This window comes from Fundulus heteroclitus, chromosome 20 (assembly GCF_011125445.2).
Source record: "Fundulus heteroclitus isolate FHET01 chromosome 20, MU-UCD_Fhet_4.1, whole genome shotgun sequence".
NCBI classification, from domain to species: Eukaryota; Metazoa; Chordata; class Actinopteri; order Cyprinodontiformes; family Fundulidae; genus Fundulus; species Fundulus heteroclitus.
In genome coordinates this window covers 30,667,643-30,811,428 of record NC_046380.1, presented here as the reverse complement: position 1 = coordinate 30,811,428, position 143,786 = coordinate 30,667,643, and the positions used below count along the sequence as shown (strand labels likewise).

The following is a 143,786-nucleotide window of genomic DNA, read 5'->3' as shown; positions in this document are numbered from 1 at the left end:
CCAACAGGCGGCTCATCTATAATGCTGTCCTCTGTTGCCATGGGCTTTGACTAAAACTCACCCCAGTCACAGTGGAGTGGAGCAGAGCGCTGGATCACAGTCTGTAAAAGCAAAGCTGAGCTTAATCAGAGATGAGGGTCGGTCTTCAGAATCATAATCAGGTCGGAATAAGCTATTTGGGTCAAAATGGGTTGATCAGATTGGTGATTGCTGCATTTACTGGCAATAAACAATTCTCATGAGGTTAAATTTACAACAGTTGAATAATGATGTCACATAAACTGGTTTAAGCTGCTGCAATGATTTACTGATTAGTGCATGGTCCAGGATTGGACATGGGAAGCAGTGGTGCTTAATGCATGAATGGCACCTTGGGCGGTGACCCAAACATAAAAAAAAAGGACTTACAATTTTTGTTTTCTATTCACAAACAAAATACAGATTTCATAAATCTCAAGCTGTGATTTATAGGTTTTTGTTTGCTCAGTGTTGAATTATAAAGTTCAGATCCAACCAGTATAAATATTTTAGATGATCACATGCAGTCTAGATTTCTAAAAATACTTTCTTCAAAACATATACGTATTTTAGCATCATTATCCATTAAATTGCATATTTCTACCATGCTTACACTAAGCACAACACAAGGGAAGGCCCACTCGTCAGTGGGTTGTCATGAACATTAGCAACATAGGAAATTGACAGATCGTTTCTATTTTTGGCAGCTCAAACGGGAGTAAATAAAAAACACATTTTATGCAGATGACATAGTAAGACATATTGACATATGATCAAATGCCATCTAGATTTCTAAAAATACTCTTTTCAAAGCATATACGTTTTATAGCATCTCTGCTGGGGGGGGGGGGGGATCAAAAATCATATTTTATGCAGATGATATTGTAAGTTGCATTGATGAATTCCCGGATTTATCCCTTTGTGTATCAAAATCCCACAATTTCAATCAGATTTTGCAGGTCATTTTCTAGAAAAGCTCCAAGGCTTTATGAGCTGTTGCCCTCAATCATTGCAAAAACTCAAAATATTCTAGCTCTGTGTTACAAATCAAAGTTTGGCAATCGAACAAATGTTACTTCATGTGCAATATAATTTAAGAGAAGCTGTTTTAATGCTGTTGTTCCCTTCGATCCTTGCAGTTTCACACAGTGACAATATAATGGATACATTTTCAGTTGACACGATAAAAAGAGACCATGGCAACATCTTGTCATTTTAGCAGGAAACTATCCTGCAAACTGAAATAATTTCTGGTCCAAAATATGCTGAGAACAGCTAGTTGTGACTGCAGGATACACAACCTAAAATCCGAAAAACATGAGAAAGTTATGAATATATACAGTTTAATGTTGAGTTAGGCCTATGATTAATCCTCCCACAATTTTCCTCTTAACTGTGCCGCAACCGGAGCGTTTCAAAGTGACTTAGGCCCGAGGTCGAGAACCAACCAATGGAGACATTTTTTGGGTGGACTTGACATCAATGGAGTAAGCGGAGTCAGGTCTTGTGAAGCTCAAAGGGTGCGCTTGAATTCACCTTTTGTTCGTCCCTAAACGAGACGCTGGGGAGACCGTGCCAATCTAGTCACCAGATCTCAAAGAGAGGGAGAGCCACACTTGGATTTAAGTAATGCGCTGCTCCTTGTTGAACAAATTCACCATTGTGACTCGTTCGCCTGATACTATCCACATACCTGCTTTCGGGGAATGCATGTGAAAGGACCGCTCTGGAGTTTCTGCCAAGACGAGGGATGGGAGTGCGGAGGAAAGAGGAGGGGGTCCAACCTAATGGGTCACAAATTCACATTGAGAGGAGCCACATCTGCATTTTATCAACAGGGTCCAGATAGTGTTACAGGGGGACGATTGTCTGCAGATTGGCCATTGGGCCTTTTTTAAAGTGGTAAATTGTTGAGCAAAAGCAGAGCTGCACACAGGATGACGTAGCATGACGCCGACTGCCACTCACCCAAGCCATAAGGTTAACGGCATGCAAAAAGACCTGATATATGTGGAAGGTGTTTCAAATGATTTAAGTGATCCTTACATTCTCCTACGAAATGCCTCATCTGTGGCCATGTTTGAAACGTTCAATCAGCTCTGAACCTGACAGTTCAGCCATTTCTTGTTCACGGCGGTTTCCTTTTTTTTTTTTTTTTTTTTTTTTTTTAGCTCTCTCCAACATCAAACACATCAGTGGTAATTTGGCGGAAAGCCGTTATCTCCTCAGACATGCTCTCTTCCCATGGCTGACCCAGAACATCGTCTGACACGTCTTCTCCGCGGGGAGCTGTGGACGTGGGGGCCTGGCGTGGCCTGACAGCACAACAAGCCCCACGAGGCTTCGGAGTCCCCATCGGGACCCCTTGTCTCTTCCCTCTGCTTCATTACCGTCCCCCCCCCCCCCCCCCCCCTTTTTTTCTCCCCTTTCATCTGCAGACCATCGCTGGCTCCAGTCCGCTCTCATCCGGGAATATGGTGAATAAGTGGTGGGAGGCTGCAGACGGAGCGGATATGGGAAAAAGGCAGAGTAAACATTTCAAAGACAGGGGATTTTTCATTTTAGCTTTAGAGAACCTTTTTTGATATTACGACAGACGGCAAATTAGATAGACGCAAATGTATGCCGTTGGTTTAGACACGAACAGCCATGGCTGCGTCAGAGATGGCCGACTTGAAACCAGGCTTCGTTTTACACAGCCTGTAAAACCTAACATCACAGCTGAATGACATTTTAGGGAAATAGACAAGGCAGACAGGAGGACAGCTTGTGCTCAGGGAGAAATTGATCGAAAAGGAGGTGATCTTAGATTTGGGTTTCGGCTCTCTGATAGCGGGCTCTCTTCATTCTTTACCACTTGGATGACATTTAGCCTTTGATCTGCCGCCTGCTTCCTATACTTTCATAGCTTCCTGCCGGCCAGCTCACCCCCCAGTGACTAAAGCATCTAGCCCGTGCAACTCGGCGGAATCAGCTGCCTCGAGAGTGACAAGATAAAGTCCTTCAATCGGTCTTCAAAAGGGCAGACCAATAAAGATGTTCAGACAAATCTCTCCGCTTTATCTTGATTGTTAGAGTAAATGAGAGGGAGAGCACTTCCACTTTATGATCACCTATTTTCACTCTAATGGTGTTTATGAAGGGATGGGGATAAACAAATTACTAGGGCCGATGGGCTGGATAAGACACACTTACACTCACATGCAGCTTTTTCACTTGCTTAGCATGTTATGTCATCTTGGAAGGCTTGCAGTGGTTTGAACGTTCCCATTTGACATGTTAATGTCGATCAAAAAACGTTTTTTACCAAAAAATAAATAAATACGATTATTTAAACTCTAAATTGTGCATAGTTGTGCGAGAGAAGGACAAGGGTTTTTTTTATTTAATTTTTTCCCCCCATTTTTACTGTCAAAATGTGGGAGAGGCATTTGTTGTCACCCTCCCTGGGTTAATTGTTTATAGAACAACCTTTTGTTGCAGATACAGCTGCAAGTCTTTTGGGGTTACGTCACATCCAAGTTTAGACTTAGACTTAGAGACTTAGACAACTTTATTTGTCATTTTGTATGCACGGAGTGCGTACAGAACGAAATTTGGTTGCATACAGCTTGTAAATTGCAGTAAAATTAAATTACAGTATGCACCTGCTTACTTTTTTCCCTATTGTTTTATTTAAAACAGTTCAGACTGCAGATGACATGAGGCACATGAGCATGGGCTCTACAATCCTGCAATGTTGCTACAGATTTTCCGTTGGATCGTGGTCTGGACTTTGACTCGGCCATTCTGATACGTGAACATGCTTTGATCTAAACCGTTCCGTGGTAGCTCCAGTGGGATGTTTAGGGTTGTGTTTGATTAAGTTTTTCACCTGCATTAAGCTCTATCCATCGTCCCATCAACTCTGGCCAGCTTTCCTGTGCCAGCTGCAAAAAATGCAGCACAGAGCATGATGCTTCCAGCGCCATGTTTCATCATCAGGATCATCATCATCAGGGTGATTTATGGTGTTGGTTTTCTTCTTTGGCAAAGTGGAAGCTAGTGGCAAATGTTGACTCTTCCTTAAAGGACAGGATTTTGGAGTACTAAGCTGATAGTTGTCCTTACAGGTTATACCACCTGAGCTGCAGCTCCTCCAGAGTTTCCTTGGGGTTCTTGGCTGCTTCTCTGACTGGTGTTGTCTTGGTGGACCAGCATGTCTCGGTATGTTTGCATTTGTGTCATATTATCTCCATATTTAGAATGATGGCTGCAACATGGTCAGATCCCAGTGTATAGTTTTATAACCTACCATTGATTAACAACGTCTCTACAACCTTTCCCAACTGATCATTGGTCTTTATGTTGTTTTTAGTTCACTAATGTTCTTTGACAAACCTCCAATGCCTTCACAGAACAGCTGTGCTAATAAATATTATTAGGCCTACCATTTGCACATTACTGACCTTTATCCAGCCTCATGAAATGTGGGATACTTTTACATCACATCAATATTTTAATTTATTACAAAATTTTTAATACAGTTTATCAATAAGACCTAAAATTTTAGCAAAAAATAATCACACATCTATTTTTTTCTAGATTTAGATTCTGAGGGGTAAAGCATTTGGGCTTGACATCTTCAATCTGAGCTTCTTTTTCGCATGCTGTCCTTAGCTTTTTTATTTTCCCATCTTAACGAATAATAATTATTTCCCAACAGTGAAAAATCCTAATAAATAATTCCTTCAAGTTGTGATAGCACTCTATTTTCTGATTCATTTCCCATACATACAGTTAAGAATAAAAAAAGGGAATGTCGTCTGATTCACTCACCGGACACTGTAAACAAAACCCATTCAGATGTTTTATTCGACGACTTCTAAGCAGCTGGGTCTAATTCATTGCTCTCTCATTCACAGGGAGGGGGCAGCTTAAGGAAATGTTTCTCCCCTTTGATTTCTTTAATTGTTAACAAACTCTTACCTTTGCTAATCGTGCGCAGATTTCCACCAGTACCAGATGCACCCATGAGAAGAACTCTACCTGCACATCTTTACCTTTTACTGATGTGCTTTTTTTTTTTTCCTCACATGTAGCTACACTCTCTGCCTGGAAGCTGCCTTATCACCAGACTCTCATGCACCCCCCAGACTCCACTAATCAAGACAAACTCCAGCCCTCATCTCCTCCAAAAAACCCACCCTATCATATCCTCCTCTCTTTCCTACCACCGCCCCCCCACCACCACCACCCCTCCCCTTCTGCTGCTGACCGGGACTCGTTCCCTCCCCTCCTGGCTGCCTGTGGCTGCTGGGCCGCACAGGGTCCCACTGTAATTGGTTTAGACATAATTTACTGCCCACTTGGTAATGTAGCATTTCAGCATCTGATAAAAATCATATCAAGTCACAGCGCTGGCCGCCACGGCTTGAAAGGGTCTCATTGTAATCATTTAGATACCAGAAGAGGTTCCTGCTCTCTTTCACTCAGCTTCGCTCGGTTGCACCCTCCCCCCCCAGCCTCTGCACTGCTGTTTCTCAGCACCAGGACTTAAATATAAATCAAAGTATTCACTTTAATGTATATTTCACCCACATGTAAAACTCCCCGATGACATTTTCCCATTTATTACTCTTTTTTTTTTTTCTTCCCCCTGCAAACAATTTTTCAGGGTCAGGACAAAACGTTGAAACCGTAATTGTGGCTGCTGTTACTCGCTTGACTTCTCATGGTAATAATATTCTTGTTTCCTTTTATTCTTTAGAGACAGGGCTGGAGGAAGAAAGCGAACTGTTAGCCAGAGAGGAGAATATGGGAACGAAGGAGCAAATGACTATTAATGAATATTAGGAAGCTTTATTTATGATAATTGTTGCAATGTCTTTCAAAATTATTCATATCTGTTTCACGTTTTTATGTACCAACTTCAAACTTCAAGGCATTCTGACCGACGCAGTAGGAGCACCTTTTGAAGTGTGAGAAAAATCCTTCTTTATTTACAACTTTTTTTTCTAATCTAGAAAAGTGTATACTAAACAGAGTCCGTCTGTGTGTAATTTAATCTCTGTTTGAATATAGCGGTTTGTTAGAGAACATCAGGGAACAGACAGCCTCATGAAGCCCGAGGAACACAACAGACAGGTCGGGGAGAAAGCTGAGGAGAAGTTTCCTCCATCTTTAGGTTATAAACCGATATCCAAGCTTTGAACATCTCCTGGAGCCACGTTCAAGCCATCACTCAAAACCAGGATACTGCAAAATGCAAACCTACGCAGACATGACCGTCCACCTAAACTGACAGGGAAGTAGAGTATTAACCAGAAAAGCATCAAATCCTGGTGGCAGCAGCATCATGTCGTGGGGATACTTTACAGAAAAGAACAGGAAAACCGGTAAGCATCGCTGGGAAGGTGGATGGAGCTAAAAACAGGACAATACAGGAGGGAAACCTGTTAGCTGCTGCAAAAGTCTTGAGACTGGGGGGGGGGAGGTTCACCTTTTAGCAGGAGAACAACCTTAAACCTTCAGGCAGAGCTGCAATGGATCGATTTGGATGAAAACCTATTCATATGTTCAAGTCTAAACTCAAAACCCATCTGTGCAAGAGTGCTCACGCTCTGTGATTGCTGGTTCATTGCATGTTTGTTGTTTTATCCTGGTTTTTTGCTGTTATGCTGTGTGATCTGTACAATGTCCTTGAGTGCTCTGAAAGGCACTTCTAAACTAAATTTGTTAATATAACTATTATATGGTAGGATGGTCCACTCATAGTTCAGCTCTAAATCAGGTGGGGGATAATACAAGATCATGCCAAAGTTTTAAGAATTTGTTTAAAAAAAAAATGGATGAAAATAATTTGTGATTCTGCTTTCACTTCACCGTCACACACTACATTGTGTTAGTGCATCAAACAACATGAAGATAAACTACACAGAAGTTTGCTCTAGGTTGTTTGTTTTAATGTGACAAGCATTAAAAAGTGTAAGAAGTACAAATGACACTCTCTGTAGGACAAAAATAGAAATAATTAAAAAAATAACAGTACATTATGTTATAATTAGTAAAGTGACAAATTCCACATATAAAACTGCAGAATAAACAGTTGAAAACACTGTTTTGTTATCACGTCTTAGTAAATTCCAGTTAAAAAGCTAACAGGATATTGACATAATTAGCAGGATGCATGAGGATATGAACTTTGGGTTCAATTGCATGTGAAAGGACTTTTCTTCCAGGCTTATAAGAGCGGAAAGGAGACTTATGAACCAGCTAATCCAATGATAACACTGATTGCCCCCTTAGCTTGCCGATTTCTAAACTATGTATATATTTTAAAGCCCGCAGCATGATTTAATAGACTGATATTTTGACACTGCACTGTGAACCGGTGTTATAGTCTTATCAGTAAATTAAAATTTATAGAACACGTGAGAGTTTACCTCTGTGTTTGACTAAATAAGCCCATTGTAAAAACTAATTGTAAAATAACCTAATACTGTTTTCCCTTTTAGAAGGACTGATTAAGATCAAAAATTCCACCCACCCACAGTGCTGAAAGAGGATGGGAAAAAAAATCCTCGGTGGTATATGAGATGGAAATTTAGTGGAGCCGATTCCTATTTCCAGGTCCTGAAGTGGATCCCTATAAGTGCACAATTTGCCATGTGTTTTATGAGCGGCACTAAATCTGGGTTTTATCAGTGTTGGGGAAAATTCCAGGGCTTCTCCTCGGGTGTCATTAAGATTCGCAGCAATAGCCACAGAAGTCGGACCCCTCGCTTCAGGACTCGTCTGCTGCCTGCCTGAACGCAGAAAAGGAAGAAAACGCACAGAGAACACAAGATGCTATCTGAACTCTAAACAAGGTCTCGGTCCAGATAACCTTTTATATCAAGCAGAAAGGTGAGCAGGCAGCAATCACAGCCTCCGCACTACCTGGAAGGATTATCTTTAGTGTAACATTATGTCTGAGTTGCAGTAATTATTTCTTTTAACAAAAACAATTAAGCCAAACAACACGTTTTTTGGTTACATCAGATGATTTTTCATTTCTTTTTGGAAATAATCTCTATTAGCAAAATATCTCTCCAACGTACAGTGTACAATTAACAAATGTGCAATTTAACTGACTGATAACTAATCTGTTAGGGTCAAAATTGCAAAAAAATCTAAAGTGTTCAGTATCCAAGTTTGCACAAGAGTGCACCTCATTAAAATAACTTTAATTACACTAGTCAGTATTTTTAGGTTCTTATCTTCCAGCATACATACTCATACAGTGAGTCTGATTACCATGAAATAAAGTACAGTTGTCCTGGTAGGGTTTGTTGAATTTTGTCACAAATGCGAAGGATCTCATTGTAAAAAAAGTATCAGTCAGCGGAAGGCTGGAAAAAGATCCACAGCATTTTATATGTATATATATATATATCTAGATCTAGATCTAGATCTATATACATATATATATATATATATATATATATATATATATATATATATATATATCTATATATATATATCTGTGTATATATATGTCTATATATCTATCTCTCTCTATATCTCTATATCTATCTATATATATATATATATATATATATTACTCCAATATTTGGAGAAAACATTAGACCAGGGGCTCCCAAAGTGGGGGTTGCAAGATAATTTGTTGTTGATATTTAGTTAAATATATTAAAATATTTAGTATTTTCTTTTTTGTGAAGCTGAAACCAAAAGTTAAACTTTAAAAGACGCTCAAAATTCTTCATTTTAGTGCAGGGTGAAGACTACACTTTTTTGTAAGAATTCCTATAACAACAACTAGGGTTTGGGTGACAGAACCATTTTCACCTAAATGAAAGCGCCCAGGGCTGGCTAACATTTTCCACAATAGTGTGGGTGAACATGTTGTGATCTGACGAAACCAATCTAGAAGTTTGTTGGCCACCATTTCAAAATATAATTTTAAATAATAGCTAGGTAAAGGATAACAACAAAAAATAAACAAAAAATTAAACAATGCTCGCTGTAACACATGGTGATGGCAGCATCATGTTCTGGCATTGCTTTTCACCAGATGGATCTAAAGTTTGTTTAAATCAAAACTTCATCATAATTGTTTTATTTTTTTTTTAGGAACAAATCATTTTCTGCTCAGCCAATCCCAGCCCCTCCTTCTCTAATCAGCATGCAGACATCAAACATCCCCCCAAATAAAGCAGTATTTTGTTTAGATTATGTTCATTTTGTCAATTTAGGACATAAACTCCTATCAAAAAGCGTCAAAAAAGAGAGTTCAAGTATCGAAAAGCTAATTATAAACGTTTAAATGTTGAAGTGAAAAAATTTAACTTTTTTCGCAACCAGCAACAATGTATGATTTTGCAATGAATGTAAAATAAAATACCACAGGCAAATCTGGTTATCTGCTCTCCAAATCTGACTGGATTACACCCTGCCAGCTTGCCAATAATTGTCGTTTTTCTCAGCGTGTCCTCAGTGGATCGAGCCAGGAGAAGAAAACCGCTTTTGCTTAACAGATGGCCTACCAAAGATATGCTCTCTGTTAATTCCTAATTACCTTTTATTTCCTTTTGTTTTGTTTTTCTGAGCCATTCTGCATGACCTGAGAGGCATAAACCAATGAGGCATATTAGACCCTCACAGGAGACTCCTATGGGGCCTAAACAAAGCGTCATACTGTAAAAGTGTGCCAAAACCACGCCACCTACCACTGGGATGTAACCATTCATGTCGTTTGGACGCGTCATCGTCCACCAGGCAGCGTAAAAGCACGGGCTGAAGCAGGTGAATCGGGGGGGCAGCGGCTGAGGCTGACCTTCTCGTCTGTGTGGTGTTTCTGTGAGCCGTCAAAGTGCTGCAAATCTTCCTCCACCACAGGGCCGCCATCCAGGAGTAAACCATTAGTACTCATTGTGAAAAGTGAGTTTTTAAGTGCTCGCTAAATCAAAGGCAGGCTTACGTTTTCTGAGGAGGAAGGACTCGGGAGTAAATAGGTGGTTTTCCTGCTCGTTCCAAAGTAAATAAGATAGAAAACTGCTTCCATCTACTTCGGAGCTCGGCCCGTCTGGGTTCTATTTACACCGCCAGCTATTAGCCATCTCACACCATCACATTTATGACCGTGTGCACAGATGAAAGGTATTTGTACCCATGGAGAAAAAAAAAAAAAAAGAAAAAAAAAATCCTTGAGCGAGGCCAAGTCTTGTTTAGTTGAAATAATAGAAAAGGGATTATCGATGCATGTGGTTGTCTGCTTAAATGCCCAACCTCTGGCTTGATAGTTTCAACAACTTAATAGCATGTACTAAAGGGCAAAAGTGAGGCCCATTATGCTGGGAAAGAAAAAAAAAAGAAGAAGAAGAAAAATCTCCTCACAGGACTGGAAACAATTTCACAAACCAAGGTGCAAGCTTAAGTGTATTTTTGTTGTTGTTGTTGTCGTCGTTGCTGCTTGGGCTCGTCAGAACCGCTCTCATAAATGAGGTGTCCTTTGCAAACAGAGTAACTACATTTTAATCCCGCCTAATGTGTTTCAAAACTGTGTAATGAAACAATTAATACGCAGTCCGGCCACCGACCTCCCACGCCCGCAGGCGTCTTGGAAAGCAGCCAGACATTCTCAGTTCTCAGTCTCAGCGCTGTAAATGAAAACACCAAGGAAACCGTATATATATATATATATATATATATATATATATATATATATATATATCACAGAGCACTGCTGTCCGGACATCATCGCTTCGCTGGTGCGACAACCCTCGGCAGGGCGCTCTCTTCACACAAGAGTGTGCACTTGATAGGACTTGTGACCGCTTAAGAGGCTTTCTAGTGGTTTTCAGCATCTGTCAGGTGTCAAGTGTGCTTCTATGGCTTTGTTATAATAAAATCCACCCCCCCCCCCCCCACTTAGCTGTCGCTTATCCACAGAGGTCCACTCATCTGCTGAAATTCACCCCAACGTCAAGCCATGAGGGATTAACTTCAGGCCAATAACACGCAATTAGATTTATTTCCCCCCTCTTAAGCCTATTAGGCTACAGCCGAGCAGTCGGTGGTCATGCTTTAGCTGAATTTAATTGTGTTTCTTATGCCCAATGAGCTGTGTACCGCAGGGGGTGGCAGGGATGAACGGCTCCTTGTGGCACCAGAAAATGCACCTTGAAGAGTTCCCGAGTGGCCGAGGTGATCGAGGCTTCTGAGGCGGAGCTGTGCTGCCAGCCTGCGAGAGGTTGGGGTCCGCGAAAAACTGCAAAAGTGAAACTGACACCAGCACTAATCGCTTCACTTCATACGCCTTTCACGGACTCAGTAATCCTGTTACACAAAGATAAAGATGCGTCTTCCACCCTGAGCCCCTACGCTGCTCCGTCACAGGACTCTGTGCTTCTGTAGACGCAGGTTCGTCCTTTACAGGATGGCAGAGCAAATTGGCTGTTTCTGCTGGCAAATGTCATAACGTTGTGAAATTATATGTTTTTAGGCTGTTTAATGAGCATGCAGCTCATTAAGCCGCATAATGCAGCTCTGTTGGTGTCCTGTAATTGGAAAACTGACTCTACTGTGAATAATGATGAATGATTACTGAGCGCTCAAGGCAGGATGGTTGGAAATCGACTTCCTAGCAGGTTGCAGTAAAACCAACACTCTTTGGTGTGGAAATGGTGACTGAGGAAAAAACGGGAGAAATTCTCAGGGGCTATGAGGTGTTTAAAAACAAAGTCAGATGAAGAACAGAGGAAAAGGAAACTTTGCTCCCTAGGACACGTCTGGAGACTAATGTGGTTCGTTCAGGCTGCAAGACTACGAGAAAGTGCAAAACTTCAGCAGGAAACAGGAAGGCTGAAAGGAGGACAGCAAAGTTGCTGTTTTATTCTTTTGAGCTTTCAACCTGTCTGTCATTCAAGATGGTTTGGAAAAGTTGGCAGCCCTCGATCCTCCTTAACTGTTCTAATATAAGATGTTAAAACCAGTAATCATTTTATTAAATCATTTTGTCTTTTTTTCTAAAACACTAAAGCCCTACTCCCTCTCACACGTGCTACAACGTCATCTTTGCTCCTATAATTATTGATCACTTCTGGCTGGAAGGCGAGAAAGAAATATTTTCTGTCTTTTTTCTCCCTCTTCTTTTGGCTTTTCCCTTTAAGTGGTCGTCACAGCGACTCATCTGTCTCCACATTCTGCATCCTCTTCTCTCACACCAACTTCTTTTATGTCGTCTTTTCACTCCATCCATAAATCTGGTCTTTGGTCTTCCTCCAGGTCTCCTGCCTGCCAGTTCCAGCCTCAGCATCCTTGCACTCCTTCCTCTGTGCATGTCCAAAGCATCTCAGTCTGGCCTCTCCGGGTTTATCTCCAAAGCGTCTAACATGAGACATCCCTCTTGATTGACTCATTCCTGATCACATCCATCCTCGTCACTCCTCCACGTCTTCAACTTATTAAACTTATTAAAAAAAGTCAAGAACAAAAACTTCACGAAAACATGACTTGTCGTTTTCATCAACGTTTTTCAATGCACAACTTTTTTTTTTAAAAAGTGCATTGAAATGGGCCGCTACTGGCATGACTAATGGCATGACTAACACAAGCAGTGCTTTGTGTCATCAAAGTTAATGGTCTCCCAGGCTTCGGCGCGACCCTTCCCTCTAGTTTGGGATTGTTGTATTGTCTCTCTGCTTTTAGTACGGTCCTCGGCGAGCTGAAAGCAGCTCGGCCCCACAGCAGACAGTCAGTCACAACAGTTTGTGAACAGGCACAAAAATCTGGTTTTCTGATGCTGAGACACAACCTCGCTCACTTTCTTTGTACAGCTGCATAAAGATATATATATAAAACCGTACAAATGCAGAAGCCTTTAATTTGTAGCTGAAGTTGGACTGGGATGTCATTCGGGAGAACCCATTTTATCCACTTCTAAGTAAATCTTTGGGTTTTAAGGTTTCTGATCTACTTTGCAAGATTTTCTCTAAAGTGGTTGTTGAGGGGTTAAAGTCAGATTTATTCCTTGAAAATCAGATATGGCAAGAGCAATGAGTGATCCCACGCCAGAAATAATTCATATTTAACATACTGTACAGATATACATAGATAACACCTTGCTAGAATATTCACACCCTTTTTTACTCTTTCCATACATTTCTAAAGTGTTTTTTTTTTTTTTTTACAAAGATTTTAAAACAAGGGCATGCATTTGTATTCAGCCCCAATCACTGTGGTTACCCAAAATGAAGAATTTATGAATAGCAATAAGAGTCCATCTAAATGTAATTTACTGGGATTTAAAAAAAAAAAAAAGCTGTTCTGTGAAGGCCACAGAGAACATTAGAAATCCAACATTATAATTCACCCTGAACGCATCATCTTAGTATTGCTCTATCCTAGTATAAAATCCCATTAAAGTGCTATGTGACTTTAAATAAATAAAGCTTATAGGGTATGAATTAATTTGTACGGTACTGTATAAACCGTACAAATGAATGTAAGCTGGCCATCACTACATATGCGCAGTCCGTTGCTCCGGTATTTGTGCACAGAGCTGGGGAAAAGGCCTTCTCCTTCTCAGGCCCCTCCAGCTGGAGCACACCTCAGCAGGACCTGAAGCTGAAGTGAAGCGGAAATTGTACCGATTTCATTTAGATATTTGTGCATATGTTAATTTTGTCACGAACTGTTAAACCATATGTTGGGACACTTTTAAATTTGTAATTGCTTTTGTAAATTGTTGTAATTTTATGTGTTTAAACAGGTCTCTCTTGTAAATGAGACGCTGAGTCTCAAGGGACTAACCTTTATAAATAAAGGATTAATAATAACAAAAAAATGTAAACCTATTCATTAGGTTTTAATTCAAAAGTGGAGTTTTTTCTAGTTTCCAGAAGTGCATATGCAACATGTATTTATTAATTCACTATTAGCCTTCTTGATGTCCCCCATTGATACTCATGACAGGGGCCTGACAACAAATTCAAGTAACTTCAACTCAAGACACCAAAAACAGGCTTTTTGCTAAAGCTTTCAGTGTAGATTTGTGTACATGTGTATGATTAATGTTTCATGTTAATATAAAGCCTGTAAATCTGTATGCGTGACTACATTTTCAGAACAGCTGACAAAGATTATCAAAATAGTCCATTGGAGCTGGTTCCTGTGATCATATTCACATTGAAATGAGAAACGCAAAAACCCACTGTGCCAAGTTTCTTTCATGTTCCCATGACTCTTGCTCTCCGTTCGTGTCTTTCTAACACTTGAGTAATGAAGCATTCACCCCTCTTGTCAGACAACAAAACATATCCTGCTTGAAATTTAAAGGAATCGGGAAAGGAACATTTTATCTCACCATAATGTAGATTAAAAAGGTGGCGGACCCGCCTCAGGGGAGCAAGGGCTTAACCTACTGGTTCTGAAGACAGATCCTGGGGAAAAGCGAGGGTTGTCAAGCCACCCAGTTAGGAAACATGTTTACTGTGTTTCAGAACCAATCAAGTCTTTGTGATTCCGTGTACAGCCCATGACACCAAGTCTGGGAAGACCCAACAAATTGCCGCCATTAAAAGTAGATCGCGTCGTCCATAATGAGACCAGTGAGCACTCAGGGACCCATCACGCCTCACGCAATCCAATCAGAATAAAAACAAACATCGCGGGCAGCGAGCCCTCATTAGACCATCATCCCCCCCAGACCCCCTCCTCAGTTTAAAACACTGCTTGATGACTGAACAAACAAATCCCCAACATCTTTACTGTTTGGTGTTCGGGGTTCGGGGGGCCAGATTAGTAATCATATCTCTGTCCTGTTATTCTATGTCTCGGCAGCGAGGAGGAGGTGTGGGACAGCGGGTTCCAGTTAAAGGAGAGGAGAAGGGCTGGTGGGCTTTCACTGAAAACATAATTGGCATGGCCCCAGTGACACTGTCCATCAGATTGTGCTGTGCCTCTCTGTGTGCATTCGTGGGGCCCCTGCAAGGTTTCATTAAACAAGGAGCAGAGGCCTCCGAGGAGATGTTTGTGCAGCCTCAGTGGCTCCACCACACAGCGAGGAGCGCGGCTTCGTGAACGCCGCCGCCTCGCAAAGAAACAATTAGCTTTGCGACTGTATCTAATAAGAAGCCCACATGTTTTCCCAAGCGCCCGGATGCATCTCTATCGAGATTTTTATGAAAAAAAAAGCTCATTTCTGTCTGTCCGTCTGTGTAAAAATGTCGGTTTTGAAGTAATGATGTCACTTATGTGGGACAAAAGGATATCCAAACCAATCTGACTCTGTTTTAAAGTCCTTTAAACCTAATAGCTGTGCCACTCTTCATGGCAACAACCAACATCAAGCATTTCCAATAACTGACAATAAGTGTTTAACAACACGGAAGACAAATTATGGCCTCTCCTCTTTGCAGAATTGTTTAAATTTAGCAGCATAGTTTGAAGCATGAAGAGATTTTTAAAGATCCATGACACGACAATTTAAATGGAATAAGGTCCAGACTTTGACTAGGCCACTCATAAACCCTCATTTTCTGAGCCATTGATAAGTGGACCTGCTGATGTGCTTTGGATACCAGTGTAACCCAAATGGCCTTGAGCTCACGGTCATGAACTGATGGCTGGACATTCTCCCTCAGTATATTATGCTAAGGGGCAAAACATTTGTAGTTTCATTAAATACAGCAAGCTGACCACGTCCTGAAGCACAGAAGCCCCAGATCATCCCAAATGGAATGAAGGTATCATGTTTTTTTTCTGAAATGGTGACCTATTTTTTTCAACATATGAGCCAGGGCACTCACCTTCCAAGGAGTTCCGCTTTTGTCTTGAGAGTACACATAATATTATCCCCAAAGACTTGGGAATCACGAAGACATTTTGGGTCTGTGTCCTGTTTAGTCAGCTAAGGCCTTGATGCGCCCCAATGGAGCTCATTTTGCCCAGTCTCTTTCATGATGTGGAATCACGGACACTGAACCTTAACTGAGGCAAGTCAGCTTTAGGTGTGGTTGGTTCTTTTACAGCCTCCTGGATGAGTCGTCATGAAATCTTGGAGTAATGTTGGTATACAGGCCACTCCTGGGAAGGTTCACCACTTCCATGTTATTGATGTTTTGTTTGTTTGTGGATAACGGCTTTCACTGTGGTTCACTGAAGTCCCGATGCTTTAGAAATGGCTTTGCAACTTTTTTTCCCAGCAGACAGATGTCCGTTACTTAGTTTCTCATCTCTTCTTGAAATTCTTTGCCTAATTCATGTTGTCAGACAAGTTCTGACAACATAAGAAGTGACTAAAGTGATTACTGGATTCTGTGGGTCAGGCAGTAATCAGGCCTGGTGTGGGTCGTAAAATTTAAAGGATGTAGCAAATAACTATAAATTCATGGTATAACAGGGGAGGAGGGTGTTTAATAAATGGCATCATCATTTAAAAACTGTATTTTGTATTTATTCTGGTTATCTAAGTCTGACATTATGATCTATTTGATGATCAGAAACAATTAAGCGTGACAAGAAAGATAAAAGTTTATAATTTCAAAAGGGGGCGCTGTCAATATACACTATGTAAATAACTGTTAAACTCAAATATTTAAGCATAAATTTGCTTTGCTTTTAGTCTTGTTCTGTCTGTTAGCAGGGAAGCTAATCTCAATCTCATGAAGGTTAAAGACTGTTACCTTCTGCAGGTGAGACATTGAATGCTTATTATGTCTCATGTAAAATATTTTTAGATTAGCATGGTGCAATTATTTGCTAACAGAGTGATCAATCAGTGCTTGCCAAAAACCGGTGAAAAACATTTTGCCAGTTCTTATACACCCAATCCTACCCCTTTCACCTGTCAAAATTAATTAATTATTAATTATTTGGGGAAGTTGTGAGGAAAACTGCAGTACCACTCCAGTCCATAGGATGGCGGTAAGAAAACTGCGGCGCAGAAGTTGTATCCATATCCTGCCACTCATGCTGCCACTCATTCGGACTCCGTAGAAACAGGATGGAGACGTGCCACTGATGCCTTTATATCCCCTTATAGCCGCTTGAACACAAGTTCAACCCTATTCCGCACCGCCAGGCTCCACTCTACTCTACTCTTCTTGGTATAAATAAATAAAAATAAATCACAGCTTATTTCTGCCTGCGCAGCGCGTCAACCTCTGTGGTGTGGAGTGTGTGAGCGGAGGGCAGATGAGACTGTAATCTGTGTTTTAAAGTTTGCCGAATGAAGGCAAAATTCATTCAGCAAACTAGACCTTTGTAAGTAGATTTTTTACTCACCCATTTAGTACAGTATCGCGGACTTTTGATCACAGCAAAATCATTTTTATAGGTTATAGGATATATGCTCTGAGCAGGTCTCCTCCGCTTTTTCCGCCACGAAAGGAGGCAAACAGCCTTCTCCACGCGCACACACACAAAATATTAAATCAGTCTAATTACCAAACTGAGGCGAAATAGCTCATAACTAACTTCAAAAGCCGAAACATCCAGCTAAGATTTTCACATTTCCCCACAAACTTAGTAAACGCTTTATACGAAGAGATTCAGTCTGTGGGAAATCATAGATGGTCTGGCCGACAACATGCTGCAGCAACGGGGGTCACCCCTGCAGTCTCGCTGGAGAGACCAGCCTGTCAGCGGGTATAAAAATGACAGATAATCCTGATGAACTGAGTGCACAGATGAAGTTTAGAAGTGTAATTTCTCACCTAAACACGTCATAAAATAACTTTTTGTGATAAATTAAGGGTATAAGGGTATAATCTCCACATCTCCTTACTGCTCCTTGTGGTGAACAGTTCTTACTACACGCAACCCCGCCCCCTCAACAAGCAGAGCAAAGTACTGGGTCGCTTGAGGGACCAAAGCCCCAGGAAAGTAAAGCCCCAGGAAAGTGTAATTAGCCGGGTAAATGTGTATGTAAAATAAGTTTCATTTAATCAACATAATGTTGTTGAAAGAATTGAATGCTTTTAATTTTAACAACTTTCAGTTTTTATTGCCTTTGAAATAATTTGCTACTTTTCTGGAAGCAGAACTTGTTACTATGATAAAGTACCTTCACATGCTAAGAGCGAATGCTTGCCAAGAGAGCTAAATGTTGTGATGTTCAGCTACATAAAGTTTTGGTTAGATAACAGTTATATAATGACGCTGTCATTAACCACAACTTTAAAAGCCAATCTTTCTGTAAAACATCGGTACTTTTTCTAATAAAAGCTGCATGTCTCCAAACAAAGTTTGTAATGGTTCGCAGCAACAACAAACAATCATTTATTGGGATCCGAACCAATTGCACAACGGTTACGCTATGACACAAAAAACATGAACCGAGATCCTGTTCTGCATAGAGGAGCCAAAACCGAAGTCATGGGCCTCAGCAGAGATAATCGTCAGAGATACTGAACAGGAGGATGGAGGAATAATATGAACCCTAAAACCCAGAGGAATCCATGCTGCCTTATAAGGCCTTCGGTTATGGAACGAGGGCAGAGAGGGTCGGTGAGCCGACACAACGGTGGACAGTACCAGCTTGTCCATGCATGGGAAAAGCTTCACTCTCAGAATGTGGAACAAATGAGTTTAATAAATAATATCGCATCCAAAAGGGATTCCAGCGTAAGTACCTCACTTGGGTCCCGATGCCTGGACAGAATAAGTCAAGGTAGAGCCAACTTTTCATCTTAAGAAAGCAAGAGGTTAATATTTTCCCTTAAATTACCCTTAATTCCAGCGTTGAAGTGGCTCTTAGCATTTTCCACTAAGCCGTCCAATCCTGTCCCCCAACACTGCAGCTAACAGCCCTATTCATCTCTAAATAGCACACTTGTAGCTCTCAGTATGCTCATCTGTCCATCAGGTGAAACTTAATAATCATATTTGTGTAACTCGCCCTTATAATCCACCCCACTCCCCCCCAACACACACACACACACACACACACACACACACAACAGAAGCTAAATATACACCACTTCAGCTGGCTCCACAAGTCTACTTGTGTCTGCTAGCAATTAGTATAGCAGGTTTGTGCGACTCCATTGTTTGGACTGCCGGCCTCTCGCGGAGATAATGAGCCTTAATCGCTGAGTGACACTATAATTGCCAAGGTGTATGGTGACACGACAACAGACGCAATTACCCTACTTTTGACATCAATGCTCTCATTTAATGATGTCATTGAAACGTGATGCTTTGCCTACACACCCAGCCACCCTGCCTATTATACATATACACACACGTTTCACTGACCATAAAGGACGTTTATAGGTATAAAAGTAGTTGCCTGCCTCAGCATCCAAAGTGACTCTTCACAGCGTTATTCAGTTTTGTTAAACAGACGATATTTTAGATGCATGTCAGTTCTGCCACAGTCACCCGTAGAACCCTTTGTATTAAAGGTTTATAAAAATTCAAATAAGGGCATTTATTGGGATAATACAGCACCCTCTGTATGAAAACCCTTCAAACAAATTCATCTTTCATTGCCTTTCCATGATCTCACACAGACAAGCTTAGGAAGATCCAAAGTTACCAAGATGTGACACGAAGCCAAATCCTGTGTTAAGAATTTTAATGCAAGGACCACTCATATATTTGCACAATTAACAATTCCTATGAAATATATGTAGTACAACAATATTTCAATGCATAGTTGAATTGTTTTTTATTTGATCTGAGGGTGTAAATGCGACACAACACTCTTCAAAATAGAAAGATGGGAGAACATGATGCTGAACTAAGGTAGTGTGTGGTGTGATAAAGTGTGTTGATGGAGGACCCAAACCCAGGCGAAGGTGATTACCTGAAAGAGGAGCTGCAGAGAAGGGGGGGGGGGGGGGGCATCAAACCAATGCAGAAATGAACCAATGCTGAATGCAGAAATGAATAACAACTAGTAAACACAAGGAGCCGGGATACAATAGCTAAACTAAACATGACTACACACAACCGTAACAAGGAGTACAAGACTAAAGGTGACAAAGCAGCTCAAAAACGGGTGAAAAACCAGATGGAAACAGAACATTGTCCACAAGAAAAACAAAAAAATTGCCAAATAAAGCGGGAACTACAAGTCAAAAATAGAATACCCAAAAAAAAGGGCAAAACTGTGCAGTAAAATAAACACAACGTCCTTCAATTCATCACACTCTAATCTTGTTCACCTAAACTTACCAAAATCAGCAGTCAAATCAATAATAGTCTTGTGAAAGCACCTGGAGAGGAGGAAGATAATGGTAAAGAAGTCAGTGACAGAGAGGTTTTTCATGTGTTAGACGACTGTAGAAACAAATGTGGCATCCTGGGGTCACAAAATCTACACGCCACGCCCGTCCAACATAAATATGTGAAATTTCCCGAACTCTACTGGGGCTCTGTGTTTGAAACCAAGTGATCTGGTCAGCTGAGACCGAGACATAATGTTCTTCAAGAACAAGCACTCCAGTTGGAGTAAAATAAAGAATCCCCTCATTGTGAAATACGGTGGTGATCTATGATGCTGTGGGCTTGTTACTCTTCCAAAAGGCCCTGGGAAGCTTGCACTCTTTGAAATGCCCGGATATTTTAGAAATATGAATCTAGCGGACTCTGCCAGAGCTCTGAAAACGGATCGTCACGGGGTCCTTCAGCAGGATCATGATCCAAAACATATGGCCAAAACAGCCAAGAAATGAATCATCAGACAATTTTTTTTTTTACCTTTTCCAAAGCTATCTCAGTTCCCCTCACACATAAGTCTTATAGAGCTAGTTGGTCTAGTTGGTAGTTCATGCAACAGCAAAAAAAAGATTAATTAATTTGAGAGAACATCATCCATCTTTGCCAGTGGTGCCTGACCTTATGCAACATAAACACTGGCAACGATTCCAATTTCTGGCACCTAAAACAAAGGCATGGCCTCGTTTCAGTCATTTACCTCTGTTGACCTTAATCCAAGCAATCCGACTGCAATATTCATATCTGTTTTCACTTAAATGGGTCTTAGAAGGACATTTACAAGGTGTTTTTGCAAAGCGTGCAAAAGTGTTTTTTTTATGACGTGTTGGAAACTGCAGTTATGGCAGTCGCTACTTAAACAAACGCAGTAAAAACGTGTCAAGCAAATCGCTCATTTTGCGTTTATTGTCACACCTCGCACCTCTGCTCCACAATACCACAAACTTAAAAAGAAAACTCAAATACACCTAATGGTACATTAATTACCCTGCTTTTGATCCCTCTTTTTTTAATCTTCATTTCCTCCCTATCTTGCCCTTTCAAGCTCGCTCACACACACACACACACACACACACACACACACACACGCACAGAAGCAGAGAAACGGCTGACAAGTAAAAGGCCAAGCCTATAAATAAAGAATTTGTAAGGTTAACTTTTGCAATTAGGTCTGGAAAGGTAAATATACCTCCAAGTAACATCTTAATGAGCTTCAACCAAGTGGAAACACTTTCAAGAAAAATAATAATAACCAAAAAACGAGTTCATCAGTCAAAATCTGCTCTTGATAAAATTCTATAGTGTGTGAAACAATCGTCCCCGGCTCCTGTTAAGGCTTTGCAAAGATCCTTGGGTGTCATAAAACCTGAAGGCAATTAAAAGTGCTCATTTTTCACCGCCGTTTCTAAATTCTGTAGCAATTAATCTGCCCAATTTGATTACGAACTGCACAAATTAAACAATAAAGAGCTGTCTAATGAGGGATTAATTATGGGTAGCAGGAGGGGAGAGGGAGCGGAGCCGCCGCCATGCGTCAGTGTCTGCCGCAGACAGCGCAGGGCCATAAGGAAGACAAAGAGGCTCCTCGTCCATGTGGTCCGGCGCTGATAGGGCCCCCTCATCACAGATCAGTAGATCCGCAGCCAAGAGAGCCCATAAAAGGCTGGGCCGTAATTGAAAGTGCCAAAATCAATAGCGCTGACAGGCCTTAATTAAATTAAATATGTCTCCCATAGGAGAGAGGTGGGGCCCAGAAGAGAAGGGAGTACAAGTGCTGCTGCCTGAGTGAGCTCACTGTTAAGAGGACTGCTGAGGCATCACACCAGTGTGTGTGTGTGTGTGTGTGTGTGTGTGCACGCTTTATGGAAATGGAACTTTAAATGACTGAAAGGAGATCAGTAGAAATGTGTTTTTAAAATGTCTGATAATCCTGGATGGAAAATGCGAAGGGAATAATCATCAGCATGATCAGGTTCTTTGGTTTTTACCAAACTTTTTCATTCAAATTGTAATATACCTGCAGCTTTCGACTGTCCTAGCCGCATATTCATTGTTTTTTTTTGCCGATTTTTCTGCCCTTTTCCACGTTCCTTCTACAAAAATGCATGACGAACAGATCGTTTATGAGGGTGAACCAAAATAAAATTAAATAAAGTTGAGAAGAAATCCCAATGTTAATATGCCGCTTGCTCAGCAACGACTCTTAGAATCAACAGGATCGCTTTTAAAACTTTTATTGGTATCTCAGAACATACAGCGACTTGGAGGACTAACCTCAAAAGATTTTACACATTTAGACACGCTTAAACTGAAAATTGCAAACATTTTACCACAATTTAATGTGTCAGACCAACATGAATTATTGCATTCGGACAAAGTTAAAGGAAAATAATGCATTGTGTAATAGATCTTCGCATTACCCAGCTTCCCTGCTCCAGCTGAAGTAAAACACCCCCACAGCATGATGCTGCCACCACCATGTTCCCTTCCCAGTTGTAACGATGCATTGCGTCCCGTGACATGCTGTTGAAAACTTTCGGACTTTGTTTCACTTTTTCAAAAGCGCTGGGGCAATTTGCAAAGCAGATTACTGAATGTTTTCTAACTGCATTCATGCTTTTTGATATGAAACGTACTGTTCTTTCTAAACAAAAGACGCCTTGAGCTGACTTGTGTGATGTCTTTGGTCTCAGAAAGGCATCACCTGCATGAAATAAAACATGGGAGGAAAAAAAAAAAGAAACATCTCCTCATCATTTCAGGCTTTGCCCACATTTAAAAGATCAGGCAGCTGGAGTCAGCAAAAGGTCACTGGCAGTGTGTTCCTGTGTGAAGAGGGGAACGAAAGACAGGAGTTGGTAAGACAGGGTGGTGATTGGGGAGAGGGCCAATCCGGGAACATCAACCCCTCTGAAAAAAAAAAAAAAAAAAACTTGGGTTGCAGACAGTTGAGGCTTGTGAGATTAGAATGGAGCCAGGTCTGGAGAGCGGTCCGAAGGACATGGGCACATAGCGGCTCAACCTCTAAACTTTTAGACAGCCGACCATACCCACAACCCCTAACCAATTTCATCCCAATCCTTTCTGCTTTGATTTGCACTTCTTTGACCAAACACACAAGGTAAAGGCAAACAGTCCATGACGATAATATGGGCTCAGAGTTTTTTTACAAGGAATATTTTATGTGTGTACGGTGTCAACAGAAGGCAGCGACAAGCTGTTTTAAAAGCAGCTCTAATTGCTGTGAACCTCCAGGATTGCATTCAAATACCTTTGACCTCAGAAAATATGTACCTCCCCACCATCTCTTAAACTTATTTTTATATTGAAAATTAATTTAACGGGAAGTTTGAGTAAAAATTAAGATGTTTCTTCTTCTTTTCACACTGTTCATAGCAAGCTTTTCCTAAAATGTCCTAATGTGGTAAAATAAATAGGAAATTACCCCTTTTTGAATTAAAAAATAAATGTGCAATTCTTCTGTTTCTTCTTATTCTTGACCCTGTCATTATTAGGTATTACTGTTTTATTAAGTAATTACTGATAAATTGTTAGATAGAATTTACAAAATAATAATAATAATAATAATAATAATAACAATAATAATAATAATAATAATAATAATAATAATAATAATAATAATAATAATAATAATAATAATAATAATAATAATAATAATAATAATAGGCTTGTTGGATATTTATTTGGAGCTGTTTTTCTCTGCTAAAATAAATCTGAACATGTTTTCATTAGTCCCACAATTTGTTTTTAATGCTGAAAACGCGTGCGGCGGTGTTTCGGCGCGCCACTCCATTTAGCCAATCACCGAGCATCTTTATAATGACCAATCACTATGATGATTTGTTTCCCGCAACTATTGCTTGTTTCGCGCTTATTAGGCGTTTAGCCCTAATTTGATTTCTAATCAACAAGCGCACTCCGCGTCTGAGGGGCCTCCCCCGCGAAATGATGGAGTTATCAAAGGCGTCGCCATTAGTTAATCAACTCCTTTCAGATATCATATTAGCCAGACCAGTGATTTGCAAATGATTTCATCGTGCAAGGCGGTTTAATGGCGTGGGAGAAATAAAGGGGCAGGCGATCATTTTCATTTCACACCGAAAGCTGCGCTGCGGATAATTGAGATCTCCTTGGCTGAGCGATGAATTGCTGTAAATCTAAAAGAAGAAGAAGAAGATGAAGAAAGCAGCAGTTTTTATCTGGATTTTACAGAGCAATAGGCGGCAGGCTCGGGGAGTGATACGGCTGCTGGCACGGTGAAATGATTTGGATTTGGAAGTCAAGCAGGGGTCACAGCGTGAGGGATGCTGATCCTATCAGGCTGGCTGAGGGTGTGTGACTGATGTCGGAGTAATGAAGAGACATGAAGCTTATGCTGTTGCGATGCAACATACAGGCGTCTCCCCACAGCAATGAAAACAGGGTATTAGGCCACATAAGACCACTGACCTTAAAAGGAATCCATAGGATTGCATCGTGTTCTTATAAACTCAAACGAATTGATATGAAATTAATTTGGACCACATGAATTGATATGAATTACACCGGTTTCTAATGTTACCTTGAGTTACCTTGAGTTACCTTGAATTACAGTTAATGTTACCATTAACTGTAATTTAGGACTGCATTAATAAACTCAATTAAGCTGGGGGGAAAAAATCCCAAACATTTGTTTAACCCATTAAATTTTATTTTATTTTGTTTTAAACTCTTTTTAAAATAATTTAGATGAGCTGGAATTTTTTTTTATTGGACAAGGGTCATGTAATTGATACAAGGATAAAGCAACCTGATCATTTAAGACATAAATTGGAATTAAACCACCGTGTAGTCAAATGACGGAGGAAGAAATGTGTGCCAGGTTATTTTGTTTTTGATTTGACTGACATGGCTTCCTGCCCTGGGCGGCATGACCCAGGGGGAAGGGACGCAAAAAACACCAGGAATTATGTAACATTTCTGACTGTGGCTAATTCCAGTCTAATGTGTTTTAGAACAACATATTTAATGCTGCTTGTTGATCACACAATTTAAACGAACAAAAATAAACAGTATTCAAGTATAGGGAACTGATCTCCATAATAATGACTTGAGACTGAAAAAGCATATATATATATATATATATATATATATATATATATATATATATATATATATATATATATATATATATATATATATATATATATATATATATATATATATATATAATTGTAACTTTTAACAATTTGTAGATTTTCTTTTACATAATTAACAGAAATTATTTCACAGTTAATATTTTTGACACCAGGACCACTTTATAATAATGAAAGCAGCATAGAAAGCTTGATATGGTCAAACCTGGACCGAATTATTCTACAGGAATAATGAGTGCTTTAAAACTGCTACTGAAATCTTAAAAAAAAAAGAAAGAAAAAAGGGGGGGGGGTCGTTTCTCAACCATTTTCATCTCGATCAGCTGTTGGACCACTTCATGTAACATTAGATAAATGACAAAGAGCTTGAAGCAGCGGCGACAGGGGTCGCCCAGGGTGGACTTCACACAAGAACCGTCCCTGCTGTTGAAATAATAATGCACATTCCAACACATAAACTCAGATTAATGTGTTGCCATAACCGACCGATCAAAATGCTGGTTATCACCGTTGCTTTGTCTTGGCTTCTTGACGGGAGTACCGGGTCCTCAGACCGCATGTCGATGCTGTCCATGGATGTTCAAAGAGGTGCTGAAGCGGGCGCTGCGCTCCATTGACCGGCTGCTGCTCCGACGCAGCTGTCTGGCTGCACCAATCAGCGGAGAGCACTAAACGCTTTCTTCACATACCCGAACCATCAACCCCCCTGAAAAAGTTTAGATAAAATTCCCACATTTCCACCTGCATCACATCAGATGCAGCCGCATGTCTTTGCAGAGACTCTACCCAGACAATGTGACCCCCCCCCCCCCCCCCCACACACACACACACACACGAACACACTAGTCTGGCGACAGCCGAGCTGAGAGCATTTTTTCCCCATCTACTCCTCTCCGTCCCTCTGAAGCGCAGAGCGCGTTTTATCCCCCACTTCAAAAAAATAAAGATAAAAATCACGCATCCATCCATCCTGTCAGACCGGGAAAATACGCATTTATAATTATAACTGACTGGGAGAATTAAAGATTTCAGCTTGAAAAAAATTTAAATATGCTTTATTCACGTCCTTATTCTCTCATGGGGTCTTTATTTCTGCGCTCGCTGCCGTTCAGATTTATTATCCGTGCCACTGAAATCAGTACATAAAGTGCCATAAGCCTTTATGAGCTGAAGGAGACACGCAACTCCAGCCTCACCAACAAAGACTGGCGAGGCAAATGAGTCGTTTTTAATATTTCATGTTTTGTTTCTTTAAATTTAGGTGCAGGATTTTAATGCTGACTTTTTTTTTTTTGGTCTAATTGTTGCTTAAATTTGTGCCATCGGCTCAGCCACAAGTGCGTAAAAAAAGGTTCCCTGTGAAGCTGGGCCGATCATCACATGATGGCGGTAAATATTGTTGCTATCACATATTTGTACTGGCAGTCGGCCCACATTACTGTGATGTTTTTTTGTTTTGTTTTGTTTGTTTTTGTGGGACACAGACACCAAATTGACGAGGAGGAATTTGGCAATTTATAAGGTTCAGAGTTATTCATTAATTCTGTTTTTTCCCTTTCATGTTTTGATTTAAAGCTCACGCCATCCAGGCCATATCATCTCCACAGATGCGCTCACAGTCATGTGCTAAACTTGTTCAAGTTCATATTTAAATGCAAAGTGCATCATTCATTTTCTAACGTGTTGATACCGTTATATTAAAAAAATATTTAAGAAATTGTTTTAAATAGTGCCATTTTATTTTTTTGTAGCAATTGTTTTTTTTTGTTTTTTTAAATGAAATGGATACCCAGTTTAAGCTGCCACCTGGAGTTTGGATTTAATCACCGAAGCACGTTGAAGCGATGGAAAATTAGAGCGAGGATTTAAAAGTGAGGATGAATAGGCGGACGCTCTCACAGGTAGGTGCCGCTACACCTGCCAGGCTGAGCGCATCCTGGAGCTTCATTGTTGCTCCGCGGCAGCAAAGTGGCCCGCTCCGCCTGATTGCGCTAATTGCCCTGAAACAGGATCCATTAAGTATAATTATGGAGACCTTGGGCCGGACCGAAGGCTCCTGCTTTCATCTCTCTGCAGGGCGAGACTCACCAGGAGAGAATATAAAAACGCACTCGAATAATTATGTGACGGTTATAACATGTTTTTTTTTTTTTTTGTGTGTGTGTGTGTGTATCCTTACCCACGCGCGGTGGGTCAGTGCCCCCCCCCACCCCCCACCCCCCCGGGTGAAAGCCACTCACAACAAGAACCAAGAGCAAATATTTAACCTAAAGAGCCCCTTTTTACGTCCACTTCTCTTTTCATGGCTTTACAGTTTACACTGACAGAGCTCGCATGAAAAGGGTTAAGACAACTTTCGGAGGCGGCGACAATCGGCTCTTTGTCCGCTGGTCCCGGCCCCCTGAGGAGGAACCAAAGGGAGTTTATGGAGTCAAAGAAAGGCCCGATGGGCCATATAGATCCTTTTTGTGACTCAACTCGGCCCTCGCTTGTTGGCCCGGGATTGAAAGATGGTAACCGTCCTCTCCGCGGCGGTCCTGCAGGCCGGAGCTCGGGATGCTGACCGGCACCAGTCTCCTCTGCTGCTGCTGCTGCTGCTGCCGCATGAAGCCAGAACAAGACAGCAGTCTGGAGCGCAAACTTATTACACATTTATCTGATAAAATGGTGTCATTGCGGAGAAAGAGGACTGAACAATGAAGCAGATACTTATTGTTTATTTCTAATCTAATAATGAACAAAAAACTATTTCGTGGCTGACTTTTTCGGCACAAAAAACGAACCGGGACGTTTCGTGCCGAACTCTCAACAACTCTGGAGAAACTCGTCGTTTCGTACCCATAATTAGTGCACTCGTCGTCCTGAGCTTTGTCGTTTGGTGCCCGTGAACAACCCAGTTTTGGGGGGAAGTATTCCAAAGAGTCATGAGACTACACATGTTCAAATTCCACTTTTATTGCTTTAATCCTTACCTGCAATGGGGAGGTTTCTTACTCATCCTGGCAGTCGACGGATCAAAGTAATTCTGTGCATTCTAGCGCATTTGAATACAATGTGCTTTTATGGCTCATATAAATATCAACAGGTCCCGTAGAGTTATTTATGATTTGTCCGGGGTCAAAATGTCTATTCTGTGTTACTAGAGTATTTTCTTAGAGTAGTTAATCAGCCCAAACAGGGGTCAGAAGCCCAATAAACGATAAGAAATAGGATTTGATGCATCCAGCAGAAAATAATATTTACTTTAATATTAGTAACCTTATATGGCAACGTTTCCCCATGATTCTTGGATTTTTAATGGTTTGTGCAGATTGATACAGAATTGTTTTGCAGGTGCCAGGTAATAGTTTGTGTATTGGTGTAAAGACGCACTCCTGCACCGAGTTCAGTGTCTGAGCCCCCAGGGCCGCTTGGGTCGGACCAGAGAGCCCTGGAGCCCTCGGCGCTGCATGTCTGCGGTTTGAAGTGTTGCATCATCTGCAAATGTATTGTCTGCGCAGCAGAAGGAACGACTAAAACCAAGACAATAAATCACCTGCAACTGTCATCAAAAGCGTCAAAAAGGGGACGTGCTTTGTTTTCTTCCCCTCCCTTCACTTTGGCGGCCAAGTTCTCATTAAAGAGCAATTCTCAATGGCCCTCTCAACTGGTCACGACGAGCCTCTCCAAATAGCAAATTATTCACCTTATCTGGTTATCTTTATTGCGGCGGAGAAGAGGTCGGCCGGGCGCCTCGATCGCAAATCATTGTGTCACCTTGAATATCGATTACCCTTTATGAGAAGCGGGTCTTTTAATGTCTCAACCATTAAAAAAGCCCGCGGCCAGGCCGGCCTTTAATGAGGCAGCGCGTCTCCAAAAAAGCAGGGAAACAAACGTCCCTCCGATCGTGGAGAGTCGCGCCGCCAGCTCTGCGTCCATCCCTCCATCCACGGCCACGGCAGGTCACACGGTCTGGAGATGTATATGGCATGTACTTATAGGGAAACATTTGCTCCCCGTGGGCGCTGACCCCTTTCTTCCACGCAGCCTGCCATCACGCGACTCTGGCGCTCATTTGAATAGACTGCAGTGGCATATGTGATCAGCTGAGAAAGGGCGAATTTCTCAGGCTGAATGGATCTGTGTCCCTGGGCTAGGGCGGACAGAGGAGGAGGAGGAGGAGGAGGTGGAGGAGGAGGTGGTGGAGGAGGAGGAGGAGGTACCGCGCTCTCTCGGGTGTGAGCGAAACCGGTTTTTTAAATAAGTCTCCTAAAAGTGCAGCCCTTTGATCCGGGCCGCTGCTGGCGCCTAAAAACAACATAAGTTGTCTGCCCATTAAGGAGACTGACAAATCGTGACAGATTGTTTATGCGTGGTAATTAGGCGCTCTGCCCTGAGAATCGACGCAATAAAGTAGGCTCTATACCTGTCTTCACTGCAGGGGAGTTAATATATATATATATATATATATATATATATATATATATATATATATATATATATATATATATATATATATATATATATATAGAGAGAGAGAGAGAGAGAGAGAGAGAGAGATAGATAGATATAGATATAGATATAGATATAGATATAGATATATATAGATATCAGGCCCGTATTAAGACCATGTGGTGACCCTGGGCACTATACCTCAAAGCCCCCCCCTTACCCGTGCTGTCCTCCGGTCAAAAACATCAGACATAATCAAGGGGATTTCTTGTAATGTAATTTACTATTTACTAACTTACACAACTACATGTAGGCATATGAGCAGTGTGCAATATTCAAATGTCTCATTTTAAAATGTTGAAATAAAAAAAAATCTTGATTTATTTATCATTTATTATTATTGTGACATCAGTGTTCACAAAACAAATAATTCATGGTCTTTCAACAATTTCAAGTAAATAATATAATAATTTATGAAAAATATATTTTTAAAGCATGTCATGTGCCCCCCCCCAATGGTTGGTGCCCCTGGGCATATATATATATATATATATATATATATATATATATATATATATATATATATATATATATATATACAGTATAAATTGTGCCCCTCTTCAGGATTGGAAAGACTTGAGTACATGCTTTTCTGGTAAAGCAGATATGACCTGACCTCCTTAGCCAGGAAATGGTTTATGGAAAAAAAGGTCTGTTTGCTAAAAATTGACCCACGGTCAGAGGCTGGACATGGATTTGTGCTTCTCCTGACATCACACAGTGCACGATGATATAGGGAGGGCAGAAATATTTCACAAAAGCTAGCAGTTCCAGAGCTGCGGCATCTTGGAGTCATCAAGTGTCCAATAAAACGCATTGGACACCAGAGGTACGAGTGAACCATTTGTTTGGGAGTGATGTGGGTGGGGTGGGGGGGGGGGGGGGGAAGCCTTTCCTGCCTGACCACCACAAACGTCAACATTTCTGTTGGTTCTGTGTGCTTTGGTCAGATGGGACTAAAACAGAGCTTTTTTTAAACAATATACACTCCAGATGGGATTGGCAGGGAGCAAAATGATGTGGACCCCATGCCCACTGTTTAGCAAAGTGGAGGATGTGTGATGCTGTGGGCCTGTTTCTCTTCCAATGGTCACGGGAACCTTCTTAGAATGCATTCCATCATAGAAGGAAATTTCTTTCATCCAATTAAAAATCTGGTTGTCTCTTCCGGAAACTCTGCATTTGATCATCATCTGGTCTCTCAGCGTGATACTTATCTAAAACATATGGCCAAATCACCACAGAAGTGGCACATAAGATGCTAAATCAGCCTTCCTACATTAGCATCTCAGTCCGCAGACCTGAAAACAGAAACCCTGTGTTGGCAGCCGAAATGGAGAGAGAGGATCAGTTGTCTCTTGACAATCTGGAGATGTGTGTTTGTAATCTTGTGAAACGTCAAAAATTACAAAATGCTGTCACTTTGACAAAAGAGGATTGTACAAGAACCCTTGGCGAGCATTTACGTCAGTGTTCCCTGGAATTAAAGCCGTTGTTTATTTGTTTTGTTTTTTTGCAATTTTTCTAGAATTCAAGTTTTTGTTTTATTTTTTTATTTCAGTGTTGCTTAAATCTTGCTTTTCTTAGCTGCAAAGCTGTGCGCTGATGTCACGTCTTAGTGGTTGTTGTCAGGAAACCCCTTGACGTGCCACCTTCTCGGAAGAGATTTTAAAAGTGCATGACGATTTCACGAAGATTATAAGGCTCAAGTAGTTTCGCAGTGCAAATGCAAAGCTCACTGTTAGTGAACGGCCCATCTTTTAGCAGTCTACTATTTTGTCAGGAAGGTTTTATGCCTCACTCGATCACATCTTCTTCCTCCTCTTCTTTTTTTTTCTCACACTTCTTTTCAATATTAGAGGACAAACCAGACGCGTAAAATGAAAACCAGTCAGAGTGAAACTAATTCAGCTGAGAAAGCACCTTTTAAGATTGGCTGTAATATTGATTGAAATCAATCCAAACATGCGAACTGTTAAATATTTGGCTCAATCCTAACAGTTTGTTTCAGCGGTGTAAAAAAAAAAGTATAAGTTTAGGATATAATTAGGACTAAAGCGCCATTTGGGAGCGCTTACTCTTGATGAAACCACGGATCATTAAGAGTTTGTTTTCCCTTAATGTGTATTTGAAGTTTGTGACATTGCTAAACTTCCCCATCCTACTGCCCCCCCCCCCCCCCCCCCCCCCCCCCCCTCCCCCTCGGCTCGGCCCATGTCCCCGTTGATTGGCCGCCTCCCTCTCCACGCCTGCTTTATCACGCAGCTCTGCGCTCCAATCTGGCCGCATAAACATGAGGATACCGTCGCTGTAACAGAACCCTGCCCACGGCTCACACAGTCACAGTTGAGACTCCAGCAGCTCTGCTTTTTTCCCCCCACACATTTTTCCTTGTGCCAGTCGGGACCTGTATGGCCCCATCGATCGCCATGTCAGCACTGACCGCCGGCGTGAAAAGCGAAGACCTCTCCCCCCGCTCGGTGCTCGTCAACAGAGGCGACATGCAGACCAGCCTGGGCGCCGCGGAGGAGACCGGGAAGCCGAAAGTCGCGATCCTGCCGTTCAGCGTGGAGGCGCTGATGGCCGATAGGAAGCCCAGCAGAGAGGGGCCGTCTCCGGACGGCGCGGCCGGGACGTCCCAGGCGCCGGGGAAGGGGACGCGGATCGGCGCCTTCGCCGGTCTGGAGGCTTCTGTCCCTGCTTTGCCAATGAGCTCTGCCTTTTCTGTGGGCGACATCATGAACATGTCCGAGGATGTGCTCATCAAACCCGAGAGCCCGGACAGCCAAGAGAGAACTTCGTGGATACAGAGTCCGCGCTTTTCTCCAACTCCCCCAAGTAAGTTCCATTTAAAGTGCTCGTTAGAGAATTACGCACGGGTCGATTTTAAAGTGTGCGCAGATGTAGAAAATAAAAATAAATTAACGCTAAAAGAAAACTCGCCTACACGAGTCAGCCCACTTTCCCGAAAGGTTTTCCGGTTTTAAGATGTGGTGAAACCTCTTTTTTGAAAACTGAATCGCTTTGCGTTTCTTCCAGGACGCCTGAGTCCTCCTGCCTGCCCGCTGCGCAAACACAAGACGAACAGAAAGCCCCGGACCCCGTTCACCACGTCCCAGCTGCTGGCCCTGGAGAGGAAGTTCCGACAGAAGCAGTACCTCTCCATCGCGGAGCGGGCGGAGTTCTCCAGCTCGCTCAACCTCACGGAGACCCAGGTCAAAATCTGGTTCCAGAACAGACGAGCAAAGGCCAAGCGCCTCCAGGAGGCAGAGCTGGAAAAACTGAAAATGGCAGCGAAGCCCATGTTGCCCCCGGCTTTCGGGATCTCCTTCCCCCTCGGCGCGCACGTCCCCGCGTCCTACGCCGGGTCGCACCCGTTCCAGAGGCACTCGCTGCCGGTGTCTCCGGTGGGACTGTACGCCGCGCATGTGGGATACAGTATGTACCACCTGGCTTGACGCAAAAAAAAGGGGGCAGTAGGACTACTTTTGTTTTTCAAGAGGGATTGGGCCCGTTTGGACCAGTGATGCGACTGAAGAGAAGCATCAAGGCGGGGGAGGTCAGTGTCGCATCTGGTCAGGGAGGGTGGGAGCAAGGCCTCCTAACGGACACGCACCGACCACGTTGTATCCTCTTCTCTTTTGACCTGGTCAGTAAATTGCCACACCGCAGAAATAATCCAACGATGTGAGTGACTGGGTGTGTGTGTGTGTGTGTGTGTCAGACAAAGGTCTTTGAAGATGTTTGTTTTTTTTCCCCCTTCTTTTTTTTTTTGCAAATGTGGAAAATGATTTTTCAACCTTCCAACGTGTTTTGACCTTAAAGTCAAGTGTGGACATTAAGCAGGGCGTCCATGGCAGCCAGGTGAAAGGTGACAGGACTTTCTTTTCAGAGATCAAGGCTCAGCTTGACATTTTCTACTTATACGCAAAAGGTCATCCGCAGGCCGACGTCAAACCAAACTAACAAATCCACACATTTGCAGTTTTTGGTTTACTTATTTTGTTTTGTTGTTTTACTTTCATACAGTATAAGTTTCAACCACAGCATGCCAATCAGTCTGTGAAACCTGGAGAACCACAGCATCAGTTTTTTTTTTTGTTGTTGTTGTCATTGTTTATTTTTTTATATATATATAAAAAAACAGCACTGTCTGTTGTCGGATTGATTCCCTTATTTTCGGAAGGGGAAAGGTGTACTGTAAAGTAATGTATATTTGAAAAAAAAATATCCTCATTTATATTCTGAATATATTTGTGACATAACTTAATAAATTGTTTATTCTTTTTTTCCAATTAAGTTTTTCGTTTTAAGATACCCTTGTTTATTCTAACTGCAGGGAATCTTTCACAAGTCTATTCCAAATCCGTTTTGCTGGGATTGAACTCAATTCAATAGCTTTTTAGAGGCCAAATTAGGTTAAATTGAAGTTCAGAATGTAGCAGCGTGATAAATGGATGCAAAAGACGCCCAGATGTGATTGAAAAGCTGCTGGTGCAATTCCAAATGGGATAACCTAACCTGACTTTCAGCGTCTTTGTCTATGCTACATTTGGACAAGAGCTATGATCTGAAAAAGAGACAAAAGACGTGTGTAAAGAAAAGTGAGCCCCTGCAGCGTCCATGGTTTGGAGGGTGAGACCTGTTTTTACAGGTCAAACTCAGATGAAATAAAAAGGCGGATTACAAGGGGGGAAATAATTAGTAAGGGTGAATTATTAAAATATCACCAAAAGAAATGTTTAATTTAGCTGATCTCAGTCGGATCCTCTGTTTTCTCTGTGCGTTGAAGAGCAGTGGATTTATGCCCCACGTTATTCTAAGGGCAAAGATGCAACGATCAGGCTTTCCTGCTGATTCCAATTTTTGTTTTTCTTCCGGTTTTGACCGATTTAATTTCTTTCCCAAGGACTATGATGCACAAAAGAGAAAGCAAAGTGCTGCAGGCTCCTTGGTGGATGTGGTACTTTTGAATCCAGCTGAAAATGATATGTCAACATTTATGGCCTATAATCATGTCCCTAAACCTTCTTGGATTTTCAGGATACACATAGACTGATGAGTTAAAATGGAATGGGGTTTCTCAGTTTTGATTCATTTAAAGTTAATTGACCATTAGACCTTCTGATTGCGCATCAGAGCCGATCATAGGAAATTTGTCCGATCCCTGTAAGGCCGATTGATCGATCGGCGCATCTCTTGGGAAGTCTCCTCCTGTGGGCTTTCTGCTTTGAAACATCTAACCCAGATTTTGATGGAGGCAAGAGGACGAGGGGGTGGTGGACAATCACTTTTGCTGACTCCGAAACACGCAGATCCATTTTGAAGTTTGCCTCTTGGGTGGAAACCGCTGGTAAACAATCCGCTGCGGCTGTAATTTACGCGCGTTCAGGGCGGAAAGTGAGACGGGTGGCACGTTGGGCAGGACTGAGCCGTGCGCGTCTGCGTGAGTCTGGAGAAGATTTTTTGAATCCCAGGAATAACATGTGAAGAGAAACTTCTTCTTTTTTTTTTTGTCTGCCATCAGAAGGAACTTGGATGAGAAAAGAGGGATCAGATAGGAGGGTGAGGGTGTGTGTGTGTGTGTGTGCGTGTGTGTGTGGGGGGGGGGGGGGGGGGGGGGATCACAGACCTCTCCGCGGCGCTTTTAAAGGCTTTCTCCGGACTTTCCTGCCATTCAGGCAGGGGTTAAACTGGAGTAAAATAATTGCTGTAATGAGCAAAGGCAATCTGCCGCAGACAGAGGCCGGCTCCAGCGTGGCTGTAGCTCCAGGCAAGGCGGAACTTTTATCATTCCTAAAATGTCAACGGGGGACTGGGACGGGCAACACTTTCAGCTCGCAGCGCTGCGATTTCCTCCCCGGAACGAGCAAACAAGGCAAAGCCTCTTCACTTATTCAGGTACAATCCCTTTTATTCTTTTCAAATCAGAAACAAACAGCAACATTAAAATGAATTTCAAACGTTTTTTTTTTTTTTTTTTCCTTTGGCTTGACTCCTCAGATCATCTCCGCTCCGTCTCATCCAGCGTGCAGGCATGAATTAATACATAATCCCCGACAATAAGTTCAAATCACACGGATGGACGCTCCTTCTGAAAAGAGCCGAAACTTGACACAAAGGAGCCAAAGGGGGGACCAGTCCTCTCTTCTGAAGCCTTTCATTCCTTTGTCCCTCCGCCCGCTCTCTATCCTGCCAGGGGCCAAACACAAAACAACAGTCGCTTGTTTATATCGTCGAAAAGATCACAGGAGGTTCTCCTGGCTCCGTGGCAAAGAACCTCTTGATCCCCCAAAGGAGGCAAACAGGTTATTATCTTGGATAAATGATTAAGAAAAGAAGAGGCCTTTAACCTTTGAGTGGAGGGGATGTTGTGGACAATTTCAACTTTAACCCAAATGTAACAGGAGTATATATTTTCTAAAGCTCACTTTCTCTGATACCCAGACTGGGGAATAAAAGCGTCTGATTTAATCCCTTAATCGCCTTTTCTTACGCGTTGGCGTATCGTGTTCCCGTTTTGCTGTGAGAAATAAAACAAGATGCTGCTTATCTCGAAATGTGGTTTTATGATCCATTATGACTCAAACATAAAACTCTATCAAACAGCGGGAGGTTGATCATGAGAACTAAGTTACAATAATAATAATAATAATAATAATAATAAATCAAGATGTCTGTTCCCTGAATATTCATGTCCAGAATTAATCAAAACGTTTAATCACAATAAAAATAGAAATTAAAAGCAATGGTATCAGTTTGGTGTTACAAGTGCGAAATAACGGAGGAGACGGTCAAACACACATTCGCATATTTTTGTCAGGCTGCAATATAACATTTAACGTTTCTACTTTTTCCCCCGTGAAAAATAACAGAAAATAACAAAAGCTTTTTTTTTTTTTTTTTTTTTCCAAAACGGCATTTTCTTTCTACATTCTTGGAAAAACTGTCCCTGCGCTGCTTTTAAACCAACATCAACAAAAGCCCCGAGTCCATAACATATCCCACACCACCACCTTCTGTCCGCAGTAAGAAAAACTCCACAAAACAGCAATAAAACACGCACATGGAACCATGAATCCACTGAAAGGTGAATTTTATTTCTTAACACGCGCATTTAATCCATTTTAATAGGCTACCTTTATTTTGCATGTAACCACAAAATACAAGCCCTTCTGCGGTGATCCCATTGTGTAAAAGCAAAATAAAAACACCTAAACTAATATAATTACTCATCTGCAAAACTAAATCCACGAAAAAATAATAATTCAAAAATATAAGCGAGCCAGAGGTGACTTTTTTAGTCCTTACACGTCCCTACACGCCTGTCCAGCGCCGCATGCAGACTAATAACACCACATGAACGGTATAAATCATGGCTCAAAGATAGCTTCCAGTAGAAAACCAGATGGTGACGTCTGGACCGGGAATGCACAGTGACATTATAGCCTAACATGAAGTCAGCCTTGAGGAAACAAAAGAGGGAATATTCAAAAAAGGTAGAGATGTAAACGGACCTGGATTTTTTTTTATTATTAAATTTGTGTGTGTGTGTGTGTGTGTGTGTGCGTGCGTGCGTGCGTGCGTGCGTTGTGATCCTGCAGCAAAATGGGCCTAAATAAACCTGATCAAAAGACGGGCGAATAGTAATAACAAATTTTTTTAAATACATACCCAGCATTTTTATTTTATTATTTCAAGCTATGTTACAAAGGAATATTTGGTGAACATTTGTGGGAAAACAGAAGCTGCTGAAAACTTTAAACAACGATGAGAAATTTAATTAATGTAGTAGATTGTCCACTAGAGGGCAGCTCTGTGCTTGTCTCCGTGCCGCGAAAGGTTGAAATGTCCAGCGCTCCTCTGACTTTGGTCACCAAGTTCTGTTTAGCAGAGGCCAGAATAAAGCCTTCGATGGAGAAACGGTTAAATCATTAAATGCTAACTGAAATGTATGATTGACATTAATCCTTATATAAGCCAAAACCAAAAATTTTTGCATTTGGTGTAAACAGGCAAATTATATGGTGCCATTTGTGAGGCAGCAGTTCTCGAAAATGCGATAAAAGTGTTAAATGTAATGGAAAACTAGAAGAAGTCCTCAAATCGGACCTGTATGGAGGAGCGGTAAAAAGATAGCTATCAGCCATTTGGGAGCACCAAACACAAGGAACAAGGTTCTCTGGCGAGGTGACAGAAAAAGAGAACTTTTCAGCTTTCAAGCAAAAACATGGAGGAAACATTACACACCTGAGCAAAATTCCCCGCAGTGAAACACACAGCGGCTGCAGCATCATGCTGTGGGGGTGTTTTTCATCAGCAGAGACAGGAATTGATTCAGGAGTGCTGGTGCAGGGAGACCTCTAAAAGTCATAGGACACTGGCTCTTGAGGACTGGAGCTAGAGACCTCTAGAAAGGCAGTAGAAAGGCAGAGACAAAGTCCAGACCTAAATACAAATAAATGTATGGTAGGACTTGAAAGCTGATGTTCAAAGGTGCTCTCCAATCAAATATGTTGTGCAGAGCTGGGTGTAACAAACCCAAGGTGACTTGTAGAGTTAGTTGCAGTAAAAGGCCGTTCTGAAAAGTGTTGACTAAGGGACAAGGGAATATGAATTTATTCTGTAATTGGTGTATTTTAAAAGTCATAATCTAATCCAAATACAGCTGGCGACAGAATTTTATTTAGGGGTATTAGAATAAATGGAATAAATCCACTCCATAGAGACTTTTCAAATTTGTTTGTAAAAAAACCAAAAATAAAAAACATTGAAAACCACACCCATTTTTCACATAAAATCCCAATAGAGTAGACGAAACTTGGGTTATATTGTCACAAAAGTAAAAAAAAAAGTTAAAAGGGTATGGAAACTTTAGCCATCAAGGCTCCACAGTGAGATAAGATGAACCCTGAATAAAGTCAGCAGTACATCAGCAGGTCCTTGCCTTTTCTGAAAGAAAAAAAAAAGTTCTTAGCTTTTATCATCACATTAAACAACAACCTAATAAAAGAAGTATTTCTTGCGCGCAGGGGGTCAACGTGGTTAACAACAACACAGCCTCTCTCAACAGCCTGCTTTACTGACCAGCGTCATTGTTATAAACAGGCCAGAGAAAGTGCCGGCCATCTATTGAGGGAAACATTTCCTTATGCGCGCTAATGAGGCAGCATTTCTCTAAGAAATGCAATAAAAGCTCTAAATGTGATGGAAAATTGCCTGAAAACCCTATAAACGACTCGGAATCACAGCGCTGCGCGGCCGCTACTTTAATGTGAATAGGTGTGTGATGTGTTCTTTATGAGGGAATTTCATTTTAACAAAGCAGAGAATGATTGCTGATTGCGCAGCGCCCAGCGTTTTTTTCTGGTGCAGTCCCTGAACGTTGCATTGCCACGGCCGCCCGCCGTTTTAATGTTCTGTTCTCGTTTCGCTTTTTTAAGACTAGGTGCATTGTGCGGCCCTATAATTATGATTAATAAGAGCAGCAATCAGGCTTTATAAGCGCGCCGTGGGCCCGGTTTTCCTAATAAGCCACATGGTGCTGACAAACAGTTTGGTGCTTTCAGGGTCAGTTTATTATAGCTGCGAGGAGCCCAGACATGGCGGTTCAGAAGCAGGGATCTGATAGGAACAAAGGAAAATCAGTTTGGTGGATTCTGGGGATTCCTCGCGGAGCAGATGTGACTCAGTTTCTGTTCCCAGCAAAGAGCTCCCAGTGTGGCTAAGTGTCTGCCGGACATTGTGGCGTCAGAGGGCTGCACACATTCCACAACACGTCAGCGTTGTGGTTACAAGATCGTACTCAAAACAACACATTCACTTTAGAAATCGGCGCCAATCACTTGTGTGCCTTTCTAATCCATTCACGGCTAACGATGTCAAACAAATTAGCAAATAAATCGATATCGAAAATTTTCCTCAGGTGCTTTGTGAACAGATTACGAAATGTTTCCCATGGTTTCTGGTTGCAAACACAAATTTCACTGGGTTTGTAAGGTAAGGTAGGTCTTTGGCAGCCTCCAGCGGGAATGCCTCCAGGATTGATCGTGTCCGGCTCCGTCCATCTTGGCTTCAACTTCGTCTGAGTTCTGCCACAAAGAGTTAGCGTCGCCGCCGGGAGGTTCTGTGTTTTTAGGGCTGGACTGTCTTTCATGTTGACCCGAATTTTCTCTTGTTTGCAATTAATTTATTTGAACAGGTAAGTTTGTTTGTTGTTCTGGCATAAGTCCACCCTGAAATCACTCCCAGTCCCCTTTTCACTGGTGAAATCTAAATAGAAGAATGACATCTTGTAAATAAATCACTGTGCAAGCGACACAACTGTGTCTTGTGGCTACTTGAGGTCTGACTGGGATGTATAACCCCACAGCATGGTGCTGCCACCACCACGTTTCCAGGTGTGTTCAGGCGACGCACACTCTTCATTTTTCTTCACAATTAGCATTTTGCCCATAGGCCAAAATTAATGGCACCAGAGCGACTTCCTCCCCATATTTTCCGTGTCCCCCTGGTTGTGGCACACTGGTTTCCTTTCAGCAATAGCTTTCTTCGTGCGCCTCTGTCATAAAGGCCAAATTCTTGGAGCACTGAGTAAACGTTGTCCCCGTCAACATGTTCTCTCATTTAATGCTCCCCTCGGTAGATTTCATACTGTTTGTTTACTACTATCTCATAACGGCCCTCTTCTGTGAGGCCTTCACAGAAGAGCTGGATTTATACTGGGATTAAATTAAACACAGATGGGCTCTGTTTACTCATGACGTATCACTTCTAAAGACCGTTGGTTGCGCAGGATTTTATTTAGTGGTATCAGGCTAAGCAGGGCTGGGTACAAACGCTGCCACACTTTTCAGATTTCTACTTGTGTAAAGTGAAGAAATGCATCTTTTTTTTAACCCGCTTCACAATTATGCACCACTCTGTTGTCGTCTACCAAGTGCTAATCTGACCAAAATACACTGAAGTCTTGGAGTTGCTTGATTGAATAGGAATATTTTTGCAAGGCACGCTGTGCACAACGGACAAACAATCAAAAAGGTTTTGTCTTTGGCTGCTCTATTATTAAAAACTGAGAAAAATCCTTCTTGTTATGCCGAGTGGTACCTGGTCAACTAGCACCATCTGCTGACGGACCCAAGTACCTCAGACCTGTTGTTTGGCCAAAATAGGACCATTGCTATAAATCTGCTTGTTCCCCAAGGCCCTCGTGATTCTAACCCTTGTGGAGCAGATGTTCTGATTGCTACATCAGCCACAAACTAAAACTCACTAAATGAATAGACTGCAGGGGAAGAAGGAACCATGGAAACTACGGTCAGGATGGAGAATTAAAGATAAAACTGTGGGGAATTATGGAGCGATGAAGTGAACCAGACAAACCACAGAAGAGGCAACGATACGAGTGTTGAAATAAAGGAGTAGTTATTTTGGGAGGAGATGCCTGTGTGCGTATTCACACAAACAAGCTCAGTCGGTCGTTGAGTCATTCGTTATAACACCGTGACACTTGGATAGTTTCTGTTATTAAATACCTGGCTCGAATCCTCCAATCTTGTTTCTATGAATAGAGCAGTCCAACGTGTTCTTCCTCTCAGCGTTTCAAAGCTCATGGCTCATTTAGCCAGAACTACATCTCTTCGTACATTTAAACCAGCAAAGGTCACGTCAGGAACGCATTGACATCTGTATCGGCCAAAGTTCATCATTTTTTAACTTATCAGTATTGTTCCGATAAGTAAAGCTGGACCAATATTATTAACTGTGGTTTATTTCCATCTTGTTGCTGGTTTCGTTTAAAGAGGGGGTGGGTGTAGTATTCGTTTGGGCATGTGACAGTGATGGTGATGCAGCGCAGGATTGTGGGCGTGTGGAGATGAAGCAGACGAGCCATATCGGCAATATGGTCTTTTTTTTTTTACGGTGTCGAAAGGGTAAAGAAATACATATGATATATGTAAATATCTGTTACCAGCCGTAACAGCAATATTAATGTCATATATCATATATCATATATCGATATCGGCTCAGGTTTTCATATCGGTGCAACCCTAGTTCACATCCTTGGTAAATCTCCTTATAATTCACAATAAAGGTTATTGTGATGGCAGGTGTGGTACTCCTTAGACTGGAATAACACGGCACGTCTACTGCTGAAGGCGCATAATTTCTGTTAAGGTGGTGGAGCAGGACATTTCTAAAACAGCTGAAGCGTTTGTGAAGCTGACTTCATTGGGATACAGGCCATACAGGCGGCTGCCCAGGGCGCCTCGAAGAAAAAGGGCTCCCATATCCATGTTCAGTTTCCTGACTAACAAGCATAAAATACACAGGATGAAAATGGGAAGTGCTTTATTTACAGTAGGACATGTGCAACCAAGTGAGTAATAAATAAGTAAACTTTATTTAGAGCCCATAGCCCGTTTCACAGTTCAAACAAACCAGAAAGGGGTTTACATTAAAAAAAACAGGTGCAACATCAACTCAAAAGATAACAGAAAAGCATAAACGTGGAGACTAAACAGGTTTATTCTAATACTTTGATCTTCTGGTACACTAGGGGGCCACTGACTAAGCAATTTTAGCTAATATGTATTCATATCATGAATGAATATGTACTACATGAGGGATTAAGCGGTTTGGAAAATGGATGGATGGATATCTGTCCTGTGACTCTGAAGGCAATAACGCAGTTCGGGCAGCAGAGGTCAGCAAAGAACAGGACTGAAACCAGCAAAGCTAACCCGTTAATCAGAAGAATACCACATGGCAGCTTTGGCATCAGTAAAAGAAATAATGATGCCAAGCTCAAATAATTTTGGTTTCACGTTTTTATTCTTTTTGTGAATTTTTTTTTTAGTTAGGGTCAACAACAACGGGTCAGATCATGAGTTCAAAAAGAACAGTAGCACTTGTAAGGGCTCATCTGGTGTTGTCTTAGTGAAGATAAATTCCCTCTCAGGGATGATGATACAAAAGCTGCCTCAATAATCTGGTGAGAAATTACTTTTCGTCTGCATTTCAGCCCAGTGTACAGATCAGTGCATCAATAGGGGCCCTTGATTGTCAGCTAGGTCCAAGTGACCGGTATTAATGGACAGAGAGGTACGAAAGGCCTTAAACGTGACCAGAACACATTATAACGTGGTGTATAGGGACGAGTTAAGTGTGAACACTGAATTCAGTTTAGCTCAGTTTTAATTGTCGGCATATCAAACGAGCTGTGGCGTCTCTGCATTCGGGGCCAGGCCCCACTAGATGTCGCTGTGGAGCTCTTTGTTGGCAATAATCTTTGGAACAGGATCATTCTTTATTGAGTAATATTGTAAAAAAGACTGATTTTCTTACCAATAAAATAAACATGTGTGTTATATATCTAAGTCTGCCAGAACACTGGCAACCTCAGTAGGCTAAATCCTCTTGATATTGGGCGGGCACACCAACGTTGTTTAAATACTGAACATCTGAAATCGCAGTGCGCATGTCCAACACAGCAGGCATGGGGCACAAATCCTCTGGCCCCAAGCTCAGGTCGTCCAATCAAAATACTTGAATGGCACACGTTACGTTTATGTTCTGCTGGAAAGTGTGGGAGAATCCAGTGTTAGTTGACCTTGCTAGCTTACTGAAGGATTGATGTGTATCTTTTATGTTCAACAAATTAACATTGAGTGAGGCTTTATTTGTAATTTTATGTATACACATGAAATTACATTTAGCTTATATAAAACGTTTTGGTTACAAAAAAAGAGCTGCATGATCTTTCCCACCAGGTCAGTGTTGATTGATATATTTTTCGTTGTATTTTTTTCATTCAGAAAGGCCTATGAATGTTTTTTACCCTATCTTATTGATTTTAATTGAGTATGTTTTTAATTTCCTTTACCTTGTTTTTTATCTCCCTTTAACTCTGTAGCACTTTTATTGTTATACTTACTTTGAAACGATTTATCACGGTCTCCCTTTGTAACGTCACAAAAACCTGGCATTGTAATAGAGGTGTTTGCTTTAGGGATCCACTGAGTAAAGCGACGTAAAAGACAAAAATGACAGCAGAGATGAACCAACCGATAGGAAAAGAACATTTTTATTACTTTGAGGGAATAACATACTGATTGTTAGCATATAAAGTTAAGGGATGCTTTAAATTTCGGAGTCCTTATACCTCATATTCAAAACAAAGCAGCAAAAGCATCGGAACACCTTTGATACGAAGTTTACACAGTAACCTTCAGAAAGTTACAAACTGTACGAGAGAGAGAGAGAGCTGCATACCATACAAGCAGGACTTCAATATACCCAACGCGTACAAGCCTTCAGATGTTTACAGGACGCCGTGCCTGCAAACCTTTGATCCGCCCGGGTAAATAAGCAGCAGGCCAGGCGGCACATGCCAGCATATTGTCGTTCCGGTTTATTGTTTCAAGGTTTTCGTCGGCATGGCCGGCATTCAGCTAATTTCCTGTGGAAAGTTCTCCGCTGGCTTGCAGGAATGTGGCCACACGCGTCCGCTGACATGCAGGACATGAAACAGGCCTGTCCTCGGTGACATATACATGCTTTCACTGCTCTAACATTTGGATACTACGGATATCTGTGAATATATATATATATATAAAGTATGATTGTAGACTGTCTCATCTGTCCTCCTGCAACAACTGCAGCCTGTCTTCTCCTAGGTTTGGGCTGCTGCGTCCAGTGTCGATGGCCTCACAGTCGTCTGTGAAAAACACCAAGTCCTGCCAGCAGGAGAAGAATAAACAGGAAAAGAGTTGCATGTTTATAGGATGTCGAGTGGCTCCAGCTCAACAGTATGAAAAACCGTGCTGAGAGGCTCTCACTCGGTAGCAAATCCTGGTGATGATGGTGTACAGGTTCTGGACTTTGCGTTTCAGATGGACCATTCTGGGCTTCTCCCTGCAGCTTGGGCTGGGATGGTTCAGCACCACGTAGAGAAGGTCCCGCAGCTTGTTGGAGATGCATGCGTTCTAGAGAGACGACACTTTGCTCTTAAAACTGATTATGAGGGTGAGCTGGTGCTCCTCTCCGCTTCTCCACGGTTGATGCAAAACCAGAGCAGTTTGAGGAAATTTAGCCCTTATTCGATAATGAATTTCTGTTGAACTGAAACAACCAAATTATAATACAAAGACAAAAATAAAAAAACAAGTTTCCTCTCTGCAGGAGCTCCCCTTTACCCCTCCCCTGTTCCCCAGCACGCCTTAACATGGTTTCCAACTTACATGCACGTCAATGTGGATGACCGGTAGAACCTCCGCACACGCTTTCTACAAACCAGCCAACACGATAAGGGTTAGAAGACGTGAAGGTTTTGCATCTAGCACGAGCACTGCAACAGTGAGGGGGGTTCTTACGGTGCGGTGGAAGGTGTGGATCTTATCCAGCAGGGTCATGATTTCGCTGCTCAGGTTGAGCGCTCTGGAGTAGCAGGTCGGAGGAGCGCAGTCGCACAGAGGCACGGCGCTGAAGAAGCAGAGGAGAGCCGCCAGTCCCAGCCTCATGGCCGTCAGCTCCGAGGGGTCCAGCTGCTTGTGCAGGAGTCAACAACAAGTGGGCTGCAGAGAACTAATGGCTGCACCTTTAAGGATGGAGAGAGGCAGTCAAAGAAAAAAAAAAAAAAAAACAGAAGAATGAGGATGACGTGGACGAACTGGAGGGTTCAGTGGGGGGGAAAAAAAAGAAAACACTGAGGGACTGTTGGGAAGGAAATCACTGAAAAAATAGGATAATCTAGGTCTGGAAGAACAGATCCAATGTTTGTTTCCCTGATTGTTCTGGTTGGGGTAATCTAGACTATTAATACCCTACATGTGTTTCAGAATTGAAAACAAGACAGGCAAATTTCAGCTGGAAGCTTCTATTGCTGTAATAAAGTCATCTGAGTCAAATCCAGAGTTTTGGAGAACATTCAAACAATTCATTTTGGCACATGTGAGAGTATTTTATTGAACCAAAACCCAAAACATTAATATTTCCGTTAATCTACAGCATTCGCACCTCAACCATGCTGCTTTCTTCAGTGACGTGACACAGGAACACTCTGACTAAATCAGCCCAGACATCAGGAGCAGAATCAGGGCCCCCCCCCCCCACGAGTCCGGTTCACCCTTTAGGTGCAGCTTCCAGGTGCCTGAGGCTGCCACGTCCATCTGTTCATTGATGTGCTATCTATAGTGAGAAGTTTGTCAGAGGAGACCCCAAAATGCTGCATCAGTCCTAGAGTTTAAAAGGCCATTCTACCCAATACTAGATGTACACATCTGAGTTGGAAGAACGTAAATTATTTTGGCACCGAGCAAAAAGAAATGATCTAGATTGCTGTATCCAGCCATATTAATGGTAAGATGTTTGGGAAGAAAAGGTGTGAGAGCACAAGAGATTCCTTAGACTTAGACAACTTTATTTGTCATTTTGTATGCACAGAGTGCGTACAGAATGAAATTTCATTGCATACAGCTTGTAAATTGCAGTAAAATTGTATAAGGTGCAACAGTGATTTAAAAGTAAACAATTTAAATGTAGCCAATGCAGGAGAAAGTCACAGTGTACAGGTGAGTATTTAAAAAAAAAACATTTGTATGTATAGAATTTGATTGTGCAAAGGGCATTTGTGCAAGAATGCATTTAGAAACTAAGAGTTCGGCAGCACTTGTAATGCTAGATGGAGATGCAATGATGCAAAATGTGCAAATATGCGAATGTTGTGCAGAGTTTATGGGTTATAGTTCAGCAGCAGATCAACAGTCTGATGGCGACAGGGAAAAAGCTTTTGCAGAACCTGGTGGACCTGCAGCAGATGCTGCGAACCTCTTCCCAGAGGGCAGCAGGGAGAACAGTCCATGGTGGGGATGTGAGAGGTCCCTGATGATGTTACGGGCTCGGGACACGCAGAGATGAGATGAAGTGTCTTTTATGGAGGGAGAACACAGGCTCATCACCTCCATGCCACACAGATCACTGCAGCAATTCATGCCAGAGGCGTCTCTACCACGTATTGAGTGCAGGTACTGGACAAAATGTGGGCATACTTTTCAGTAGACCCACATTTCAAAATTAAAATGATTATTTTTTTATGCCATGTTCTTATGCTTTGTTTTGTTTTCTGAGAAACTGAATTTTGGTTTATAATCTGTGAGGCGTAATCATCAGCAAGAGAAACATCCGTCTGTTCATAATAAACATATATATACACAAGTTGCACTTTTTTAGAAAAATGCTGAAATAAATTGCCCACAGGATGATATTTTAATTCATCGAAATGTTGCTGAATCTGAAACATCTTAAGGAGAAAATACAAAGACACAAAATGTAAGAAGTCAGCTGCCTTTAATTGAAACAAAGCCAGATGTGACATGCATGGTGAAATGTACAAAAAAAATGTTGTTTTAGCTTCAGTAAAAACTATGAATTTGTCATTGCATATTTTTTATTTCATATTTACAACACAATAATAAAAACATTGTAAAAAAAAAAAGACATTGCATGCAAGTCTCAGGTTGCAGGAGCGACCGAACCTTTCTTCAAATTGAGAAAATTCCTCTTCTTCGTCCTTTTCGGGATAACCGCTGTGTTATTGGACTCGGGTGGATCCCGAAACACAAACAGGCGCTCGCTGGGGGCGGGGCCGCCCGGTGCACTGCAGGCGGAGGCTGAGGCCATGCTTCGCCCTGCAGGGCCGCGCACCGCCTCCTTCACAGCGTCCGCCGCGTCGCTCCGGAGCTGCTGGACAAGCGCGGCTGGCTTTGAAGCAGAACTCACGGAATCGTCCTGCTTTCCTCTGCCCTCGGCCAGCAACGGTCCGCCATCTCTTGGGAGCAGGACCTGGGACCTGGGGAGCAGTCTTTCCACCATGCTCCGCATCTTTTCCTGAAGCCTGAGAGATTTGGGAGACAAAAGGGGGCCGCTGTTAGCTGGGTGGGAGTACTGAGGTGCTTACCTCATGCATGCCCAGCCACAAACCTTCAGATTTAAGCCACATTTAGTTAATTATGTTGATGACTGATCCATAAATTAGTCCTGGTGGCAGCTTAACATCAGGCGCTTATTTGACTTGATGACCACAGAAACGTGCTGAACCCACCTCTCTCTTTCCACAACGGCGTTTGGCATATTTCTGATATTTTTCCGAGCCACAGCTTCCCTCAGTCTGACAGGAATGGCTCTGTTCTGCTCCCCGGCACATCTGCACAAAGAGCCACCATCATCATCATCATCATCATCATCATGGAGCAACTCGATGGCTGCAGATCAAAACCCTGTAACGTCATGCTTCTAGCTGTCTGACTGCTTTCCACAGAACCGTTTTCTCATTCGCAGACGGCTTCAGGGAGCCCTCGGCGAGACAGGGTCGAGGTTTCTCCTCAAGTTAAAACCTTCACGCTGCCAGAGGGAGGCGTGAGCTGCACGGCGCAAAACCCAACATCTGGTTTCTGCACAAATTCCCAACAGCACACAAACCAGCTGCGAGAGGAGCGTGCCTCGTCCGCGGCTCAGTGGACGACGGCGTCTAAGCGGCAGGTTTTCGGCCGCGAGGCACCGGCTGAATGCGCAATAAGTATTCATGCCCCCTAAAACGGCCACACATTTTGTCACGTTGCGACGCTCTTCTTTGAAGGCCTCAGAGGTTTGTTAGAGATCATTGGCGAACAACCACCATCACGGAGACCAGGGAGCGCAAGAGACAGCTCAGGGAGAAAGTTGTTTCTATGGCACCATCCGAAAAACAAGTTTCTTTAGGAAAACTAAAAAATGTAAAGAAAACAGCATTTAAAACAATACACAACAGTCAGGAACACTTAAGGAGCAGGGTTCTGCCCCCAAAGCAGCGTTCTTACTGAAAAACGTGGCCAGCTGGGTTTTTTTTTTTTCTCAGCTCATGTGGTCAGAAACAAATCCGTATGAGCTCGCGCGCACCTTTGGATGAGTCCGCTGCTTCGGGTTACTTAGCTATCCAATCTTCTAAAAGATCTTGCCTGTTGAAACACAACCGTCTCCAAGTAATGCGTTTAATTTAAACATGTTTGTACACAGCTTCACAGCAGGTCCTGGGCTAAGAAGAAAGGATAAAGGATCCTGCTTATTTCATTTGTCTCTATTCCTGATAGCCTGGAACGGTGTTCTCTGTCTCCCGCTGAGTTTGGATTACTTTCCTGACGAGGAATGCCTCCAGCACAACGTTGCCTAGGAATCCAGCAGAAAATATTGTTTCTTGGAAAACGCGCAGTAGTTTGTTTTCTCTTTTTTTAGGTCTTTTTACTGGTGTTTGTGTTCGGGGAAGGTAGCTTTTGTAGCCATTTGCTGATCTTTCTCAGAGCGAAAACGTGAGGAGCAGGGTTTAGCAGAGAATCTGATAGCTTCACTCTATGACTGGATATACGTGGGTGTATGTGTGTCATCTGACTCTGTACATTTATCCCACAGCAAAAAAAAAAAAAAAAAAAGGATTCGGACTAGCTCCCATGTCCCTGCTGAAGAAAGTCCTCCCCACAGCATACCGCTGCCTCCGCCGTGCTCAGTTCAGGGTGAAGTTCTCAAGCATACCTGTTTTTTGTTTTTTTTTGCGTGTAGGTCACAAAGTTCACTGTGTGGAGGCGCCTTCCTCCATGTCTGCTGTCGTTGCTACATGAACTGAAGAAGCCTAAATTGAGCCGTCCTCTGTGAGGTTTTCAAATTTATATTGTTTTATAACTTAATCCTGTTTTAAAAATCACCCCTGCTGTGTTTCTTGGTCTTCATTAGGTTGTCGTTTATCAGCCTCTGAGGAACTGATTTATACCGAGATCGCTAGGAAAATGACTTCTTGAGGCAACTGGCTGCCCTGGATTTTATTTATAGAAATCAGAGTAACATGGCGTGGAAACAAACCCTGCAACTTCACCCTCGTGCAACACTTTGTGGCGCTGTATCACATAAAATCACAATAAAAGACAACAAGAATGTGGAAAAGTTTAGGCCGTGAATATTTTTGCACCATAATATAATATACAGTATAATAAGTAAGTATGCACACTGGGTGAAATATGTATAATGAATATACATATATAATATAATGTTATTCAGCAAGGTTTTGAGATAAACCTGAGTTTTTTCATGATTGTTTGTTCTGTTCAGAAGATATTAAAATGTTAGAAAAAACAAAATAAGCAAAATATCCCAAGTGTTACTGAAGCAAAGTTGAGTATCATTATAGGGGTTAAATGGAAATCTGATTGCTTTTAGTAGAATTTGGTAAACTTGATTAATAATGTCACTACTTGTGTTTGCAGCACAAACATGTTCTTGTCTCTGAGTTACAAACTCAAGAACTCAGCGTATCAAGATTAAAGACGGCAGGTCCACATATTTTGTATTTTGTTCTTCTTCATTTCGTTTGGAGACATAAAAAAAAAAATCTGCCCGCTGAGTCTGATTTTTCTTTTTCAAACCTTTTGACAGATAACCTTTATCAGTGGGTTAAAAATCATCAACGCAGTCTCTAGAAACGGGTGTGGAGCCCTTTTCACTGTAGAGCAAACAAAAGCAAACACTTCTATCGAGTTTACAAAGGAGAAGAGTTTCATCAGCTGCTGATCACTTTCAAATTCATTTCAGGACGTCTGTTCCTTTTTCAATATGACCACTGATCAGGTTTGACATCTTCTTTCCAACCCTAATACAAGAAACCAAAAAAGGACGACAACGTTCTGATAGATATGTAACTCGGTTATGCTTTTAAGTGAAAACTTAAAAGTGAGAGTCAGATGTAAGCCTCTGAGTGTTGTTTGTATGGAGGCTAGGCCCGAGCGGTAAGACTACTTAAAAAAAACAACTGACTGTTGTGAAAGAAAAATAAATTTAAAAAGTTGAAAAAGTTGAAAGATTTGGAGTTTCTGTGTAAATGGACAGAAAGTTTCAGCTTTTGACACGCAAGACAGATTTGGTGTACAAAGATCGTTCTGAAGGGAGACGAGGGAGTTTAAAAGAAGTTAGGGGGAAAAACAAAGAATTCCTCTGGAGTTGACTAATCAGATCAGATTGCCAGAAAAGGTTTGAGAGAGGCTGAACCAGAGCGAGGCTGACTATAAATCAAACCTATTTTCATAACGTGACCCAATACAGTATGAGTAAATCACAAAAGAACGTGATCCAAACAAGATCCTCGGCCATCCTTGCCAGAAAATAAACCACAGGCTCTCTCCTTACCCGGAGCGCTCCTGCTCTGCAGGAGCTGAAGCAGGATGCTGTTTGCGGCTGAGAGCGTCACTGATGGAAAGGAGTTCACCTTCGGGCAGACTTGGGAGGAGGAGACGCAGAACCTCCAAGAGAACCTCATCAGAAACATGACTCTGCTTTACCAGCTGAGAGGCAAAGTCCAGGTCCTGCCAAGAACAGACTCTCTTTAAGCTCTTTTTTTTTTTTTTAACCCACAGCAACATATCCAGTGCTTATTTAATGTTAGAATTACAGGGAACGGAATCAGACCTGATCACAGCTTGAATAAAGTCTTTTGAGCTCCATTTGTTCTTTTAACTCTTCCTTGACTTGATTGCTGGAGGTAATCTCTTGAAACCTGAGGAGGAGAACGGTTTTATTAGCATCAATGCCTCAAACCTCTGTTGACCCTCAGTCTGTTTCATTAACAGGCTAGGCAGGTTTGTTTCTATGGCACCATCCGAAAAACAAGTTTCTTTAGGAAAACTAAAAAATGTAAAGAAAACAGGATTTAAAACAATACACAACAGTCAGGAACACTTAAAGGAGCAGCAAGCGAAATTTCATTATTTTAGATAGAAAGAACAAAAAAATAGTTTGGCGAAGAACTAAGGGTATCTTTTTAGATGGACTGTGGTTAAACGTAACACGGCATCTCTCTGTGTTTGCCAGGCACAAAATAGCGGCGCGCACGCCCATCTGATCAGAACGTTCTCTTGCATTTCCAGGATTAAAGAACTAATGTCTCAGGAGGATCTGGAAAAACTAATCCATGCGCTTATTTTTAGTGGAATTGATTACTGCAAAGGTGTTTTCACAGGTCTGCCTAAAAAGTGGATCAGACAGCTGCAGCTGATCCAGAACGCTGCTGCCCGCGTCCTCACTAAGACTAAGAAAGTAGAGCACATCACCCCAGTTCTAAAGTCCTTACACTGGCTCCCTGTATCTCAGAGAATAGAGTTTAAAATACTTCTGTTAGTCTATAAATCCCTGAATGGCTTAGCACCTAAATACATCACAGACTTGTTATCAGTGTATCAACTTTCCAGACCACTAAGGTCTTCTGGCTACAGCCTGCTCTGCATACCTAGAACCAGAACTAAACAAGGAGAAGCAGCATTTAGTTTCTATGCTCCACTTATCTGGAACAAACTTCCAGAAAACTGTAAAAGTGCAGAAAGCCTGAGTTCCTTTAAATCAAGATTAAAAACACATTTGTTTAGGATTGCCTTTGACTGTTCTAGTTAAACAGTTCTACTGAAACATTATTAGTTGAACTTTGTAGTCCAACTGTCTTTAATGTTTGCTTTTAGTTTCTATTCTCCCATGTTTTTTTTTAGGACTGTTGTCATTAATTGTCATTCGGTAAATTATGACACTATTAAAGCAAAGTTGACATTGTTTAAAATGTCTTTGCAATGACAACTTGACATTAACAGAGACAAGGTTAAGTTTAGGGCTTGATTTGGGATTAGGTTAAATTAAGGGCTTGTCATAACAAAGACATTTTAAACAATGTCAACTCGGTCCTGGGCGAACCACCCAGAGACTGGCCACATGGTGACAACCATCAACAAATTCATGGTAAGTCATGTCGTAATACTTCACAATCTGAGCAGGGATACGAAGCCTTGAGGAACGCCACATCTGACTTATGCTCCTTCAGAATAAAACTGTCAAAGTTGTCCAAGTAAGATTTAAACCAATTAAGTGTTATCGATAAATCTTGTCCCCTTTTTAAATCCACCCATCAGTATGTTACCATCGACTGTGTCAAACACAGCTCTGAGATTTAATGCAGACGTTTCTTCCTTTTAGTGCTGTTTTCTACAGCACTTTTTAAATCAGGCATTCAGACGAATGATCTGAGTGAAGAAAAAATATTTAGAAGCTGGCTAGATGGCTCACCTTTCCAAGGTCAAGGCCATAACCTGCTCACACTTGTGAAGCGCCTCCTGGAGGATGGACATCATGGTGCAATCCGGCTGGAGCTCAAACACATCCTCTTCTTCATTGGCCTCCTCTTCCTCGAAGCCTTCTCTCTGGGATTCATGTGCCTCTACTCCAAGCTGAAACATCTGTAGCCTGTCCACTTCTGTCCTCTCAGAGTGAAGCTGGTGTTCTGCTTCTTCTCGGCTCTTTTGCAAGAAGAGTTTAATTTAAATCCAACCCTTCAGTTTAAATGGTAATGCGATCAACACAATAGATTATTCTCGGGACAAGAACCACCTACCAAGCAGTGGCTGTCTATAGTCTGAGCCATATCCTGTAGTTCTGAGGTATTTCCCTCCCTGAGCTCTTGAATGAGCAGGCTCTGCAGGGTGACCATGGCCTTGGATGTCTCAAACACTTTGGTCCACCTCTCAGCCTTCTGAAAGATGATTGTAGCCATCTGCATTGCCAGGTTATCTGCCTGACAGAGCAGATAGTCTTTCCTCTCCCTCTGCATCTCCTCTTTCACCTGCCAAAAAAAAACATAAAAGTGGATTTCATGGACTGGTTTGATGAAGAGCACCTCAGAAAAATAGGACTGGAATTGAACTAAATGTAAAGTACTTGGAAAAGAATCAAAAAGAAGACAGCCATACCGTATTTATAACATCGCTCTCCATCTCCTTCTCCTTCTCTTTCTCAAACAGCTGAATCCTGTCCTGGAGCCTCTTTTGGAAGCACACCAACACAGACGTGTCCGTTTTCTTTCTGGCCTTAGTGGGTTTTCTCTTGGATTGCATATTTGCCTGAGAAAAAAAACGAAAAGAAAAAAACCCACTAAATCCGCAAGTATTGTTGGGAAATTGCTCCATGCGGAGGGATTCGATGTGGTTAGAAATTAAACCCCCCCGTGAAGTCGTGTATAATTTCTTAACCACAACATTCGTTCATCCAGCGGTGCTAGGTCTGACAGCGTTCTGCCCCCAAAGTGCACCCCTACGCATTTTCCATTAATTCAAAACATTCTACGGCAGAACCTCCTCCTAATGCACTCTGGATGATATGCTTCAATGGGACGGGTCAAAGATTTTATCATTGACTTTAGAAGTAACGATGAAAAAAAGTGTATATATATCCAAATCTTTATGTGAGAAAAAGTGCATCATTAAGGTGCACATTATAGTTTCTGCACCTGTTCTGTTGCTGCGATGCCCATGGGAACCTCGCTCTGATTTCTCAACATTATAACTAGAATTCTATATTTATTTAACTTTATATTACGGAGAAATGACGGCTGTGCAAGACTCCGTTTTATTTGCATAATTTGGTGCAGGACCAAAGTTTTGAGATTATCTCTCTGAATTTGACCTCATTTTGCTGCATAAACCAGGGGTGTCCAAACATTTTCATCACGTGGGCAAAAACTGTCGAGGTAAAAGTACTTGAGGGACATAAAAAATATTATTTTTTTTACTTGCTACACAAAATATGAGCATACAAAATTTCAAAACTTAAAAATAGTTTTGCATGTTTGCCTTATTAAAAGATGGCCTTCAAGTTTGCAAATTCCTTTTGGTTTAATTGAAAAGAAAAAGAGAAACTTTAGTCTATTCTCAGCAATAAGAACAGGATTTGGGCCAGTCTTTCTTCAGAATGCTTGCTGTATTTAGCCAATTTTAAAAATACATTAATTAAAAGCAGATTTTGGATGAACCAAAGTCTGTATTTGAGTAAAAGTCTTTGGAGAGATGTGGTCCTAATTAGTGACTTTAAAGAGCATGCAAAACGGGCAAGTATTTTGTGTTGTACCAAACATTTTCAATCACTGGTCTGTCATAATTTTTGCCTTAATTAAAAATAAAAAGCCTCCATCTGCATAAACCACCTGAGCTGGTGAGCCAAATCCTTCTTGAATTGGAATAAAAAAAATCAGTCCAGTAGCCGCAAATGGCCGATCGGATGTCTGTAGCGTTTACGTCGAATACATGCCCTCACACAAATTCAACACAGTCCTGTCAAAAACATCTTCTTAGTCAAGAAAACAAGTTGGCTCTGTGTTTACCGTAAGAGATTTCCATCACATACTCTACGTCAGCCACTTGGTTGGAAAATCCTGAATCGAGAGCTTGACTCAAAAACCTCGTAATGCCTGATTAACTATTCACCTCTTCAATCTCCTCTTGACTTTTTGCTCTCCATGCGGCCAAAGCAGCGTGGAGCTTCGTTCTGGAGACAGCGTGAGGAAGCACCAGACAGCAGTCTAGTACGGACAGACTCTTCTGAAACTCTAGCTTCATCCTCAGCCTGTCGTCCTCAGACAGCGTCAGCTGAGAGCAGCACAGACACCTAAGACGTCGTGGAAAAAGGAGAATTAACAGGCAAACACCTAAATGATGATAAAGATTGTTGATCTCTTTACTTGTAATTTCAGACAGTCAGTCATCTAGCTTCTACAATTTAACCATTTATTGGGGAATTTCTCAACATCTATTGTGCAAAATAATTTAAGGATTCAAATATTACTATGATAGAAGATCTATCATAATAAATATTTATCTTTACCTTTTCTGAATGCGATTACCAAAGATCAAATGTTCCTGCACCACTGACCTGAAGAAATCTCTACAGTGAGCCCGGAGTTCCTTCTGCTCCTGCAGCTCTTGCTCCATGGCTTCCTGCAGAGACTCCCTGGTGCAGCTGAGGGTGCGCAGTGCTGCCTTGCCTTCCTGATGAAGCCTTTCCTGGCCCAGCAGCAGAGCGCCGGCCCCTTTCCCTGCAGCCTTCCCAGAACCCACCTCTGGTTCCACCTGCAGCGTGGGGTGTTTAGCACCTGGCGGCAGGAGCGCCAGCACGGCCTGTGCCGCAGAGGGCTGGACGGCTTTCACGTCGGCCATCGCACCCTGGATGCCTCGCATTGTCACCTACAGAGAAAGCAGGAGGTCAGCAAATAACTGAAACACTCTAAGCTCTATTTTCTGTTCCACCTTCTCAGCTCGCTGCCCTAATTAGATCACAGCGTCTCCTGTCAGAGCGGCACCTTGCGGATGTCGGCGGCGGCCTCCTCGTCCAGATTGTTGATGAGCTCGGCGAGCTCCAGGCTGTGAGCTGTCAGTAAGTTCTGCCAACAGCGCAGATGGTGTGCTACATCTATCTTCTCTTCCAGACTTTTGGTAATGCTGGATAAATCCCTCTGTCTCTGCTTGTGGACCCTGAGCTGGAGAAGAAGAAAACTTGAGAGATCACTAATAATGCAATGTTACTTTGGAAATACGTTTTTCACAGCAGGTTTTCCTGTCTCGGTCCAAATGAACGGACTGAATAAAACGAATGCATTTCATGTATTTAATCTCCTCACCATGTCTGAGATGAGCTGCCTCCTCTTGTTGATCAGGCCGCAGCGCATGGCTCTCTTCTCTTGGTTCAGTGTCTCATCCAGCCTCTGTCTCACCATAACCAGCTCCTTCTGGGCCTTTTCTTGCAGCTGGTCCAGCTGCTCTGCAGGGACAATGCTCCCCCTGGTGGTCAATACAGGCAAACCAAAACCAGTCCAGATAATAAACCTTTTTATGTGTTTTTAAACAAACTGGGTATGCTTCAGGAGAGTTTTTTTTTCATATAAATACTTTTCTTTCTAACCACATCTAATGGCGAAAGCCTAAGCGATTTCAAAAATGTAATAATAAGATTTTTCCAATTCCTCTGGGAGTGAATCACTTAAGTACTGTAGTTACTTTCTCTTCTCATGCCTCTAGAGATCTGTTGTCAGAGACGTTTAATGCGACTTCCCACACAGCCTCCGAAGGGAGCACAGGAGCTACCTGCTCTGGTAGCTGCTGGGGTCGGATCTCATTGCTCAGCAGGCTACAGATGCAGGCACTGCTGCTTCGCTGCTGAAACATTGGCTAATATTTTTTCCTGATGACAGATATTGGCCTGATTTATCAGCCAGCTGATAATTTAATTTCGACCATCCATTTATGAAAAGAAAAAGCTCAATAAATGTGTAAATGGTCATAGTTTAAGGAAAGATTTGGAGATGCTGATTACAAATTTTAAAAGTTTCAGTATGGTCGATGGTTTCCCAAATTATTTGTCGTAGATCTTTTAAAGGGACAGTGTGTAACTAATTTGACTTTTAATTAGCAAAAATCAAGTATTGCTTTTATAAATGCATAGTCTGGCAAAGGCTGATAACATCAAAAGAGGACAAACTTGTCAGCCTTATGCATTTTCCCTATGTGTCTCCTATATGAAGATGTGTTGTTGGTGGAGGAGGAGTAGAAAACAAGCAAAGATGGCCGTAGATCATTTTATTTGCCGTTTTCTGTTGAAATGGAGGACTATCCATACTCTTTGCCCAGGGAGAGGGAAGAGAGTAGCCAAGAAAAGGGAAAGAAGTAATAATGGAGAGAAATGAGAGTCTATATCAGTGCAGCTATTATTACCAGGTGGAGATAATTCTTTAGGGAGCGGGGATTTAAAACAGGTGCCGAGGTTGGACATCATGTAAGTTAATTCAATTTAACAGTGAAGTTTACTTTGGTGTTTTGTTAAAAACTGGGCAGTGAAGTCCAGCAACTGTTCTGTCCTCTTGGTAGAGACGGCTAGTTTGTTCGTCTTCGTCACCCTCTCAGGAAATATGTGTGTACGCGGAGGGGTGAAGTGATATTTCAGCCGGTTCACGGTGTCTGTAGCGCAGCACCGTGAGCGGGTTTCTTTATAACTCACATGGGTTCTTTCAGTGTAATGGTAATTGGCTTGTACTTGTATAGCGCTTTTTAACTAGTCTGACGCCCCCAAAGCGCTTTACACTACAATCAGTCATTCACCCATTCACACCCTGTTGGTGGTGAGCTATGTTAGTAGCTACAGCCGCCCTGGGGCAGACTGACAGAGACAAGGTTGCCATACACCATGTACTCAGATGTTCTCCCATAGTCCCAAAAGCAGCAATTAATTGGTCTCTCTAAATTGCCAGTCACTATGTGTGCGTGTGTGCATGATTGTTTCTTCAAAATTATAGTCTAGTGGGAGCCTTTAGTGTAAAAATTATCATGTTCACCCAAATGTTATGTTCTCAACATTGTCAATTTGAGAAGTATCTGAATGCTGCACTGAGTCAGCATGCTCAATTGAATTTTATTTATATGGTGCCAATTCACAACACACGTCATCTCAAGGCACTTTGCGTACTGACGTTAGCAGGGTGAGGGAGAAACGGGCTGCAGCACCAACCTCCTGACGTGGGAGAACCAGCTGTCCAGGCTACCCGAGGTGCTGGAGAAGGTGTCGGAGATCAGGCCGTTGAGACTGTGGAGGCTGTGCACCAGGAACCGCCTCTGGGCGCTGCGTTCAGCCAGGACATACCGCTGGTTGGCAACAACTGCATCCAGCACTTCCTCCAGCTCATCCTGGTCAGAAAATGACATAATGTCAAAAAAAAAATTACAAACTGTGATGTCAGATTTTTTTTTTATTTATCAAGAAAAATAGGAAAGTTATAACAAATGTAGAATTTGCAGACCACAATTCATCCATTCTTTCTTATCCAGAACGCTTTTAAGGATTCAGAGGTCTGAACTTGTCGTGCACTTTTAGGATGTGCAGAACAGGTTCTGATGTGGTCCAAGAAGAACTTATAAACAAAATGTGGACAGAACTGGTTCTAAGCAATTTGCTGTATTATAAAAATATATTTTTTAACAAAGGAACTATTTTCTGAAGGCGTTTTATCCAAGGCCATGAGCCATTTTATTCCTTGTAGACTTTTATGCACGCTTTCTATCTCCTGTGTTTGCGTCAAATTTTTTTTTAATTGTCTGAGCCAGAATAAAAAGAAAATGAGAAAACCGGTTAATGTTTTAAAAACAGGATTTGAAGTCAACTGTTGGATTGCAAATTAACAAAATACAACAACAGCAGGACTTAAGCATAACTTGAGAAACTTCAACCACTTGTAGGACATCTTCACCTGACAAGTGAAGTACTCGTGTTGAAGCCTCCTTGCTGTGCTCTTCTCCAACTCGCCCATCCTTGTGGCCTCCTCCAGCTCTTCTGAGAAGATCTTGTGCAGCTCCACCCGCCGCCACTCGACGAGCTCTCTCTGGACCTTCGCTGAAGCGTCTTCGTGTCGGACCAAGAGGACGCGCCGCAGGTGACTCTGGCTCAGCTTGTGCAGCTTCTCCAGGAGGATGCTGCATTGGAGGAGCTCCTGGCCGTATCACAGATATAATGTCTGCACACTGGGTGACTTTAAAGCACGTTTTCCCCCCACTGGGCCCATTCTCACTACCTGCTGGTCCGCGTGCTGACAGAGCCGCTCGGCCCGGGCCTTCTCGGCCGCTTGTGTGCGATGCTCTGCTTCCATTTCTTCATGCGTTTCCAGGTTGCACTGAGCAGCCAGAGCAGCCATGCGAGCCCCTCGTTCCTCCTTCAGGCGCCCCTCCATGCCTAGCAGCTGCCCCTGGACCACGCTGAGCAGCCTCTGCTGCGCCTGGGCGCCGACCTGGCCCCGGGATCGCAGGCCGCCGAGCAAGCAGAACATCACGTCTTTGTAAATCTGAACCCGGGTGGCTTCCAGGTTACTGGAGGCTTGTAGCAGTGAGGACATTTCAAGGCTTCACAAACAAAGACAGAAAAAGCAAAACAGATTGGGACTTTTTTTTTTTTTTTGCTGGGGGGGCAAGGGGAATGGTGGTTTTTAATAGAAGGTTAGTTTACTGACTTCTCCAAAGCCTGGAACATGTTCTGTGGATCATCCAGCACCATGAGGTCCACCATCTTATCCTCAAATGCAGCTTCATCCTTGATTGTCTCAGTCATGCTGGAGTCCGCATACTCAGGGTCCAAGTCGCATCGGATCCTCTAAAGCCAGAAATGAAGAATGCAGAGCAGACCCTAAACATCACACCTTCACAGAAAAAGACAACGTGTACAGAATGGCGCTGCACGTCTTTTAACAGGCACAGGAAAGTTTGACTGCATCTCCCCTATCATAGCCTCTCTGCACTGGTTGCCTGTACGTTATAGGATTCATTTTAAAATCTGTTTATTTGCTTTTAAAGCTCTAAGAGGCCTTGTCCGCCCTATCTATCCATGCTGCTACGTCCCTACACATCCACCCGTTCCCCCAGGTCCACTGATCAGCTGCTTCTGAGTCTGCCCAAGACAAAGTGCAAGCTTAGAGGAAACTGTGCTTTTGCTGCAGCAGCTCCCAAGTTGTGGAATGACCTTCCTTTGGTCATCAGACAGGCTTTTAAATCCACTTTTCACGTTCTGCTTTTAAATCCTGTCTCAAAACCCGTCTGTCCTCCTTGGCACAATCTGAGATGTTGACTTTTAAATTTGTTGAATTTGTTTTACTTCTAATTGTGTAGACTAATTTGTTTCATTTTATTTTGTCTTAGTGATTCTATGTTTGTGTACAGGGCTGTTTTATTTGTTCAGGTCTTATCGATTTTATTATTGGTTTAATGCTAACATATGACTGCTGTTTATTTACTCCGTGTACAGCACTTTGGTCCAGTGGGTGTTTAAAGTGCTCTATAAATAAAGCTGGTATATGGCGTGTGTATCTGAAAAATACATTAAAAATAATACATACTTACAGTTGAAACACAATACTTTTATGGACCGTATAAAAAGACACAAAACCACCCAACATTAAATCAAACACATTTTTCTCCAGTTTTAGGTGAGTTAGGATAAATGATTTATATTTGCTAAAGGCCAGAATAATGACACACATTTTTACAGCATTTGTTGTAAATTAAATTTTTCTAGGTTTGAAAACCAAACAGCTTGGCGATGATGATGATGCCATGACTTTATAAGCTTCCGTTTTAATGCGTTTCCTTAACCTGACAACAGCCAGACGCATGTCGCTCCGCCTAGCTTCACTCACATACATCTGGGACACCGCCATAGGAATTGCCTTTACTGAAGACTGGGCCTTATCAAAACTCCTTGCATATGATTGGATAAGCCACTTGTCTGTCATCTTTATCAACGTGCTATTTCAACCACTCACACCGAAGCTAACCCGTGACGCTGATGAGACCGACGCAGGAAAAAAAAAAGAAAGAGGGGGAAGACAGGCGGCAAAGCGCCGCGGGTCGGAGTCGATCCCGGGCCGACCGCGTTGAGGACTAAAGGCCTCCCAATATGGTTCGAGCTAACCGCTCCGGGGCGCGTCCGCGTTGCCAAATCCGGTCGGGAGAAGGGCAAAAACATGGTTTCCACCAACAAAAGCCTTCAGAGGCGTTCTCTGATGTTCTTTTAATGAAACAATATCAGATAGATTGGACAACACAGAAGAAATAGCAGCATCAATGTTAACGCTTGCTTCCTCGATGCGAGCCGCCATTGTTGTTGGAATCTCCCGGTCGCTTCTCCACTACGTCACATCCAGGAAACTCCAGCCCTGCGTCCTGATTGGCTAGACAATAAAATTGGTTGGAGAAATCACTCTCTATGGGAGAGGTCCCAGATGTATGTGAGTGGAGCTAGGCGGAGCGAGACATGCAGCTGGCTGTTGTCAGGTTAGCGTTTCCTATGAATGTTTTAATTCACTGGAGGCGCACCTGTCCATATATTTAAAGGTGACACCTCAAATCCCCTTTGCTCCTTGCTTGATCTCATAAAACGTTCAAAGAAAATTGGTCAAGATAATGAAGTGCGGGTTGCAGTGTCATGTTGTTGGGGGGAATTTGCTGCAGGAGGGACTGTTCTTCGTCACTAAATAGATGGCATCACGAAGAAAGATTAAACTGAATCTCAAGATATCAGGCAGGAGGTTACAGCTTAGGGACAAATGGGATGATGCCCCGAATCATGCCGCAAAATAATTTACAATGGGGCCTAAGGGAATTTTTTAAGGTGGCCATCATACAACCCTGATCTCGATCTCATAGAACTCGATCTCATTCCCAACAAAACTTGCTGGGAATGGGCCACAATCCCAGCAAGTTACTGTGGAGGCCCAAAATGTTTGACCTGAGTCATACAGCTAAAAGGCAGTTCTATAAAAACTATGGGAATGTATGTAAACTTCTGACTAACAAAAGTAAAACTAAATTCTTTATAAAATTATCATGACGTTTAGCAAATACAAATTATTTCAGTAATCCTAAACAGACTGCATGAAAGGTTTTGTTTTACTTAATGAAACTCTGGAAACATCTTTTTTTTCCCCCCCAGTGTAAGGAAATATCTGGTTTTAACTGAAATTTAAAAAACAAAACACATCAATAATCATTCATTTGTGATACCCTTGTCTGAAGAAGGCAAAACCTCGCTCTGGGACTTGTGAACTTCATGGCGAGGACGCCCAGCAACAGCAGCACCAAAGTGACAAAGAAACCAGCAACAAATCCAGCAAAATGGACTCCATGATTGGGGAAAATCTGAGAGGGCAAGCAGATTTTCAACAGAAGCAGATCTCTTACCATCACAAAGCGGAAACTGAAAAAAAAAAATGTTCACAAGCAATCTTCTTAATTCTGCGAGCAATAAAGCAGTCTTGGTAACTTACCCTGTCAGTTGAATTTACCCTCAGGGTCAGATTGGCTCTTAGTGGCCCAAACATACTGACGTCATTCTGTGGGGTTAAAGGACAAAAACAAAAAATACTAACTAGTGAAACTGCTACTGTGAACAAACATGGAGATTGCAAAAAGGTTGATTTTAGCAAAGACACTGGAAGTCACAGTTTTGGACATTCTGTCACCTCTCAGTCACCATCCAATCAGCCTAAAGCCGGCTTCACACTTCCTACATTTCTACGCGCTGCAATCAAAACAGAATCCACTCATGCATCCAGACAGCCCTGCCCCCTCCCTCCTTTATTTTTGAAATATTACCGGATCCACTTTTCACTTCCTGCATCTGACTTCCTGCCTGGCTCATCTGGTTTTCAGAAATTGACGCCTTTCGCTCCATCATCCATGACAACTAGGCTCGATTTGTATTTCCGACGGACAACGGAGGAAGGTTCTCTGTCATGCCGTGGCGCCACCGTGCTGCTGAGAAATGACTAGAACCATTGACTAGAACGGCTTTTATTTGTGACGTTAGGGGAAAACGCACGGATGAAGGAGAATGTGTGAATTAGGGGTTAGCCATCTCCATGCCACCACTCACCACCAGATCTCCTTCACCTGCCCCTACCCATTGGAGTCAACTCTGCTCACCTGGTTCGCCAGCCTTCAAACACCGGCCTCACTTTCGGGTTCACTTCTACAAACGTGACACTAGATAGAAGAAATTAAATATGATTAAAAACTTTTACCTGTGACGCGTTAGAGAAGGTCAGGAAAGCAGGAAGATCCAGGAGCTCGTTCTTGTGACTCCTTAGGTGAGCGGTATAATTCACAACAGCGTGAGATCCGGCTACATCGACAAAATCAATTAAAACTGCGTCAATTTTGGTCCCACATTTAACAGCTTTGTACAACATTTTGATGCAGCCACACACCCAGCAGCGAATCAATGGCAAACATCTGGTAGCCTCTTTCGACGACCCTGCCTTCGCTTTTGATGGGCACTATTCCCGATATGGAGTCTCGTACGGCCACCTGAGAGAGGTTGGTCCCACCCAGGGGGCTCAGATTGTGGATCAGCAGGAAGAGCGTCAACTGAGGGGGATCGCTGCCGAGCTTCACCTAGGTCCAAATGATTGACAAGGAAAGGTATGAATTATCTTCTACCAATAAAGTTCACGGGTGAGCAAAATACGTAGGAGCAAACGTCATTTTGCCAAATGTATACAGGAAAAAGCTGAAGTACCTGGGCACACTTGTAAAACTGAACCTCGAATGAGGATGGAGGAACCGCACTCTGAACCTGTGGAACCAATCCAAAGATTTAACTTCTGGGTATTTTTAACGACACATTAAGTGGATCGATTACTCCTGGAACTCAGAGGAGAAACGTAGAGGCAACCTGAGGAGGAGGCTGGGGCGGGCTGTGTCTGATCAGTGTGCTTCTGCTCTTTCTGAGGCGCATCATGTCTGACATGTAGGAGAACGAGGAGTAAAAAGAGTGGCCCCACGGCCCTGCGGGTGCCGAAGACGGCAGTGGGCTCCACCCATAAACAGACAGCAGGCTGTGATCCATTTTACCTGTAAGACCAGAAGAGAGCGTTTGGGAAAAACTGGAAAGAAGCCCTGTTGAAAAGTCTAAAACTACAATTATGATAGAAATAAAATGTTTCACTCCTTTCCTTGTATTTATTTTTTTTGTTAGTTTTTACTAGTGCACACAAAGATTTTAGTAAAAAAGTCTTAATTGGTTTGCATTTGCCAAACATTTATTTACAAATGCATAAGGAGTCGGTATTTGCCTGCTATTTTTTGCACAAACCATTAATCCTGAGCATCGCCAGGCCTGCAGACCTTCCTTTTGGGTCTTGATGCATTGCATGAAGAGTGCAAAGGTTCTGTGAATGGGGAAAAAAAGTTTATTATTCCACATTTTTAAGGTAATCTGTGGCTGAGAAATGTAGTAAAACATCATCTAGTCATATTCAATAAATTAGAACATGGGTTCCAATTTCATTTGTCAAAATAAAAGTACCTTTAGAAAATAACAACCTTTAAGGCTTGTTTAACATGATTTTCATCATGCCACTATTTCTCTGCTAAAAATATATATATTTTTTTATTGGTTTGATGTAATACACTAAACGTAAATGTTGGATTTTCATTATATGTAAGCAAATGGTCACTATTAACAGAAATAAGGACTTTAAAACATCAGTCTGAGTAATGAATCTATACATTGTGTTTGCCTTATTCAATTGGTTTACAGGCACAAATATATTTTTTGATGATACTCTAATTTATTGAATACGACTGTACACTGAAGTACTGAATGTTTTAAGACACCGAAACAAAATCATTGAATACTGGTTTCCCCAATATATAACCAAGACCCTTGACATGCAGATTGAGTCTACAGACATTTGGAAAAGAACGCGTCCCTCGGTGAATTCGAACTTGTGAAACAGTGAAAAGATGCTAAGTGTGCATGAAGTGCAGTCGTGAAATTTCCTCGGTTCTAAACATTGGTAATAGCGTAATAAAGAGGAAGGAACTGGGGGGGCAGCAACGCAGCTAGTGGTGGGCCAAATAAAATCAGGGTTAGTGGAACCGAAGGTGCATAGTGTGCAGAAGTCGCCAACTGCTATAAAACAAGGTCCAATTGGAGATAAATGAGACAGCTGGAGGTGGAGGAGCTTGTCTGGCCCATGCAGAAACCTGACCCCCACCTGGCAGAACACCTTTGGGAGGAATCAGAGCACAGGCAGGAAGCTAGGGCTTCTCGTCCAACATCAGTGCCTGACCTCGCAAATGCTCTCGTGCCAGAATGGTCAGGTATTCCCTGAAACGCGCTCCTGAACCGATTCTTTCCACATCAAAAGGCAGGACATTAAGAACGGGGTGAAATTACAGTTTATGTACGTAAAGGCAAAAGTTGCTGATTGGTGTAGACTAGGACATCATGAAACAACAGCGTCTAGTGTGCCATGCGCTAATAACGCATCCCTGTATTGGTTCTAGTCTGACGTCGAGGATAGAAAAAAAATGTAAACACAAACAAGCAAAACAGTCGCTTACGCCACATTTCCTTGAGTAAAGATGTGTTGTGTCCCACGACGTCCCGTTATAACGTCCGTCACCGTCCTCCGTGACACCGGCGCGCAGCGTCGCTTCGTGGCCGCAGCCAACCAGCGACAAGAGCGAAAACAGACACACAACTTTGATGCCGAAGAAAAACGACCATGACGCGAGCCTCGCCGCGACTAAACGTACCCGAAACATCCGTGCTTTAGTGCGCTACCGGCTAACTAGCTGCGTCGCTTCTGTCTTCATTATGCCTCGGTTAAACTCCTCTAAATGTTTCCTTAGCCTTGCTTTGCGCGCATTAAAGGTAAGAGGGTCTCCAGCGCAAAACATCTTTCCTGGGTGTCAGAATCTACTGACGCAGCATGGTGGTCGTCATACACGCAGCTTGGAAAGAGACTTTTTTTTCCCGTAGTAACAAAATAATCGCTGGGGGGAAAGTTGAAAAGTTAGGAATGATGGAAAAACCGGGCTGCCACTTTAAGAAGGATCAAAATAACAACACCGCGAGGCTTCCTGTTCTACCTTTAAAAATAAAACGCGCATCAAAGCTAGGATAGCATATCCTTAGATTATATTAGTAGTGTACATTGCCTGTATATTGATTTGATTTTACACAATATTGCGCTCAATTATTCGCTCAGTCATCCAACTAACGGAAATCAGGTGTTCCAATCAGGCCACAGGTGTGTAAAAATCAATCACCCAGGCATGCAGGCTGTTTCTACAAACATTTTTCAAAGAAATGGGAGGGCAGTGGTTTCCAGTGTGGTTCTGCGATAGGATGCCACTTGTGCAACAAGTCAGGTCGTGAAATTTTGTCGCTACTAAATATTCCACAGTCAACTTTCAGCGGTATTATAACAAAGTGGAAGCGATTAGGAATGACACTAAGTAATAGGGTCGGACGATAATTAAACAACATATCGATCGATAGGCGTGTGGTGCAATAGACATAAAAAAAGGGTAAATCAAAAGTTCAATAGAAGAACCGTTTTCCTTCCTTGGACATTCTAGCCTATCATGTAGCTTAATACTTCAAAGATAACATCCTCCCAACCAATCAAACGCACGTATGCCCGCAGGAACTCTCCGCCACCAAGCTCCGCCCCCTTCAAACAGTTCAGAGAGCATGTGTTATTTATTTTTTTTACTTGCACTTTAGGTAGAAAGTTGGTGAAATCCATCTTATTTACATTACTCTTACTTAGATGTCATTTTAATGAATATGTGTAAATAATTTTACACATAAAATTACTTCTGTTGTTACATAGTGCCCCCCACTGGTCCATGCCACCCTGAGCAGAAAGCCATAACATGGAGGAAATGTATATATATATATATATATATATATATATATATATATATATATATATATATATATATATATATATATATATATAATATGTATATATTGAAATGTGTGTGTTCTTTTTTTACAATCTCATTAATTAATGTTAATCCAGATTAAAACCAAACTATTCAGCAGTGCCTTTATTTTGAAAAGGCACACATCAGATTTCTGATCTAACTTGTTGATTTTTGGGTCTTGACACACAGTCGTCCTCCTTGTGAATCTGGTCCTCCCATCGGCCGTGGTCTGGAAGTTTGGTGAAGGAAGAGAAGCAAAAAGTTTTGGAGCGCGACGATCTTTTGTTATTAAAGAGTAAAATTAAAACGCAACATCTGCGTTGAAAGTTTGAGACCGAGGATTTCATCTTCGGCCAATAAGTTACGGATCTATGGAGGCGCTACAGTAAGCAACCAGTTGAGATCCGCGGTCAGATTGTGTGAAATGCCTGCGGCGGAAGTGTCCTCGGACTGCAGCGCCGATGTTCTGGTCAGTGTGGCCGAGTCGCTGCATGTTTATCCGGGACTGCTGGCAGCGGCCGCAGCGTGTGGAGGACTGTCTGGTCTACTGGCTGCAGCGCTCCTCTATGTCTTCTGCCTGAAGCCTCTGTTGTTGACCAGACAAGTGAGCACACATCCAATCGCGTTATTCGCCTAAATTATGGTTTCCTTTAAGCACATACGTTTTTACCCGCCTTCCTGCAGGTTTACAACGCAAGGAGGCTGCTGGAGCCTGATGTGGGAAATGTTGAAAACGACCAAAGCGACTGTGTCAGCAGCACCTCCAGGAAGGAGGGCCCCGGTGGCTCCGCCAACGACAAGGTGTTTGTGTTCTCTCCCAAACAGCATGTCCGAGTTCATACAGGTTCAGCCTAGCCTGGAAAACATGGGAAAATAGAGTAGAAGATGATCCCTATTTTCAAACTTTGTCCTCCACCACATCTATCATTTGATCCATTATCATTCATCCATCATTTTCATTTATCCATTATCATCCAACCATTAGCATTTATCCATCCGTTATCATCCATCATTAGCATCCATCCATCCATCCATCTATCCATCCATCATTTTTATTAATCCATTATCATCCATCCATCCATTCATCCATCCATTGTCATTCATTCATTATCATCATCATCCATCCATCTCCTGTAACTGCTTCTTACCACTCGTAAATAATAAAACTCTAATCAGTTTGCCCTAATTTCACTCCTATTGTCAATAAAAAATTTGTTTAATCTATGGGTGGTTGACATTTATCAGTATACATATTAAATATGATCATAGTCTTATGTTTATTTTAAACATAGCTGAACAGTTTTTGACTGGTTTCTGTAATTATTCCAACTCTTTCCAACAATGCAAGATTAATGAGGACTTACCTAAGACTTGGTGTACTCTTGGTCTCAGCCACTCCTTGGCTTTCAAAAGTATATTTTAATTTTAAAGGTATACAACAAGAAATGCTCCAAAAAGTGAAGTCTTTTCTCATAAACACTAGTTTATGAAGCTAAAAGAAAGGCATAAAACTAAAATTGTCAAACAGAAACGATGACTTGGAACACATTTATGCTGATGTTACAAGGTGAAAATTTTTACTTAGAAATAGAAAAAAAATAACTATTTGGTGATATTTTTTTGTCAGGTTATCATGCCTCTTCTCTTCCGTTGTTAATTTTGGTGTCAGAAGCTGAAAAGTTCAGGAACAGCTGTTCTACATAATACCATAATAATACCAGGTTGTCAATACATTCTAATTCATGGCGATCTAGTATCACATTGTTCATCCTTAGTTCATAGCTAGAATAAATATATACAGAGTTGGAAGTGTTACCTTCCCATTATCTATTTACGGTGTGTTATTTCTGAGCAGGAAAAGAAGCGGCCTCCTATGAACAGTGATGTGGCTGCATTTGCATCCAGAGCCAAGGTGGTTTACCCAATCAACCAGAAATACAGAGTAAGTCCAACACTTCTACCTGATGTAACAATCATTTTCTGGCCCTGCCTAAGCAGCATATTTTTTGTAATGTTTTATTTGTAGGCACCATTAATAGTGAAACAGAGAGAACTGTAAATAATTGTACGTGGAAGATATTTAAGAGGCTGAAAACACATTAGTTGCTAGATTGTAAAATAGGAGAACACCAACACAGGGAACAAGATCAGTGAAAGTCAGACAAAAAATTTTAAAGACTTCAAATTAGTTGCAGAAAAATGAGTACAAATCAGCACTATAGAATGATATATCTATAGACTATAATGTATAACAATATTTTAAATATTGATATAATATATTCAAAAAAATACCATTAACCCTCAAAAAATTTAGACCGCTTGAAACTTTTTTCAATTGGCACTTTTGTATGTTCTTTATTGATTTTTGTCATAAACCAACACAAGGCAGCGCATAAAGAATTGTCTTTTTTTAACAAATAAAAATCTGTATGTTGTGGATTTACATTCAAACACATTTCCTCTGATCCCCCTAAAACCATTAGGGCCACCTACTGCCTTCAGCAGTCACCTAATTAATAACAGGTCCAACCTGCGTGTGATTTATCGTCAGTATGAATCCAGCTGGTCTGGGAAGAGAACATTAATCAACAAGGAAGACAGAGAGAGGTCAGTGATAGAGTTGTGGAGAAGTTCAAAGCAGGATTAGGTAATAAAACAACATCCCAGTCTTAAACGTCTCACAAAGCACAACTGATGAACCCACGATTTGAGAATCTAAAATGTATGGCATAACTTTAAATACTGTTTGTCAAAAGAAAACAGGGCAGATAGAGGCAGCCAACTCTTGTTAACTCTGGGGGAGCTGCAGAGATCATCAGCTCAGGTGGAGAAATCAGCTGCGAGGACCACTAATGCCGGTAATTGTGCACTCCACAAATCTGACCTCTATGGAAGAAGTGGCAAGAAACAAATATATAGACAATGGATAGATGGATGGCTGCAATACGGAAAAAGTAAAAACGTGCAAGGGGGATGAATGGTTTTGCAAGGCATAGCATGCATTTTAATGGCAGTACATATGCACATTTTATCTTATTTTTTTCCCATTTTATACATGAACTGATCAGCCTTTAGCAGACGGCGCTTCAAACCCATCCCTTCATGAGCACTCGAAGCTGCCACCGATGCCCAATGAGGAGTCGTCCTCCTCCTCCTCTGACAGAGGGTCTCTGAGCCACGAGCAGGACAACAATGACAGCAGTCAGTTTATCTCCAACATGGAACTTCCTAAGAGTCTGCAGAACCAGAGTTTCACCAGAGTCTCCCACTACCCCCACGCACTGGCACAAACGGGGTAGGGGCCATGCACCTTCTGAAGGTTAGGGGCAACACGACCTCCTGCTTAATGTTGCCCGCCTGTTGTCTTTGCAGCTTCGAAGGCAGGATCAGCCTTTACTGTTTGGCCTTGCAGGAAATACAACAGCACAGCTCTCAGCTTGGGGAAGAAAAGTATCTGGTGAGCTTTTGATGGTTGTTTAACCAGGCCATAGGTATGATGAAGATGTACAAATAATGGAGCGGTATCTTACCCCTTCGCTCCTCTGCGCACGTTAGATTTTTCTGCAGATGCTCAAAATTATATTTGGCTCTCGGTTTCCAAGAGATAAAAACGACGCAGAGTTCGCCCAGAATATACTCCTGACGCAAGAAAAGGTACCATAGATGTTCAAAATCTGTGGCACTTTGTGAAAAGAATGCACATGCCTTCGTTTTGTTGCGTTTGAATTATTTTGTCTCTTAAAGAAACTGAATGAGTTGAGGAAGCCGACGGCAACCACCAAAGAGGCGGTCCGTGACGCTCCCTGCTCGCTGGAAGAGATTGAGAGAGCTCAGAAAGATCTTCTAGAACGCTGCCTTCAAACGGTATGGGAAAACTCAATTTCCCCAAAAAAAAAAAAAAAAAAAAGCGTTGTGCATCTACTAGACAACTTAAAAGTACCCCGAGGAGCGTGACTCCTGTTATTGTTTCTTCATAGTCCAAGTGTTTCAGCTCACAATTGGAGGATTTGTCCCAGCTTCTGCTGAGGAGGAGAAACGGCTTCGCTGCCGAAGAAGCGCGTGAGGACATCGTCTCTGTCGTTCAGACTCTTTTGTCAGCGGAGGAGCACCTGATTATGTTACAGGAAGCTGATCTGAAGGTAGGGCAAAATGTTTCGATCTGTGTGTCGTTCGTTTTCTTGTCTCGTCCTTGTCTCGTCGGATTCCGATTACTACGGCGCCAGGCAAAAGTATTTATATCCTTTTGATCGGTTCCCATTTTGCCACATTACAACCTCACACTTCATGAATTCCAATATAACATGAAGGATAATGGGAATTTTCTTACAGAGACCAAGACAGGCTAGTGCTTTAATGTGCAGCGTAAGGAAAACGATCAGTGGGTTTCATGCAAATAAAAATCTGAAAAGTGTGGCATGCACTTGTATTCAGCCCCACCGAGGTAATACTTAATAGAATCACCTGTTGCTATTACATCGAAAGCTTTTAGTATATGTCTCTTAACATATTTTATGTATTCTTCCACCTGTTACGTGGATCTCTGCAGCTCCTCCAGAGTTACCATTGCCGTCCTGGCTGCTTCTCTTCTCAGCCGCTCTCCTAGTCCAGCAAGACAGATTTGATGGAGGGCCATATTTTAGTACGATTGTAGTTTATATTATGCTGCAGCGATGTTCAGTTTGACGTTGCTTGACTTCTGAAGACAGTTGGTTGCACTGGAGTATATGCTAAGGACTTTTCAGGCTTTTATTTGTAAAACACTTTCCCTCCGCTTCATAATGATGCACCACCTTCTGCTGGCCAATCACAAAACATCCCAACTAAAATACAGTGAGGATTTTTTGTTGTTGAATGAACAAATGTGAAAAAGTCAAAATGGAAACTTTTGGCTAGGCAATGTATGTATGTGTGAAAAATCCTTTCACCATTGTCAGAGAACTTTGGAGAGGTTGCTGTGGTGGGAGGAGCTGTCGGGGCTCGCTCAGTCCCAGCCTGCCTTGCTGCGGCGGGAAACCACCCTGAGACTGGGATTGATTGCCACCAGGCTGCAGCAGCTGGCGGGAGCCGAAAATCCGAAGCTTGACCCCATGGGAAAGATAGTTGCTGCGATTGAGGCCGCTCTGACTGAAGGGCTTCAGCGGAGCACTGAGGGTAAGATGCAGAAAGTCTTCATATCCTAGAAGAATAAATGTATCAGTGTAGTATGTGTGTCTTTCAGCTCTTATCTTGAAGTATCTTGTGCTGCTCAGCTTACATTTTAAACAGACCTGCTCTTTTGCTGTTCGTTTTAACATTTATTCTTCCACCCACATTCATTTTTTTATTTATAAAAAACAGGATTAATATGGATAATCTAATTAGACTACGGAGTGGTTATGCTTTCACTAATCGCCCAGTTAAACGGAACACTGCGCCATTATTAAAACTGATATTTGGTACTGGCGTTAGAGCTAGTTCATTAACAGCTATTGTGTGCTCATCCATTTCGTTTTTGAAACTGTAATTGTTTTTTGGAATAGTCATTAAGGCGCGCTTGTCTATAGTTTTACGTTTTTGGTTACAGAATTCGCAAAGAAGACAAAGGAGCTGGTGACCGAAAAGTGCCGCAAAAAGGAGTCCAAGAAGAAGAAGCTCCAGAGGAGTCAGATGAGTGAGAGGAGTCGAGCTCTGGAGCCGGGACAGGCTCGCAGTGACCTGCAGGAGCAAACCTCTGTTAGAATACTTTCAACTTTTCCAGGGTTTTAATTAGTTGATGGGCTGTTTTACTTATTTATTTTTGTATTGTTTGTTGCCTTTATTGATTCTTGTTGTAGCTGAGTCTGAGCTAGCTCTCCCCTTAGGTCTACCTCGAGCTGCTGATGAGACACAGGAAGGAGAGCTGTGATCTGGAGCTGCAGCAGGATAGTAAAATTGCAGAGGGCCTCTGCGATCTTTGGAAGGTAAAACAAATATATTCTGAGCTATTTGTTTGCTTGTGATGCAGAGTTGACCCATAAAATGTAGATCCTGTTGGTTGTCAAAGAGGCTGATATCTGTTCAGGTTAAATCCCTCACTATTACAATTAAGCTCCTCAAGTACCTTCTACTTTAACCTCCTCTCTCTAGAAAACCTGCTACGTCTTGGGAAAAGTTTACAGCTTATAAGGTATCCACAATACAGCATGAATCCACGTATTCCAGCAACATGCAAGCTCTCTCAGTTCCCTGAGTCTTGGAGCTGAGAGATGTTTTTATATGAATTTATATATGATCAATAAGAAATTGGCTGCTGACCAGAATTGGATGATATTCATCCTAATTTTTTTTTCTTGATAATTCAACTGATCAGTGCTACCAGGTCAGCTAATAACAGTGCTCTTCGGTGTTGAAGTTAATGTTGATGGAAGAAGACTTAAAGTTAGCTGTTTTAAGAATTACTGAGAGGATGAGAAGGTGTAGGAAGCAATTTAAAAGGAAACTATTTCCTGCTGAGGCATGTTGGCTGTTCATTCAGGTAGTTTGAGGAGTTTTTGGTTGAGTTTTGGTTTCGTTTTTCAGGTATGAAAAGGAGGCGTCTGCCACCCAATGTCTATTTGTATGTACCTTGATGTTCTTTTGTCCAACTGTCAAAAGGGTGAACTGACCGACTTTAGCAGACACCAGGAATGCTATATATTACAGAAAAGTCACTGTTTTATCTTTCTGTTGCATATCTTCCTCCTTGCAGTTAGCTATGCTAATAGAGCTAGCCCGCTGATTGCTAATTTAAGAAGCTAAAAGATTAAAATGTGAACTACGTACTTATTTTCTCTAGGTTTGAAAATATTTGTCAAACACGGTTTTACAGCGACTGCTCTCTCATGCACACACACAGTGTGACATCACCTCTGCTCCTAAATAGTGCTCATTTGGCAGCTAGGCTAGAAAGAAATGTTCAGAATGTTTTTTTTTTTTTAAGACTTAAAAGTATGAAAAAGAAATTCATCATCGGCAAGTCAAAGCTTTAAAAGAGAATATCTGATCTGTGCCTTTCTAATGTTTTTCTACCGTACATCATACTAATATAAGTACTTTGAAGTCAGTAGAAAACAATCTGAAATTGCCCTGTTTGTTGTGTATTGTAAGAAAATAAGCGGAGAAAAGGCCTCATACTAACTTAAACTCCATTTTTAATGGAGAGTTGTGTTTAGTGGATAGGTACTTTTATTACATGTATCAAACAACAATATTAAAAAAAAGGTTGCAGGCTGAATGGGGATCGTTTGCCATTTTACATTATTGCAAGTCGGTGTTGACAAGTTTTTGTAGCACATTGGGGCAGATCTGTAACCCCGTTTACCTACATGTTACTCTAATGTGCACATGTGTTTATTTGTAAATATGCACTATGCTGATATGGAACCTTGCATCTCCAGAAACTTCGGGTCTGTTGGTCAAGTAAGCTGGCTGAGATAGCCAGGGACACCTTTCTCGCCTCTGCACCCGCTCAGATGAACCTCACCGCTGAACACTGTGAGAATCTCTGGCTGGATGTGCAGCAGGAGCTGGCTGATCAGCTGCAGCAGGCAGAGAGCACCACCAGGCAGCAGCTGGAGGACATTAGGACGGAGCTGGAGAAGGATCAGCAGGTAGAAGCCATGCTGTTGATCTGATGTTGCCTCTTTGGGGGTGTTTGGCAGCTGGGTTCTTATGAAAAAAGCCACTTAGCTACTTTGTTGTTTGTATTTTAATGAAGTTTCTTGACAGCGTTTCAAACTGAGCCGTTGTTTCTGTAGGTGTGGATCGAACGGATGGCTCTGGGGCAGGCCTGTCTCAAACATCTGGGGGAACAGCACATGAAAATCATCCGAGCCATGGTGGCCAGACAGAGCTACACCCTCAGCAGGTGAAAATCGAAAAGAGTGTGTCAGTAGTGCAACCAAGCTGAAGATTTCTAACAGTTTTCCTCCATGTATCGAATTTCCCTCATCCGTTTTCTAGGAAATGTTTCAGAAAACAATGCAGTGTGCTTTTTCTCTCAGTGACACAGGGAAGCTGATAGAGAAGAAACACGAGCATCTCTTGATGCTGGTGCAGAGGTCCTTTGTGGTCAGGCACTTCAGTCTGCATATGCTGAAGGAGATGAGGCTGTCCAAACTGAAGGTGCTCTCTCAGACTGATTTCAGAGCTCTGCTGGTGGAAGATCCCTGTAAAACACAACCCTGTGTTGATTCAACTCTCAAGGTAGGAAAAGTGATCATATTGTGTTTATGACTTAATGTATGAAATGTAGCATTACAACTAATAATTTCTGTTGAAAAAAAAAGCTAACCACAAAGTAGAGCAAGACAAAAATATAATACATACATATAATGTTCAAATCAATTTAATGCAATGCTGTGCACTCCCCACAACCATGGATCCAGTGCTTACATTACATCTTAGTTGGATAATGTAATGCAGTCTGTGTTGTAGTTATCAAGCCTCTGAAATGAGAGATGCACCGACCAGATAATTTGTGGCCAATTTCTGACCATTGATATTCTGATTCTGAAATCCGATTTCAGCTGATATGGATTTCTCAGCAAAAAAGAAAAGCTTTTTAAAAAAAGAAATACTGTTTCTACTTCATGCATGTATTAAAAAGGGACTGTCTTAAACAGTCAAATGTTTGTGGTAAAATAAATCAATAATTCCTCAAAAACTGATCAAGACTACAGATTTGTCTACATAAACTCAACTAAAAAGAATTACATCATATCTTAATTACTAGACAAATTGTAGCTTAAATTGCAAGACAAATTTATATAAATAGCAGCTGTATGCAGCTTACTTAAGAGTGAAAACTAATTTAATTTACTGATATGTGAGATTTTTAAACCATCCATAAATGTATTGTTACTAAACAGGAGCCTTGAGCAGCTTTTCTGTCGGGATTGATGCTTATGTATATTAATACAAGAGGTGATGTCACACTGTGTGCGTGAAGCAGAGCGATCTACGTTACACGGCTCTGATTATAAGCAGGATTGCACAGATGGTTCAAAATAACAGCATGATTACATAGTTGACATTTTAAACTTTTGTAGTGATTTGCATAATTAGCATTACAAGCTGTGAGCCACGGTGTGTCTGTGTTTTTTTCCCACCGCTGTAGAGTTGGTGGTCACTGACAGTCAGAGTTCCAAAAAAATGTCAAACAAATTTCTCATCCAGCATGTTGTATGCACTTATATATGATGTGTTGACTAATCAGAAGAAAAAAATATATTTATGCATCTCTGTCTGAACCATGTGATCCACCTACTTTTGCAAAGGTTAACATACTGTTGATTACCCTTTTTGTCTCCAACCAGAACAGCAGGGCCAGCCTTGCAGAGAGGCACCTGGGTCCAGAAAGCCAGCTACTGGGGAACAACCTCCAGCAGGAGTTCCTGTCTGAGCTGGAAACAGCCACAGAGCTTCTTCAGAGCCATGCACAGCTGGTGCTAGGCAACGCCCTCAGCCACGCGATCCATCGCAGGATGGAGGCTGTGCCCACACAGTCACAGACTTCCCCTAGACATGACTTGAGCCTAAAAGTGGGGGCTTGTTTGAAGATCCTGAGAGTAGGATTAATCGTTTTCTGCCATAATGCAGATCGTTAAAGTTGTTTTCTTTTTGCTTCCCACTTTAGCAAAACCTAAATGAGGCTGCAGCCGAGAGCGTCTATTTGACAAAAGATTCTCTCAGCGCGTTGGTTCAAACCTATTATTCCAACCTACGGGACATTTCCAGCAATCTGCAGCCTGATCAGTTGAACTTAAACCAGGGTAATGTTATATTTCCTATTTGCTAAGTAAGCCACGGTGCTTCTTACCCTAAATGTTCTGATGTCTGTTGTGTATTGAATGCACAGGCAATGATATACATAAAAATGATGTGTTAACTGAAAAATCTAAAGAAACTTGTCCACTTCAGTTAACTTTGCTTTTGTAAACATTTTCAGAGGTTAATAAGAGGCAAGATGGCTGCAGCCAGCTGAACGGAGCTTTGCAGAGAGAACTGGTTAACTGGGGCAAGAGACCCGCCTCTGCTGAGTTTCAACAAAGGTACAGCAAAAGAGTTATTCTGTGATTTTAGCAATCAAGATAATTATATTGTTTTTTATAGGGATACTATGCAATAGAGCATAATTGTAACCTACATTGTAACACAGAAAAAAAATCTAAATTCTTAAATAATAATTAATGGGGTTTAGTATTTTAGGAGGGACTGGAAAATGTACAGTAGCTGGAATTTTAGTTGGACTATGTTTACTAAATTATAATAATTTCTGCTTGTTTTCATAAACGGTAGGGTTGTATTAAATAAAAAAAAGCTCCTAGAGCAAAGCGATCTGGATCAGGAGATGACGTTCGAGGAGCTGAGGAAGAAAAAAGTAGCCCTGGACCAAACCATGGAGAGGATTAAGACACGGTTAATGGTGGGTGCGCTGCTGCATTCCTCCATTTGTTGGCAGGTCCCCGTTCGTGTTGTGCCGATGTTTACTGAGAGCACTGTGTGTCTGCATCCATTAGGAGGCAGAAGAAAGCTTCATAACTGAGCTGGCGGCTATGGCCCGCGTCTCTGTTCACAGTGCAGACCAGAAGTCCAGCAGCGAAGAGGACAACGCTGGTAAGCAACCCTTCCCAGAGATATGAGAATTTAAGGCCAATCTGACACTTGATTTATGTTCTTTCAGCCACAATCAGGAACACATCCAAGCAAGGCTGATTATTCATGAACACAGACTGAAGGTTTTAAGTCACTGTTTTCATTTGAGGGTATTCACATCCATGGCAGAGTGAATGAAATAAAGTGAAATACCCAATTAAAAACTTTTCCATTTTTAATACCTTGCACGAAGCCAAATATCACTCACAATAAGCAACCCCTTCGCACACTTCTCTTCCACATTTTATGTTTCTACATTTATTTATTTTTGTCTTTAGTAGAAAAATGTAGCCAAATGGGGTTTTAATCAATAATAATAGACTTTAGAACTATTGTGTCTTTTCTGAATCACTCTTGTTGAGTTATCATCAGGCACTCTAATCTTCTGCCCCTTAAACAGTTGGCAACCTGTGCTGCAAGGATGTAACCTACTTTGTCAACTTTCTGGCCATCAAGCTAAATATGGTCTTATTTCACCCCCCAGCTGATTTTCTTGGTCCATAACCTTTTTTTAGATTCTCTTCACAAAAGGAACGGTGATGGAACATCCCATTCAAGTATTGCAGATAGGGCTGGGCAAGTTAACGCGTTAATTTCGCGTTAACTCATTAGACTATTAACGGCGATATTTTCTTTAACGCGCGTTAACGCATGTTGCTCACATGCTTTTATTTTGTGAAGGTCTGTTGCTGCGGTGTAGGGGTTTGAATCAGAACAGTAGGTGGCGATAATGCGCCAATAACCTCGCTGTCAGCCAAACCTCGGATTCAGAGTAAGAAAGGTGCTGGCCGGAAAAAAACAAAGCCGACATGCGGAAGGCGGTGTTTCCCGCAGGTACCGCGAGCGAGCTTAGGCGAGGCGAGGCGGTGAGTTGGTGAACGGAACAAGTTTTGTGCGGAGCGGAGTCTGCTTAGACGCCGTCGGTGAAGTCGCTTCTCGTTTCAAAGTATCCATGTATTTTTGCCTGTTTTCCCCCTGCCATTCACTATATGCACGCGAGAAAGCAACAACAAAAAACCGTGTGTCAACGTCAAATAAACGCAAGCAACGCAAGCATATCGAGTTAGCAAGCATTTCAGTTTAAAGTTCTTCCAGCATCGAATATGACAGAAACAAGTTAGTTGTAACCACTGCCAAGTTAAACTTTGGTATTGAACATAAAATGGTAATGCTGCTCCCTGCGGTTACCTCAGAAATTGCCTGTTTTTGGTAGATTTTTTCCCCATAAAGAGAATTCCCTGTCAGTCAGTGGCAATAAGCTTTAATTTATTATTATTGCTATTTTTTGTTTTACATGTTTAAGTTGAGCTTTACACTAAATATGTGTTACTGATAAGTGCTACAAATGTTACAACACTTTTGTTCATATGGCAGCAGAACATTAAAATAAAAGTGCTCTTTACACTACTTTTGAATTCATTCTTGGAGTTTGTAAATACAATGCGATTAATCGCGATTGATCGCGATTAATCAGGGCGATTAATCGCGATTAAATATTTTAATCGTTGCCCAGCCCTAATTGCAGATCATTGTTATTCTCCATAATCCAGGAAAATGGCTACTCACTTGTACTTGCCCATAAATATAGTCCGAGCAACAGCAAAAATTCGAAACAACTAGAACTACACAAGACTGGACGTAGATCTGTCTCTAAAGCTCTATTAGAAAAACTGGATGAAGGAGGCAATGCTATCTTCAAAACAGTAATTTGGATGTTTTTGTAGGGCACTATATCTGGACACTCCTAGTTTTCCTGCTATCTCCTTCATTGCATAGCTTTGTCTTTACAGTTTCTATGTGTGCTGTTTTAAAACACTTCCAGAGTTCAAATGTCCAAGTGTCGACCCACCATTTCCTGTCCTTCATAACATTTCCGACAGGTGACCAGGGTGCCGCGATACTGGACCTTCTGGCCCTGAACCCAGCCTTAGATCCAGCCTTGAATCCATCTCTGACTCCACTGTTTGCAACCCCTGCTGTGAAAGCCAAAGCAAAGAAGAAAGTAGAGAGCGAGAGAGTCTCGACTGAAATCTCCACATGATAATCGTAGCGTTTATGTTTCGTTATTATGTGAAACTGGACTGAATGGCTTTTGTATGAATTAGGTTAATAGAAGTTTATCCTTTTGTTATGCACTTTTTTTCTACCAAGATACAATAAAAGTTAAAAAAAGAAGGAAGCACACTGATCTTGTCAAGTGTTTTTTTTTTTTTTTTTCTGCTTCGCAACTTGCGATTAAAACTGCAACACAGCGGACTTGACAGTAATGCATTACTGGCTAAACTCACACTCATACGGTGGCTCATTCACTGCATTGATTCTTGAGTGCATGGAGATGATGGATGCCCTGCCCTTCCGCTTAGCAAGTTGGTAGATCAAGAGATGTCCTTCCTGATTGTAGCAGAGTGCTGCTACTCAATGATGAAAGCCTCGCCCTTTTTCTTGCTCTAATGGGGGTTTAAGTACAAGCTCTTATGGATGTTAATGCAGAGTAATGGTGAAAAGTCTGGGAGTCTGGCAGACCTCTCTGTGTGCAGCAATCTAGCAGGAAATTTTAGCCCAGACCTTTAGATTTCCTGTCAGCGCAAGAGTTTTATGTGTGTCAATTAACAAACATCAATTTTTAATCTGTCCCTTTAATTGTATCGCCACGCTTGCACCCAGAACCAGCTTTTATTATAGCACCCTGAGAAAATATGGTCCAGATCCACTCACACAGGTCTGGGTTGACCTGCCAACATTGTCTGTGCGTCTCCTGTTAGACATGTGCTCGTGCTATCGACTTTACAAGCGTTGTCGCTGCTGCTGATGAGGGGAAACCGTTTGGATGTATTTTAAGGTCCCTCGGGGGCCTGCAGGGACTTGTGGGAAGATGACCTGATTTCTAATTTTTTCCTCCCCTGCCTGGGCTCGTCGCTTCTACAAACGGAGAAAGCCTTGAGAAAGGACCGCGAGGAGATGACGAGCCGACCCAGCCAGAGCTTCTTGGAATATGCAAAGACATTGTGGATTTTCTTGATGGATTCAAGAGCGGTTTCCAATCTTTGCCAGTAGATTCAGGTGGGTAAAAAAATAGACAGATAGATAAATGGAGCTAGATGTATCTGGATGTTTCCAACACATATTGAACTTGCAGGGGTGCAAGATGTGTCAATGTACCCTTTTAAAAAGATGTAATGGCTTGTCATGTGTTCATGCTAATTAAATGTATCCAGTCTTTAAAATTAAGTCATCAAATACTCATCATTATTACGTGTTGCACTTGCAAAGTGGCACTTAAGGCCTGTAGCTGTTAACAGAGATAAGTGAAATACAGATGTTCAGAGAGGTAACGATGTGTGCAGTGTGACAGCGTCATTAGATCAGATGACCAGTTATTTTAGGACCACAAAATAAGGTCGCTTCAGAGTCCTGAATCTCAGGAAGGCTCATTTTCTCCTGCAGTCATACCTAGAAGGTTGCAGTACCTGCTTTGAGTTGATGCATTTAAGCTTAAAGAAACTTGCAGAGTAGAAAAATCTAAATTAAATATTCTATTGATAATATCTTTTGGGAAACTCGATGTTGTAATAATTCTTATTAAATAATAGAGAAGTTGATATGTCAGTAAGTAACCCACTGGATTGAAAAGATCATGCTTGCAACTTCTTTTCGACTATCATTTAAAACAAAACTAATTTTACGTCAATTAAAAGAAAGCGTTTTCATGAAATAGTCCTAATAAGGCAATGTTTAAAGTATAATTCATAAGTCTCTCGTAACAAAATCAAAACAAATTCATATTTTACGCATTGTCTCTCCATAACAGGCGAGCACCAATGGGTGACTTGCAGCAAGAATATCCCGGAGTGCTCCTGGGCATTCTGGAGGAGCTGGCCATCATGCGCCAGTGGCTGACGTTCCAGGACCTTTGCCGCATGGTCAGCACCCGCTTTGATCTCGAACACCTCGTTGAGCTCAGGGCTTTGCTGTTTGCCGCTGCCAGCAGGGACCCCTGTTTCCCCGCCACTCTGTTCCGAGACCGGGTTTCCACCAGAGGCCAGGGGCTTTCACCCATAGGGGTCGCTGCAGACATCGTGACCATCTTCAATCTCATTCAGATGACCGGTGGAGTCTCTGAAAGCAGCAATCCAATGAGAGCCCAGACAGTAATTCCTGTCGACCTGTCCCCTGGCCCCAATCTGCCTGGCTTACATCCCATGAACCTTCCTGGTCGAGAACGAGCGCGCGCCCACTCTGACTCCAGTGGGAGGCTCATCGACCAGCACTTGCTTTTTCCAAAATCAAATTACTCCGCTCACAAGCGAGGAAGTCTTCCCCCGGATCCTATTTCATTTGTGTCCTCCCCTCCCGCCCGGACGAGGGCTGTGTCTTTTGACTTGCCTCACACCATACACTCATACTCCAGCAGTCCTAATCTTGATGGGGTAATGAAGAATATCTACCTGCCTCTGGAAACGGACAGTGAGTCGAGCGGAGAATCTGCAGCAATGGAAGTGTTTGAAGATGAACAGGGACCATCGGTCGACCAGAAGAGAACCGCCTTTAGGAAAGACTTCCACAACCAGCCGCCTCTGATCCCGCAAGTGACTGTCAGCAGTGAGTCCCCCAGTCCCAAAGCGGGGCACGCCGGCTTTGACAATCACAGCTTTGAAATGATCCCAAATCCTTACCAATCGCCTACACCAGTTCACAAGTCACCAGAGGAGCGAGCTAAAGCTAAACATGAGAGCTTTGATGATCTGCAGGATTCAACTTACTTTGGACCAGGCTCGATGCCAGAGCCATCGCCCCGGCACCTTCGACTCCCCAAGACACAAAGGGCCATCTGGAGTAATAAGAGTCACAGTCTAGAGGACCGACTAGGCACTGGCAGCATTGACCTGGGGATGGAATCACAGGCAACGCACCTTCCAAGGAGATCTACCCCTGTTATAAGTGGGTCCTCAGGACGGGAAGGTGTAGACATCGGACTGCCAGGTGGAGGTGATAGACTGAAGGCTCAGGGAACACAGACCGACGCACCGGATCCCCGGAGACTCCGGAGCCTAGTTCATGCTGATCGCCTCTCCTTCATGACTTCGTTAGACGACCCTGAGTTTGGTGAGGATGACATCAGTGCAATCTTTCGCTTCTTAGATGACATAAGCATGTGTGGATCCACAGGAGTCCTGCACCCCAGCGATGGCACTGCTAACCAGGACACCCCGGAGGCCCGACGTGGCCGCTTGGGCCAACTCCAAAGGCTTTTCCATTCCCTGGAAAGCAGTGATGATGGGCTACAGGCTAGTGTTTGCAAACTGTTGCTTCGCATGAGTCAGATAGAAAGAAAACTGGAATCACTGAATGACGTGAAGGCTGAGATTTCTCAAGTACTTTCGGCTTTACAGCGACTGGATGAAAAGATCCAGCAGCCGATTGTTGGCGGCGATCAAAGCAGCGGTGGTAGATGGCTTGAGCCTCTCAGTGGTGTTTCCTCTTTTATGAGTCACCCTATAACTCCCTCTGAGTCGTCAGAGCCCCAGCCCCTGTCTGCAACTGGGCATCTGTTTCCAGGGACCAGCTCAAGTAGCCTGGACTGGAGCCGATGGAACACCACTGTGGATCAAACGGAGAGCAGCAAAGGTCAAATGGACTCCAAAGGGCAGAAAGAAGGGAAGGACGCATCGTCTCGCCGCGCCTCCAAGACCCAGCTTGAAGAAAAAGGTCTCTCTGATACCAAACAGCTGAACGTCTCCAACTCCGCAAGAGACTGGTCGGTGTCGTTTTCAAAAAGTAAAGACGGTAAATCATCACAAAGGAAAATTGGACAGGTGAATAAGTTCTGCTTATTTCAGTCAACATATATTTTTAATTCTAATTTGTTTTTGCAATACATATTGATGCAATCTATGTATTCGCGTTAGGTTTCTCATATACCAAGCTGATACGAATTATTCATGTAATAGTACTGCTTAAATGATGTGCAGATTATTGTAGGGCATCCATTCCTATTGCCGTATTCTGCAGAGTGTGCAGGTTTCATTATGTGAGTGTGTGACGGGTTGGATTGAAAATAGGCATTGCTTTTGCATAAAAACCGTGAAAACTGTTTAATTTGTTTTTATTCCAGGGAGATCAGTCAGACAGCACTACTAACCTGCTTTCCCAAAAGCCTACCAGCATGGTGGAACAAGTGTTTAGCTCGTCCCTGTTCCGTCAAAAAGATAGCAGCCTAACAAGGGGGCTTGGCTCTGGGAAGGTCATTGACCCCAGGCTGGCCGAAGGAAGAGGGAGACCTATATGGACTGTAGATGACAGAGAGGCACGTATCTCCCCTTTGAACTTACAGGTAGGAAATGTTGATTATATAAAGACAACCAGAGTCAGATGCATTTCTTGATCTCTCTTTCTTAAAGAGTTCCTATTTGACAGAAAATGAGTCTGTCAATAAACGACACAATTGGCATTTTTGTTTTTTTTCAGGGTCAGGAGTCTCTGAACCCCAACAACATGGAGTTCTGGATGGACGACATCTACACCCCGGGTTACGATGCCCTGCTCAGGCGTAAAGAGGCTAACCTCCGCCGACTCAAGATATGCAAGCTGGTTGCCCTCATTGCCACTGTTGTGACTATTATCCTCATCATTGTCATTCCCATTTGCACTGTGGGTACATGAACACCCTCATAGAGAATAGACATTTTCCTATTTTCTTTCCTTTTATTATTGCTTTATATATTTTCAGCAACCATGTCATGTACTTGGAAACTTGCACGACATCCTTATGAAGATTATTACATGAGAGACCCTGACACTCGGACTCTAAAACTAGACCAGGCAAAAGTCTGAGTACTTGTATTTGTTAGCATGATGCACTTTGGTTTATTACGACAGAAAAACAGCTTGAAAATCTTCTCACATCCCATTTTTCACCCATTTGCTGGGTTTTGTTTGATGATGTATGTCATTAATGTTTCAGGTGGCTGCAAACAGAAGTCACTGAGTAGGAGAATAGTTCTGGTTGAACACACTGAAGCTAACAACGCTGAGCCAATAGACAAACGTTGGTGTCTACCTACTGTTTTCATTTGTGTCGATTTCAATCATAGTATTTTGATTCTGCACTGAGCACTGCCTGACTTGTTCTTGCTGTTCCTTTGAGAACAAATCAGGGCTTATGTAACCTTCGTGTAAGATAAGAGTTTTATCAGTAGGTGAGAATTTAGGAGATTCGTAGTACTGGACGGTGTGTACATGGGTGTCCTTTTCTTTTAGTTGGAATTTACTTGAACTTCTTTTAGGCTAAACTACACACTGTTCACAAAAGCTGGAATCAATAAAAAAAACATTATTTTTTATAGAGTTCGCTCCTATTTCTCTCAACAGGAAATGTAATCTGTTTAATCCACTTATCTGGGGTGCAGGGTGTTTACAAGGTGTCAGGTTTCAACAGTCAAAGATGGTTGTTGACGATACTTTGAATGGGGAGCAGTGAGGGAATGAGAGGGCCTCTTCCAGTAAACACTCCCTGAGTGGGTGGTTCCACTTGCATTTGATGGGAAGATTGAAGTGCACCAATGTGTACATTATCTTTTAACAGGACTTACTTGGCCAGAGTTTCTTCACATACCTGCAGACTCACTCAGCACCATCAGATTCATCTGCTTTTCATTCTCTTGTCGGGTCACATCCCATCTATTACAAACAGTCACTAGGTTAATTTATGAAAGTACAATGTAAAACATTTTTTTGGGGTGGGGGGGTGGGGGGGTGGTATTTTCAATTTAAGTACAAATTAAGCATGGTTTGAAAAATGAGTATCAATGATCATGACCAAAAGCCTCCACAGTCACCAGATCTCAAACCATAATAACACCTTTGGGATGTGGTGGAAATGGAGGTTCACATTATAGATGTAGAGCTGATAAATCTATGCCATTAAGAAGTATGATAGTGTTGAATGAAAGAAACCAGTCCAACGTGGTTCTATGAAGGTGCACCCAATAAAGGGGTGAGTTAAATAGCTGCACAGCAGGACTGCATCCTATCTAGCTCTAAGGTTTGGATTCTAAAGCTGTGGTTCAAGAACAACCAATTGTACTTGGGCAGCTTTTAGTGGCACTCAGAAAAACTTTTGTGTTTTTTTGCAAGGTAAATACAAATACAGTAATGTAGAGGCAATGAGAGTTGTCCAAGAACAATGATGTTTGATTCATCAAAAACTACTCCAAAGTGAAACGCAATTAGCAAAAAATTAAGAATGCCCTCCAACCAAGAAGTGATCCATTTACCCCTGAAGTGAAATGTACCTCTGTGAATGACTTCTAATCCATCTTGACCACGCTCTATTGTCAAAAACGGTGACATTTATGCACATTTTCAAGTAGGTACATCTGCAACGAGCGTGTCACTATGGCTGTTTACACTGACTAGATTCAGACAGTTTACCTCCATTACAATGATCTGTTTAACTAGTTATTTGGGAATATTTATAGTATTCACTTATAGTATTATAGGCGGAGTATGTTGCAACCTACATACTCTGAAACGGCATATTATGTGAAAGGACTGCCTGTCAGTGAAAGATCTCCCTGGAAAGACACCACTACCAGCAAATGCCAGCTTTCCATTTCCGCTAAAAAATCCAATAGTGTTAGCACTCCACACACCTAAATCTCTGTTGCCAACTCCTTAGCAAGAAAGTCGCTATTGGCTGTCCTAGAAGTGACTAGAAGTTGCCAAATGACAGCATCACCTAATTTGCATATTTGTTCATGTACTTGTGAACCAAGCTGTAAGAAAGAAAAGCTTTTGACAAGACAAAAAAGTGATCAATAGCACTCTAAATATGTTTTGAACTACACGTGACCATTATGAAATTGTTTATTAACTTTTATACATTGCCTGAATTCATACTACATCAAATTTTACCAAAAAGACAGTTATCAGAGGCACACAGCTAAATGCGGTGAATAAGTGATGCAAGCTGTGACTGAATCAAATTCAGGGAATTATTTTAGTGTATCAGTTTTACAGGAAAAAAGAGACTAGATTAAAAAGTATATTTACATTATATTTATGTCCTGCTTTGTAATCGAGGGCAGAATCACTGGCAGCTTTGTGGATGTGTTATACATCTGCAATGTGAAAACGGAGTGGAGCAGGCCTTCTCTCTGCCCTCTTTGCTCTGACTGCAGGCAGGGCTTTCAGGGCGAGGCAGCTGCAGCTGTCTGTGCTTGGGAGACGGCGCTTGGAGAAGCGGGGAGGGACTGCCCCCCCGCTTCTCAGTTACTGCCTCAAGACAGTAACTGAGTATGGATTGACTTCTACACAAAGTCACCAAAGTTGCCAATAACACAGAAAAAGGTTGCTAGATTGGACGCTAGTCGTTTTTTTTTAAGAAAAAAAAGTCACTAAATATAGCGACCAAGTCGCTAAGTTGGAAGCACTGACCTAATTTACAAGTATGACTATGGTTTTCAAAATCATGTGCACTGCCAAAAGTAAGAGAAAAGAGGGAAAGCTGAAAATACTGAGGGAAAACGGCCAGTTCCACGAGACAATCAATGTTTGAGTTTCTGAAAAGCCTAAACATTTAAACCTCCATCTTACAATCTACAGATGCATCCTTCTCAGCAGTTTTGGAAACCAGGCTAATTGGAAAATATTTCTCTGCAGTTTAGTAGTGCATGTGTTAGACATTAAATGAGATTTTTAAAAAAAAAAAATCAAGTTAAAGTACACTATTTTTCAGTGGCCATGACAGTTTTATGTCCAAGGCTGCCATATTGGATTCAGAGGTCAGGGTTAATTGGAAACGTTCCACCTTCCCAGCTATATTCAACTTCGAGGGGGGCTTTCTTTTAATTATCTACAAGTACAAACCAAAAAATGTCCACTTCTAAGAAAAAAACACAATGAACGAATAAATTGCATTCTTAACCCAATCATGCAGGCGCCAGTGGATAAGCATGTATTTTTTTTCTTTCATCTGTTTTTCTTTTTTTTTTTGGTTGCCTTTCTAACACTTAATGTGGAGAGGTTTAGGTCCTGTTTTTGCTATGCTGTTTTACAATCTCTCAGTATGGTGCTACTTAAAAAGCTTAATTATTTACTTAGGTGGTCCTTTGTTATAGAAATTCAATAACCACAGCTTTAAAGAAAATGCTGCCTTTAAAATGTTTGTATTGTTCAGTTTTTGATCAGTCTGCCGATATTGATAACTGAACTGTAATGCTGAATCTTAATGTGCTTGCTGAAATTCTGGACTATCAAAGTGCTCAAATTTCACCACAACACCATATTCTAAGTTAAAAAACACAATATTTTTAGTAATTTAAGGTATATTGGATTGCACACAATTTTTGTAGATTTACATTATCCACTTCCATGGTAATTATTATTTTTTGTTTCATAATGTGGTCTGAACCCTTTACACGAAAGTGCAACATTACAAGGACTCACATTGCTGTGTTTGTCTCATTAAAGAAATATTAGCACACAGAACCAGTATGTAAGCGAAGAAATTTCTTATATCCTAAAGTTTTTTACTTTGTCTTATGTACACACACAAGTATGTTAGGAGGGTGTGCTCTGCTCCAATGTACACTCCTTAGTAGCTCTGCTGTACATTTGCAGAGTGTTACCCATGAGGCTGTTTAGAGATCCATTACCCCTTCAAAGGTTCCGCTGTGCAGGGCCGACCCCGGAGTCAGCACAATCTGCAGGTGCTCCCACTTCAACTTCCATGCATTAGTAGATCCTTTTCTTCTCCAGGGAAAGTTACAGTGGTTTGATTTGAAACTGAGAGATTTTTGATGTACACGTGCTCTTTTTATACATGCAAGTGGAACTCCAATAAAGAAAGACTGTATCTTTGCAGTAAACATTACTGGGTTGCAATGCTTCATTATTTCGTGTAGGTATGTAGATTTGTTATAGCTGTTTGGATAGAATCAGCAAAGAGGTTGCATCTATTTTTCACATCTTTCTTAATGAGTTATTTTTTTAAATGTTCCTCAAACGTATTTAATCTTTACATTTCTTAAAGGTCACTTGTTACAGTAGATTACAAATGTATTCATGTTGTTTTCCACTTTAAAACCACAAACCTTTGTGTATTTTATTGGGATTTGATGAGATAGACATTTTTATAGATAGATCAATTTTTTCCAAACCACCATTCAGCTCCATTCAGCATCCCATGAACTCTGAGCGGCTTCCCTGTTTGTGCTGAAGAAAAGTGTCCCTAAAGCATTAAGCTGCCACCACAATGATTCATCCTGGGGATGCTGTGTTCAGTTTGATGTGCAGTGTTAGATTTCCACCACATGGAATGCCTTGCATGTGGGTCAAATAGCTTTATTTTGGTCTCATTTTACCAAAGCACCTTCGTTCACATGTTTACTGTGTCCCCTGTGAGGCTTTTAGGGAGCCTGGCATACTTGGACTTCTTTTGGCTTTCTTTTAACAATCGCTCTTACATCCATATTTGTGGAGCACACAACTAACATTTGTCTTGTTGAAAGACAAGACCACATGAGCTATAGATTCTGCAGCTCCTCCAAAAAAAAGTTCCTCACTCACTTGTCTTCTGTGTTTCTAGGTCTTCGTGATGTTTTTCATTCACTAATGCTTTCTAACCTCTGATAGTTTTAGCAGCTATATTTAAACTCAAATTGTATTACACGTGTATTGACTCTGTTTACATATTAGGTTACGTCTGAAGGCAATTGGTCATACCAGATTTTCGTTGGGGCTATCAGAATAAAAGGTATTGAATACAAACCATTCTTGTCAGATTTTTAGTTGCGGAAAAACATGTCCTTTGCCTTCCACTTCAGAAGTAGAATCTAGTTTATGTTGGTCTGTCGCATACAATCCCATTAAAATGCATTGAAATTTGTGGCAATATGTGACAAAGGTTCAAGGAGTGTGAATACTTTTGTGGGGCCCTGGATATTGACAGTTATTGCAAATGTTCCTCTCAGTATTGAAGGACTAGGCAGTGACCAATAAAAAACAGAGTGTTGGGAGTTAAATGATGCTTGACTGCAGGAAATGTACCTGTAGACATGAATTATTGATAAAAACAGAAAGGCTGTATTGACTGACAGATCCTATTATCTCAAATCAACAATAATGGACTCGCAGTGCTCAGTAGACATGCATGCAGTACTTGAGGGGGCAGTATGATGCCAGGATGACTTGTGCATTACAAAGAAAAATCAAGCAGGTATATAGAAAACAGCTGCAGTCTGTTGACATACTGTTAAGATTATTTACTGGATCTATCTATCTATCTATCTATCTATCTATCTATCTATCTATCTATCTATCTATCTATCTATCTATCTATCTATCTATCTATCTATCTATCTATCTATCTATCTATCTATCTATCTATCTATCTATCTATCTATCTATCTATCTATATTTATGTATGTGTGTGTGTGTGTGTACATAGACAAGTGATCCACTCTGTGTGTGAGAGTGTTATGGTCATTAAATGTTGCACGGCAGAGCAGTTGCTTCACCCAGATATGCCAGCAGCAGCTGATTAATGAACCTGTCGTGTGCATCCCAAAAGCACGGGACGAAGACAACAGCACACAATTGATGACTGCATATTGCAAAGGGTTTTATGCATAATCTCTTCCTACAATTCAGTTTACATTGAAAGACACAAGGTTCACTTGTGTTTGAAATTTGTATTTAGGGTTATTTGTATTATACGTGTGTTTCAGATTTAGGGAAACCGATTCAGGAAGGGTTGTGAAAGAGGTCACATAAATAAAGTCATTTCTAAGGCTTTGGGATAACAGTAAACCACACACACCCACTAGCTATCCACAAATGGAGAAAACATGGGACGGTTTTAAACCTTCCCAGCTGTGGAACACACACCAAATTTTTCTCCAGATTAATGTCTTACCTACTACAGGTACCATACTTTTAATTAACAGCCTTTTAAACGAACCTCACCCAGATAAAACACCCAAACTATCCTTTTGACAGACATGAATGTCAGATATTTCCGTGCACTTCTCTCGTCACTCGCCCTCCTCTGTGCAGTGACAAGTCTGGCGGCGTGGGGGCAGCAGAGCTCCCGCGTGTCCACTTTTATCTGACGAAGAAGAAAACCGGCGCTGATTTTGAACTAAAGGAATGTGCAGAGTAGTCAGGCGTGGCTGCGTTCATGCTGTGGCAACACACAACCAGACCTCCGCTGTTATTTCACATTTCCTCAAGCTGTATGCTGGTCAGGTAACTGTTTTGTGATTCGTGTCTTACGTGGTTAATTAGGGGCTAACGCACACTAGCAACATGGTAAAATAGTTTTCGAGCCACACTTTTGTATGTGCCTCGACTGCGTCTTCACTGTAGCTTTACGGAATATATTGCATGTTAACTTTAAATCGAGGTAGTGTTTGAAATGGCGCCATTCAAACACAAGTCCGGGTTTGATTTGTAGCTTTAAAACGATGTTAGTCACGCACAAAACAGAGCTATTAGCCGACTAACTCGTTTCTTTGTGCTCATAGCTGAAGTGAGACAGCATGGAGTCTGTTGTGAACCTGTATAACCAGTTCCAGGGTCTCAGAGCTCAGCTGGACGCTCTGAATGAGAGCACCGAACCACGTAAGTCACCACCAGACCTCACTGCGGTATGCGGTCTGTTCCTCACTTATTGCCATGCTTAGTGCTGCAGCAGTACATGTTGCTGCACAGTCTATTGATTTAAGTCTGTTCCAGGTCTAGATAAATACAAATAATATTTGAAAGTATATACAGAAAATACTTACGTTTCTGTTTTCTTGTCACGGTATCAAAAAGTTGTATTTATTCACTTTCCCCATCTGTCCATAAATCTGTTTGTCCATTTTCCAGCTCTTAATTTGTCTTTTCTCACAGCCTGTGATTTTTTTTTTTTTTTTTCAGGGTCCATAGTTACATCCTGGCCTCTATATAGGAACATCTTACAATCACTCATACTAACTTTTTTTATTTATATTTTTTGTAATACTATTATTAGTATTAGATTTTGACGTTATATATAGCAATATCTGTCTAATATTCTAATTTAATAGTATCTTGTATTCTCAATTCACACAAATTAGTTCTGCACACAAAACTGATAACTAAAGAAAGCCGAGCTGTGAAACGACCATCTCTCACAGTTGCGCTTGAATATTTCACTGGATTCTTTAAAAAAAATAAGCAGCTAACGGCCAATTTGCTGAAGGCTGTAAACTTGCATCAATGTGTTCATAGTGTTATGACACTTGAAGATTTATCTTTCAAAAATGTTTTTATTTATTTTCTTTTACAGCCCTTTAAGTCTGTGAGAATTGCGTTTTAAATCAAGTATTCATCGTGATTGCAGTAATAGTGATATGGAAATCAGCCCACTTTTTGTCAAATCTTTGCAAAGTAGGGCTGAACGATTTTGGAAAATAATCAAATTGCGATATATTTTTTTTCTTAATATTGCAATTTAATGTGGGTTTTTTTTCCAGTTTGATTTTTCATGACTTTTTAAACATATACAAACAACAAATCAATTTGTTTCCTCGCTGTGCAGATAAGGTGCTAAAAGACCCATAGCATCTAAACTCGGAGCAGAAATGATCGCGTTCTGCCTTCGATATATTTCAACCAAAATTGCAATTTTGACTTTTCTCTGCATTAACCACAAGCAACAAAAATGACCTCTAAATAAAGATGCTTGTAAAAAAGGACTATTTAAAACAAGAACTTTTAATGTTTCTATTAATCAGAATATTATTCAAGAGAACAGCTTTTAATTGATTCGGACATCAATCCTTGTTGAACATAACGTGCAAAGTGCAACCAACAAGCAAGTCTATGTAATAAACTGATTGACCCGTACTTAATGCTTTGTATGATTATATAAACTCTAAACCAGGTAATAAAATTAGATTATCTCAGTGCTGCAACTGTCTTCCCTTCCATGTGGAGGCAAACCCACTTTAAACATTTTACTGACACCTAATGTATGTGTCTAATTTCCTAATTATTACATAGCCAAAAATTGCAGACCTCTGCGATTTGGAATATGCGTTTTTATAAATCACGATTATATTGAAAATACGATTAATTGTTCAGCCCTATTGCAAAGTTCCAACATTCTCCCTTAGGTTTGGCATCTTAGTTACTAAAATCAGTATCTAGGGCAGAGATAAGTCCATGCAACTTGCCACATACAATATTGGGTTGCACAGCATAAATTAAGGAGATCTAAACTATAAAAACCTACTAAAACTGACGTCCAATCAGACCTTTAACATTTTGATGCTGTGCATCGCACTATTGGGCTAAATAAAGTGATTGAATTCATTGTGCAGCTAATTACAGTGCGTGGCTCACTGTGTTAGGTGAATGTTGAAGTAACTGATCCGCCCTTCTCCTCTACTGTAGAGTTCCTCCAGATAGCAAGGAACTTCGAGGACTGTCGCAAGAAGTGGCTGTTGGCAGGCGAAGAGCTGGTTTCCTGCAAAGAGATGTTGACCAAAGTAGAAACGGAGAGGTGCGCCCTGGAAGTCAAACTGAAACACGCACGAAACCAGGTGGACGTGGAGATCCGTCGACGGCAGAAGGCAGAAGCGGTCTATGAGAAACTAGTTGGTGTCAAACTTCCTTTTTTATGAGTTTTCTGTCTGCAGAGTTGTTCATAGGGCTGTTGTAAAATGTGATGAAGAAGCTAGATCTGCCCGTTGTCATCACAAATTAATTCTGCATTGTCACCCTGTCTGTCCCTTTGTGGGTATAAAAGGAGCGCCAGCTGCAGCTGATCCGGGATCTGCTGATTTCAGAGAATAACGGCAGCAGTGTGCATTTAAGTGAGGAGCAGCGGTCTGCCCTGGCCTTTCTCAGCGCCCATTCGCAGTCAGCACAAGGCGCAAAAACCAACCTCAACTCCAGCCGAAGGTCAGCCTCACACTCGCCGGTCTTAAGATTTGCTGCATGTCTGCTCTGTTTTCCTTCTGCATGATACGACGGGTGAACAGGTTGAGATTAAATGGCCAAATGTAGACGCTAACATCAGACAATAAAAAAAGGGAATTTGGATGACGTTAAATGTATTTTTAATATACTAAATGGCAGATTTTTAAAATATTAAGTTGCAGCTACAAGCCTTTTGGTGCATGTCTCTACCAGGTTTGCTGATGCTGATGTGTTCGACCATTTTGTCTTTGTGAAGCAAAGACTGGATGCTGCGTTCAGTCTGAATGCACCATAACGTATGCCACCAGCAGGTTTCAGGGTGGAGTGAGATGTTCAGTGTTATTTTTCCTCCTATTATGTCGATCATGACCAAAAGTTAATGTTTTGGTTTCATCTGACTAGATTACCTATTTCTATGTGGTGTTGGCCTGGTTGTGACTTACCCCAAAAGACCCGCAGCAAGTGGTGGTTCTACAAAGTATCAGCACATGGGAACCAGTGCAGATGTTCACCCCACTCGTCACATCTTTTAATTGTTAAAGACATTCAAGCTGTGTGTTCTTTTCCTCCCTGTTTGCAACTGTGCACTACTTTGGGTTCCTGTATCTCAGAAAATCACAATAAAATGCATTAGGTTATATTTGTAATGTATAATAAAATGTGGAAACGTTAATGATGTGTACTTACTTTTTCCAGGAGCTGTGTACTCATGAAAAAGCATAGTAACAGCACAGATAAACTTATTAATCAGTGAATTCTGCACCTTGATCCGCTGTAATGTGAGAAAGTTATTGTTCACTGCTGCTGAATGTGTTTTACAGATTAACTAGAATTGATGAATCAACGTCTCTGCTGTCAGATATCAGCTACGACCAAACGGATGACTCTCTGGTAAGCTTTCTGCATCAAACAGTTATAGCTGCTGTATGTAAGGACCTCATTAATGAAGTGGTGCGACATGTCCATATCTCCTCCCCGTCTCTCCTTTAGGACTGGGATTCTTCTGCCATGAAGATTGTGAGACTTCGCAAACGGCAGAAACGCGTGAGTCACGCTTTAAACAGAAGCTCCTTTTTTCACAGGGATGATCTAATGGTTTAGGCATTTTGTCTGAAGACTGGTTGCGATCCAGTCCACTGGCTCTAATTTGTTTTCTTTTTACTGGTTTTTGGAATTATATCTGAAACATCAGCGCTCCTCCAGAAAACTCGCCGATGGCCCTCCACAAGCAGGGAAGAGGTCCCGCTCCACAGGACGTACATCAGACAGGGTAATGCTGCCCTCTGCAGCTAATTGAGCTCCACAACATGAAAAAAGATCCTGTTTTTGTGTTCTAAAAGTTAGGATTGCTGAGGATTAAGTCCACATAAAGTGTTCCTTTTTGATTAGATTCAGAATGAGTCTATTGTGGCCAAAATAACCACCACCGTGCCCGCGGGCGGTGGCGTTGTTGAGGCCGTCTCCACCATTGAAACTGTGCCTTACTGGACCCGCAGCAGGAGGAGCGGTGAGAACTTTTCTTTTTATTTCACTTTTTTTTTTTTTTCGGACTTTAAGATGTGATTTCTAATGAATGGAAGCAAAATGTTTGGTTAAACTCATTCTTACTGATCTTTTGTTATTTGACCAACAAACGATGTGCAGTGTTGGCTGAGACGAGCACCACCAACCACTCCAAGACCGTTGGTGAAGCCCCCGGCATGCCGGTCTCAGCTCGGACCAAAGGGGGGAAGAAGCACCACTTCATCCCCAAAACGGTTGGACTGAGTACTTGCTTGTTCAAACATGTTCATTCTAAAACCAACGCATTCTGCTTGATTAAACCGCATTCTTCATCAACAAGGTGATCAAGTCCGAGTTCTGTGTGCCTTGTGGAAGAAGAACCAAGTTCGGCAAGCTTTGTCTTCGCTGCCAGGACTGCAGGATGGTGACCCATCCAGAGTGTCGGGAAAACTGTCCGCTGCCCTGTAATCCCTCAGCTCTTGAAACGCCCATCAAGGGAGCAGAGGTGTGTTCTGATTGCTTCATTCATGTTTCCTTTCCATGGCAGGTGGAGTCAACCAAACCATTGTAGGCAAAAGGCCTCTATTACTCGCATTTTGTTTCTATTATGTAATTTTCTCTATATTGGCCTTAATCCGTTATCACTAAGGCGTCTGCAAAATGCAGCACCTCTGATTTTGGCAGGGGATAAAAATCCAGAGCTTATTGCATCTTTCCCAGCCGTCCGACTGCCTTCCAGTCCACTTTAGGGTTTTAGGATTCCTTGTTTCAGAAAAGCGTTGTGGTTGATTATAAAATTCCCTTCTTTCGTACATTTAGGCGGAGAACACACTACATGACTTTCACAGTCTTCACAGCTTTTAAAAAGACTAGGTTCACATTAACCGAGCGGTTTGCTTTCACTATGGAGGTAGATTACAGGAATTATCAGACCGACTGAGCACCAGGCTCAGGTGGAGACTCTGACCAGCGCGGCGTTTTAAAGGAACAAAGGTGGCAGTAATAGAGGATATTCTCAGAATTCAGACAGGCTTTATTTCTGTGGCATTCCCTTATAAATTGAAAGGGGTCCAATCTAAAATATTGTGACTTCATCCAACATGAATATGATGTAGATAGTGAAGGGTCTTTATTATTATTATTATTATTATTATTATTATTATTATTATTATTATTATTATTGCTCAGTATTTGTCCCAAATGTCTATTTTAAATTTGGTTTTTCTTAACATTTTTCTGATATTTTATATGGTCTTTTATATCCCTGTTAGTTAATACCTCCCGCTTTGTAAAGCAAAGTTTGATATTACAGTTTTTAAATAGGTTATATGAATACAAGGTGATTTGATGAATGAACTCTGACAGGCATTTTCTGATTATGTGTTTGATAAAAAGATGTCATTTTTGTGCAGGCTACTCTGGCTGACTTTGCTCCGCCCACCTCCCCCATGATCCCGGCCCTGGTGATCTACTGCATTAAAGAGATTGAACGCAGAGGCCTTCATGAGGTCAGACCGGGGTTGGGAAATGTGTTTCTTGTTGCCTTCCAGTGCATCTGGAACGTATCCCAGGCATTTTGATTTTTTTTCACCTTTCGTTAATGTAACAATGGAATATTTTTCACTTTCCCTTAAGATCCTACACGCAAAATGACAATAATAAGGTTAATTTTGAATGTTTAAAAATGTGATTAAAGACAAACTATTAATAATTTGCTCGGTATGAAGCACATTTGCAGCAATGACTACCTCGGGTTTTCTTAGGTATGTCTTTAAAAGTCTTTGTTGTTGCTATTTTCTACCATTCTTCTCTGCACATCCTCTCAGCCTTTGTCAGATAGCCAGCTGTTTTGAAGCCGTTCTGCAGATGTTCATTTGGATTAAAGTGTATGAAGATAATTTGTCACTTTAATCTGAGTTCCTGAGCAGATTTCCTTGAAGAACTTCTCTGTTCGGTTTCTATTGTTCTACGCTCTAGATTAGCCCCCCAGCTCCTAACCAATAAACATCCCCACGACATGATTCTGCCACCACCGTGCTTCAAAGCAGGGGTCGTGTTATCACGGTGATTAGCAGTTCACTGTTCTCCAGACATATTAAGTTGTTTTTCAGGTTCATAAGATCAGAGTTTAGTCTCTCCTGGTCTGACATCAGACATGTATGTAAAAAAGGAAATCTAGTGCTTGGGTTTCTAGACTTTATTATTTATCACATGATCACACATCTACCGGATATAAAAGGAGTTTTGGAAACAATGAGGGGTGTTCAGACTGATATTTGTTTAAAATATGTAATTTTGCTTTGATTCACATCATCACAGCTGTGGTCTGTGTCCAGATTCTGGACCAGCTCAGATTTTCCGTTACGGACAGAAGCCACAGAGGAAGTACAACCATTCAAATGTTAAAACGGGTGTTTCCTTCTTATTATTGATGTTTTTTGGCCTCTAGTAGAGACAACTCCTTCAGTTGCTCTATTTCTGCTCTGATGTCTACATGTTTGACTTGTGTGTCTTTGAAATCATGTCCAATGAGCTGAATTTTCCCTGGTGGTTACTAAGTCATTGTAGTAATGTCTGAACGGGATCAGTGGATGCAGAATACACCTGAACTTGGTGATTGTCATAGCAGTGGCTGTGAACACTTATGGACACATTTCACACAGTTTTTCCCCCCACTTTGTCATTCTGGGGTATTAAATGTAGAATTTTGAGGGGAAATCTGGTTTTTATCCATTCGGCAATAAGGTTGCATAGCCTTAGTTTCCAGATCTGCTGTAATCTTCTCCCTGTACTGATAATACTTCCAATGATTCCTCTCCTGTTAGTCTGACTCAGTCATATTATGGTATCACAAGTTGAAACCAGCTCCTGCTGACATGCTCTCCGTTCCTCCGTTTCTGCAGGTCGGCCTTTACAGAGTGTCTGGCCATGAGCGCCTGGTGAAGGAGCTAAAGGAGAAGCTCGTCCGGGGCAAGACTCTGCCTCCTCTCAACAAAGTCGAGGACATCAATGTCATCACAGGCGTCCTCAAAGATTTCCTCCGAAATCTGCCCGAGCCGCTCCTCACCTTCCGCCTCCACAAAGTCTTCATGGAAGCAGCCGGCGAGTTTTCGAGCTTACAGGAGGAACTGGCGGGCGGTTGTGTCTGTTTCACGGTTGGTGATAATCACGTGTTTCTCCGCAGACATACAAGACGACGGCAACAGTCTGGCCGTGCTGTACCAGGCCGTCAGCGAGCTGCCTCAGCCCAACCGGGACACGCTGGCCTGTCTGATGATTCACCTGCACAAGTCATTTTCATCACCTGTATTCCTGCAGCGCTCAAAGCTTCGTGTTGTCCGTCGTCCAGAGATTTACCAGAACCTGTTTGTTCACTCTCTAGGGTGTCTCAAAGCGTGGACACTAAGATGGACGCAAGCAACCTGGCCAGAGTCTTTGGTCCCACCCTGGTGGGTCATGCTGTTGCTGAGCCAGACCACATGACCATCCTGCACGATACCAGCAGACAGCCGAGGGTAAAGCTTGAAGCGAGAAAAACTGCACTCAGAACGTTCTTCCTGAGCTCAGAGGCGTTCGCCGTTTACGCCGGTTTGATTAATGCCTGGTGACCCTCGGGAGGTTTTCGTGACGGAGAAAGCAGCTCATTTTCTATTTCCGTAGATTGTAGAGCGCCTGCTGAGCATTCCCGGGAGCTACTGGAGTCGCTTTGCACATCCTGATAACGTAGGCATGGAGGCCGCTCAGCTCGCCGACAGTCCGAGCCAAAAAGGTGGACCGACGCACAACGGTATGACACATGGGAGCGTCGAAAACGAGTCAGAGTTTTGTGAGACTTCAGCTCTCTGGTTTTTGACACTGTTGTGATATTCTGGATATAATGTGCCCCGTTGTATTCTGACTCATGGACTTTCAGGTGCATTTCCACCGAGTGCTTCAGGGCTCCTGTCTGCTCCTCTGTCAAACTGTCGGGAGCATATTATGAAACCGTTTTTAGAGCGGCTTTTGTCAGACTCGCAGCGTTTCAAGGGGATTTTGTTCACAATTTGGTGCGAAATTGCTCAAACTAAACCCAATAGTTTTTTGCTTGAATCAAGCACTGAGTCTGATGGTTAGCTCTCAAAGTTTCTGAAGTTAAGGAGCATTTAGCTCATCATTTTGTTTTATGTACATACATTTTAGGTTATATAGTGTCAAGAGTCTTTGGCTTTTGTGAGTTTTGGCAGTTTGTTCAAAGATGAAAATGTCCAAATCTTATTTCTTTATAAAGCACATTAAAAAAAACAGGACATTTGGACCAAGGGCTGTGCAAAAATAGGAGATAAAACCAAGATGGAAACATATTAAATACAGTAGAACAGAGGAAATGAAAAGAGCAAGTCAGCTCACACTGGGCCTAATGCTGTTGGAAAAAAGACCTAAAATAGGAAGTCAATGATTAAAAGGCAATGTTTCAAGATATTAGGAGCCAAAAAACGGGAAAAAGAGTTTTTGCCAGTCTTTTAGGACAACTTAAAGCAGCTATAAGTACATGAAGTACACTTTTTATGTTCTTGTTTTCACTTCCTCCCAGCACAATCAACATGCAAACCAAACCCCAAAACCACAGTTGAGCTTCCATGCAAATAGGCAGAGACTTGGTGTTTACACGTTAATGACTCTGGTTCTTCCGCTTTGCCGTTTTTTAATGTCCAGTCAGCATTCTGGGGCCAGTGACCACTCCAGAACACCAGATGATGTCCAAGACGCCGTCCTCCAGCTCACTGTCTCAGCGGGTTATGCAGACCCTCTCCAGTAGCACCATGTAAGCACTTTACACACGCTAAACACATTTATAGCTTCACTGCTCTGCAGAAGCATTCATACTCCTTCAACTTTGTCACATTTCAACCACAGATGTCGTGATTTTAAAGGGGACAGTAAAAGGAAACAGTAAAATCTGGGAACTTTGTATTCAGCAGCACTGAGTTAATGCTTTGTTGGCGCTTTTGTTTCAGTCCTGTTACTGCTGCAACCCTTTTGTGGAGTGTCTTGACCAGATTTAGTCTTCTAGAAACTAAAAATCCCATTCTTCTTTGCAAAATAGCTCAAGCTCAGTCGGATTGGATGGAGAGTGTCTGCAAACACATTGCCTCTCAAAAAGATTTAGGTCTAGACTTTGGACTGGGCCATTCTAACACGCAAACAGTCGAAACCTTTCCATTGTAAAGTCAGGTTTTTGCTTTTTTTAACTGGTTTTGCTGAGCAGAATGTGTTTCCATCACTCGTGGTGTTTTGCATCCAGACCAAAAAACTCAATTGGTTGTGCTGGATTTTATTTAAGCATATTAGAGTTTAGGGAGCTGAATACACACAAAGGCCTCACTTTCCAGATTCGTTTTGTTCTCCATAACGATGTACCACTCTGTTGGTCCGTCACACAAAACACTTTGTGGTTTGTGGTTGTAAGTTGACCAAATGTGAAAAGGTTCAAGGGGTATAGTGGTTCAGTACATAACATTTACTTTTAATATTAAACTGCAAAGGGTGCCTGTGTCATTTCAAGTCCTTGGTTTCTACCTCTTAGATTCGGGAGTAGGAGCAAAGCCACATCTGCCTCCATCCGCCAAGGAAGCTTCTTTGCTTCCCCACAGCTGAAGTAAAGACAGAGAGGCCAACGTTTTTCTTGTGTTTGGATGTTACTGACTACTATAATGGCCTGTACTTTTGTCTAATCATGGGGAAATCACTGTGCAATCATAAAATGTGACAATTCTTTGTTATTTCTTTTTGTTTTTATAACTTTGCACATGTTTTTTTGTTTCTTCTAAGATTTTGTGGACCACATGTCAAACCAACAGACTAATACACAGCAAAAAAAAAAAAATTAATGGAGAAAAATATTGCTGTTGGCCAGTGTGTCTTTTTCCCCCACAATTTTTTAAGAGCAAGTACAATCTTATGCCTTCATGGTGTGTTTTCTTGTGTAAACCATCATGCTTTCCCCCCCTCCCAGTTGCTTTACTAATACTATAATACATTGATAATGGAATGGCATTTTGTCCTTGGTATTATACTCCACTAGAGGGTGCTGTTGCACCAGTTTAGACATGCAAGTCTTCAGCAGTGAAGGTTTACTGTATTTATTCTGCACATAACCACTCTAACTTGCATAGATATTTTTCTGCAAACCAAAGACTCTCACTAATATGAGCTTACAGTGAAAGCTCCCTCTGTTTTTACATGAAACGTATGTGAATTTATATTCAACTAAAGCGTTACACTACTAATGTGGGGGTGAAAAAAGTTGTCCCCACACTAGCTTTATTGCCTCCTTTTAAGTGTTGAAGGGATTTTTACCAAATTGTATTTGTAGTAGTTACTGAAGGAAAAAAATAAATCAACTAGATGTCTTGAGACCCTGATTGTATAAGGGTATTTGCTCCTTTATGCATTTATTTTCTAAAAAACTGTCAAAAAAAAAAATAAAACATAAAATTTCAGTGTCTTTGTCTTCATGCACTAAGTAGGTCTCTAAGGCAACAAACCCTTTGGATTTAAGGCGGCGTATTTACAAAATGAAGTGTTAGTTTTTTATTTAACATAATTCAACCTGAACAAAAGATTCCTGCCCTTCTGACGCGGATAATTGTTACCACATTAAAGCGTGTTATTAATGTGCCCTGCAGCCTGGGTTTAATTCTTCATTTCTCTTCTTTTTAACTGCACGCAGGCCGCTGGTATTTCAGATCTTCAGTGAAAGGGCAGAAGCGCAGTGCCAGCTATTCCAAAGCTGACGTGTCCCTGAATGATAATGCCTTTCTGCTCATTGTTCCAACAGTCATTAGGGCTATTTTCCATAATCTATTGGGCTGAATGGCGAGGCAATGAGGTCCAACATTATTATGAATTAAAGCAGGGATCATTTATACATCTTATAGTTATTCCATTAGCACTTATTGTGGAGAGTGCTAAGCCAGGCAGAACCCACTGACACACATTTTATACGGCCTCATTTAATACGGCGCCTTAGCAACCCATTTGGTCCTCTGAGATCTGAGTCCAGCTGTTTGCGGCTTGCGTGCAAGGACGTGTGCTGGGAGAGGCGGTGATGTTGAAAATATGGTGTGCAGTTTCATCCAAATTAGTCTGTTTCTTCCTGCTTAAACCCTCCATTCAGCCAGGAATAACTGCAGAGAGCAGTCTGCACGGGAAGGAGGGGGAAAAAAAGGCAACAAAAAAAAAACCTGAATTTCAAATCAACATTAATAGTTGATTAGCCTGAAATAAGGTCTCCTGTGTGTCGATCTGTCCTCTCACCGGGGGATTTTTGTGTTTATTTATGCTGTGTGGTGCAGCGCACGCCTGCATGCTGCAGACATCAAACAGCTGGCTGTGTACAGTATGTCTCTGTAGCTCCATATTCCAGCATGCCCCAGCGTGCAGTGATCGAGCTCTGTTCTGCTGTGGGACCGACGAGGGCCAAATGAGTAACTAGTCCAATTAAGAGCTCTTAAATAAATTACAGTGTAAGCTGGTAAACGCGTAACAACAAGAGCATCGCTTAATTCCTCTATTTATACAGCGAGCTGCGGGCAGATGTGCCAAGGAGAAGATCAGTACAAGCACCTTCTTTGGATCCTGAGTGCAATCAATAATTACCCGAGTCATAAAGTTAATTATTGCGGCTATCGACTTCATTGGAGTTGCACTGTATATATGTCAAGCTGTTGCTGCGGAGCATGTAGCAGGTGTCTGCTTGAGGTCGTGGGCAAACGCCGCCAGCGTCTCAGAGAGGTTCGTTTAATAAGTGCAGTTTGAAGCCTCCCACCTGATCGTTTATTTAATAAGAGTTCAATCTGACCAGAATAATATGTTTCTATGTCATTTTCTGGATGAAAACGCATCCTTTGTCACCCGCTAGATGTTAAAAGCAATTAAAAAGTGGTCCCATGCAGCTGGCATGATGTGCAATCACTACAAATGTGTTGCAGAATAGAAGCCATTAGGTCGGGTCTGGACAGATAAGTGTCCATTTGGACTTAATTACAGGAAAAAAGTCTGCAAACCAACCAACAGTGTTGTCCAAGTTGACCCTTAACAAGAACCAGTTCTCCGTGCAGTTCTCACAGATTTAAACTGTCAGTTCATGTTCATATCTGAAAATGAACTCATAATCACATTCATCAATCTACATGGATTCAAGTTTAAAAAAATATGTAGAGATCATCATGTCATGCAGAATTTAGCTTATGAATGACCAAAAGTGACAAGGCTTCACAAGGCGCCACATGGAAAGGGAGCGTTTATGGGAAACAGGTTCTGCCGTCCACCTTCTTTAGTACCTACATGACAGCTTGTTTTTTTTTTTTTTTGTTTTTTCTTTTCAAAAAGAACAGGACAGAACTGGCTCAGTTAGTGATTTTAAAAGGGGCTCATATTTGCAACTTCATAAAGCAGCTATTGTGAGAAAGAGGATACACAGTAAATGGGCCTCAGGAAAAAAAAAAAAAAAAAAAAAGACGTGGTCAAAATGGGTCTTAATTGCTACCCACCAGCAGTCACCAAGCTCTCTCCATTGAGGGGAAACAGATTTTTTTTTTTTTCTGCAGGGAGTGGCTTAAGATTGTTCCGAATCTACAAACAGAAACTGGGGAAGAAAATCATATTTCAGTTCATGGGTCACCCTTCCACTCATTAGAACAAGTAATCCTGCACAAAACCTGCACCGAACATCTAATGACGATGCATAATGTACAGTGTATAAATCAAACGACAGCTCACACTTATCTAATTACTTCTAGTTAAGTATTTCTCTTACATATTTCAGATCCTCTGTGCATCTTTGGCAGGTTGTCTTTTAAACACATTTTTTTTTTCTGTAAGTGAAGAACAGGTGAGATGGGATTCATCTCATTTGCATTTGACGCGTTGAACGCTCATCGCAGGTTAAACAGCTTAAACAAACCAAACCATTCTTCCCACCTAAAACTCAGAGAAAGGACAGAAAGCCTTGCCTGATCTATACCTACCTCAAACCTGTGAGTATTTCTAAACTGTAGATAATTGTATGCCTTGTTAGGTTTTCAGTGCTCTTGCTCTCTTTTCTCAGCTTCACCCCCTCCCTACCCCCCCAACTCCTCCTTTGAATCGAACTGCCGTCTTAGCTGGCTGCCGTGGATAGTCGATACCTTGTTACCACAGAGAAATCAATTATCTCGACCAAGCAGCGGGGGAAAGAGGCAATAATGAAAGAATGCTCCTCCTTCCCAGACAATGGCCGTGGTCATTAAATATGAATTCATCATTGGCTGAGGAGATTTATGGAGCTAGATGTGAGCCCAGAGTTCATGCTCGCTTTACACCGAAAGTTTTGGTTAAGCTTGTATAGTGAATGGTTGTCAAACTATCTAACTGCTATGCCTTGCACCAGGAGCCACACGACTTGGATTTTTTTTTTTTTTTACGTCACGTAGTACATTAATATGAGGGAGAAGGAAAATGATACACAGTGGCGTACATGTGATTTCAGACCCCTTTACTTTGATACCCCTAGATAAAATCTATCAATTGCCCTAGGAAATAACTAAATAGTGAACAAAGTGCATCTGTTTGTAACTGCATCCCGGGGTAAATAACGCTGTTTGTTGAAGGTCCTGGGCTTTGGTTAGAGAGCTTGAGTGAACAGACAGCATCACGAAAACCAAAGGACACAGTAGACAGGTCAGGGAGAAAGTTGAGGAGTTCGAAGACATTAAGTTGACAACCAAGGCAAGAAAAGCATCAATTAGAAAGGTAGCAGAGAGGCCCATGGTAACTATGGAGGAGCTGAGGTGGGTTAATATGACACGACAACTGCTGGTCATACGTTCCATAAATCTGACTTTTGGAACGAGTGGCAACACGACTGAACCATTGAAAGGAAGCCACAAGACCCCAAACTCCATCGACAAGTCATGGAGGCGAGACAGCAAACATGAGGAAAATAACCTGCTCAGGCCAGATGCGACCAAAGCATAACTTTTCTACCCAACATGCAAACCAAAGAAAGCCTGTTAGGTTGGCAAAGACCTGAAAACGGGGTGGGTGCAAGACAGCGGCCCTAAACATACGGCCAGAGATCAAAGCATAGTCATGTGTAAGAATCTCCTGACTGAAATCCAGTTAAAAACCTGTTGCAAGTGATTAAAATTGATGTTCAAAGATTTTCTACACCCAGTTTGATCTTGTACAACTTTGCGAGGAAGAATGGGGAATAATCTCAGTCCCCAAATGTGTAAAGCCTGTAGAAATATCCCCCAAAGAACTTGGAGCTGAAACTGCATAGAAGGTGGTTCTATCAAATATGACTGAATTCACATGCACGCCACACTTTTCAGATTTACATTTGTAACAAAACAAAAAAGAAAAAGTGAAAATCATCTATAACTCTCCCTCCACCTCACAAAAATGGATAACGGATGGATGGGGGTCATGGGATGGGTTTTGGTCTAAGCTGCACAAGATGCCACCACATTCCCAGACACACCGGTTCATTTCAGATGGAGGGACTGAGTGGCATTTAGGTGACAGTGGAGATGGTGCTGATGGCTGACTTGTATGGGGGCATGACTGCCTGCATCGGTCTGTAATGAGCAGCTCTGACAAGTCCTCTGACAGCTGCAGCCAGAACTATGTGTGGGGGGTGGGGCTAAAACTACAAGATGTCTCCACAGATGGAGGAAAAGAAAAAGTGCAAATGAGGAATGGAGCAGAGAGGTGAAAATGTGTAATTTGGACTTACTCTTAAGGCAGCAATAAATTCCATTTTAATGGGGCGCCACAAGCAGAAGCAAGCACTCAGCAGTCTGTTGTGTTTGACGCCAAATTGTGCAGAATAAACAGATTTGCTGTGCAGCTGGTCTAAAGACACAGCTCCCTCCCTCCCATCTCTCTGCCTCGCTCTGTTCCCATCCCTCCACAATATCCCCCCCCCCCTTATTTCTCCCTCCTTCTATCCCTCCATCTCCTCTCCTCCTCCTTGGACACGGCACACAAGAATTAGACAAATCATTACAAAAAGATGGAAAGTGCTTTGATTTATTTCCCTCCACTTAGCTGAGCACTCGTCTCCAGCTGTCACGTACGCGTTCAAAGCGGAGAGTTTTTCTTTTAACAGCGAGGGGAGGAAGAAAAAAAAGTGAGCCGCATGCCACTAATGAGAAACAACATGTCACATCTGGCTCATTTCCTTCTGCAAAGATGGATCCCCGGTCATCCTGCACGGGTTAATCGCAGACAAAGCCTCTCTATTCAGAAACAACCTTTCCACTTTGACCACACTGCTGCTGGGCGCGATCGTGCAACAGACATTGTGGACATTCTAAAAAAAAAAAAATATTGTCAAAACCTTTCATTATTGCATCAAGTAATATTTTGCCAGGATGGGAGGATTTTCCATCAATACCTGTTTGACATCGCGGCCCCTATCCGCGCAGGGAGCATTTGTTTCACGTTGTTTTCACGTTTAACTTAATAAACATATATATATAGGCTATATATATATTTAGAAAGGTCCCCATCATCTTTTCAGACATACCATAAAGTACCTGTTTGCATGCAGCCGGATGCCTTTGTGCGCGAGTGTGTCTGATTTCACGTCATTGGATGTGAACGTGCGTGCGCAAGGGTGCGTGACGTGGAATCGAGAAAGAGGGGAGGCAAGCATGAATGGTGTATTTTTTTTCTTTCTTCCTGGTGAATGTGTGCAGTGACCGTGTGTGGAGGTACTTCTTGTGTGTGTTTGTTTGTGTTTGTGTTCGTGTGTGTGTGTGTGTGTGTGTGTGTGTGTGTGTGTGTGTGTGTGTGTGTGAGAGTGTGTATGAGGGAGAGAGAGAGAGAGAGAAAGAGAGAGAGAGAGAGAGAGAGAGAGAGAGAGAGAGAGAGGTTTTCGGATTGTTTTGCTGCATGGATGGACAAAAGCAATACATACTGTAGAGCGCATGAGATTCACTCTTATCTTTCCAAACCACATTCACCAAAAATCTTCCCCCATTTATTTGCTGTGGTCTCTTTTTTTATATGGAAAAGAAGGACGGTCCCCATGTGGGGTTGGGGGTTAAGCCTAAATTGAATCTTGACAAACATCGCATGACATCTTCTGCAAATGGAAACGGCTCCTGTCTTGCAACAGTTGCTCTTATTTCTTTAACCGTCTAAAACATCTGGCTGCTCATTTATTCGCTGTGACTTGCCACAGCATTCTTACCACCTGAACTTTTTTTCCACATTACCTTATAACCACAAACATCAACGCAGTTTATTAAAATGAGATGTTATAGACCATTTATGTTTTCATTGCAAAAAGGCCCAAGCTCAGTCAGACTGGGCGGAGCGCATCTCTGAACCTCAATTATCAAGACTTCCAAAGAATCTCGGTTGGACTTGGGTCTAGACTTTGACTAGACAATCCCAACACATGAATATACTTGGATCTAAAGCTTCCTGCTGTGGCTTTGGCTGTATGTTAAAGGCCATCGTCCTGCTGGGAGGGTTTCTTCCAGGATTTCCCTGTGTTTAGCTCCAACCACCATCTAATTAACTTTGACCAGCTTCTCTGTCTCTGCTGCCGCCTCATGTTTCAGTAAGGGGATGGCGTTTTATCCCTCAAAGGGTTTTACATGAGAGAGTTACATTTTGTTGTCATGCATGTCATGCATGCTCGTTATGAGGGATTGCTGCAAAGCCGTCAACGATGCAGACGACTGTCCATGTGGCTCTACGCTCTTTCAGGAGGAGTGAATGCTGCTTGTCATGACTCGATGCAATCTGCTGGGTTTCCTTACATAGGAGACTTTTTGACAAATCTGTCTGGATGATTTGATTGAATTTGACTTTGTAAAGTGCCTTGAGATGACATGTGTTGTGAATTGGTGCTCTATAAATAAAACTTAATTAAATTATGGCAGGTGTTTGCTGTTTCTACTACATGGCCTGTAGCAAACAGGACCTACAGTGAGTCTTTTGGGTACTCTTCTGATTATTATTCTCCTTATATAGACCTGTGACTTTGGGTTTGCAGTCATGCTGCCATTCACTTTCATTTTTCGGGTGATGAATTGAAGAGTGCTCTGTGAGATGTCCACTGATTCAAAGTTTGTCTTTATACCTTCACCCTGCTTTAAACATCTCCACAACCTTAACCCCCCACCTGCTGTGTTCCAGGGTCTTTCTGATGTCGTTGTTCACCGGTCGTCTCTAACAAACCTCTGAGACCTCTACTGGACATCTTTGCTTATTCTCAGGTTAACTAATAGGAATATTTCTTAGGTCAGTTGGTTTTTCTATGTTTTCTTCAGGAGTATTATAGTAAAAGGGTCGACATACAAATTCCTGCCATACATTTCAGACTTTACTTTTCGTTCCTCTTCATAACTATGCACTTGTTTGTGTGTGTACACTGTACACACACCACTATTCAAAGTGAAAAGCACTTTTCCAAAGCGTCCCTGTGATTGCCCTCTCTGTCCGCTAGGACGCGCTGTTGCCTCCTGTAAAGCCACCTGTGCACGGCGAAGCGCTGCTATTATCTCACCTACCTCCACATCTCTATCATGTATCACTTCCCTGTGCTTGTTAGGATATGGGAGTGGTGCAGCATTGTCGCCCCTCTGCATCATTTGCACAGCCGAGGCTTTAATTTGAAATGATAAAGTGTTTGCTTTGACTGTGGCAGCGCGCTCAGGTGACATATTAATACCCTCCTCCTGTGGATTTCACCTCTGGGGAAAAAAATATTAAATTGGGCGGATCAGAGATCATACATAAATGTAAGATGAACAGACACCGGTGTAAGGAGGAGCTCTAGGATATGTAAAATTCACATGTTCGTTGTTATATATTAATACCGAAGCAGATAGATGTTTGAACTCCCCGCAGTTGCTTGAAGGCAGTTATGGCTGAATATTTGATTGAATATAATATCATGTAATAAATGGGCAGAGGTACAGAGAAACATTTGAATATGTTAAAGCATATCTGGATCCCAGAACCTATTTCTAGATCATGTAGTAATTTGTATTTGAATGGACTATGCTCTTTAAAAAAGGGTATTAATATTTGGCATCAAGAAGCATCTTTTAGGAAATGTGCACAATATAAAACAACACATCAGTGTAAACACCAGCAGAAGCAATGCAGTTTGTGAGGAGAAAAAATAGATTTTTCAAATGTTTATTTATGTTATCTTTCATTGCATATGATTAAAACCAGAACAAAACACAGAATCCTGGTGAACTGATTTTGTTTTTTGCTGTAAAGAGGTTTGAGAGACACTGCAAATCAACATTACTGCTTTGTATTGTGTTTAAAGCTTTGGTCAAAATTGTAAAAAGCAAAGTTGCTGTCTGTGAATGCCACCATACTGTTCAACAGACCTGCGTGAGCTAGCTCTGAGAGCTAGGCTAAGACATGAAGACAGTCAAATAAAATAAATAAATACGCATATAAAGCTTGCACACATAGGGTGACATCCACATGTAATAACATTGCCATCAGCAAGGTAAACCTTGCTTACGTTCATCAAACATGTTTTTATTTTCTCATTTAAAGAGAAACCGTTTGAGGGAATTTTTTAAGGGATCTTTTCAGCAAGTGCAGATAATTGTCTCTGAAACAGTGTTTTGTCTTGTTTGAATGGTTCCCTGGGCGAACCCTCCTTCTTCAGCATCATTCACAACCAAACATGGACTCACTTCCCCCTGAGAAGCACACACTGCAGAAAAACAGGATTTTTTTATCAGGGCCCTCAACAGAAATAATATCAACAGAAGGTAAGGTCAAATTGTGTTTTAGACCAGGGGTTCCCAAAGTGGGGGTCGGGACCCTCCATGGGGGCGTGAGACACCATGTTGGGGCCAGGAGATTATTCAAATATTGATCCAAAATGCCTGACTTTGCAATGTCGAATATACTTGTATTAATGTTTTGTTTTAATCATGGAAAAATATTTTTTCTCTCTCAAAAACGTACAACTTTTGGACCTCAGAAAACATCCACTTTTTTTTTTTCACGCAAATATGTGAAATTGTTCTCAAAATTTCGGAGTCTTTCTGTGGAAAATTACTTCTCTGTGGCCAATATATTATTTTTTTTAATCTACAGTGACCGGAATGCTATTTTTTTGTGGAAATTACAAGAATAAAGTCAGAATATTGGGTGTACAAGAATAAAGAATATGAAGAAAATAAAGTCATATATACGAGAAGAAAGTTGTAATATTCCGAGAATTAAGTCACACAGCCCTTTGCATAATCGTTTCAGTCCTAACACTAATAATAATTTGATGCTGATTTGCTAAAAAGATTTTGTACTTCCTTAATTGTAAAATTGATGCCAAAGTATAACTTGACAAGATACTCAACATGCCTCATTTTAACACAGGGGGAAGAGTTTTCATTAAATTTGTACTTTATTCTCGCAATTTTATGACTATATTCTTAGAATGTTGAAAAAATAAAATAAAGGGCCTTCCTCCATCAAAAGGAGGACTAGCGCTGTTATCTTGGGGGTCACAGGTAGAGAAGTTTGGGAAGCCCTGTTTTAGACCATCCATCTTTAGTGTAGCATTGTTCTGTTAAGTTCTGATCAGACTGAAAGTAAAACATGTAGAATTCGGGATAATCAAACGCAGACCAGCAGCTTAAAAAATGTAGCACAAAATCAGAAGCACAAATTATTAGTGTGCAAAAGCGTTTGCCCATTTGAATTCCCTGGTGATGTAAATTAGCAACATTATAAAACATCTTGAAGTAACTAATGATATCATTTTTCTTTGTTTTGTGCCAATGTACCCCAGCCAAGCCTTACCACCCTGAGTAGAAAGCCATCATGCCCGTATGAAAAACCAAACCTGCTGTGGTATAATTTGCATAAACAATATGTAATATACATACAATATAGATAAATAAAACATATACTGCATGATGTAAAAGTTACTATTCTGTCTATGAAGGAGTTTTGGGAGTTTGCTGGTCTGATGCAAGACATCAGCAATGACTTCAGAGAAGCTGTTGTTGCTGTCCATACATTTGGAAAATGTTTTCAGGTCATTTTCAGCCGAGTTTAAGTTCCTCGTTCGATTGTCAGGATGATTGTCCATGAGCGGAAAACAACAAGTCTTCAGGATAGATGCCCCCCCCCCCCCCCCCCAAAAAAAAGAACTAACTAAATAAATAAATAAAACTCACCACAATGTCCGACCATGCAACGCTCAGAGAAATTCTAAAAGGCTCAAGTTCTTGATTGCATGGTCGAAAAAACACTGAACAAAACAACTTATTTCTCAAGAATATTGTTGCAAGACTTGGTTGTACAAAATTGCATAAGAAGCTACAAGACTTTAAGAAAAATCTCGTTTGAACAGATGACGCCAATAAAGAGATAACTAGCTATCTCTTCTTCTGTGTAGGTGAAGAAAGTAAAATAAACAACTTGCTGTTTAGCAGATTAATTATTTTGACAGTCTTGACGGGCGTAAAGCAGGAAATGTTGAGTCTGATTTAATGTCAGGCTGTGAGAAAAAAAAGATTTTTATTCTGTGTACCATCAGGCTTCAGCTGTTAATAATCAGTTCAGTTCAGTACAATCCACACGTGTAGGCATATTCAGATTCAATTACATACATTCCACTTCAGTCCTAGTTGTAAGACGATGGAGTCAAATTCAGTTTATAATGCCGATAGGTAAAAACGACAGACCTTTGGGTTTTATGGCAAAACAGTGAATGAATCAGGGGAAAACCAGCCTGGTTAATTTTGACCGGGGAACTCCAAGGAGTGGGACAGCGTTCCCACTGCCAGTAGTCCACCAGCAAGGCATCCCTGCAGACAAAGAGTGGGGCCAACGTTGAACTTAAACCCAAGACCAAAAGGACATCTATCTCCAAAACACAGAGATGAGCCAAGTTTCACATGAAAGTGAAAAGTCAGTGTTGCAAATTAATCTTTTGAACACCAACAGGCTTGTTTCTCAACTGGACAAACATTTTCCATCTTAGTTTGCCTCTAAGCAACGCTGAGAAGCAGAGGCTTTAAATTCTGGTCTGATCAGTCTTGCTGTGAAGAAGCAGTAGGCCCATTTTTCTAAATGGGTGGTGGTGGTGGTGTGTGTGTGTGTGTGTGTGTGTGGGGGGGGGGGGGGGGGGCGTTCCTTACATAGCACCAACTTCCTTCCTTTGAGTGGAATGTGAACTAATTCGCGGAAGTGGTGACACATCACACAGAGCCGAGTCAAAACTCAAATCATCATGGCTGAGGAGTTGGAGCTCTCTGACTACATGAATCCACTGGAGCCGAAGGGATCCACGGCGACCAACGCACCTGCTGCCGCAGCTGAAAAATCTGGTGAGAACCTGGATACATGTATAATATAGAAGGAAAAGCAGTTTATGCATGAGTATTTTCTGCAAATATTTAACAATGACAACATTTGCTGCCCAAGTGCAGCTAAAGAACTTAGTTGCAAAATATTCGAGCCAGAAATATCTCTATAACCACTGTTTCAGCGTGGTCGTATGTGCTGCGGTTTTCATTTCTAGTTGCAGATCATTCACTGTTCTGTATTGCCGTTCACACCAGACCGAGTAACGTAAAAGAAATGATAGAGTTGGTTATGACTGCATTTATTTAAATCATTTATTTATGTACCATTTGATAATTGTGGCTTACAGCTAATGATTTCCTGATCAACTGAATGTTGATCAGGAAATTTGACCATTACATAGGAATGATAGAAACAGTATCATTTCCGCAGAAATATAATCCTAATAAGTGTATGTACGGTACAGTGTTGTCAGGTTTGTGTTTTCCATGACCAACCGAAGCAACAAACACGAAGACGACGTTGGGTTTTAGACGGTTTATTGAAAGATATGGTTGACTGAAAGATGGAGGGGATCAGGGGGAGGGTTCTGGCCGACTGGAAGGCTCAACGGTGTCAATGGAACTAGGTCTGAGGAAGGAAAAGACAGGAACGTTAGCTATAGGAGCCTCCAAAGTCCTATTGGAAAGTGAAATCAGCATCTCCATAAAGTTTTTTAGCGTAGGGAAGAATGAAGTGCTCTAAAATGGTGTGGTAGACGCCTGCTTTGACTCTGGACTTCAGAAAACCTAGTGGACCAACATCAGCGGATGACATGACACCCCAAAATCATCAGTAGCTACGTTTACACGGCCAAAAGTAATTGGAATACAGGGCTGATCGGAATAAAAAATGTGTCACATAAACATGCCAATATTTAATATTGTGATCAGATTAAGATCAATGGGGACGAAATTGTAATCCGAAATGAGAGGGGTGGTTTATGCCGACTGGTAATCCGATCGACATGCCTATAAACACTTGTCAGGATCAAGTTATTCCCAATGTGGCAAACTGACCTGAGTACACATGTGGCCCCGACCTAATCATGACGTACGTCTGTGTTGGTGAGTGGCAGCAATATGTTGGGAAGCAAAACTGTCGGGGCTCCCGATACAACCTATCTATTCGAAACATTAAATACTGAATAAATTGTTATTTATTCAGTAAAATTTCAACTGTAGTTAGAATCTCGTGCAAGTCCACCCTTGGTGCTTGAAGACAAACAAACTCGTGCAATACTGCTTTGATTACTAATTTTTGTTGTTCAGACAGAGGTTCTTCTTCTGTGGTGTTTTTCAAGGAAATTTGATAACTGTGCATGTCAGAGTGGCTCTATTCTGAATAAAGCCAGGTGCAAATAAATGCACACTATGGTCATATTAATTGACTCTGTGCCCATGTAAATGGTACAATCTGATTATTTTTTGGTTTTTAGTCTGAATACTTTTCAGTCTGACTATGAAATTGAGTGCATGTAAACATAGCCACTGACTGTGGAAACTTCCTACCAGACTTCAAACAAGTTGGATTCAGTGCCTTTCCAGATGCTGGGACCTTGAATGCTGCAGAAAATGCTAAATTTGCTTTCATTTGAAAATGGTACATTGGACCAATATATGAGAGTGTAGTTCTTTTTCTTCTTGGCCCAGGTAAGAGGCTTCTGATCTTGTCTTTTGTTTATGAATGGCTTAACATAAGGCAAAAGCCAGTCTTTTCAGTTGAGTACATTTTCTACCGCATTTTTTCCTTCCACTCAACTTTCCATTCGTATGCTTGGATACAGCCCTCTGTTGACAGCCAGCTCTTTTAGCGATGGCCATTTATCCTTGTGGAGCATGTTAGTGACTGCCAAGTCAGCAGTCTTCCGGATTACATGTTTATAATTTTACAAGTTTTTTTTTGGTCTTCTGTAATAATCAATCAGGTTTTCAAAGAAACTGAATTTGGGGTTTTTAATAGCTGTAAGCCATCATCATCAATCATAACATCACTCTGTATGTACCAGATCAATATCATTTATCCGTTTCACATTTCAATTGAAAGCAATTGTATTTATTAGATATGTTAACTTGCTGAGATGCACCTAAATGTTTGTTTTGTGTTCACAGAGAGAAAACTCCTCAGACTGGGACTTTTAACTTTAGCATTGTTGTGCATCGCACAAGCTGCTCTCAATCTCTCCCTGCGACTTGCCTGTAAGTGCTGCCAAAAAACTACAGCGAACTGAAGAACTCATGACTACAAAATGAGTGCAAAGAAGCATTTTTGCATTTATTTTCCTATGTTTTCCTTGCTGTTTCAGTTCACTCAAAGGCCAACGTTGACCCGCTTCCTGTCAATGGCTCCTTGGTTCTGGGCTTGTGCCAGAAAGAGCGGCAGCAGCACAACTCGACCCACTGCTGCTCCATGTTGCTCATGAGGTTGCTGAGAGAGAATGAGATGCTGGAAAGAGAGCGGGACGTCTTACGGGAGAAGATCCAAAATGCTTACAGCGATGGAACAATAAACAATATGGATGAATCCTCTGGATTCGGGGCTACGTTCTTGACTGATGACTAAACAGTCAAGCCTGAGTTAGAGTCAAATGATGACATTTTCTAGCAAAATAACAGTGTCTGCAATGCAAGAGCACTTGTGCTTTTGTCACAATGATGCTACAATGTTGACATGTTTACTTATTGTTATCTGAAAGCTATTGTTAATTTAGAGCAGGGGTCACCAACATGGTACCCGCGGGCACCAGGTAGCCTCCAAGGAACACATGAGGTGCCCTCAAGCCCGTTCTAAAACTAGAACAACCCTCCAGTGAGTTGTATCTAAACTTATTTTAGCCAGTTGCTCAACTTTTGTAAATACACTTGTATTTATATAGATTTAAAAAAATACAATATCTTAAAAATGAGCATTGCTAATATGTTTATTGGTGAATGTTGCCTCATGCAGTCAGTACAGGTAGCCCTTTGTATGACACAGTAACGATGAAGTAGCTCTCAGTTTCAGAAAGGTTGGTGACCCCTGATTTAGGGTCTGTCAAAATGGGGTGAAAATCTGTTATTTATCTTAATGGTCTTTTAGTCAAACTGTTTTGTAATTTAAAGCTTTGAATTTCAAATGAAATTTATCTTTGCATTTAAAAGTAAATGTACCACCTTGCACCAACAGACCTTTTCTAAGCGTCGTTTATGGCCACAGAGGAAAAACCTTGCACACGTGACAGCAGTCACGTATTCTGTTTGCAATGAACAGGTCAGCACAGTGGTCAATAGGAAACCAAAACTATTTCTTCCCACTGTCTTGTAGAGACCAAAGCGTTACTTTTGTAGTCATTTACTGCCCCTTATAAAGGACCCTTCTACACTTTGTCCAGTTACAACCATAAAATGTAATTTATTTCAATGTGATTTTTTTTCATATTTATGATTCACCAACATAAAGTACTGTAGGCATGATTGGGGAGTGGAGGGAACACGACAACTGGTTTTCAAAAAATGTCACAACCTAAGATCTGGCAAATGTGGAGTCTTTTCAGCCTCCACGTGTCAGTACTTTGTAGAACCAGCGTTCTCTGTACACCTGTTTTTTTTTTTTTTTTAGCCATGTCATCACCAGCTTTGCACATCTAGAGACTGAATTTTGAGCCCATTTGTTTGCAAAACAGCCCAATCTCACTCTGATTGGATGGAGAGCACTTTTAAAGCATTTGCGATGAGCACTTTTAAAGCCTTGCTACATATTTTCAACTGGATTTAGGTCAGGAGTTAAAAATTTAACACTTTTGATGTTGTTTTATAACCCAACAATACTTTAAACGACCACATAACTTTCCCCTTGACCTATCTGCTGTGATCGTTGGTCTTCATGATGCTGCTTGTTCTCTAAGGTTCTCTTACAAACCTCTGAGGCCTTCATGGGACGAGATTAAGGCCCTGTTTACACGGCAACGAGTCAATGAAGAAAAAAAAACGATTTTATTTAGGACTAAAAGAGAAAAAGTGGCTGGTTAATAATTCATGCCACGCTTTTCAGAGTTAGATTTCTAAAAAACAAACAGCAACAAAAAAAAGGAAAAGCAGGAAGTATTGTACGTCCTTTTCACAATCATCACTGTGTGGTGGTCTGTCACATATATTCTTACTGAGAAAACATTGGATTAAATGTTTCCATGTAATCGTTTCCAAAACACAAGAAGGCGTATGTAGCATGGGTACTTTTGTAAGGAACTGTATGTAAATAAAGAAAAGTTAAAAAAGAGAATTTAAATTTAAGTTTCAAAATATGTTTGTACAACTGAATATTCTAAAAAAAAAAAACACACACATAATTTCCAGAATCTGGAAAGAAAATCTTGTGGTTTTTCTTTCCAGATTCCTTGCCTCATCAGGTTTTACCACACAGCAGAGAGAAGTGAAAGACATAAAACCCCGGCAAAGGCATTTTTCTGTTATCTTGGCTGCGCTCACATCCTCATTGCCAGCTCTCTGACCAGGATGGCACTGTTAGTCGCACAACGTGTTACATGACTAACACTTGGAAGATGCAGTCGTACGATCTAACTAAGACACAAAGGACTGATGGAACATGCTGACCGAATGGGAGCGTATGGATCATTCTGTTTCCAACACAAAACCTGTAGACACATTCGCTTGAAAAAAAAACCCCAAAATAAAACAAACGAATAAAAAAAAGCACAACAGCTAACTGACTAAGGCTGATGCAGACATATGCCCACTTAGATCTTCTTTTTAGTAGATCGAATGACATGAAATCTAAGTTGCCTGTTTTGTTGATCACTAATTCAGAGAAGGATGTTTGTGAGTCAATTAATTCTCTCTTCCAGGCTCTTGATATCCACCTTCCCACATGGTAGCAGCTCTCAATGATCCTAAACTTGTCATCTGTTTCTTTTTCCTATATGGAGCCACATATTGTGACATACGCACTGCATTGTGGCCGTCAGTGGCTGCGTGTGAATTGTTTTAGATAATTATGTGAGCCCAGGTTGAGTTTATTGAGGTGCAGTTTTCCATCCATCCATCCATTTTCTATCATGTCTATCCCTTGTGGGGTCGCGAGGGGTGCTCGTGCCTATCTCCAGCTGTCAATGGGCGACAGGCGGGGTACACCCTGGACAGGTCGCCAGTGTATCGCAGGAGGTGCGGTTTTATTTGAACATAAAAAAAACTTTCACAAAACAGGACCAGACCTAAGCCCGTCATCGGAGTGAGAAAGTATTGCAGTTCTGAAGTATCAACAGAAAGTGCAACAGATTTTATACTGTGCTCCTGTGCAAACACAGCAGGCTGACTGTTAGTCAGAGCTCTGCTGTCTAAGTTCCTCTGAGGGCGCGGAGAACGCCTGCAGATGGTCAAGTATTTTCTGATGGAGCGATGGAGTCCTCATTTACATACCGTCGGGCAGCAAGTTAGTTCACACACGTTCTGCACGAGCAAGCTCCATGTCTGAGATGGAAAATGTTGCATCAAATTGCATTTAGAAAGCAAGTGTTAAAGATCAGGTATATTGCAGGGTCAAAGGAGAATTGACCCATAAACTTTTTTCAATTTGGAGAATTCCCCGCTGAGTGAGAGGGCCGACTCTTTGTGACTTCAGGTTGCAAGAGGGAAGGTTCTGACTCTTGTCTGTGCTAATGCACCCAACCACAGTTCAGACTACCCGACCTTCTTGTCTCTAGATGGTGACAGCATTACCTGGATGGATGTGATTGAGAGGAATGGCCTCTCTGATCTCATCTTTCTCCTAATGCCCTCCAACAAGATCATCTGGGAGGCCCAGCTATAATAGCAACATATCTTTATAAGTTAATAGCAGGGACATGTAAGACTATCCCCCACTTTAGTAAAATGGTAAATATTTTGAGCTAGTTTGAATCTCTGGACAATATGGTTGTAAAGAGTGACTGAGCAAATGTTCTTGCTTTACACAGTTATGATGTTTCACTTTTATTAAACACAGCTAAAAAAAGAAGCTTACACAGGCCCATAATCAATACCCTCTATAGAAATATTGTGTTTGAAACATTGCATAATATGAAAAAAGTATCACAAAAAAACAAATCTATACTTATGTGCTCAGATTGTGTATTAACTGAATCACACCCAGTCAATTGACAGATTCCCAGCTGTAATTTCAAATAAACTTCGAGCACTGCAAGTTGAAGTTGTTTGCCTCTGGTAAGGGATGAAGAGACAGACAGCTCTGGGTTTGAAGGTTTAATTTAACTGACATATGAGCACAATAAATTACGTCCAAACTGCAGATGTTCAAAGCAAGCATGAGCTGAAAATGGGAACAGCTGAACTCTGCTTGGGCTTCCTAATGAATAGTGAGGGTCTTGTAGATGCCTTTGTAAGAAACGATTGGCTGACTTCCTTTACGATTCCTAAGTTGGAAGCTACAGACTCTCTTTATGGTGTAAAAACTTTATGTAAACTCTACAATGTGTCAGTGTAATAAATTTAATTGGGTTATGAAACACCAAGGTGAAAGATTTACAAAGGATCCGTTTGCAGACAGTTTTTGTAATAACTTCTTTTTTTTAATACAGATATTATACGTCAGATTGTTGAAGTCAAATTTTAATTGGACCATTTGTGGCCTTGCCGTGCCTCTGATGCTTGAGTAATTGCGAGCCTTCGATGGCATGAAATACACCGTGCTAGCCTTAATGAACAAAATGTGATGTCCCTGTTGAATAGGAGTACAGCGGTGAGGGTCAGAGTTCATCTCCAGCCTTTCAGCTTCTAATTGGCTGAGCCTGTGATCTCTCCCAGAAGGTCCTGTCTCAACTTCTTTGTGTCTACGGGCTTCTTATTGTGACAGCTCAGAGCCGAAAGCTGACCCAGACCTACCATAATGTAGAACTGGTCATAACAGAATTTCAACCTAGCATCCTTTCCTCTTTTTATTAAAGCCTCACATCCAGAAACATGGTGTGACCATAAAGAAAGCTGACAGCGCATTTGTTGAAGCCTCTAAAGATGAGTTACTCGTTTTTTGGTTGCATTAACATCATCTCAAAAAAGTCCAATCTTTATTTGACTGCGTTTAGTTTAGAAAATGGGTTTAAACAAAAAACCCTGTTGATTACATGTTTTCATCAATATCTTGTTAAAGGGCTCAAGGTTTACCCATTTTAAGTTTTCTGGTAGTCAACCAGTTTTTTTTTTTTTAAGCTTGTGAAATTTTAAACAGTTCATGGTGCCTTGCACTCTGGAAAAGATTCAAAAGTCTTGAGATGAGAAAGAAGCCCAGAACATCACAAGTCTCCCATCATGTTTAGCAGTGATCATGAGTGCTTTTCCATCCTTTACTTTAATCAGATACACCTGAAGTGGCCGAAAATCCCAACATTTTCTAGTTAAAGTCCACACATTTACATTTGTAATGGTAGGAAAACAGCTTTTTTTCTGGCATCCTTCAAACAACCAGTTGGTGTACAGATCGATCGCAATCCTGCTGTCTATATGAGTGATGGCAAAATAAGCACAGGTCTTCATCCAGCCTACAGTGGTCAGTGGGCGGAAGAATTGGGAAAAGAAAGTTATGGATTACTAATAAGACTTCAACTGTTATGAACCTAGCTATATTCATAATTCAGTATTTCATTTGATTAATTTTAACAAATATTTGTCATGTGTAACAGTCACATCTTGCTGGTATCACATCAAAATTGGTATTTAATCCCCCACTGATTTTCTCACTTCCAAACACACTCCTTTTTGCAGAAACTCTCTGAATACTTTGTTTTTTGTAGCTGCTTCAACTCCATCTACTGTCATGATCTGTGCTGTTCTACTGTCTGCACCCCATTCACCCCCCTGTTCCAGTGCAATCCGTCTCATGTCTCACACCTGCACCATTTAATATCTCTATAGCCACCAAGTCAGTGCCAGATTATTGAAAGCTGTTTACAATGTTACAACCTTGAGCTTCTCTCCTGGATTTCCCTGCCTTGCCCTGCCTTTGTCAGACTTATACAAAGCTTCTGAACTCTGAACCTTGACCTCGATTCTGACAAATTATGAGCCTTGTCTAACATGTGGATTTGTCTGGCCTTCTCTGATTACCTGTGTACAACCCTCAGCTGTCCCCTGGATTATGATCAGGCCTCAGCCATTCTACTTAAATCTATATCTCAGTGTCTAATAAGCCCGCTCATACTGGCACTGGCACTGGTATGAGCAGTGCCCCGGCCATTTTATCACGGTTTAAAAGTAGGTCAGAAATGGTCATGTTTATTTCCCCACCTAAATATCTCTATGGAGGAGGCTTTAATGTTTCTAAAACAAGTACCTATTTTTTTCCACAAATACTTTTGGTTTTACAGCACTTTAAACACACAAGATGCCATTCAACGGTCTATCAAGCACTGCTGACTCTTTCACAAAAATGTTTCACTGCACAGAAACTCCCAAAGGTAGGTCGGTATCTTTGGAAACTAGAGAGTCCTACCTTGTAATCAAGTTACATCAGATATTTGTTCCATGTGTCCCGGTCAAGAAATCCTCCTGCGTGATAGAGCTTACAAAACTGTCAGTCACTACTGCTTTGTGCACAGCTATGCTTTCCCATAGGACTTTCCAAGAGCTACACATGTGACTAATTAAAAATGTAACTTTCTGCAGTGCTGTTTCTCTCTCTCAACATATATCTCCATAGCAACACAGAGGAGTAGATTGGCAGCTCTAGAAGCTTTGTAAGAACATATGAGTTAAGACTTGTGAGTTTTCTCTTAATTTTTTTGATTTATGACATACACAGTAGCACATGTTGATAAAACATGGGGCAAATCTTATTACCAAAAGTTTTGTCATGTGCAGAGGGAGTCCTACATTGGAAATCAGCACTTTTATTTGGTCTGCTTCCCTTATATAAAGTGAAAAACACATTTGGCAGTATTTTGGCACATTTAGCTTAATTGTGCCAAGATCACAGGTCCGCCTGGCACACTGCCTACAAAAGCCTTTGTGAAATAAATATGCTTTAGCTTATTCAATCCAGATTTGCTGCAGTTATAGTCAAGATGTTGATATGCAAAGTCTGATGCTTCTCCCATATTTAAAAATGGGGTTTCATGTAGTTTTGCAGTGTTTATTTTGAAAAATACTTGGGCAAGGCTCAGAATTTTTTTTGTTTTTGTTTGGGGCGAACCACTCTTTTGCGTAATGCGTTTTGGGGGTTGAAAGCCATTGGGGAGTCACGTTTAGAAAATAATCATCTCAGCTTCTCTGAAACTCCCGCAACATATGGAATGGGTCTGGGTTTGAGGTCCTCCTTTTCACCTGATGGCTGGCTGGAGTCCTATTTCAGTTTCTGTTTTATTTGAAGAAAGGTACACGGTACACATCACTTTCTCACTAACCATTTGAGACAGAGACATCACAGTCCAGGAAATCCAACCTGCCATTTTTTACATCTTGTGTGAAATTTCTATATTTATCCACAGAGTCGATGAGATCAGTGAAACGTTGGACTTCCTGTGATTTAATTTTAACCAAGGCGTCATCAACACCTCCTAAAATATGTCCCAAAAAGGATGCGAGAGCTCTCTTTTCTACCTTCAGGTTTGCCACAATAGAACTTGGGATCCCATAGCACAAATACCTATATAGATAAAAAATGTAAGAAAAAAAAGGAAAGAGTGGTTCTGCTGCTAAGGGTGGTCTCTGATTCTAATCTTGCACAAACCAACTCCACAACTTTTTTTTCTACCTGGGTTATTAACATGCATCAGGACACTTCTTCCAACCAGTGCCTGTGTGTGCTGACTATCTCAGGTCCCAAGAAAGGGCAGTTCCTAGGAACCAGAAGTGATCCACAGCAGACACAGTGTCAAGGCTGGTGAGTGGAGGCAATGTGGGAGATGTTCTCTTGTAGCCTACTACCATCTCCACAGGTAGTCCTGACCACACCAGTGGTCAAGTAAAAAAAAAAAAAAAAAAGAAAAAAATGTAATGGCTCCCTCTCTATAATTGCAGCGTGTAAAATAAACTTTTGAAACTGAACAGGTTTTTTGATTACAACCACGGCCCAAAAAGACCTGTGAAAATACATCACAAGTTCACCTTATTCCCGCCTAAGCTTGTGGAGCTCCTTTCTGTCCTTACAGAAGGAAAAATCAGGAGCTGACAGGAGTTAAGGAGCTAATCTTTCCACAGTCAGGTTGTGTGGACAAGCTGGAGATAAGAAACGACTAATGATAAGGTTTGAGAACCCCGCAGCCCAAACACAAGCTGCAAGGGCCAACATCTCTTAGCTGATAGGAAATAAAAGGCAAGGCTATTAGGCCCAAGGCTCCCAGAAAATTTGTTGCACACATGTACCACCATAAACTTGTTTTAAACTTTCTTTGCCGAACAGCTGGTGTGAAGACCTCAGCCAGCTGAAGAGAGTCAACAAGCAGGGTTGAGTAGATTGTAAGGAGTGACTATGACCTTAGGCAACATGACTGCATGAAGAAAAATTCAGCCACCGTCTTTCTGTTAAAAGCCAAAGTTAGCTTGATTTTACATTGTGAGAAGTAGTGCTGTGAGTGCAGTAAAACGATGGGAAATGTGAGCCGCAACGACATGCTATTTATACACAGCGTGATAAAATCATGTTAGACAAGCGTTAAAATCGAACAGGTCCAGAACAGAGCACAATATTGCATCCTTAGTCTATAACCATGAATATTAACCAGACACACACACACACACACACACACACAAACATGCACACATCTAAAAGTAGTCGGTGCACAACGACTTAGATGGTTTGCATGTAGTTGCAGCTTCTCACGGAGGTCCCTCAGGAGCCTATTAGAGAGAATGGTAGGGCCACCAACACACACACACACACACACACACACACACACACACACACACACACACACACACACACACACACACACACACACACACACACACACACACACACACACTTACTCCATGAGGGGTACAAAGCTCATGTCACCCCACACCTCATATATATCCTCACTGCAGAAGCTCTGCAGCACCGAGCTGAAGGGTCAGTGGCTCGTTTTGAATTCTGCTTTCGACCATTCCATGCTGCTATACACTGATTGTGGAATGCCAGCTAATGAGAAGGCCAACCTGTCTCCTAAGCCAGGAGTCCAACTGATGGCAAAATCTATTCCCATCAATGTTAGCTGACAAAAGGAAGGAGTTATGGAACAGATTTCAAGGAATTATTTGGCAAATGACAGTAAAGATCGGCCACAAAGGACTTGTTAAATAAAGCTGAACATATGAGATGTCATACAACAAAGGTCCTACAACAGAAAGGACACATAGATGAATAAGTGATGAAAAAAGGAGTGACTGGCAGAAACTAATGGGATGATGGTAAAAAAAGGATGACGTCCAAAAAGATAAATTAATATTAAAGGGGAATATTACTGAATAGCAGAATAACAGTTGTCAGAAGATAAATACAAATGGTGAAACATCAATTAACTATACAAAGCATCACAATATATTTTTTATGTTTAGTGAGCAATTTATCTACATAAATATTATTTCTTTACTCCTGTTTTATCAAACATCAAAAAGATAAAAAAACTCAATAAAAATGCTATAATTTTTTGATGGATCCAAATGCAGACAGGAGGAAGGAGGACTCATGATATCAACATGTTTTATGGAAAAAAAGAGAGAGCTGAACCTAATGCAAGAAGCATGGAGGCAACATGAGAATTTGTCAGAGTGATTTAATCTCAGTAGGAACATGTGAGACCGAATAACTAAATGTGGAACAGGTATGTGCAAGCTTTAACTGAGCGAGCTGAGTGGAGAAATGATGAAACACGAGAACAATGCTCATTAATATAAACCAAATTAAGAAGCAATGCAGAAACAGGCAAGGGAACAGGAAGTCAATAGAACAGACTTCCAGATTACCAAAATAAGACAGTAACTACAATTTAAAGCAAAACCCAATCCAGTGCATGAAAAACTTAAAGGACAGATTGCATTATATATATATATTTACATATATATATATATATATATATATATATATATATATATATATATATATATATATATATATATATATATATATATATATATATATATATATATATATATATATATATATGCTCAGGTCCTCTACCAGAGGCCTGGGAGCTTGAGAGGATCTTAGCTCTTCCTAAGATTGCGCTCTTCTGGACTGAGATGTCTGATGTTTCTCCAGGTATCTGTTGGAGCCACTTCTCCAGAGTGGGGCTTACTCCCCGGAGTGCTCCGATGACCACAGGCACTCCTGTTGTCTTTACCTTCCAGGCTCTTTCTAGTTCTTCCCTGAGCCCTTGGTATTTCTTCAATTGCTCATGCTCTTTTTTCCTGATGTTTCCATCACTCAGGATGGCCACAACGATCACAACGGCTGTCTTCTGCTGCTTATCAATGATCACAATGTCTGGTTGGTTGGCCGGTACCATTTTGTCTGTTTGTGTCTGGATGTCCCACAGGATGTTAGCTCTGTCATTCTCCACCACTTTGGGAGGTGACTCCCATTTTAACCTGGGGGTCTGAAGTTGATGTTCTGTACAGATGTTTATCACAATCAGATATACTTTAATAATCCCAGGTAGAAATTACTGTTTCAGTACAACCGCCATAACATAACATACATCACAAACATTTCAGGGGGAGATGATTTACTGAGGCCTTGCTGCCAAGGACACCGCCTTACACGGTGCCCACAGGGCGCTGCCCTTGACTCTGTGGAAAGATAGTAGCCACACTAGGAAGGGAGAGGAAAAAACACATATATCACACTTTATCCTATTAAAAGGATACAGTTTGAGATATCAAAAACCTCAGCACAAAAAGTACAAATATGACGAGACACATATAAGCAGAGGTTAACATTTGAGACTAGTCGCGTGTAAGTTCATGAGATAAGTGAGCATCAGTAGTGTGTGTCGTTGTTTGGAGTTTTGTGTGTCCATGAACGCCGTCCAGCAGACAATATGCTTGATACGTTGGAAAGTTTTTATCAATCACGCCCTAGCTAAATGCATCCACAGGTGTCCGCGGGGGAGGAGGGAGTGGGGGGAGTAGTTCTGGGCCATCTCGCCATAACATCCAGGGGAGTTTTTAGATAGTGGGAACGCCTGATTAAAATACACAATTTGTTATGAGAAACAAGCTGAACCAACTTTTCCGTCAGCTTTAAGAGTCTTTTCCTCGCTGGTTCCAAGGATCCAATATTCCAAATTAGTTGGGCTTTTTCGCGTTTCACATCCAGATTTCATCTCATTTTGCCTCTGAGTTCAACCACCGTAGCCAGTCTGTGTCCCAGCGCAGCAAACTTACAGCTTAGCTCGTTCCGCTTACTGTTCTGCATGAATGGGACAAATGGGTCCCTTTCGTCAACAGTTGGTTCATCTGTAATATGTATGTATATATATATATATATATATATATATATATATATATATTGGATGTTGACACTTAGGCTGGACATTTCCTCTTAAGTAAAGCAGAGAGAAGACTGTGACTTGCCAAGACGGCTACCAACAGTCTAACAGTGACATTAGCCACAGGAATCTATGCCTTGGACTGGCTGTGTGCTACATTAAATCAGTGTCGTATTATTTTTTGTTTATTTCTGGATGAAGACAAACAATATCTCTCAATTAAAACATCTGGGCCTGGTTAAAAATCTCCAAAACCTTGCAGAACAATATATTATGGCCTATTAACCAAACTTAAACTTTTGGCCACAAATTCTTTGATCAAACCTGTCGCGAAAACAACTTAGTAGATAAGCGAAACAGCATCATACCCATAGTAAAACTTAGCAGTGGTGCCCTGAGGCTCTGGGGTAACGTATCATCTATTTACTCACAATCTGATTTGGAAAGCTTTTGCAGTAAAAGTAAAATGAGCAAATGTTGTCAGGTCCAGATGTTGGATGTTTTATTTCATAAAACATGGAAAAAGTGTTTAATATGATTCATCACAACCTATTACTTTTACAACACAGACGCCTGGGGTGTACACTGGTGAGTGCATTCACTTTGAATATAAAGGAGATACAGTTAGAAGCAACTGTGTTCATTAATACTTTTTATCCAAATCTATAAATGCCAGCTTTATTTTCTTCTCCCCTATATTCTCCCTTATCTTTTCTCAAAAAGCCTAGCGTCACTGAAAATGCAGATCATGAGCATTTTGACAGCAAACTCTAAGGTGGCTGTGAGCATTTCTCTTGTCGAGTTAATGGGGTTTAAATGGGATATTCAGTTGTGTGCATTCTGGCTAATTGGACATCAAACATCGCATGTGTACGTGAGAGATTAGACTTCCGCGGATGTCAGACTAGAGGAGACTAGGTATTTGCTCTCTATCTGTTACTTTGTTCTAAATCTGAATTATTGGACAAGAAAAGCTCCTAATTCAATTTCTTGCTTTAATTTACAAGGGGGAAGGATTAAAAAGAGCTCCTGAGAGATGTTGCAGGATTATGTTCCGGCACTTTCCTGCTGGTAGGTTTTTAGTCGAGAATAAGCTTGGCTGATAAAACTTAGAGCTGGAGGAAGGTTTATGAGACATGGAAAGAGGTTTGTTTGCAAATACAACCTTGACAAGTGCCTATAAAGTAAAGACCAAAATGACGTTGAAATTGAATTTGTATTAACATTTATCACCGTTCAATGCTATAGTTAATTTTTTTTATTCATTTCACACCCAAAGTATTAAACACCATGTTCCTAATCTTTTTCTAGCATTTATGTCTAATTTTTGCAAAGTTGCCCCTAAAACAATTTATTCCCTATCACAAATCAGGATTATCAGCAAAGCAAACAACTAAGCAGTTTATGCAATAAATACAGTAAACTCAACACAACTAATATTACAACTGGTTTCTCCACTTTAATGAAAGCAAAAATGACACTTTCAAAATTGTTCAACCTCTTCAGAATTAAGTGTAGTAGTGCATCTTTAAATTCTTATAATGTGCAGCAAAATTATTTATAAATATTCACAACACCAGCTCACCCATCAAGGGAAAAGGCCTCAACTTCATTAATATTGTTGGGCTGGAACCACCTTTTGTCTCAGTCCCACTAGAGTTTTTCAATAGAGCTATAGTAGTCACAACAATGGCAGCCACAGTAGTATTTTCCAGGACATCCCCTGAAACTAAGCTAGTTTGGGCTTCTGGAGCTTTTCATATAAAAGCCTCAACCTTCATTAAACAACACTGGAATCATTGTTTCCCCAGCAGATCCACCGGGTCCTCTAAACAGGGCTCACTGCATCAGAACTGGCTAAAGACCAAATTTGACACTGCCTTCCATCCTCCGCAACTCTTTACCTCCAAGCTTGAGATCTGTAGGTTTCTAGTACCAAATGGAGTAAAGCAGTCCTAGAGCATTACCGAGCCACCCCTGTGCTTTACTGCAGACTCTGTGTTCTTTTCTGGAAAGGGAAAAACAAAAAAACACTTGCTTTGAAATGTCAATTCACATAGTTTGGTCAATGTTTTTGTAATTTCTGATACCTTTAACTACTTATTCGTCAAAGGAACCACAGACAGTGGCTAAGGCTGAGCAGCAGAGTTGATTTTAGAATAGAATAGAAATATCCTTTATAGTCCTTCAGTTAGGGAAAAGCAGGTGTAACAGCAGCAAAGTGAAAGCCTAATGGAGACATGCAGATACAGACAAAGTTAAAAAATGTAAAACAAAAAAATGAATATGTGATTGTACAGTAAGGTCATATGTACAGTTAATAGTACAGTTTCAGTTCTGTAACAGCTTCATGTGTGGAGCAGGGCACACTCTTCAACAGTGATGTTTTTTTTTTTTGCCAGAGTCCTCCTGTATCCCACCATCTACACTGGGTCGAGGAGCCAAGGACACCCCTGGCCAACCTTGTGAGCTTCTCTGACCAATTCCTCTCCAGTATAACAAACTACACCTTCAGGAGCACCTCTTGCACTTCACAACAGTGCAGTATCCCCAGCATGGAGAGTCTGCTCTGACCCTTCCTGTAAAGAGCATCCGTGTTATGAATCCAGTCCAGTTTATTGTTGAGGTGAACACCCAGGTATCTATAAGAGTCCACCATCTCTGTCAGTTCCCTGGATGTTCACTGGTGTCAGTGTGGTGGGTATGGACACGTAGAAATCCACCATCTGCTCCTTGGCTTTACCCGGCATCAGGATATGGTTCCGCTGGCACCAGTCCACAAAGTCCTGTGCCTGCTGTCGTCACCTGTGATGAGACCGATTATTGCATCTGTAAAACCATCTGGAAACCTCAGAAGATAGCAACCTGGGGAGTTGATGGAGGGGTCAGCGGTGTAGAGGTTGAACAGGAAAAGTGCCAGTATAGTTCCCTGCGGGACACCCAGCCTGTCAGAGACACAGTCCTGCGTCCTCCCATACGGTGAGGGGTTAGTCACAAGAGAACTATTTTTTTGCTCAACAGCAACAGTAAGACTCTTTAATTTCTTTCAGTCCTCCAGACATACTGCTGATCCACAGGCCTGAACATTTCAAGGCTTGATCCATTGCTCCACCAAACAAAATCCCAAAACCTTTTTGCTGGAGGTGACTTTCTTGTGCTTTTGGATCAGTAATGATGTACGTCTTGGAGCTCAGGCATGGAGCCCCTTATCATTCATTATTCGCCTTACTGACATCTCAGTGCTTTCCGCCTCTGAGTCAGTTGGGTTTTTGATCACCAGCCTCCGGGGATTGCTTCCTCTTTCTGCCAAACCCAGATAGCATAGCCACTGCTCCTCTAACTTTAAATTACTAAACTACGGTTCCAACTGTAATTTAATGAAAACCGATAACCTTTGCTAACTGTATCGTTTTCCTTGTTTTCCTTGTTTGTACAAGGCAAGGATATTTCTCTCAACTGTCTTTGAATTTAGCCATATTTTTATTATGCAATGTAATATCACCATCAATAGTTCAGGTATTTGAGGTGTTCACACCTGATACTGGTTGCATCGGATATTGAGGCCAAACTTCATTGTAAATGTGTGCAACAGGAAGCTCTATAAGCTTGGATTTCACACATTTTTCCAAAGTCTTAAAAGTTTTAACCAGGGGTCTATCCCTGGTGAAACATAGCATGTTTTTTTTTTAATACCTCCTCCCATCAAGCAACAACACCTCCATGACCCTTAACACAATAGAAGGCAGTAGAAACCATGGATGACAGCTTTTCTGGTCCAGTGGTAACATTATATTGGCATTTTGTATAAATAGTGCATGTCTTTAGAAACACAATGTGAGGAAGTTTGCATATTATGCATTCCAAATGTGTTATTTGCCACCCAAAGATGTTGGAGTCGGGGTAAGAATTTAATGCAGGGTGTCATCCTTCAGCTGCTAATGGTACAAAATCACATCTTAAAATAATTCAAGATGAATTGGCAGCTGTTGCAATCTGGATACCAGCCCAGCACAAGTTTGCATTTATTAGCAATGTATTCTATTTTGCTTTTGCATGCGGGTAATGATCTCACAGAGAAACAAACTAGGTGACTGTTGAGAAATGAGGAAAGTGTAGTCCTGTAGTTCTCCCATCTAGGTTTTCCCATCTAGGAGAACTACTGGATCTCATTCTGGGCCACCCGGGGTACTTTGGTAGACAAAAATACTTTAAATGGACATTTTCCCATTCCAAAAAAAACCCATAAAGATTCATTTGGCTCTAAATGCCCCAGGATGTGTTAAAGTATCCTGGTAAAAGTCGCACAGGATTATTAGTGGTTTCATTTCAAAGCCACAGTTTTGTATGGTGGCAACAGGGAAAATACATTGCTAAATATATTAGTGTGGTCTTGTGTTTTTGAAAATCAGCATTCTTTTCTGCATCTTCATTGGTGAAGCGCTCACACCACAGTACAGTTTCACTTCCTATTACATATGATAGGAAAATGATAGCGGAACCAGCATGTCTTAGAGATATTTAATTGTTACCCCAAAGAGGTTGTACTCATCATGAAAGTCCAGTTCTAAAGAAATCCTTTAGAACATGTATTATACCAAGATTCTACCATTTCAGCCATGCATTTAAGGATTCTGGTTTAAAATGACTTTGTGGCAACAAACAAAAGAAAGCAAACCTCTTTTCATTTCTATGGATTTGCACATTTGTAAATACACCACACTGTGTGCACAATTATTAGGCAAGTCTTATTTTTGAGGATTATTTTTATTCATCACCAACTACAGTTCCTTTAGTTGACCCAAAATATTTATGAACCTCAAACGTGAATCATTAGGAAAGCAAAAGTGAGGTTTTGGCTTTCTATGGAGAATATTTCAATGTGCCAAACTCTTGTGCATTATTGAGCAGAATTATGATGCAACTAAACGAAAAACAAACATTCTCCCATCTTGCCTTTTTATTTTCATTTGGTTAAGTGAGAATTCTAAACAAACAACTTAAAACTTTTCATAGGTTTTTCATCTTTAACACCTTTACTGGCTAGCTACACAAAGGAGTACTCACATTCATGTGAAGGAACATTGCCCGTCATAAAAGTCATTGTCCTTTTAAAGATGCAGACTTCTTCCTGTACTTCTCCTTGATGAAGGTGTCTTCCAAAATCCGACAAGTTCCTTTCACCAAAACTAAGAGACTAAGCTCAACTCCTGAAAAATCAGCCCCACACTATAATCCTGACCGCGCCAAACTTTACGTTTTACACAGTGCAGTCAGGCAAGTGCCGTTTTGCTGAAAACCACCAAATCCAGACTTGCCCATTAGATTTCCAGAAAGACAGAGAGGCATGATTTATTTTTCCAGGAGACAAGTCTCCACTGTTCTAAAGTCAGATTTACACCACTGCGTCTAACGCTTTGTATTGCACAGTTCAATTAATTTCAAATCAGTTTCATTTATAGAAAGTCGATTTAATGAAAGTACGTAACACAGATTGGTTTTACTGGTTTCTATCTAAGGAAACTTTGTGAGAAGGTCTTGGATGCAGCTGCTCAGATATGGAAACATATGACTCTACACACTGTTCCTGAGCTAACCTGAAGGCGACGTGAAGTTTGGAGATCTGTAACTACTGACTCTGCAGAAAGCTGGTGACTTCACTGCACTGTCCAACGCAACATGATTTGTCCCCTGAGCCCGTTGGTCCTATTTGCACCCGCTTTGTTATATTACCACTAAGAGTTGACTGTGAAACATTTAGTAGAGGATTTCATCACTGGACATGAATTTCCCGCTGGAACTCACTGAGCTCCTGAGAGGGACCCATTGTTTCACAAATGATTGTAGGAGCAGTCTGCACGTCCATATGCTTGCTTCTATACACCAGTGGAAATGTAAACAATTTTAGAACCTGTTAGTACCTGCATTATGTGCATGTAAAAACCCTATAAATACATACATGCACTCCCTTACCACTAATTTCTATCACTTATTTTTCAACCACAAATAGAGAGCATCCTTGTAAAGCATGCATGCTTTGCTTTGCCAACCATTTCTTAAATTTTGTTTTGAAGTTTGGCTTTTCTCATTTCGAAAGGGCCCCGTGTCTCACTGTGGAAATGGGAGAGCAATAAACAGCAGCATGCTGCCTCTGTCAGCCTGTCGGATTTGAAGTTTATTAAGAACATCAAACCGGGGCCGTCCCCCTAAGGGAACATTTTGCTATCCAAAGCTCTGCCTGCTTTTGCCTCCACCAGCATCAAACTGTCACAAACATTCCATTTAATTTGCAAAGTAGTGCACAGAGGGGGAGAGGGGAGAAGAAAACAGAAAACAAGTGTCATTTTCCACCATGTGTGAGTACACCATTTGCATTTAAATTAAAGATATACGATGTAAGGTCTTAGTTTTTGCTTTTGGGCAAAGATTAAAACTGAGTTGCTAAATAGCACAAAGTTTTGCAGTTTGTTGTGCTGCATAGAGTTGCCTAAACACGACTTTCACTTTCCCAAAATAAATTCCGTTTTTGTCTAAAAATAAAAACAGACTGAATTATACATTTTGGTACGAACTGCACTATTCATTCTGTATGGCAGCCGAAGGTTCGAATATCAACCACAAAATAATAACCTCCTTTAGAACCCACTTGTCCCACTAAAAAATGAAACAATATGCTAGTTCTGGCACATCTTGATGGATTGTTGTAGTAGGCTGTGAATTTTGCAGTGCAGAAAACAGACCCTACTGGTTTTCCAAGCCCATCTCGGGTTTGAAAATGTAAACAGATCTATTGAACTGTGAACGCTGAACTAATATTCATACTAATGTATAAAAACGTCTTTCTCACCTTAAAAACCATTCTACACCATTCCAGGTATTATACCACTGTGATTAAAGGAACCCTCATCATCTTTTTGCTTTGTTTCATATGTTTGCTGCTCAAATGCAGGCAACACAAGAGCGTACAGATGGGATGGTTTAATTGCAGCTGGTTCTTAACATTAGTTTGGTGTGTAAAAGCCCTAATGTTCTTCATTGTTTTTGTTTTTTTTTGCTCTTCTTCAGCAGCTTTTTTAAGCTGACAAGCTACAAGGTCTTACAGAAGGAGACTTAAAGATCTGGGGAGTGCTTTTGAAACTGAACAGTGCAAATTTCTTGTTTCTTTTTAAAGTAAAAAATGTTGCAGCGAGCAATATATAACAAGAACATTTTTTATTGTGTAATGCAGCTCAGGTTGATTTCAGTTTTTGAAGCAAGAAGCCTTTGTCACAGCCCCTCTCTGTGCAGCACTCACAGGCGTGCAATAGCTGCTTGCTGGAAAAGAATCGGCTCTAGGTGCTCAACTAGCCAACCAAACATGCTACTATCTATTCGCCCTCTTTGTCCCACTGGCAGAAGTGTGGGAAATGCGGGAACGTGTCATAAGAAATGTAAGCAATAGGTGAGAACTGTGAAGGGTAAAACGTCCGCGGAGAGCGTATGGAGAATCCGTGTGGTGCCAAGTATGCGCACAGTACGCCCCTGTATGTGGGAGCCTTTGGCTGCTGCCACATTTTATCCCATCTTACCACGCAAGTCTTTACGTGAAAAAGAAATGACAAGCATTTTGTGAAAAATTAAGTTGTGCCAAGTTTTTTAAGTGTTTGTGTGTACTGCGTAGTGTGCCATCTCCGGTTTTGACCACCATCTTGCTCCAGTGTTTGTGAGTGGTGCTCACTTTTTGGAGAACAATGTTGTTTTTCATGTAAAGCTGGGGTGAGAGCAGCTCATCCTGACATCACAACTTGTTTGGAAACACAAACTGAATGTTGTGTCCAAGATTAATGAGACAACATTAGCTATTTTAAATTTCTTGTGTTGTGATCACCCCCAAAGGATAGATAAAAACCCCTTAGCTCAAAGTTTGTTTTAAACCAATTCAGTAAAATAAACACTTGATTTAAATTATTGTTTGACACTATCCAATAAAACAACATTAAATAAAAAACAGCTATGCTGTGTGTCACATTTCCTAAAATAATTATGTTAATAATAATAATAATAAATTTATACTACTACTATTACAACAACAACAACAACAACTACTACTACTACTACTACTACTACTACTATTAATAATAAAGTTTTTATTTAGCCAGGGGTTATACATATAATCTACACCAGCTTCAAGTAAAAAATTCATCAAAAAGTTAAGAAAAGAAAATACATCTACAAAATACAAAACCAAGCAATTTACAGAAGTACATAGTATTTTTCCTTTAGGAACAAGAAGGGGATAATGGTCATCCATACATTTGCTGTCCTGCATCTATATAACTCTGTTCCAACATTTATTTATTTATCCATCCATATGTTATTTTTAACTCCTGAAATTCTGTCCTTGCTTTGCTTGTGTGCCAGCCCAAGACTGTGAACGGTCACACCGTTAAAAGCTTTCTGAATCCACCCTAATTTGGAAATAAGAACGAGAAAAAAACCCCGTTGTGCAGTATATCTTTGGACTGGTGGCAATTCTAAAGATGTGCAATGAATCATTTTTATGAGAGAAAAAAGATGACAGAGAAAATGGACAGTAAGACCTTCTGTAAGCTAACCTTGTGATTCCTTGTAATGTTTGCCATCAGAACATTGGTGAGTAAAAAGATTACGAGTTTCTTTCACTCTGTCTTTCATTGTGTATTTTTATGGGTAATGTGTGCATGGGTAATAGCCATAAGCTTTGGTTACAGAACAGCTTCTGTGCTGGAGTCTATGGATTGCTCATGTCTGAGCAACATATCATCAACCAGGAATAAATCCGCTGAGTGACTGAGTGACTTTTAAAGTGACACTTCCACGGTCACAACCAATAGCATCACCACCATCCCACACTCTGAGTGTCTCTCGCTCCCGAAAAAATTGACAGACAGCCTCCGCTCCTCCCGCCCAGACCAGATATGCAATTTATCAGCTGGAAAACATGCAGGAGGGCTAAAGACCGAAGACCCTCCTATCTGGTTTCACGGCACAAATCACTGCTCAGTATGCTCTGCCCGGGCTTATTTCACCCTCCAGCAGACAGCAGAGTCTCTATAGGACCCTTGGTAGAAGACCTGAGGCGCTCCCGCTCAGACTCCTTCAACCTCTGCCCCTCTTGTTGCTTTGGGGTGGGCATCAGACTGACAGGGCCAACAGGACGGGGAGTTATGATACATCTGGCTTGTTTCTATTAGAGCATGATTCTGTGCCTGTTATTACCACTCTAAATGTATCTGGTAAAGCAGGATTTGCCCAAAGCTGTGGCCACCGCACATATATCGTCCAACAAGCAGGCCTCGTGTCAGCTCTAAGAGAGGATGTGCTGCAGTGGGATATTAAAGCATAGCAGGAAAAAGGATTACTCCTGCTCCAGAATTAAACAATTCATTACCACCATTCTTTTTATAACTACAGACTAATTACATTAGCCATGATGGCTGTGTCATAAGTCTGTCGGGCTGCTTTCATAGTCCAATAAATGAACTCACCAGGAAGGATTTGAGCCATTTTTAAATTGGTTCTGGGAACCTATAAGGCAAATGTATAAGCATAAGTTATTCTATGGCTGGCGGTCAAGGACCTGAAATACCATGGACTCATTCCACGATCAAGCATTAGTTACACTGGTTAATGGCTGACAGTCTCATTTCTGCCTTATTTGATCAAATACTAATTCAGCAGTTTCTCTTCTGTTTTTTTTGTCTCTTGGCAAACCTTAAGATAGTTTCCTTTATGGTCTTGACCTTGGACATAAAGAGCCTTAACAAAGAGTATTTACCCCTGAAAGTCTTCACACTTTATCACAGTACAACCTCAAACTTTTCCGTGTTCTTTGGGGATTTTATGTGACGTATCAACACTAAGCAGGGCATTATACTGAAGTGGGGTGAAGGCGATAAATGGTAAAAATGGTAATAGTGTGCTGTGCCACCCTTACTTAGATACCCCTAAATACAATCCGGTGCAGTTCCTTCAGAAGTGACCCACTTAAAATTAACCTATGTGTAATACATACAAAGTAAACATCCAGCTGCTCTGTTAAGGCCTCGAAGGTTTGTTAGAGAACAAACACCATGGGATGGTGTGAATGAGTTTTTTTTGTTTTGTTTTTTTTGCAGATTTCCTGTCTTGGCCTCTCTTTGCCGCCCTGCTTTGGAAGCCCCTTTGGGAGTCCGGGGTTATGGGTCCCCTTGCGCCTGCCTCGGTGCTCGGGGAAGGTGGGCCTTTGGTTCTTCACAACCACTATTGAGCAATTTCCTTCTGGATAAATTTCACATACACAAGTGCGCTCTCACAAATTTCCACAGGTGCAGGGTTCCAGGTACTAAGTGTTCACTTATATACAGAAAGCCCGTAATTTATTTATTTATTACTATTTTTTCTCAGGTATCACTTTACACATATCAGCTTAAATAATAATACATATGATTTAGCAATGGTATCAAGGTGTTACTCTATTGTATCTGTTACACTATGTCTGTTGGTTGTGCTGTTCTTTTTACATCTCTCTTTCCAGATGATGAAGCAGACGGAAGACGTTTTATCATTCTTTCCCTTTTATCTCTTCTTTCTTTCACCTCTTCTCTTTCTTTTTTTTTCTTCTTGTTCTTCCTTTACTCTCCTACTTTCCCATTGTAGTGTCCACATAATTTGAAATTCTCCCTGCAGGAATCACAATAAAGCTATTTACATGCATAAATCAAGCGGAGCATTATGGCGAAAGCTGATTGCTCCACTTGTGAAAGTAAAATCTGTCGAGCTCTATTTGGCATTAAGACATCAATTCTTATTGCCACATTGCAAGACAGGACACTGTGAAGAAAAAAAAAAAAAAGAGAACAAACAGCATCACAAAGACAGGGATACAGCAGATAGGTCCGCGATAAAGCTGCGGAGATGTTCAAAGCAGGGTTAGATTAAAAACAAGTTTTTAAAATCTCATGGAGTACTGTTAAATTTAATGTTCAGACCTTTATCCCTGCATACATCTGTGGCAAGACATAACAGATGATGTACACAGAAGCTCTCCATACAGTATGTCTGAGTTTGAACTTTTTACCAAATAAGAAAGGGAAAAATGTTATTATCTCGAGGCACAAAGGTAATAGAGACATACGCTCACCTTAGTCATTCAATGGCTTTTCCTTATTGTTATGGCTTTGTACACTGCAGATACATTGTGAATCCATCAAAACTATGACTCAAACGTATATATAATTTTATATCAAACACAAAATTGTGAAATTACGAAATCATCTTGCATATTTGAGCTTTTTCTAAATACACCCTCTTTGTTTTAGTTACAGCTTTGATCACTCTTGGTCGTCCCTTGATGACCTTCATGAGGAGACGCACCTGAAGTGGTTGTCCAACTGTCCTAAAGGAGCTCCCAGAGGTACAAAACTAAAGACAAACCACTGAATGAGAAGGTGAGTCCAAACTTATGACTTGTAGTGTACATCAACACTCGCAGCTGTAATTGCTACAATGTATTGACTCAAGAATCTAGAATCTTTATTGTCATTATGTAACCATAATGACATTTTGGTGAGACACCAGCTCAGAATTCCCACAGACTCCATTCAAGACATAATGTTCAAGTTGAATGCACTGACAAGGCTTCATGAGATGCTAAAGACCATGCAAACAGTCCTCAGCATCCGATAAAATTTAAATGTTCAAGTCAAGAAAGACAGAGAGCAGTCACTTTACAGTAAGACGTAAATTACTTTGCAATTGCATGAATGTATTACACAAATATTCTCAGAGAAGTTAAAAAGTGTGCATGTGTTAGCGTCTGATACAATTTAAATGTTCAACTCAAAAAAGCCCTGACTTTCAAATGTTTACTTGTAAAAAAAGAGAAACCCATTCTTTTCCTTCTATTTCACAATCATAAACAACTTTATCTGGGTCTGTAACATAAAATACTAATAAAATACATCGAAGGTTGTGACTGTATAACAGGATAAAATGTTAAGGAAGCTCCTGAGGTGTGAATACCTTGCATCACACTACAATGGCTACATGTGTTTGTAGTCTTAAGATTCTACATTACACAGCGAGCCCCGTTTTTGGGTTGAAACAAAACCCACTTTTCTGGGTATTAACCCAGCTCAACACTGGATCAATAGGAAAACAATCCAAATTGAGGTTTATTCTACGCCATTGTTTGTGTTTTTATTTTAGCTTATAATACACGATTCAATGTCTTCATTCATTATTCACCTTTAGTTTGGTGCAGGCAATGAACGATCATGACAAGCAATTCCTCGACATCAAAATGTGTAACTACTTGCTCAGAAAGGAATTTAACATTGATCACTGGAACTCAGAGTGTTGTTTTTGTAGGAAGCAGTTTATGTGAACCTGGCAGGTGGAGGTCAAGCACTTATCAGGGGAGTATAAGGCTTTGGTCTTTGACGGGTCCTGTGGATGATTTCTCCTTCTTTCATTGTGTTTTCCTCACACCAGTAAAACGAACAATTTCATGCATAGCTCAAAGTAGCACTCAGGAGACGGACATGGAAAACATGTGAAAGGAAATCACAAAGACATGCCCGGCTTTGATCTCTCAATACAAATGCCTTGTCTCAGTTTCTCTCAAGTCTATGACCCTTAACCAGGTTCAGAAAAACTCTCACAAAAGATTTGCTCGCGGAAAGTGTGTGCAGAGTCTCACTGGAGCTGTGCGCATAATGAAGAAAGTGTGCGTGCCCGAAGCCACAGCCTACACTGCATTTGAAAAAGAATAGAAACTTTCAATTTTGCCAGATGCCGCTCTTTTTTAATAATAAAAATGTTGAATGAAACAGGACAATGTGGGGAGTCTGGTATTTCCTCAAAGGGGGGCCTATGGAAATGAAAATGACAAACGCATCAAATTTTAATTCTGGAGGACGTTTTATGTCTCAGTTGTAGGAAAATAAAGATCAATTTAATTTAACGTGCATGTTATCTTTAACTCTGAATTGTCCTATACGTGCATAAAGAATGACACAGATTCTCAACTGATGTTCATCCCTTTAAGTTCACAGAGTTTGTTTGCTGTGTGCAGAAGCAACTTGTGTATAATGCATTCCTTGTTAGGAGCTGAAGACAAACCGGCCCCAACAGGATCAAGCAAACATAGAAAGACAATTTTTCTTTAAAATTGCAACACTTCTGACGATGAAAACAGGCAGAATGCAGCAACATGTGCTGAAGTGTTGATTTTGGAGCTCTGTGGTTGGAGGATAGATTTAACACCGTTGGAGGTGGCAGAGGTTAATTAAGCTTCATGAGCAGCATTCTTTTGGAGCCGGGTTTATTTTTACATTTCCAGCCCAAGTCAAAATAAGACGAGGCGCTCATAATTGTTGGTATTATTCATTTTCATCAACAGCTGCTATAAATACCTCAAAAAGATTAAAGTGAGAATTCGTCAGAATATATGATGCCATGTTAAGTTGTAATTCGCAGTGCTTGACTAAATGTTGGTAAATAAACCTGTTTCACTTGTTTTAGCCTGCTTAAGTCTTATAATCTGTTAATTAGTACTTCTGTCTGCTTGCCTCTCATTGAATCCGTCACTTTTGGAAAATTTTAACATAAATGATGTTGCGGTGTGTAAATGTATTAAATGTGAAGAAAACATTGTTTCCATCCTATATTGGTCGTAGTAGGCTGGTCACTGAGCACAGAAGGTTTTTCTTGGGCTCCAGTTAAACTCCTCCATACAGTTTCCTATTTTTTTTAATCTTCTGTTTTTGAAAACGTCTGCATTTTCAGTTTCTGGAATTATAATGTTGCTGTTCCAGCAGATGCAAGAATGTCGAAAATTAACAACATCCACATTTAAAAGACTATCTTTGGTATGGCTAAAGTAGTAGTAAAAGATTTAAAATATTCAAGTTTATAGCTGCATACTGTTAGTGCAAATCTGAAACCCAACGCCACTGCAGACTGAAACCCTTTCCAATTCATTCATGTAAATTTAGAACTTAAAAGGACATTTGTGTTTAGTCAGTCATTGTGGGTAAAAGTGAGTACCACTACATACTGTATTTCATCCAAGTAATAGTAAAATGTTGGAGACCAAGAAACTAAGTAAGAGTAAAAAAGTATTTGGTAAAAACGTACACAGTTTATTTAATATTTAAAAATTATGCACTTGGTCAAGCAAAAATCTTAGGTTATGCATAAATTCTGGTATTTTAAAGACTAAAATAAAAAAATATAAAAATGACAATTACAAAGTAACACATTCAAGCAAAAATAAACTTTTCTAAATAATGTTTTTCAACATACAACTCATTAATCCAACACAGCAGTTAATATATATATACACAGTAGGCTAAGTTAGAACAGTACAAAGTACTTCCAATGACAATTTCTACTATTTACTGTATGCTCACTTGAGCTCCAAACGACCCAATAAGCTCAGCAGATAAACAATCACATTAAGACAACAAATCTTATGTACAAACAACAAGCTTTACTTTAACATAAAGTGTAGTTGTATGTCTCTCTGGTGCATTTTTGGTTAAACGAGTCTGTTTTTTATTCAGTGAAGTTACTCACGGTGGGTAGAGTAACCAGAAATTTTACTCAAGTATGAGTAGCAATACTTCTTAATATTACTCAAGGATAGGAGAAAAGTACGGAGCAGTAAAACTAAGTAAATGTAACTAGTTACTACCCGCCTCTGGTTATTGTAATACAGTGTGGACAGATTTAATAGAGTGCACAAATGAATGCGGTGCCACATTTAAAATCTTTCTCATTCCCTTGCTAAAAAGCACCTCTTTCTTAATGCTGTTATCAATGCTTACTTCAGATGCAGCTATGTTGGGGTTTACTGGTTTAGCTGAATCCATTGACTGTTTGCCTGCCAATGATTCTTGAAGGCAGTTTTAGATGTTATGGCAGGACTTGGAGTCAATCCTTGAAGTCTGGCCATTTCAATACACCCTGCTCCTCTATAATGACGACTGCATACATATTTGGTTATAGGTTTCGTTGCAGCCATACAAAGTAAACATCAGTGAAGAACTCATGTGAATAAAATACATAGAAAAACAAATAGTGTTATGGCTTCAACCGTTTGTGAAGCCGTTTGTGAACCAAAAACGGTTCTGAACAATCACGTTCCAGTATTCAGGTTTAATGCGGGATATACCAGCTGTGACGAAAGCAAGAGCTGCTGAGCACACGGCCGAACCCAAATTAAACGTGGCAGCACAGGTGGACACACGTAGCTGCTGCTAACACATCTGTTTGGTAAGAATATACAATTTCTTCTTTGAAAGAAGGACTGAAAGAAGTGCCTTGACTAGCTTACATTCTTGTGGTTTCTCCTGATGCCTGCTGCTTATGTTTTAATTTGATACCGTGGTTGATTAGGTTGCCGCCTATCAAAGGTTGATTGGCTAAAATCAACCTTTGGTAGGCGGCACTGGGTGTCGGTTCGCCCAATCAGCTTAGACAGTTCTGCTGAATGTCTCTCCTTTCCCCAAACTGATTCAATGGGAGCATTCCTAGATTGATAATGCACAGAACGGAGAGTGATACACATTCTCAATCTGGCTGGCCAGCTTAATGGCTCCCACTGTTCTCAGTGGGACATATAAAAGTAATTTTTTTACTACAATAACACACCTCTCTATGACACATTTTAAAAGGTGTCATGAGGAGGCTGACTGGCTAGACAGTTTCCTCCTTGTCAACAGAAGCAACATCCAATGTGCTGGGCCAAGGCGAAGCTGTTTCCAGCCTAAATACCCAGGCTCTATGTCTGCTCATCGTCTGATCTATTGATTCAGCAAAACAGTTCCTGGCCTCTTGCTAGTTTGCTAAAGGTATTTAAAATATCTTGTCATTATTCTAACCTCACCTTCAGATTCAGTTCTGTCAGCTCCTGAGCCCTCATCTGCTGCTTCCAAGCTTCATCTCCATCTACCCCAACTTTAATTCTTAACTCCTGCTAACCATTAAACCAAAAAATATGTTTTTGACTCTGAGTCTGATTTTTTTAGTTCCTTACATCTAAGTGGATGACAAAAGGTGAAATGGATATGTTTTTTTGTTGTTTTTTTTGGAGCTGATAGGAACAACAACGAGCCTGTTCTATTTTACCATTTATATATATATATAAAAAAGCACATTTAACTATTTTTTTCCCCCTGAATTGTAGGCAGGCATGGATTGCACAGCCTATATCTTGCTAAAGCACAAAATCAGAGCATCTTAAATGTATCTTAAAAGTTAGCAGAGAACATGACTGTCGCTATACCCTGATGACAGTTCTCAGACTGTAGTTTTAAAATGTACTTTTAACAAAGCTGTTCTGCACATAGAGGTTCGTTTTAATGAAGCTGTTACGATGTCGACCTCAAGGTACCTCTGGGAAATCCTTAACCGCTTCTTTGCTACAACCAGTGTTACCAGTTCGAGGCGATGCATCTTCCCCCACCGTGCAGCTTGGCAGCTTGGATAGGCAAGTCGAGCCAGCAGCCTGAAACAGAAGCTATGCCCTGGCAACATCAACACCAGTATTAATGCACAACCATCACTCTCTCCCCTGCATCTAAATGTTTCATTACAGCCAAAGCGCAGACACAATTTCGTGGCCTATATGGGGCCACTTACAAGCAAGCGCGCTCTCTTAAGGGAAAAGCAAAGCATGACAAATTGAAATAAATGAGAGCGGGAGAGACGGGGAGAAATGTGTAGGAGGAAGATGACAACCACCAGGTCTCCATATGGCCTTTCAGGGAAAAGAACTCATGTATTCTTCTAATATATTTTTATTTTTCCTCCCAGGGATGTCAAAACTCTCACATGCTTCTTTACCGTCATTTATCTGTACATTTTTGTGTTGACCTGGCTATTAGCTGGCAACACAGCAACAGCTTTTATAAGATAATTAATCTCAAATGATTTGACTGTATTGTATCTTATCAAGAATCAGTCTTACATTATTGCTGTGATGGATGATTTCATCTTTGAAAAGTGCACATTGAATGCTATTTTAAATCAGCGGTTTAAAAAAAATTAAACTTGAATACAAATCAAACTAATGCATCATATCCTTCTCAGTTGGATTTACATTAGGATAAGTTGGTAAAGACCCTGGAGTAGGCCTGTGCTTTTTGTATTCTGCTAAAAGAGTCTGACAATTTAAGCATCAAATAAATGACAACTCAATTCAGATAATCTAACCAATTACTCCACAGACACAAGATTGCAAGAAGAAAATATGTTCCGCCCCCGAGCCTTTCTTTGGAGATGATCTCATAAAGTTAAACTCTGTGAGCATCCGTCTGTGTCATATTGTGAGATTTATGACACTGTTGGTTGCAAAAATAAAAAATAAAAATCTTGTGCTGCCAACAAACAAGAATGAAAAGTAAAAGAAATGTGAAGATGAAAATAAGATTTTATTTAGGCTTGTTGTTTTACTGTAAGAATACAGTGTCTTGCATAAGCGTTCACACCACTTTATTTTATACACACGTAACCTCAAACCTCAATTTATTTATTTTTTAGGAACCTAGAACAAAAAGTAGTACTGAACTATGACATGGGAGACGGATGATGGATAGTTTTTTGAATTTTCCCAACTAAAAATCAGAAATTTGTGATTTGAATTGAATTCATTACTAAATCAAACCCCTTTTTGCTTTGCACATCTACAGACCTGGACATTTTCCGCCTGCTATTTTGTAAAATAGCTCAACATGAGTCAGATTAGATGGAGAGCATAATTTGATAATTAGTTTCAAGGTCTTGCCACAGATTCTCGGTTGCATTTGGGTCTGGACTTTGACTAGGTCATTTTAACACATG

General features: G+C 41.2%; 6 protein-coding genes and 1 long non-coding RNA gene across 9 annotated transcripts; 5 read left to right on the top strand and 2 right to left on the bottom strand.

Moving 5' to 3' along the window:
* The first annotated feature begins 32,163 nt into the window (after positions 1 to 32,163).
* msx1a (muscle segment homeobox 1a) lies at positions 32,164 to 34,175 on the top strand. The gene is made up of 2 exons (XM_012870681.3): positions 32,164 to 32,714; positions 32,916 to 34,175. Exons 1-2 carry the CDS (start codon positions 32,288 to 32,290, stop codon positions 33,332 to 33,334), a joined length of 846 nt encoding a protein of 281 aa, XP_012726135.1. The 5' UTR covers positions 32,164 to 32,287; the 3' UTR covers positions 33,335 to 34,175.
* A 1,319-nt stretch (positions 34,176 to 35,494) lies between these two features.
* LOC118567306 lies at positions 35,495 to 36,358 on the top strand. Its single transcript, XR_004933589.1, has 2 exons — positions 35,495 to 35,777; positions 35,880 to 36,358. It is a non-coding gene; the product is annotated as an uncharacterized LOC118567306 (long non-coding RNA).
* Positions 36,359 to 43,945: 7,587 nt separating this feature from the next.
* LOC105931827 (cytokine-like protein 1) lies at positions 43,946 to 45,491 on the bottom strand. Its single transcript, XM_012870691.3, has 4 exons — positions 45,251 to 45,491; positions 45,119 to 45,163; positions 44,717 to 44,863; positions 43,946 to 44,614 (listed from the first exon to the last, which is right to left on the bottom strand). The coding sequence occupies exons 1-4, from the start codon at positions 45,395 to 45,397 to the stop codon at positions 44,513 to 44,515; spliced, it is 441 nt and encodes a 146-aa protein (XP_012726145.2). The 5' UTR covers positions 45,398 to 45,491; the 3' UTR covers positions 43,946 to 44,512.
* A 1,714-nt stretch (positions 45,492 to 47,205) lies between these two features.
* On the bottom strand, positions 47,206 to 66,224 carry LOC105931846 (limbin). The gene is made up of 23 exons (XM_012870719.3): positions 65,636 to 66,224; positions 64,380 to 64,455; positions 63,960 to 64,138; positions 63,804 to 63,860; positions 63,493 to 63,679; positions 63,307 to 63,407; positions 62,551 to 62,616; positions 62,288 to 62,422; positions 59,743 to 59,882; positions 59,311 to 59,635; positions 58,990 to 59,229; positions 58,254 to 58,429; positions 56,374 to 56,533; positions 56,056 to 56,232; positions 55,629 to 55,939; positions 55,184 to 55,364; positions 53,675 to 53,824; positions 53,320 to 53,547; positions 52,995 to 53,224; positions 51,357 to 51,444; positions 51,078 to 51,253; positions 47,977 to 48,078; positions 47,206 to 47,769 (listed from the first exon to the last, which is right to left on the bottom strand). The coding sequence occupies exons 1-23, from the start codon at positions 65,837 to 65,839 to the stop codon at positions 47,388 to 47,390; spliced, it is 4,071 nt and encodes a 1,356-aa protein (XP_012726173.2). The 5' UTR covers positions 65,840 to 66,224; the 3' UTR covers positions 47,206 to 47,387.
* Positions 65,931 to 79,849, top strand: LOC105931847 (ellis-van Creveld syndrome protein). 3 transcript variants are annotated; one of them, XM_012870720.3, is made up of 20 exons: positions 67,202 to 67,616; positions 67,697 to 67,813; positions 68,868 to 68,954; positions 70,081 to 70,307; positions 70,385 to 70,469; positions 70,568 to 70,666; positions 70,757 to 70,876; positions 70,990 to 71,151; positions 71,947 to 72,163; positions 72,576 to 72,724; positions 72,853 to 72,951; positions 74,407 to 74,619; positions 74,767 to 74,876; positions 75,013 to 75,214; positions 76,327 to 76,551; positions 76,647 to 76,782; positions 76,959 to 77,061; positions 77,309 to 77,435; positions 77,530 to 77,626; positions 79,546 to 79,849. In XM_012870720.3, the coding sequence occupies exons 1-20, from the start codon at positions 67,437 to 67,439 to the stop codon at positions 79,704 to 79,706; spliced, it is 2,916 nt and encodes a 971-aa protein (XP_012726174.2). In that variant the 5' UTR covers positions 67,202 to 67,436; the 3' UTR covers positions 79,707 to 79,849. The 3 variants fall into 3 exon arrangements, with proteins under 3 accessions (XP_036007358.1, XP_012726174.2, XP_036007357.1); XM_036151464.1 differs by having other exon boundaries at positions 67,694 to 67,813; XM_036151465.1 differs by lacking the exons at positions 76,959 to 77,061; positions 77,309 to 77,435; positions 77,530 to 77,626; positions 79,546 to 79,849 and adding an exon at positions 65,931 to 65,948 and having other exon boundaries at positions 67,694 to 67,813; positions 76,327 to 76,753.
* A 340-nt stretch (positions 79,850 to 80,189) lies between these two features.
* minar1 (membrane integral NOTCH2 associated receptor 1) lies at positions 80,190 to 85,007 on the top strand. The gene is made up of 4 exons (XM_021320584.2): positions 80,190 to 80,725; positions 81,474 to 83,478; positions 83,778 to 83,996; positions 84,131 to 85,007. Exons 2-4 carry the CDS (start codon positions 81,484 to 81,486, stop codon positions 84,323 to 84,325), a joined length of 2,409 nt encoding a protein of 802 aa, XP_021176259.2. The 5' UTR covers positions 80,190 to 80,725; positions 81,474 to 81,483; the 3' UTR covers positions 84,326 to 85,007.
* Positions 85,008 to 90,770: 5,763 nt separating this feature from the next.
* On the top strand, positions 90,771 to 100,998 carry LOC105931872 (rac GTPase-activating protein 1). The gene is made up of 17 exons (XM_012870755.3): positions 90,771 to 90,913; positions 91,192 to 91,288; positions 93,089 to 93,291; positions 93,444 to 93,598; positions 94,438 to 94,507; positions 94,607 to 94,660; positions 94,809 to 94,886; positions 95,006 to 95,123; positions 95,261 to 95,373; positions 95,460 to 95,624; positions 96,532 to 96,627; positions 98,023 to 98,221; positions 98,304 to 98,409; positions 98,502 to 98,634; positions 98,780 to 98,906; positions 99,812 to 99,920; positions 100,683 to 100,998. Exons 2-17 carry the CDS (start codon positions 91,207 to 91,209, stop codon positions 100,756 to 100,758), a joined length of 1,884 nt encoding a protein of 627 aa, XP_012726209.2. The 5' UTR covers positions 90,771 to 90,913; positions 91,192 to 91,206; the 3' UTR covers positions 100,759 to 100,998.
* The last annotated feature ends 42,788 nt before the right edge of the window (positions 100,999 to 143,786 follow it).

Coding starts and splice junctions, on each gene's coding strand:
- minar1 (XM_021320584.2), top strand. CDS start 81,484: ATGGGTGACTTGCAGCAAGAATATCCCGGAGTGCTCCTGGGCATTCTG. Junction 83,479..83,777: donor CACAAAGGAAAATTGGACAG/GTGAATAAGTTC, acceptor TTTTTATTCCAG/GGAGATCAGTCAGACAGCAC. Junction 83,997..84,130: donor TCTCCCCTTTGAACTTACAG/GTAGGAAATGTT, acceptor GTTTTTTTTCAG/GGTCAGGAGTCTCTGAACCC.
- LOC105931827 (XM_012870691.3), bottom strand. CDS start 45,397: ATGAGGCTGGGACTGGCGGCTCTCCTCTGCTTCTTCAGCGCCGTGCCT. Junction 45,164..45,250: donor TCCACACCTTCCACCGCACC/GTAAGAACCCCC, acceptor GCTGGTTTGTAG/AAAGCGTGTGCGGAGGTTCT. Junction 44,615..44,716: donor TCACCAGGATTTGCTACCGA/GTGAGAGCCTCT, acceptor TCCTGCTGGCAG/GACTTGGTGTTTTTCACAGA.
- LOC105931847 (XM_036151464.1), top strand. CDS start 67,437: ATGCCTGCGGCGGAAGTGTCCTCGGACTGCAGCGCCGATGTTCTGGTC. Junction 67,814..68,867: donor GTGGCTCCGCCAACGACAAG/GTGTTTGTGTTC, acceptor ATTTCTGAGCAG/GAAAAGAAGCGGCCTCCTAT. Junction 74,877..75,012: donor CAGAGCTACACCCTCAGCAG/GTGAAAATCGAA, acceptor TTTTTCTCTCAG/TGACACAGGGAAGCTGATAG.
- LOC105931846 (XM_012870719.3), bottom strand. CDS start 65,839: ATGTTTCGGGTACGTTTAGTCGCGGCGAGGCTCGCGTCATGGTCGTTT. Junction 64,139..64,379: donor GGCGATGCTCAGGATTAATG/GTTTGTGCAAAA, acceptor CTGGTCTTACAG/GTAAAATGGATCACAGCCTG. Junction 58,430..58,989: donor ACGAGTACTTCACTTGTCAG/GTGAAGATGTCC, acceptor TTTTCTGACCAG/GATGAGCTGGAGGAAGTGCT.
- LOC105931872 (XM_012870755.3), top strand. CDS start 91,207: ATGGAGTCTGTTGTGAACCTGTATAACCAGTTCCAGGGTCTCAGAGCT. Junction 94,508..94,606: donor ACCAAACGGATGACTCTCTG/GTAAGCTTTCTG, acceptor TCTCTCCTTTAG/GACTGGGATTCTTCTGCCAT. Junction 94,661..94,808: donor TTCGCAAACGGCAGAAACGC/GTGAGTCACGCT, acceptor CTGAAACATCAG/CGCTCCTCCAGAAAACTCGC.
- msx1a (XM_012870681.3), top strand. CDS start 32,288: ATGGCCCCATCGATCGCCATGTCAGCACTGACCGCCGGCGTGAAAAGC. Junction 32,715..32,915: donor CTTTTCTCCAACTCCCCCAA/GTAAGTTCCATT, acceptor CGTTTCTTCCAG/GACGCCTGAGTCCTCCTGCC.